The sequence below is a fragment of the Euleptes europaea genome, chromosome 1, assembly GCF_029931775.1.
Source record: "Euleptes europaea isolate rEulEur1 chromosome 1, rEulEur1.hap1, whole genome shotgun sequence".
Classification (NCBI taxonomy): Eukaryota; Metazoa; Chordata; class Lepidosauria; order Squamata; family Sphaerodactylidae; genus Euleptes; species Euleptes europaea.
Genome location: NC_079312.1, coordinates 104,696,601 through 104,840,779, shown reverse-complemented (window position 1 = coordinate 104,840,779; position 144,179 = coordinate 104,696,601). Strand labels below are relative to the sequence as shown.

At 43.0% G+C, this 144,179-nt stretch overlaps 2 protein-coding genes across 7 annotated transcripts in view; one reads left to right on the top strand and one right to left on the bottom strand.

Moving 5' to 3' along the window:
- ARHGEF37 (Rho guanine nucleotide exchange factor 37) overlaps positions 1-52,661 on the bottom strand; it is a 59,510-nt gene extending 6,849 nt beyond the window's left edge. The window contains exons 1-9 of the mRNA XM_056847854.1: positions 51,312-52,661; positions 24,620-24,862; positions 23,050-23,173; positions 22,103-22,250; positions 13,149-13,348; positions 11,038-11,168; positions 10,378-10,482; positions 5,294-5,404; positions 1,407-1,736 (exon numbers count right to left, since the gene is read on the bottom strand). Of these exons, the coding sequence (XP_056703832.1) occupies positions 1,407-1,736; positions 5,294-5,404; positions 10,378-10,482; positions 11,038-11,168; positions 13,149-13,348; positions 22,103-22,250; positions 23,050-23,173; positions 24,620-24,862; positions 51,312-52,661 (2,742 nt within the window). The remainder of the gene's footprint in view (positions 1-1,406; positions 1,737-5,293; positions 5,405-10,377; positions 10,483-11,037; positions 11,169-13,148; positions 13,349-22,102; positions 22,251-23,049; positions 23,174-24,619; positions 24,863-51,311) is intronic.
- Positions 52,662-71,714: 19,053 nt separating this feature from the next.
- On the top strand, positions 71,715-123,417 carry CSNK1A1 (casein kinase 1 alpha 1). Of its 6 annotated transcripts, none has more exons than XM_056851306.1 (12): positions 71,715-71,868; positions 72,958-73,064; positions 87,928-88,054; positions 89,282-89,380; positions 91,575-91,658; positions 94,759-94,898; positions 96,711-96,789; positions 101,485-101,559; positions 102,733-102,839; positions 103,979-104,091; positions 117,554-117,602; positions 122,547-123,417. In XM_056851306.1, exons 1-11 carry the CDS (start codon positions 71,746-71,748, stop codon positions 117,556-117,558), a joined length of 1,059 nt encoding a protein of 352 aa, XP_056707284.1. In that variant the 5' UTR covers positions 71,715-71,745; the 3' UTR covers positions 117,559-117,602; positions 122,547-123,417. The 6 variants fall into 6 exon arrangements, with proteins under 6 accessions (XP_056707284.1, XP_056705110.1, XP_056706544.1 ...); XM_056849132.1 differs by having other exon boundaries at positions 103,979-104,127; XM_056850566.1 differs by lacking the exon at positions 117,554-117,602.
- The last annotated feature ends 20,762 nt before the right edge of the window (positions 123,418-144,179 follow it).

The following is a 144,179-nucleotide window of genomic DNA, read 5'->3' as shown; positions in this document are numbered from 1 at the left end:
ACCTTCCATCCTTCCGAGGTTGGTAAAATGAGTACCCAGCTTGCTGGGGGTAAAGTGTAGCTGACTGGGGAAGGCAATGGCAAACCATCCCGTAAACATAGTCTGCCTAATAAATGTCGGGATGTGACGTCACCCCATGGGTCAGTAATGACCTGGTGCTTGCACAGGGGGCTTCCTTTACCTTTTAGTCTAGGATGACATGCTAGCTTGTATTGTGTGTATGTTTTTTTTCTGTTAGCTGTTTTTATGGAGGAGAAAAATAACTCTGAACTCTCAGGGATGCACTGGATCTATCATGAGGCGGGCTGCTGAGTGTAGGGGAGAAGATGACAGATTGTTAATAGTGGCTGCAGTCCGAATCAGAAGAGATGTGAGAGATTTGCAAGGAGGAACTTTGGTGTGTCTGTGTTTTATAAAAAGCTAATTAGCAGCTCCACTCAGCACCTTTGCAGATTGGGGCAGGGTCACTGGTGGTTAACTCTTTCCTCCCTTGCCTCTTCCATGATTCATACAGCCCTCAGTGCCACAAAAATTAATTCTGCAGGAGAAAGAAAGACAAACTCCACAGCTATCTCCCCCCCCCCGCCCCGAAACACACACGGATAAATGTAGCTCTAGAACAGTGATTTACATTGCAGAAGCAGCACTGGAAAAAAGACTGAACACCCAACTCCGACCCCAACCATCCTCCCCTGGTCTTCAAAGCAGAAGAGTTAGGCTGTTAATGGATCTCTTGATCTGCTCACTTTTCCTGGTAACTTCTTTCTTGGGCAGAGATTGTACAGACTTTGTTCCTCCTGCAACAGTCTTATTGACAATGTAAGTGTTGTCCCAGACTGGGTTCTGTTTCTTGGTCACCCTAGAGTATGACCAAAAAGCAAGACCTAGGAATCGGTCTAACAGACATGATAACCTCATAAGATACCTTGCCTTTTCAAATAGCTATGGGGTCCTAACCTGAATGGTAATGTGCTTAACTGTAGCCATTAGCAATAATAAACCCACACGAAGATTCCAATCCACTGTGTAATCCTATGCAAACTTGCTCCATTGGTTTCAATAGTATTTGAATTGACTCTGCCTAGAACTGGAGAGCCAGCATGGTGTAACGGTTAATGTGTCAGACTAGTTCCTGGAAAACCCAGGTTCAAGTCCCCACTCACACCATGGAAGCTTGCTGGGTGACCTTGGGCCAGTCACACACTCTCAGCCCTGACCCTGGCTAGTATTTGGATGGGAGACCTCCAAGGAATACCATGGTTGTGATGCAGAGGCAGGCAATGGCAAACCACATCCAAACGACTCTTGACTTGAAAACAGGGTCGCCAGAAGTCAGCAGTGACTTGACTACAACAAAAAAGATGAAAATGGGGGGGGGGGAGAGAACTGCATTGTGTGTCCTTTACCTGAGGAATCTCCCCTTCTGCCTCTTGAAGAACTTGCTTGGCCAGATCCCTCTGAAGAACCACAAAACTATGCAGAATCTGCCCCAGCCACTTCAGGGCCACGAGGTTGAATACAGGAAGTTCAGACACCAGCAAGGCATTAATGGCAAGATAGGTATTCATGCCAGCCTCCTCCTCGTACGTCACACTGCCTGTCTCGTTCCTCTTCTCCTCGAGTTCCTCGTAGTCCAGCAGTTTGTGTAAGCGCTTCCTGATCAGTTTTTGAGGCCCCTTCAGAGTCTCTGACAGATTGCACAGTGGCAGATACACCAGGTGTTCCAGGCGTTTCTTCTGCAAAGGAGAAAGGTCACACACATTTCTGAAATATCGCTGCTCTGCATTGTGCTTGGAGTACAGCAGATCAGAAGAGGGTTAGTAGTGGGTTTAGACCCACTGGCTTTTCCTCTCCATGCTCATATACCTCCCCAGCCAGGGAAAGACTAGATATGAGGAATTTCTCCTAGAAGAGCTCAAGAGAAACTTGATTTGGATCTATCAGTCACCAAGGCATCCTTTCATTATACAACCAAACAGCTCAGTCTGAAAGAAACCTTGCAGTTATTTAAAGGGTTACTTTACAGCAATAAGCACAGTGAACATATCAAAGCACAATTTCAGTGTTTTGAGATCAAGGAAATGTGAGTTCTCAAGCGATGAAAGGATTTCACACATTCCTACCCTTATTGTTCTGGAATTTCTTTCTGTGCTACATTTTACTCCTCCTTGATTCCAGTTTAACTAGGAGAATATTGATTTTGGAGAATGATTCATGTCCCCCAGCTTTTAGTTGCGTCTTTTCTCCTCTGCATTGATAAATTACTGGGGGGGGGGGGAATGCAGTCTTGATGGTGATATGTGTATGATAACAAAAAACAAAAGGGAGAAGGAAAGACCCAACCTAAAACCAAAGTTGGGGACCCAAAGGTTGGGTGGAAAAAGACTCAATTATGTATAGAAATATATTTATTTTAAGGTGCTGATATCTATTTATTTTAAGGTGCTGATATCTATCATATATAGATATAATATATCTATAATTTTGATATTATTATATCTATATACATATCTATCTATCTATCTATCTATCTATCAGACTCAATTAGATATAGAAATATATTTTAGGTGCTGATATCTATGCATTACAGATATATATATATATATATATATATATATATATATATATATATATATATATATATATATATATATATATATATATATATCTGTAATACATAGATATCAGCACCTAAAATATATTTCTATATCTAATTGAGTCTTTTTCCACCTAACTTTTGGGTACCCAGTTATGTGAATGATTGCATCAAAAGTTTTTATGGAGTTTTCAGTGTGCCACTACATGCCTGTGCACCGATTAAAATGCACACACACAAAAAATAGATACAACCATACATATAATCCCATCAAGATTGTTTTCTCCCTGCTCCATTTTATTATGGCACACACGTGTTATGAATGTTGGGCCCTCTGACAGTAAATATTTCACTGGAATGAGTAATCAGATCCCCAGGTGAACAATGGAGGCAGGAAGGGTCGGGAAAGCCTAAGCAAGTAGTGAAACATCCATCAAGCTGTCCTTTTCCTCTGATGGAAGATCAGGTGCTCACCTGTAAGGCATCAAAGAGCCAATTTGCCCTGGTGACAAATTGGATGACAGGGCCACGAAGCTTCTGATCCATAACTGGGAATCTTATTGATTAAATGGGGTTGTGGAGGGAAATGGAGAGGGAGCCCCTCACTTGTCATTGGCCTGAAGAAGGGAGGGGGCTGTCCCTGCAATCTAGGGTTGCTAGGTCCCTCTTCGCCACCAGTGGGAGGTTTTGGGGGCGGAGCTTGAGGAGGGTGGGGTTTGAGGAGGGGACGGACTTCAATGCTATTGAGTCCAATTGCCAAAGCGGCTATTTTCTCCAGGTGAACTGATCTCTATTGGCTGGAGATCAGTTGTAATAGAAGATCCCAGCTAGTACCTGGAGGCTGGCAACCCTACTGCAATCCCAGAAATGGGGGTGCTCCACCAGGCACCCTTTTGTCTAATCTTTGTCTTTGTCCTGTTTTGGAATCTCAGGGAGGGGAATGAGCCTCCACACAAACTTACTGCAAGAAGAGCAGAGTCAGGCCCATCCCTAAACAAGGAAATTGGGCAATGCTTCACAGGGTGTCAGTTAACTCTAGCTAGGACTGTTTTATGTTTGTTTCTCCAGCCAATCCTGGTTTATCTTTCTTCCCTCCCTTTTCTGCCTGGGGGAGAAACTCTTTTATCAAGGCCAGAGCTGTTTATACCTGCTCTGCTCCTCCCCTCCAGCTCCTGCAATTATAAAGGAAGCTGGCTTTTAGAAGGAGGGGAGGATGTGAGTGCCTGCCTGCCTTTCAGCTCAATCTAAAACAGTGTTTGACCCATTTATTTTAATAATGTGTTGTGAATGAGAGGCAAATGGGCAATATATGAAAAAGAAGAGTTAGTTTTTATTTGCCGACTTTCTCTACCACTTAAGGAAGAATCAAACCGGCTTACAATCACCTTCCCTTCCCCTCCCCACCAGACACCCACCCTGTGAGGTAGGTGGGGCTGAGAGAGTTCAGAGAGAACTGTGATTAGCCCAAGGTCACCCAACTGGCTTCATGAGTAGGAGTGGGGAAACAAATCCAGTTCACCAGATTAGCCTCCACCGCTTATGTGGAGGAGCGGGGAATCAAACCCGGTTCTCCAGATCAGAGTCCACTGCTCCAAGCCACTGCTCTTAACCACTACACCACACTTGCTCTCAGGCTAACAGCGTCCTAAATAAACAAATACAATTGCTTCCTGCTTACATTAGACATTTAATGGAATAAAGGTCTCGGGAGAGAGGCAATTCCTTGCATAGAGACTTCAACCCATGTTAGCCTTTAGATTGATCAGAAGGGAGTGGGGAGAAGAACAAGCAAGCAGGAAGGGGTGGGTTCAGCTTCTCCTCTCTCTCATACATACATCTAGCTGAGATGGACTAGAGACCATCTCTTCCAGTATTATACTAGAAAAAAATTTGTAACTGGAACTTCTGTAGTGTTGATAGCACTTCTCTGGTTCTGACCCTGTTGGCACTGAAGGAGTCTGAACTGGGAGAAGCTTTCCCCACAAATCTCATCCCACAGGATGCCCAATCTACAGAGGCAGGCGCTAAGGAGTAAGCTGCATGCTTGAGGGGACGAGATCCATAACAACATGCACCTCAGTCACATAGATGGGGGAAACTACACAAATGAACTGTAGGTGCTGAAGTCTGCCACATAATGTATTGTGCAGTGCTCTGTGCAAAATTCAGAAATAAAAAAATGATGTAATGGAGAATGACTGACGCATTGTATCTCTGCTTTGAAAACAAGATTGATGGTGGAAAGGGCTGTCAAGTTGCAGCCAACCCCGAAGGGTCTTCAAGGCAAGAGATGAGCAGAGGTGGGTTGTCATTGCCTGACTTTGTGTTGCGACCCAGGACTTCCTTGGTTGTCTCCCATCCAAATACTAACCAGGGCAAACCCTGCTTAGCTTCTGAGATCTGATGAGCTCAGGCTAACCTGAGTCATCCAGGGCAGGGCTGGAAATGAGATTAGGTGAGCTGGAACTCCAAAATCTGAGAAGAGATTTGGATGAGGATAATTTGGAAGTATCACTTGTTCCAAATGGACAGAGGCCAACTACCAAATGTCCGAAATGGAAAGGCCCTAGAGCACTAAGTGAAACATATGCCTTTACGGAAGAAAGCAAACCAGCAGCTTGTTTTCCAAATCCCTGAATTGGTCCTCTTCACCTCTCCTGTAACAATGAAATGCAACTAGAAACAAACAGCACTTACAAACTCAGGCAAGATGCTGCTGTTGAGTTTTCCTGCAAGACGGCAACACTGATGTCTAGTCCCTTCTTCTATGTCCAGCTCATTCTCATGGGGTTTAGAGCCAAGGAACACCTGCAAGATAAAGAAATGGGCCTGGTGACATAAAAATGACTTGGGTGTGTTTTTATCAGGAACACATCCAAGGGCATAAGGCTCACCTGAGCGCTCAGGAAAACTATGGAGAAATAAAAACAGTTGTGACTAAAAAGCCAGGCTCAGAAACGTATCGTCATTATTTGCATAAGCAACGTTGCTCAAGATCTGCTAAAACAGATTCCTTGTGCAAAGCAGAGCACTTCAAACAGAAAAAAAAGAAAAGAAAAACCAGTGGGAGGGAAGAGGGGGAAGGAAATGACCATGGAGGATTATTTGTTACTTATCAACCAGTTTGTGTCCTACCCCTCCAAAGTCCAGGGCAGTTACCAGACTATAACAAATATCATATTGCAATATTAAAGCTGTGAGTGATGGCATACTTCTTACAAAGCGCAGGGGAGGGATGATGGAACTTTGTTTGGAATCTATTAGGCAGATGCTGATCCAATAATCATTGACCTTTTCTGACCCCCTGCCAAACTTGGCAATCAGTCATTGCTGTTAGCCTGAAAATCTATTTGTAACAAATTCAGAGAATTTGATAAGCACTGAGTTGTGGGAGAACCTCAATCCCTATCTAAGTCTCATAAATCAACACTCTACCACTTACTTGAAGAGCCATAATATCTCTTCCTCATAAACTCTTCTTCCTGAGAGAATCAGTGAGAAACCCATAGGCATGTAGGTTTCCATAGGGCCACTTGTATCAATTTTTAGTGGCAATATCCTTTTTTAGATAGATTTATGAAAACTCATTTCAGGATAGTTTTGGTGTGCACATGTGTGTTCATGTACATGCATGCATGTGCTCTTGAGTGATAAAAATAAGGATAAGGCAAAGATGAGGATCAGAAACTGAGAACGTGATTGATTTTCTGGCCACTGTCTAAACTCTCTAGAGAAGCCCCCATCCTGGACCAGTCCTGTTTCTGTAGCTTGTGGATAAACAAAGTTTTGGCTCTTTGTTTGTGACTTTGCAGAAGTACAAGAAGGACCTGAGCGGAGGGATTATAAAACTGTTACCGACCTGCCAAACAATGCATTAGGAGGTCAGGACTTTCCACCCTTAGTTCCTTTCATCCCAGGATTGTATTCACATCCTCGGCAGGATTTCCCTAGGTATAAAACTGGATCATGTTCAGCGTGCTGAATCTCAAAGGCCAGGAATTTCAGGGTATCACAACAATTAACAGTTTGAAAGATCATCTTTCTAATTCCGTTTCTTGCCAGCCATACCACAGAGCAGACTGTTGTCTTTTGTTGTTGTTTTTTCCCCTAATCCAGTTTGGCTGGTTTCCTTGGCACAAAGAGTCACTGGCCACAGTCACTGGAAGAATTTGGCAGTGCATAGCACATTGCTTAGGAGCAGGACAGGGTATACTGATGCAATATAATTGCTAAGGTTTGGCCCCCATCAGCTCTCAAAAATTGCTAATAAATGCCACTGTTACTGCAGCAAGATTTACAGCTTCTGTCTCGCAAGAGCTTTGAGCGTGCATCAAAATGGACCCTGCAGAAAATGACCAAAGAGACGTATCTTTTCCTGCCAGTCCATCATTGAAGAGTATATGGGCAACACTGAGTTCACATGTGTAAAACTGCAACAACTGAAGTAAAACAATATTGGGTGCCCTAATCCAACAAGGGAAATATATGCATGGAAACAGTTTCAGCACACAGATTTCCTTGCTGGATCAAGAAGGAATGCGCACACATAAATACAAGTAATCCACCATGACTCCTATTTGTTTCATGTGGCATGGACAAAAATACACATTCACACCTACACTGCACTGGGAAACCACATCCTCAACCACTGTGCACACACTGCTGTGCATAACAATATCTGCATCAAAGCATGAATTGGCAGATGGTGATAAATTGCAGAAAGCTTGCATAACAGTTGCATTTTGAAGCAATACACATTTTGATCAACGTGAAATTTGTGATAGCTTGTTTCTCATCATTGCTTCATGTCTTAGGACCAAGCAAAGCTTTAGCTAAAATATATGGCTACTACCAGTTCACAGAGAGCCCCGTGGCACAGATTGGTAAACTGCAGTACTGCAGTCAAAAGCTCTGCCCACGACCTGAGTTTGATCCCGATGGAAGTCGGTTTCAGGTAGCCGGCTGAAGGTTGACTCTGCCTTCCATCCTTCTGAGGTCGGTAAAACGAGTACCCCGCTTGCTGGAGCTAAAGGGAAGAAGACTGGGGAAGGCAATAGCAAACCGCCCCGCAAACATAGTCTGCCTAGTAAGCATCGGGATGTGACATCACCCCATGGGTCAGGAATGACCCGGTGCTTGCAGAGAGGACTACCTTTACCTTACCAGTTCACACCTTTCCCCCCACATCTCCCAGTAATATCTAGTTCAGAGGTCTTCAACCTGTCCAGACCTGTGACCCATGCATGAGAGGCAGGAGGCACAGCACCTTTCCTGTCTATTTTTATTTATTTATTTGTTTGTGTTATTTATTAGGGTTGCCAGATCTGGGTTGGGAAATTCCTGGAGATTTTGGGAGTGGAGCCTGGGGAGCGACCTCAGTGGGCTTTAATGCCATAGAGTCCACATTCCAAAGCAGCCATTTTCTCCAGGGGAACTGATCTCTGTAAACTGGAGACCAGTTGTAATATTGGGAGATCTCCAGCCACCACCTGGAGACTGGCAACCCTATATAGTTCACCTTTCTCACTGAGACACAAGGAGGATTACACAGTGTAAGTCAATACAGTCAACAGGACAGGACATCCAATAAGCAATATAATAGGATTAGGAATGCAGAAATCTGAAGCCAGGCTGAAACAAAGTGCAAGGATTAACATGACATGTTATACAATGAAGGAATTGCCTAGTAATATATACAGCAACAGACAGACCACAGTCCCTTTCCCTTTATTAAAGCATCTTACTCAACCATTCCATTATAATGTACCTGTGCAAATATGCCCCCCTGAATAATTCCATTTTGAAAAAATAATTACGGTTGCCAACCTCCAGGTAATAGCTGGTGATCTCCTGCTATTACAAGTGATCCCCAGCCAATAAACATCAGTTCACCTGGAGAAAATGGCTGCTTTGGCCTTTGGACTCTATGGCATTGAAGTCCCTCCCCTCCCTAAACCCCACCCTCCTCAGGCTCCTCCCCAAAAACCTCCCACCAGTGGTGAAGAGGGACCTGGCAACCCTAAAAATAATGCAGTAGGTCCTTCCAAAAGGCAGGTCTTTATGAGATTGCGACCCAGAGCTTGTGGCCCAGCAAGAGAGTCTCCATGACCCAAATCAGGTACCCTCTCCCATCACACTGTGGTCCCAATCAAAACTGATGCCCTTACGCACCTGAGAGTCTTCAACAAGGAAGCAAGAGAGTCTCCATAACCCACATCAGACTCCCAACAATGAAGATCATTGATCTAGTTGAAGCAGACATGTACTGTGACGTTGTCAGGCTTACAGGGCTGGCACGACACATTTTACTGCCCCAAGGGTCCTTGTTCCCCAAGCCTCTTCCCACCAAAACTGACAATGAAACTTAAAACTGTTTGCCAAGTTTAGCAAATTTCAGAGGCTAGTGAGAATCCAAAAACTAGCCTTGAAGAGGGCAGGCTGCTGCTTAGACACCAAGGCTGCATAAAATCTTATGTGCCCTTAATTTGACGGTAGGCCTCACTAGACACAGTGTTTCAGGAAATGTATGGTTTGGCCCTTTCTGAAGAAGTGGGCTGTGACTCATGAAAGCTCATACTCTGCCAGAAATTGTGTTAGTCTTCCAGGTGCTACTGGACTCTGGCTCTTTTCTACTCGGCCCTTTCTGTGTGCGTCATATGGCTCAGAAGGAAGCTTATCCATTTGGCTGTCCCTGAACTAGATAAACCACCTTCTGCTAATGGGGTTAAAACCTCTCCAGCTTCTCTATTCAGTGCTAATCTTCATAATAATTCAGCTACACGTTTTTAGAAGCTGCCTTTTTTTTTCTTTTCTTTTTTTTAGTCAAGTCTCACCAGCCCACTGGTCATTTCTCTTCCTCATCTCTAAACTCACAGCAATTTGTCAAAATCTCCCCAGCTGAAAGGTGACGAGCTTAGAGTGGTCGGACTGCCAAACACGATCGCCACAAAAATATCTAAGGTCACCCCCACAGAATGTATCGGAAAAGGGATTGAATAAGGCTTCCAGAGAAGGAAGCAAAGGGAGAGCCGATGCGTCATACAGCTGGTAGGTGTTCTGGAAGGCACTCCCCCACCCCCGCAAATTAAAGATGAATGTATGAAGCCACTTTATAATGAGTCAGACAATTGGCCCATTTAGCTCAGCATTGTCTGCTCTGACTGACAGTAGTTTTCTAGGGTCTCATGCAGAAAAAAAGTGTTCTCAAGCGCCCTCTGAGTCCATCAAATAGAAACATGTAAGTTTCCCAACAGGGCAAGCAGTGGCTCACCGGGTCTGTTTCAGGTTAGGAAAATGACCCAGGGGAAAGGCGTAAGTTCCCTCTCCCATCACACTGTGGTCCCAATCTGAATTGACCCCGAAGATTAGCGCTGAATAGAGAAGATGGAGAGCCGGCGTGGTGCAGTGGTTAAGAGTGGTGGTTTGGAGTGGTGGACTCTGATCTGGAGAACCGGGTTTGATTCTTCACATGAGTGGCAGACGCTAATCTGGTGAACTGGATTTGTTTCCCCACTTCTACACATGAAGCCAGCTGGGTGACCTTGGGCTAGTCACAGCTCTTAGAGCTCTCTTAGCCCCACCTACCTCACAGGGTGTCTGTTGTAGGGAGGGGAAGGGAAGGTGATTGTAAGCCGGTTTGATTCCTCCTTAAGTGGTAGCGAAAGTCGGCATATAAAAACCAACTCTTCTTCTTCTCATACACTTGAGAATTTCAAACAAGGAATTCCCAGTGTGCATGTGATTGAAAGAACCTCAGGCCATCCCAGAAAAAGGAATATTACCTCTGTGTAGCTCAGGAAAGATGCCACATTCTCCTTCAGATCAGCTATACCCGATGCCAACCTCTGAAACTTCTCTTCCAAATCATCAAACTCCTTGTCCTCCGTCTAGAGCCCAAACAAAGGAAATTACCACATAGCTTTTGTGAGAAAAGGCTTCCAGAAAATTACATGTTGCTACCGAAATATACACGCCTTAGCTCCAAACTACATACTGTTTACAGTATATGTTATGTAAATTCCAGTTCTGGACGTCTGAAGTGATATGTTGCCTAATTGGTAGACTTCTATTTTTCACCTACGGCATCAGGGAAGGCATAGAATATTAACAGGAATTCACTGAGCTCAGGAGAAAAAGCTCTACCCACTGGCTTTGATTTGAAAGTCAGAGTGGTATAGTATCAGACTTGGGAGACTCAGGTTCAAATCACTTAGCCACGAAACTCACCAGATGACCTTCGGCCGATCACTCTCTGTCCATCTAACCTACCTCATGGTGTTGTGAGGATAAAATGGAGGGGAAGGGAAAGAGAAGCAAGTGTGCTACCTTGAATTACTTGGAAGAAAGCTGAGATAAAAAGCTTGATATGTCTTGGTTTCCTGGGGTTTATCAGGGTTAATTCAATTGACTTAAGTAGGAAACTAGCTGGTCAGGATACACACCTTAGGTATAATTCCGGCCTCGTGCATAAAGAGACGGCTCAGTCGTGTGGTCTTCTTGGCGACTGAATGGGTATTCAGCCGGGCCAGGCGCTCCCGCAGTGTCAGATACCCAGCTTTGTTGTATTTGTCTGCTATTCTCAGTTACATTGAAGGATGGAAACACAAGAAAGGAACACATTATGCCAGCCAGGGAAGAAATCTATCACTTTCTGAGTTTGGTGATACAGAACATTGTCTCAATGTAAGGGAAGAACTGGTTTTTGAGGTATGGCTATGATGGAAAAAAAACTTGTTTTTATCAATGTTGGTATACCAGCTGTCTACAAAGAAAAACTAGTCCCAGAATTTCTATGATAGCAGGTTGGGTTAGTCACTTTCCAGGGAGCAACAAGTATGCTCTCAGTGATTTCTCATACCCTAACATGATACGCTCCCTGTCCACCTGATGGTTAGACAACAGCCTGTTAAGTACCCAGTTAACAGGCAATCTCCATAATAGTAGTTAATCCTTTGCCATCCCATTCGCCTTGAGGAATAAACATCTGTATTGCTAGTTCCAGCTATACAAGTGACACAGTTTTTTCAAAAGTTACAAACCCAAATTTCTGCCTCCAAAAGTTATTTTTGTGAAGAGAGATACTTTTGCAGTGAGAAGGGGACAGAAATCACCCATCTGGGAAAATGCTCTGCATCATGGTGGAGACTAGAGTGAATTTATGGCTACTGTTCTTAGCCTATTCATTTTTAAAAATTTTAACAGTAAAACACGTTAAATAAAGAGTCCATATTGTGAAGTTTCTTTTCTAAATTGCTATATTTCTTATGACTTTATCTTTCTGTCTTGACCAATACCATTTTATTTGTTTTTAAAATTACATTGCACTCTGAAATTAAATGCGATATGGTTAACACATTTCTGTTAATAAGTAAAACATAATAAAAACCACAACAACAAATCCTAACAACACAAATTAAAATACCTTTCTAAAGTATAACTGTTCTGTAATGATGTTCTGCATGCTCAACATATCCCCCTGTCTAAACACTCAAATACCCTGACCTGGATGGCCCAGGCTAGCCCAATCACGTCAGATCTTGGAAGCTAATCAGGGTCAGCCCTGGTTGGTACTTGGATGGGAGACCACCAAGGAAACCCAGGGGTTGCTTCACAGAAGCAGGCAATGGGAAACCACCTCTGTTCGTCTCTTGCCTTGAAAATCCTACAGGGTCACCATGGGTCGGCTGCGACTTGACGGCCTTTTCCACTACCAAACACTCAATTAACATTTTTAATCTGAAGAGGAGTGGAAATTGGGTGGCAATAGAAAGACTCCAGACTTCTAGTGTAGTGGTATTGGACCTGTATGCAGAACACTTCCTCTTAAGCTCTTCCTTAAAGATAAGCCCTAGCCATGAAAAGTGTGTTAGTAGCAAATCGCCTCTGTGTTGAAGCTGCCCTCTGCTTTTGTCAAGTATTACCAAACCATCTTAAAGTACCTGAAGGGCTGTCATATAGAGGAGGGTGCCAAGTTGTTTTCTGTTGCCCCAGAAGGTCGGACCAGAACCAACGGGTTTAAATTAAATCAAAAGAGTTTCCGTCTAGACATTAGGAAGAATTTTCTAACAGTTAGAGCTGTTCCTCAGTGGGACAGGCTTCATCGGGAGGTGGTGAGCGCTCCTTCCCTGGAGGTTTTTAAGCAGAGGCTAGATGGCCATCTGTCAGCAATGCTGATTCTATGACCTTAGGCACATCATGAGAGGGAGGGCATCTTAGCCATTTTCTGGGCATGGAGTAGGAGTCACTGGGGGGTTTGTGGGGAGGTAGTTGTGAATTTCCTACAATGTGCAGGAGGTTGGACTAGATGATCCTGGTGGTCCCTTCCAACTCTATGATTCTATTATTCTAACCTTGCCACTGCTTTATTTTAGCTACATTATAAATGTTTGAATCTCAATTGTTTTCACACAGCCATCAGGATCAGACAGTAAGCATACCGTGGCATGTACAGGTGTCAACAGAGCAAATAGTTCCAAGGGCTTCAAACCATCCAACACTACAGGGCTAGGGACTTTAGTCAAGAAGATGTCCCAAGCACATCTGTTTCTCTCACCTACTTCCTTGCGTCTTTTGTACTCATTGATGTTGGCATTGACCTCTACCATAGCCTTAGTTGCAGCTGAAAGGGCTTCATAAGCGCTGTCACTGTCCAGGGTGTTTTCCAAAATCTTCTGCAGCAGTAGTGGGTATTTTGTGACCCGTTGTACTGGCATCACCAAGAAGAAGCTCAAGTCTGAAGCACCAGTGTGAGGCCTGCAAAAGAAATGTATAAAGATATAAAAACCTTTTAAGGCCTCAAGAGCTTCCTGAGCTTTCCATAACTGGAGCACACATTGGCTAGACTTCTGAAGCGATACTGTATTTTGTTTTGATTTCTTTCTTTGAAGGCTGCAAGAAAATTGGTGCCTGACACAGAATTGTATCATGCCGAACAGTTTCATTGCTCTGTACAGTTGCCAGCAAATGAGGGAGAGGGTAGGGGGCAAATCCCTGGAAGTGAAGACACGTTGCTGACATGGCTCTGATGTGATGCTCTGCATCCTAGACCAGCACACTGGTGATGTGGTCTTGGTGTCACTTCCAGGGATTTGCTGGAAGTGATGTCGTGCTGTTGGTATGATGCTGCTTTATTTTTATATCTCCCCAGCCCTCCCAAGTGGCAGTGGGCAATGGAGAGGGAGGCCAGCTAGCCTCCCTATTTCTCTGTGCCTCAAGTTCTTAATGTAACAGAAATAGCAGAAAACTGCATCAAACCTGAATTCTGAGCCTGGATTTAGGGAGTCTGTCACTTTGCAAGACTCAAGATCATCTGAGATCTGCATGTGACCCAAAATTGATCCAGATTATTTATTTCATTTTCTTGTATTTATGACATAAACTTTTAAAATATAATCTATAATAACAAAAGTGTGTGTGTTTCAGTGCCAGCGTGGTGTAGTGGTTAAGAACGGTGGTTTGGAGTGGCGGAGTCTGATCTGGAGAATGGGGTTTGAGCCCCCCCTCCTCCACATGAGCGACGGAGGCTAATCTGGTGAACTAGGTTGGTTTCCCCACTCCTACGCACGAAGCCAACTGGGTGACCTTGGGCAAGTCATTCTCTCTCAGCCTCATCTACCTCACATTGGGTGTCTGTTGTGGGGAGGGGAAGGAAGGTGATTGTAAGCCAGTTTGACTCTCCCTTAAGTGGCAGAGAAAGTCTTCAAATGCCACTTCATATAAAAACCAACTCTTCTTCTTCTTCTTCTGCCAGGTATAAATTATCAGACAATAAAGCTGGGAGTTTCAAAACTTGCTGATAGCTTCAGGATGATACTGGGAGTTACAGTGCCGAAAATGAAGGACATTAGAACATCCTGGCCCAGATTATTTCCAGAATACCCCTGTGCTTTTTGTAATGAAAGCAACAGTTTAGCCACTAGAAGCCAGGAAGGCAGAGATGGCACAGACACAATGGGTAGAGAATATCCCCTCCTTTGCAAAAATAGGTCTAGCAACTTCTCTGTGCTACATTAAAAAAAAAAACACTCCTTTTCTCTGTCACTGTGTACTTCCTTAATCAACAGTTGTCTTGGCAACCACTGAAACCCTTTGAGGTGTCGGTTGTCTCTTTCTGCACATTCAGAGAAGGTGGGCTCTTTGAAAGCTTTGTAAAGGTAACAAAACAGAGCTGCCTAAAGCATACACGTTTCCCTACAGATGCAGTTTAAAAGCCAAAAGGATGTTGGGTGGGCACCGTTACCGTCACAATAAGCAGCCTCAAATAAAACCAACAAGGCCTGACGGGACAAACAGCCACAAATCTGCCTCAGCTTTAAACAGATGACAGGACACTACCCGTGCAATAAAAGTAACCTGTGCCCCCTATGAGTAGGGTTGCCAGGTCCTTGTTCGCCACAGGCGGGAGGTTTTGGGGTCAGAGCCTGAGGAGGGCGGGGTTTGGGGAGGGACTTCAATGCCATAGAGTCCAATGGCCAAAGCGGCCATTTTCTCCAGAGGAACTGATCTCAATCGGCTGGAGATCAGTTGTAATAGCAGGAGATCTCCAGCTAGTACCCGGAGGTTGGCAACCCTACCTATGAGACACCAAGTGTGCTGGGCTGGTAACCCTAAGTCACAATGAAATGACATTAAAAGAGTAAAAGAAAACACATTTTACAAAAACGTTGCTATACCTATGGTTTTAAAAACAGTTGCCTTTGATTTGCAAAACCCCTGCTTTACACATGGGCAACTTTATGTAGGATGCTCAAGAGTAGGAGACAGAAGAAAACTATTTATTTTAACTCCTAACAGAAGGACAATGAATGTAATATAAGGAAGCCTTACTACTATAATAAATTATTTTGTTCTTTTAACTTTTAATTTGTTAATTAATATTTGTAATTTAGTTATTTATTCGTTATTATATTTTACTGTATATGTGTAGATGTAAAATTGTTGAATATAATTGTTATATTAAATCAATATTTTCTTAAACCGAACTGTTATATTAACTTAGATACCAAAAATCATAACGTTTATTTAAATTCACAATAAATTCACAATAAAATTAATTCAAATCCAAATGCTGTATGCTTTTTGTGTGTGTGAAGTGCCATCAAGTCGCAGCCGACTTATGGCGACCCCTTTTTGGGGTTTTCATGGCAAGAGACTAACAGAGGTGGTTTGCCAGTGCCTTCCTCTGCACAGCAACCCTGGTATTCCTCGGAGGTCTCCCATCCAAATATTAACCAGGGCTGACCCTGCTTAGCTTCTGAGATCTGACGAGATCAGGCTAGCCTGGGCCATCCAGGTCAGGGTGTATGCTTTTTAAACGATTTGTTTTACAGAATACTCCTACAGAATACAGGAGAAAAATATGGCCAAACTGCCCTTTCAATGTTAACCCATGGAGTAAGCAGGGGCAGAGACCCTGCTGTGAGTAGAATGAGCTATGAGGTTGGCTAATAAAGCAAGCAAGGGATGGCCCATAATGCATAAAATCCATAAAACACAATCACATTAAAAACTCAACCATATAAGGGCAGTAGGTTAAAGCCATGAGCCACCCCCTAATCTAGCAAATGTCTTCCATGACAGGAATGTTTTTGCTCTCATTTGGTAAGCTTGGAAGGATGGCCCTCCAATTAGGCACCTATATTAGGTAGGGTTGCCAACTTCAGGTTGGGAAATTCCTGGAGATCAGGGCAGGGAGCTCAGAAGGGATTTGATTCCATAGAATCCTCAAGGCCAACGCTGCCATTTCCTCCACAGGAAACAAACTCTGTAGGCTGGAGATGAGTTGTAATTCTGAGAGAACTCTGGAAGCCCCACCTGGAGCATGGTACCCCTAACGGGTCCCTCAAAGGCATCCAGTATCTGGGGAGTGATCATGGCAGAGTGCAGATATCTCAGTTGCTGTTGTGGCATGCATATTGAGAATAGGGCACCTTTTGCCATTCATCCTACTTTACATTACTGGGTGGAGGAGAGGGGGAACAGCTGGGAGAATGCTACAGCAGGACTGAAATCATGTGCATGGTGTCTCATAGATACTGGGAATCATGGTAATGAAGGGGGCCACACCTCGCACATCCAATTCACACTGTTCATCCATGATTCGTTTTCAGTAAACCTCCATCAAACCAGAGCTAGACACTACCTGGTATTAACTGATACACACCATTTCCCACTAACCTGTGTGGGTCTTTGCTGATTTACACTCTCTGGTATGAGAAGCTTGTCCTTGCTCATATGGAGAAGAGAAGTGGCACCTCTCAGAGTCATGCTTAGTCACTCAGATAACAGTCTCAACCGGCTGAAATGATGGAGTGACCCAAAGGACACAGGCGCTGCCAGCCACTGACTGGGGCCCTTGCCTCATTACACACAGTGTTGTGTTTGTTTAGCTAACAAATTCACTCTGGGATTGATTCTTCTCTCACAGATGGAGGGAGGAAATAACTGAACCAGATACTTAGTCCCTGTAGCAGAGACAATTTCCCTCTATGCATCATAGTATGACCAGCAGTTTTTTTTTTACATCATACCCTGAAATATACTGCAGGATACCCTGAAAAGCAACTCCTGTATCCGGGCTGACCCAACTCTCCTCTCTGTCATTCCCAGGCATTTGGATTTGCAGTGACTCAGCAAAAAGCCTTTCCAGCCACTGAGATCAGAATGTGAGGAGTAAGTACAACTTGTAGGAGCAGGGAGGTGAAAAGATACCACACTACTCCCGCATCACAGCAATGTATGTGTTTGGTCATGCATGTGTATGTATGGAGGAGGAGGAGGAGGAGAAGAAGTGGTTTATATTCCGCTTTTCTCTTCCTTTAAAGGAGTCTCAAAGCGGCTTGCAATCACCTTCCCTTCCCCTCCTCACAACAGCCACCTTGTGAGGTAGGTGGGGCTGAGAGAGTTTTGAGAGAACTGTGACTAGCCCAAAGTCATCCAGCAGGCTTCATGTGGAGGAGTCAGGAAACAAACCCGGTTCTCCAGATTAGAGTCCACTGCTCTTAACCACTACGCCATGCCAAACAACAGCAATATGACCAATAGTATAAATACCCACAACACAGTAAAAGACACATCAAATATCCATGCAACCTTAACTGCAGCTATCAAACTCTGCCATAGCATAAAGGTCTCTAAGGTATACAAGTTCCAAGGCATTTGGGATTTTATAGCAAGAAATTCCATGTGCTCAACAGGAATAACTGTATATATGAAATCCACAGTGTAGAAGATGTTTTTGTACAATATAGTATATTGAGTAGATTCCCATTTATTTTTAAAAATACTTTATATTCTGCTTCTATTATACCAACACAATAGGACAAAGAAAAGTAAGTCTAGATAAGTGATCCCCAACATTGCACATGAGTACTATGGGTGTCCACGAATGAGTTTCTTGGTGCCCATTTGCTTTCTCCCCAAAACTCCTGACTTTCCTTCACCCAGGGTTGCCAGCTCCAGGTTGGGAAATACCAGGAGATTTTGGGTGTGGAGCCTGAGGAGGGCGGGGTTTGGGAGGGGAGGGACTTCAATCGTGTATAAAGCCATAGACTCCCCCTTCCAAAGCGGCCATTTTCTCCAAATGAACTGATCTCTGCCGCCTGGAGATCAGTTGTAATAGTGGGAGATCTCCAGCCACAACCTGGAGGTTGACAACCCTACCTCCACCTAATTGAAGCAGTAGGTCTTTCAGAAGACCCCAGGAGAAATCACTTTAGGAGCTGCAGAGAGCATTTATTCTGAAATAGCTCCCTCCCCGCTCCCCCCACATGAAGATGCTTGGCTTGAAACATACCAATATTTTATAAATGCTCCCATGGCACCCATTGTGTGACTGGTCCGGCCTCCTATGGCAGTCACTATTTTTTCTCAGAATTGCACAACTGCCCATAGGCTCAACAAGGCTGATGAGCCCTAGTCTAGAAGGAAGCTCTTATTTCATTTGCAACCAAAGTTGAGTTAGCTGTGTCTGTGTTAAAACAGCTTTAGACAGATTTTAATACTACTAGTGCAGTTTTCATTTGCAAGATGATTAATACATTATAAGGCTGGATCCGCAGAAGAAGTACCAATGGGGATGGGGGCAGAGGAATCTCTGAAGGTTAGCTACTGGGCAGCAGCAGTAGTGGAAGGTTACACTGGAGGATCTTGCACAGACAACGGCAGTGCCACTACGGCTAACCCTGGTTAGTACTGTGCAAAAGAAGGCAATGGTAAACCACTTCTGACCAACCTTTACCTTGAAAACCCTATGATGAGACAATCCAAAATGAAAAAAGATATAGTGCTGGAAGATGGGACCCCCAGGTCGGATGGTACTCAATCTGCTACTGGGGTAGAGCAGAGGACAAGTACGAGTAGCACTGTTCTTAATGATGCGATTGGACTAAAGCCGAAAGGACGTTCAGTGGTTGACATGAATAGATGCAAAAGGAAAGTCCGAAGCTGTTCGACGCATATAATAGGAACATAGAATGTGAGAAGCATGAATCAGGGTAAGCTTGAAATTGTTAAACAAGAAATGGAACGTATGGACATTTCAGTCCTGGGAGTAAGTGAATTAAAGTGGACTGGATTAGGACATTTTCAATCAGAAAATTACAAAGTGTTTTATTCAGGGAATGACAAAAAGAGAAGAAACGGAGTTGCTTTAATAGTGAGGCAAGATGTAGCAAAGGCAGTCAGGAGCTATAATGCAAAGTCTGACCGAATAATATCAATCAGACTTCAGGGAAAGCCTATCAACATAAGCATCATTCAAGTTTATGCCCCAACTACAGATGCTGATGAGGAAGAAATTGAAAGTTTTTATGCCAGTATTCAGGAAGAAATTGATCACACACCTAAACAAGATATGCTGATAATCATAGGTATGCTGCTCAAGATCAATTGATCAAGGAGCTTCTAAGGGATAAAGGAAAGGAAAGGAAAGGAAAGGAAAGGAAAGGAAAGGAAAGGAAAGGAAAGGAAAGGAAAGGAAAGGAAAGGAAAGGAAAGGATAATCATAGGTGATTGGAATGCAAAAGTAGGAAACAAAGCAGAATCAAATGTTGTTGGCAGATTTGGGCTAGGAGCACGGAATGAAGCAGGACAACACCTCGTAGAATTCTGTGAAGACAACAATCTGTTCATTGCAAACACATGTTTCAGGCAACCAAATAGACGATTGTATACATGGACATCACCAGACGGCCAGTATAGAAATCAAATAGATTATATAATTGGAAGCAGAAGATGGAGAAGCTCTATTCTCTCGGCCAAAACAAGACCAGGAGCCGACTGCGGTACAGATAATGAATTGTTAATATTGAAAATCAAGATAAAGCTTAAGAAAAACACCAAAACATTCATAGCACCAAAATACAATCTAAGCAATATTCCGGAAGAGTTTAAAGACCATGTAAGGAACAGATTTGAATTACTGAGTTAGAGTGAATGTAAACCTGAAGAACTATGGGTGAAAACTAGAGATATTATCAAGGAAGAATGTGCAAAGACTATTCCTGTAGCCAAAAGAAAAGAAAAACCTCAATGGATGTATGAGGAAACTCTTAAAATTGCCAGAGATAGACGAGAAGCAAAAGTAGAAGGTGATAGAAATAGAATCAAAAGTCTAAGTGCAACGTTCCAGCGACTCGCACGTAGAGACAAAGAGACCTATTAGAATAACCAGTGTAAAGAAATAGAAGAGAACAACAAAAAAGGAAGAACAAGAGATCTGTTCCACAAGATCCAAGAAATCAAAGGGAAATTTAAAGCACGGTTGGGCATGCTGAAAGATCAGCATGGAAATACATTAACTGAACAGGACAAAATAAAGAAAAGGTGGGAACAATACACTAAGAACTATACAGAAGAGATGAAAGGATAAAAGATTCTTTCCAAGAAGAATCTTTTGAAGAAGAACCTACAGTTTTAGAAAGTGAAGTGAAAGCTTCATTGAGAGCAATCGGGAAAAACAAATCACCAGGAGCAGATAGGATATCAGTAGAGCTATTCAAAGCCACAGAAACGGAGTCCATCAAAATCTTGGCAAGAATATGCCAACAGATATGGAAAACAAAACAATGGCCCACAGACTGGAAACGATCCATTTACATTCCAATTCCCAAGAAAGGAGACATCAAAGATTGCAGCAACTATCGGACCATCGCATTAATTTCTCATGCAAGTAAAGTGATGCTCAAAATCTTACAGCAAAGGCTGTTACCATATATGGAACAAGAAATGCCTAATGTTCAAGCTGGTTTCAGAAAAGGAAGAGGCTCTAGAGATCATATTGCAAATATACGCTGGTTACTGGAGCATAAGGGAAATTTCAGAAGAAAATCAGCTTGTGTTTCATAGATTACAGCAAAGCTTTTGACTGTGTGGATCATGAAAAGCTATGGCTGGTTTTAAAGGAAATGGGTGTGCCACTACATCTGATCGTTTTGATGCGCAACCTGTACTCTGGACAAGAGGCCACAGTTAGAACAGAATATGGAGAAATGGAATGGTTTCCAATTGGCAAAGGTGTCAGACAAGGATGTATTTTATCTCCCTATCTCTTCAATCTATATGCAGAACATATAATTAGGAAAGCTGGATTAGATTTAGATGAAGGTGGAGTGAAAATTGGAGGGAGGAACATTAATAATTTGAGATATGCTGATGACACTACATTATTGGCAGAAAATAGTGAAGATCTGAAACGACTACTGCTGAAAGTTAAAAGAGAAAGTGCCAAAGCAGGACTACAGCTGAACATCAAGAAAACAAAAGTAATGACTACAGGAGAATTACACAACTTTAAGGTTGACAATGAGGAAATTGAAATTGTTCAAGACTTTCTATTCCTTGGCTCCACCATCAACCAAAAGGGAGACTACAGACAAGAAATCAGAAGGAGATTGAGACTGAGAAGGGCAGCCATGAAGGAGCTAGAAAATATTTTGAAGTGTAAGGATGTGTCACTGGCCACCAAGACTAGATTAATTCATGCCATCGTATTCCCTATTACTATGTATGGGTGTGAAAGCTGGACAGTGAAGAAAGCTGATAGGAAGAAAATAGATTCCTTTGAAATGTGGTGTTGGAGGAGAGTGTTACGGATTCCGTGGACTGCCAAAAAAACAAATCAGTCGGTTATAGATCAAATCAAGCCTGAACTGACCCTAGAAGCTAAAATGACTAAACTGAAGCTATCGTATTTTGGTCTCGTCATGAGACGACAAGAGTCACTGGAAAAGACAGTCATGCTAGGAAAAGTTGAGGGCAGCAGGAAAAGAGGAAGACCCAACAAGAGATGGATTGACTCAATAAAGGAAGCCACAGCCTTCAATTTGCAGGATCTGAGCAAGGCTGTCAAAGATAGGACATTTTGGAGGACTTTCATTCATAGGGTCTCCATGAGTCGGAAGCGACTTGACGGCACTTAACACACACACACACAAGGCTGGATCACTTGGCAAGTCGCTACCTTTTATACAGCTAGAAACATCCACTTAACTGGAAGCGTTTACGTACACTGTACATTGCAGGGTATCCAAAATTTCTTTTTGTAGTCTTGGGTCCTTTCTGTAAATGTCCAGCAGGAGAAGAGCTTGATCATAGTTGCCACAATAAACCTTGTAGACATTCTCCATCTCCTCTTTGAGCTCTTGGAATAAGGAGCCTAGCAGAGCAAAGTTATATGGCAGTTATTCTGGATTTAGTGACATTTCCAACAGTAAGTTTGTATGAACACCGTCAGAGTCTTCTGGACACCAATAATTTAAAAACTTGTCCACAAATGTAGCAATTAAGCCCTCTTCCATACACATCGAAGATTGTGAACGGCCACTTCATACAATACAAAGAGATTAGAAGCAAGCAGCAGTTACAGGATTGTCCATGTGGCTACACAAATGTAAGAACTAGGAAAAATATCTTTCACCATTTGGGAGGAGGAGGAGGAGGAGGAGGAGGAGGAGGAAGAGAAGAAGAGTTGGTTTTTATACCCCAATTTTCTCTACCTTTAAGTACACTCAAACCGACTTACAATCGCCTTCCCTTCCCCTCCCCACAACAGACACCTTGTGAGGTAGGTGAGGCTAAGAGAATTCTGAGAGAACTGTGACTAGCCCAAGGTCACCCAGTGGGCTTCATGCGTAGGAGTGGGGAAACAAATCCAGTTCACCAGATTAGAGTCCGCCAGTCATGTGGAGGAGTGGGCGGGATCAGAACATGCATCACCAGATCACAGGATTTTTGGATTAATACATGCAGAAATTAACATCTTATTTTTGGCTAGATTTATTCCTATTTTGAACAGGGCGGTATGGATATGACTTACTTGCAGAAAACTGCTCACCACTATTAGTTCAGGTGCAAGCAGCGGAACAGCATTTACAATACATGAGATACACAGCTGAGTTAAACTACTGTCCAAAAAAGTCAGGACTAGGAAGACTGATTGTTATCGTCCTACTCACTGATATGAAACAGCTGTTCATGTTTCTGGTTTGCAGAGGCTTCAAGGCCTGTCAGTAAATGTCTGGAAACACTTAGGACATCATCAATATCAGAGAACAATCCTTCCAAGTCTATTTCAGGCAGCTGAAAGGCAAAAAAAAGACCGTCCACCAATTCCTATGTTAATCACAGGCTTGAATTTTCCAGGGGGCACAAACAACTGAGATATTCATCTCCCAAGCTAATTTGTATGTCTACAGTCACCTATAGGGTCTGGAACTCCCGTAGTGAATGGCACATTGTAGACAAACCGTCCCTGAAAAATGAAAGTAGACTTAATACAACAGGTGCTAGTGCTCTGTACTCAGTGCCAATTGAGTGATATCTGCCTTTTCCAGATCAAGCCTCTGAATGTCCAGGCATTGTTGAGAGAGGAACCCACAATGTACAATACCTCGCAAAAGGGATACAGAAGTCCTCTCTCTGTACTCTCACTTGCATCCCACCAGACAGTTCTGAAAGGTAGGGCTGTTGATTCGGTTCGTCCCTAACCGAAAAACAGCTGAATTTCCCCCGATTCAGCGGTTTTTAGTTTGGGACGAACCGAACTAAAAAAAAGGCAGGAAATGGGGGAGCCGAATTTGCCGACTTTGGGGTGTTCGGCGAATAAATTCAGCAGATTTGGGGTTCCCCTCCCCCGCGAGCCTTCACGGGGCTTCCATGAAGGCGCGCTGGGGGCTCTTTAAACAGGCGCAGATCTGTTTAAAGAGCCCCCCGCGTGCCTTCATAGAAGCCCCATGAAGGCGCGCGGGGTCGAATTTTCCCCCGAACTCCGGATCTCGCGCCGAATTTCGCGGATCCGAAGTGGGGGAATTCGGACTTCGGCACGTCCCGAATTCAAAAGGGCCAAATTTTGCCGAAGCTGAACTTTACCAATTTTTTTTTCAACAGCCCTACTGAAAGGCTTATAGGTACTTCCGTCTTTGGAAAAGGATCAGCAGTATGCCAACTTCCCCTTCTTGCTCACTGTTCTCAACCAGGGGCTCATTACAGAACCCCACTTCACCTCCTGTGCTGTTCCTAAGGAAAGTCCTACATTGCAAGTGGACCTTATTGGGGAGGGGCTGTGGCTCAGTGGTAGAGCCTCTGCTTGGCACGCAGAAGGTCCCAGGTTCAATCCCCGGCATCTCCAGTTAAAGGGACCAGGCAAGTAGGTGATGTGAAAGACCTCTGCCTGAGACCCTGGAGAGCAGCTGCTGGTCTGAGTAGACAATACTGACTTTGATGGGCCTTGATGGTCTGATTGAGTATAAGGCAGCTTCGTGTGTTCATGTGTAGACAACATTGACTCACATCACAATAGCGCTTTACGCTGTCCCAGCTGTCGGATTTCACAAGAAATAAAAGCTTGGTTTCTTTAATTTCCATAAAATACACTGCTGTACAGTTCGAAATTTCCTATGATATATTTTCAAATAAAATATATTTTATATATTTTTAAATGAAATGTTTTAAATAAAATATTTTGATATGCACTTCCTTTCCAAATAAATTTCCTTAGGGTCAAGGCCCCTCTCTCTTTTGTCTCACCTGCTTTTTCTGGAGATGGTCGTGTATGTCTGAAATGCAGAGGTGGAGGATGTGCACATAGCTAGTTTCCGTACTGATGAGCTCTTCCACAGCCATCCGCTGGTTCTGCTCTGTTTTGTCGAACCATTTCACTTCTTCATATATGGGATGCTCAGTCTCTGGCGACTGCTCTGCCAGCAGTTCTTCTGGGCTGTCATTTGCCATGTCGGAAGCTGCAGAAAGAGGAAGAAACAGATGACATTTCTACATGTTAAGCCCCTTGATAACGTTCAGGCCTATTCCAAACCCACAGTTTATAAGCTTCTGCTATGTTTTCTACATTTACAAATATTAGCCATTCCCCAACTCTATGAAGTAGCTAGAATTAGGGTGTCGAACTCATTTGTTATGCGGACCGGATATGACATAAAATGTCACTTGGTTGGGCCAGGCCATGTGTACCATAACATTTAATGCCAGGTACCAGAGATGGAAACATTATAGAAGAGACACAGGCAAAGCCAATTAATGATATTATTGTTTTACTTTATTTTTTTTACTTAAAATACAAGCATGCTTAAAACAATAACTCTTACAGTATTTTCTTTTATTTAACAGTCTTTGATCATTAAAACCTCGGGACTGGGGGAGATGGCAGCCCACAGCACACTCGCCAACCCAGATGGGGACTGGTGGGAGGTGGCTTTGGTTGGCGAGCCCGCAGAGGGCTCCCAGATCGGGAGCAGGGGGTGGTAGCTGCCTTGCAGGTAGGGTTGCCAGATCCAGGTTAGGAAATACCTGGATATTTTGGGGGCAGAGCCTTAGGAGGGCAGGGTTTGGGGAGGGACATCAATACCATAGAGTCCAATTGCCAAAGCAGCCATTTTCTCCAGATGAATTGATCTCTATCGGCTGGAGATCAGTTGTAATAGTGGGAGCTCTCCATCCACCACCTGGAGGTTGGCAACCCTACTTGCGGGCCAGATAAGCACTCTCAAGGGGCTGTATCCAGCCCCTGGACCTTATGAGTGACACCCCTGAGCTTACGGTTGCCAACCTCCAGGTACTAGCTGGAGATCTCCTGCTATTACAACTGATCTCCAGCCGATAGAGGTCAGTTCACCTGGAGAAAATGGCCGCTTTGGCAATTGGATTCTATGGCATTGAAGTCCCTCCCCTCCCTAAACCCCTCCCTCCTCAGGCTCCTCCCTGAAAACCTCCCGCTGGTGGCAAAGAGGGACCTGGCAACCCTACCTGAGCTAGAGATTCCTGGGGCAGGACTTCCTGGGCTGGTTCCCTTTGAACAAGACAGCACTGATGCCTTACAGTGTTACTGTAATGTTTGGTATATTTACAAACAAAAGTTGATTATAAACAGAAAACCTGTAATTAGGTTTGCTAGAGATCAGTTCACTTGGAGAAAATGGCTGCTTTGGAAATTGGACTCTATGGCATTGAAGTCTCTCCCCTCCCCAAACCCCGTCATCCTCAGGCTCCATCCCCAATTTTACTTTAAGCCTCATCCAGAAATTACTGCTTTCAGAAGCCACTTATGGCCTGTCTATTAGGTGGAGGCTGGGGTAGAGACCGACCACACTGTTGTCTACACAGCATGCTACCTCATTTTATGGGTTTTAAAACCTCAGCCTTCACACTTACTTCACAGGTGGCATAATGTAGTTTATTTTCCATTGTCATTATCCTGGGCTTGCCCTTTATTACCAGTGTATTCACTTCACTTGAATACTGCCACAGTTATTATCCCAACCACTTTGTCTTCTGGTTGATCCGCAGGGTTCACTATAGCTGAAGGGATTAATATGTTTGCATTTATAAAGCACTTCTCTACTGCATAACCAGCAGATACAACATGTCTGAACTAATCTAGTAACTTGAGAGCATCTAAATTATGATACTGTTACTGCTGCTGTTTGATTTGTCTGTGCCTTGGCCCTCGTGGTTGTGAGCAAATAAAAGATGCCATTGACTGCATGTAGGGGGATAACTACAAAATCTGAAAACAACCTGTGTGCTATTTAAGGAATTTATTCAAGTTTATTTATAACTCCCAGCATTCAAAGGGAGTCTCTCAACAGTCTTTGGAGTGTGCAATACGCCTTCTGGAGAACAATTTTGCAGCTTGTTAATTTTATAATGGTTGTTACAAAAAATTGTGGGCAACAGACAAGTGCCTCCCATTGTCCTATTTCCTTCCTATTGGCAGAGAACAGGAAAAAATGCCATGAGCTAGCTAGCTTGCTTTCTTGCTTTCTTTCACACCCATTTCAAAATGAAAGAGGACAAAAAATGCTTCAACCAGAGCCACGTAATAAAGGCAAGTTCCTTAAAGAAGCTCAATGACATAAATGCAGTCTTGCTGGGTTGGTTCTCATCCATGGTGTAGAAAAGTTTGTACCCATCTTAACAACTTCATTGTGGGATGGGGAGGGGGAATTAAATGACTGAATTGTTGACATTCGGGTTAACAATGCTTTTGTTGATCACTGAAAACAAATTTGGCTACTCTGAAGCCCTTTCAGTTATATTGGTAGAAACTCAGCTAATATTTGTAGTTTAACTATACCAGCTGCCATTTAAGGTGGGCTGTGGCGCTATAAGCAGGGAGGGAGACACAGGCAAAGGCACCCCCCACACACACACACACAAACATACATGTGCCACAGCTGCTTGGGGTGGCAAAATCTGTCCAACCAGCCCTGTACCCACGTAACATGAACTATATAATATATGGCTTCGCAGTGGATGAAGAGACTTGAGGTATTGGAAAAAAGAGTTGTTTTGGAGAGCCAAAATGTCAAGAGGACATTGGGTTTAGATCTAGAACAAAGCAGCTGCAGTATCTTTAAGAGTTGTATAGGAGGAAAATTCTACTAATTGCTGCTTCTGCTGTCACTGCAGTGTTGTGACCCAGCAAACCTAAGGGGGCAACATGGCCTAAAAAGATGGGAGCTAGGGACGAATTTCACAAACTGATATATGAATTAGCCAGCCAGTTCTTGGGTTGCAGGCTTCTAACTGGGACTTGAAAGGTCATAATTTTGGCAGGATAGTGCCTCTGTCTTGTGACAGAGTTGTGCTGAAAGCTGGTGAACCAGGGTGCACAATGCTATCTTTCTTATGGAACTATTCTGTCATTTGGTGCAACTCACTAGTCCTCTAAAGTCCTGAGAGTCAGCTGACTATACTTGGTCCTCAGGACTTTTACTCAACATACAGTGCATGTTTCACTTTCCAGCGCTGAACAACTGAAGTGATCCAAATACACAGTCTCAGCACAAATAAAAGAACACTCAGGAATAAATAGGCCCTGTGTTCAAAGCACGTAGTACAGCCCTCCCAGGATTGTACCACTTCAGAATGTCCATGGGGGTGTTCTGATCAAGTGCTTTGCCCCATATAACCCCCCACCCCCACCCCCCGCTGCAGAAACATAGCAGAGAGACTGAGGTGGATCATCCTACCCCTATCCTACCACTCCACTGAACAAAGTATGTTTGCTTGTTTGTTTATTAAAATATTTATACACCACCTTTCTTTTTGGCTCAAGTTTGAATCCTTCATCCAATCTAAGAAGCTTTCCTTCAAATTGGGTGGTTGCCACAATTTTTCCTGGAAAGGATCTTATGCTGCTAATAGGTGCATGGCAGGTAGAAATTCAGAATGGGGCACTTTGCAGCCATATGATTTGAATCTACCTACTGAATTTCTGCCTGTACAGGAGGTAAGGTTGCCAGCCTCCAGATGGTGGCTGGAGATCTCCCGCTATTACAACTGATCTCCTGGCGACAGAGATCAGTTCCCCTGGAGAAAAATGGCCACTTTGGCAATTGGACTCTGTGGCATTGAAGTCCCTCCTCTCCCCGAACCCTGCCCTCCTTGGGCTCCACCCCCAAAATCTCCAGGTATTTCCCAACCCAGAACTGGCAACCCGAACAGGAGGAGCAGCACTGCCAGAAAGCAAAAGGTGGGAACCTTTCACGAAAGCAATGGAAACAGCAGGTTTCTCTTTCAGCTGCTCATGTGACAGGCACCTGCTTCTTTCCTCCAAGAGACAGTGGGATCTGCAGAATCTGGAATGCGGTTATGCAACATTTCCACTGATCCATGGAGGAAGAGACAGCTGAACCCTGACTGATGGCTGCCCTGTAAATTTTTGTTAACCACCCATGTTGCCCAGGGCTTGGCCCCTGTAGGAGAATAACACCACTGTCAGCAAGGCAATCGCTGTCAGGTGGACCCCCCCCTCTATTTGTTGCCTATTAATTCTTACCTGCTAATTAGCCAGGGGCTCCAGCCTTGTTGAAGCTGCCTCTGCTGTCGCTGGAGAGGAGTTAATGATAAACCCAGTGCGCCTCAGTCGCAGCGGCACAGCCGAAGTGAGCTGAGAGGCCCGTCCCACTCAGCTGTGTGCATGGATGCGCCAGCCAGGCCCGGCTCTGCTCAGCTGCCATTCCCCCCTTGCGCTGTTTACTGCAGTTGCAGGCCGTGCGCGACTCCAACAGAGTCAGGCGAGCGAGCCGGCTCAGCACTCCCCATGCAGCACACGCTGCCAAAGCAACAATCGCTCTGGCAGCAGGCCAGCTGTGGAGAGTGCTGGATGACACGAAAGCAGAAACGCAGGCTGCCTAGGGAACCAATAACAGGGAGGCAAGCTGTGCAAAATAACAACCTCACAAAGCAGGGACATGCTCGGGAATACAGGGCGTGTGGGCCATGCGCGTCAGCTGACCGACCGAGCTTTGGCTCGCCACCATTTCTTCAGGACCCGGGACCTTCCCCTCCACCGAACCCAGTTTATTAAATGGCGACCACTCAGCATGTTCCAGTCTCACCACCTTGTGGCGGTTTCATTTACTTTTATTAACAGGCGTAGTCTAGGCTTTTATGACTGCCATGAGCAAACAGGCTTCTCTCTCTAAATAACCCTAAAGGTCTAAATGACCTGCTCTCGGGCTGCCAGGCCTGACAGGCGGGGACATAAGCTCTCTCCCGGGATTGATTGCTGAGCATTTGGTAATTACACGTTTTTTGCACCCTAATAGCCCCAAATCAAAGTAAATTTGATTGGGAAGGAGCACAGATTCTACCAATGCATGAGTTAAGTTTAATGTTTAATTCATGTTTATTAAATTTTTCTATCTTTGTAAGCAGCAGCCAGACAGTCTTCTCCCCTTGACATCATTTTTTATCCTCAAGGTGACACCGAGAGAAGAAGGCATGCATTTCACGGTTCAATCAACAATGGTCTTTTGTATGTTGCAGCCATATCTCGACAGTATTTAGGTTGTCGAAGGCTTTCACGGTCAGAGTTCATTGGTTCTTGTAGGTTATCCGGGCTGTGTGACCGTGGTCTTGGTATTTTCTTTCCTGATGTTTCGCCAGCAGCTGTGGCAGGCATCTTCAGAGGAGTAACACTCTGAGCTTTGGCTCACACAAACGAACAGTAACCAGGCTCACAACTTGTCCTTCAGTGTTACTCCTCTGAAGATGCCTGCCACAGCTGCTGGCAAAACGTCAGGAAAGAAAATACCAAGACCACGGTCACACAGCCCGGATAACCTACAAGAACCAGTATTTAGGTTGTTTGGTCGAAAGGTTGCCAGGTCCCTCTTTGCCACCGGCAGGAGGTTTTTGGGGTGGAGTCTGAGGAGGGTGGGATTTGGGGAGGGGAGGGACTTCAATGCCATAGAGTCCAATTGCCAAAACGGCCATTTTCTCCAGGTGAACTTTTCTCTATTGCCTGGAGATAGTTGTAATAGCGGGCGAAACGCAGATCTCCAACTACCACCTGGAGGTTGGCAACCCTATTTGGAGACATGTTGGCTTTCAGCACATTTCCCACTGCACTTATAATCTTCCCTGCCCTGCGTTCCCACAACTAATGCACAGACTTTTTGTCCATGGATGCAGAATGAAGAGAGCCAACACCAGAGCTGGGATAATCAAAGGGACAACTTTATTTTTATTCCTCAAGAGGGATCTGCAGCACACACAAGCCAAAAAAAAAACCCCGAGCTAACTGTAGTGCAGGCAATTGTTGGGATGGAGAAGAGTCAATTGTTGGGATGGAGAAGAGTCAGGCCTCCACCCTGGCTCGGAGCCATCACGTGGGGTATAGCTCATGCTCCTCCTTGCCAAGCCTTCTTTAGTGCTCACAGGAGTTGTGCCCCGTCCACTCCCCCAAGCCGCGAGGTTTATAGGTCAAGGATAGCGGCACCCCTCAAGGAGGTCCTGTCCCAGGTCACTGCAAGACCCCAGGCGTCTGAAATGCTGCTCCTGGGGGACAGGTAATCCTGAGGAATGATATGGGGGGGGGTCTGCAGGAACAATGAGGAATCAGCAGAAATTGCCAATTTAGTCAGAGGTTACATATTACTATTTATATGGCACTATCAAACTTCAAGGTGCTTTCAAGAGTAAATGACAAGAGAAGTTTACTATCTAAACTTCCACATAATGGAGACAACAAAGGCTGGGAAGTAGGGCAGAGCCATAGATAAGCAGGGGGGAAGTATGTGTTCATTCCAGTTCCACTTGCTTAGGCTTCTTTTCGGTAGGGAAAAGGGTAGGGTTGCCAGCTCCAGGTTGGGAAATACTTGGAGATTTTTGGGATGGAGCCTGAGGAAGATGGGGTTTGGGGAGGGCAGTGACTTCATTGCCATAGAGTCCAATTGCCAAAGTGGCCATTTTCTCCAGGTGAACTGATCTCTATCGGCTGGAGATCAGTTGTAATAGCAGGAGATCTCCAGCTAGTACCTGGAGGTTGGCAACCCTAGTTATAATAGCTGGAGATCTCCAGCCACCACCTGGAGGTTCACACAAACGAACAGTAACCAGGCTCACAACTCATTCAAAAATGTAATATATATTATAACTACCAGTCCAAAGCCCAAAAAGTGAGAAATATATGTACAAAGAAGATATAACAACACAATCAAACAAAACCACAATATCAAAGACACATGTACAACAACGTTACTCTATCAGTAGTTCATAGAACTCCAAAATCCAACGCTACAAAAACGGGTAGACCGTAAGAGTCCTTCATCAGTGGCTGTAGAATACGTCTCACTGTTGCTGTAATTTTGGCATAAACGGTCACTTATCGTGAGTAGGCTTGTCAGGCAAAAATGCACAATGAGGAGGAAACGCTCTTCCGGAGTAAAATGCGCTTTCGCCAGGGCGGCTTCATCAGCCTAATGTATAAATATCAATATCAATGTGGACAAGAAACATATAGGTAACCACACACTTCAAACTATTCCCCAAACAAAACAATTCAATGGGGCTTTGAGTGGTAAATTGTCTCCTTGTGCAGTGGTGCTTCTGGAAGTAAATCGGAAGTGATGGGATCACATTGCTCGCAGCAGCATGTGTGAGATCCCTGCCCCCAAAATCTCCTGCCGGAGGAGAGAGGAGACCTGGCAACCCTAGGTCCTAATGATATATTATAAACACACCTCAGTTGTTTATGATAGGCCCAAACTTGGTTAATAATTGCATTCATACACAGTTCTTTCTTCCCCTCCTCATTCTTCCTCTGAGGTAGGGTTGCCAACTTTCAGGTGGGCCTGTAGATCTCCTAGATTTACAAGTGATCTCCAGAGATCAGTTCCCAGAATAAAATGTCTGCTTTGGAGGCCAGACTATATGTTGTTATACCCCACTGAGGTCCCTCCCCTCCTCAAGCCTCACCCTCTCCAGGCTCCACCCACAAATATCCAAGAATTTACAAACCCAGAGATAGCAACCCTACTTCTGAAGACAGACATCTTCAACTAACTCCAGATAGTAATGACCTCTGAATGTGGGCCCTGGGATAGTAGACATTAGTTTGCAGCTAATTTTCTGAGATTCTTAACTAGGATTCAATCAAGTTCATGCCCTCATAAACAAACTAAGGTATGTTCATGGTGTCTGAATGCTGCCTAATGTGACTGGTTACCTTTCTAGAATTGTTTTCACCAGTGCTGGAGTAATCAGTTTCTAATTAGCAGAGCATCCCAATCAGATGCATATCCACTGCTTAGCTAAGTAACTAGCATAAAAACACGGCACTTGACAAATCATGCTGGAACGAACAGCATGGTCTGAACATTACGAAGTGTCAAAATATCCATCTATTTGAATGAACATCAAGATCTTGAGATGCTTGCCTTAACTTGAGTTGGCAAGTGATTACTTTGAAAACTGCCATTTAAAAAAAAGCTGACTTCCCTCATGTAGAAATGAGTGCACACAAAGAGATGTGAGGATTTTAACTAATTACAACCTTGCTGCTATTTGTCATGTCCAGACAGGGTAAGCAGTGTTTCACCATCTCTTTGATGATGTTCCGTAAATATTCTTACAGTGACATCATCTGAAATGACTGGCATTCACAATTTCCTTCCAAGGCAGAATACCTTGCCACTGGGATATCTGTGTACTTGCCATACTTAATTTTCAGTGCACACAAAACTTTGAGCAGGAATTACACCCTGTTATCCAGGAAATGTTCTATTTCAGCATAGAAACATGAACAAAGTTAAGTGAGAAAAGCAGACATGTTGCATATAAACTAACAAGGATGGAACAGTTTCCTCTGCCAACTGGCTCACATTAAATAATACAAAATAAGTGAAAAGCGTGATAATTAAACGTTTCCCCAGCCTTCTGTACCCCCTGCTATAAAATAACCCTAAGAAAGAGGGAAGATGTTTTGTCACATTCTTTCTACACATATTCATTTATACACCACCACCAGCTTGCTCAGACTGACCTTTTCCGCACGCTTGAGCTACTCTTGACTTTCTTGGAAGTCGATCCACAAGCATTAGTTAGCCTTATTACAACCCAAAAGCTTAACCTCAGCTTCCAATGTATTTGTATATTCAAATGAGTTGATAGAGATCCAGTTCACTTTTCTCTGTTCCTGGCAGGGAAGAGCAATGTAACTGGAGTTCATTACTCCCTTCATGCATGGTTTAAACAAGAGAGGAGGTTTAGTCATTTTAGGGGTCAGTTCAGGCTTGATTTGATCTATAACCCATTAAATTGTTTTTTGGCACTAAACCAGGGTATCCATAACACTCTCCTCCTCCTCCAACACTAGATTCCAAAGGAATCTACTTTCTTCCTGTCAGCTTTCTTCAATGCCCAGCTTTCATACCCAGCAATATCACATTATTTAATAAATAATTTATCTCCCCTACCCTGCCACAATTCCTCTCTTTTTATACCAAGGTTTTTGGAGACTATCTAGAAAGTCCCTACATTTCACAGTTCAACTGAAGAAGGAAGCAGAACTTTTTAACTACAGTTTAGCAAGGGGGAATTATTTCTGTTTCTCTTCCTCCCCTAACAGACCACAGGGACTGGGCAAGGCAAGCCCATCTCAGAGACTTGGGGGAAAGTTTGAGAAGCAGTGGGACATTAGGACTAAGGCCCACAGCAAGTTTCCCTGTAGTTTCCTTGTCTCAGTCCCCCAGCAGCCATCCCTCCCCCCTGCACCATCTGAGCTTTTCAGTTTTTTTTACAAAATCCACAATTTAATATTATTATTTTGTTATAACATTATAACAATGTATCAGGTTCTCTGAATTCCCAGCTTTCATTGCCTTTCTTGGTTCAGAGAAGAGTAAAGGCATATCTCTCCCAAGATAGGGGTAGAGACTTAGGTAAAGGTAAAGTAGTCCCCTGTGCAAGCACCGGGTCAATACTAACCCATGGGGTGACGTCACAACCCAACGTTTACTAGGCAGACTTTGTTTACGTGGTGGTTTGCCATTGCCTTCCCCAGTCATCTACACTTTACCCCCAGCAAGCTGGGTACTCATTTGACCGACCTCGGAAGGATGGAAGGCTGAGTCAACCTTGAGCCGGCTACCTGAAACCGACTTCCATCGGGATCAAACTCAGGTCGTGAGCAGAGCTTCTGACTGCAGTAGTGCAGCTTACCACTCTGCACTACGGAATGGGGCTCTTACTATACTTTTTAAAAAGTATGGGCTTGGGGACAGATTGATAGCCAGTGTAACTGCTGCAATATCAGGGTCACATGCTCCTGTTAGCTACCCCTGACTAGCAGTTTAGATGCAACTTCCACACACTCTTCAAGGGTAGCCCCAAGTAGAGCACATTGCAATGGTCAAGTCAAGATGTAATTAAGGCATGGATCACTGTGGCTAGATCTGACTGACTGAGGAACAGACGCAGCTGATGCATCAGCTGAAGCTGAGCAAAAGCGCTCCAAACCACCTCAGCCACCTGGTGTTTTAAGTTTACTGCTGTGTCTAGTAGCACTCCCAAGCTGCGAACCTGGCTTTCTACTAACCCAGATAACCTCTGCCTTGTCAGGATTAAGGTTTAGTGTTTTGCATTACTCTTTTCCACTAAACCACACGGACAGCTCATGGTGTTACCTTCTGCAGGCTTGCTGTTCCATGGCTTAATGGTGCCCTTACAAAATACTTGTTCCCTTGAACAGTGACAGTTTTGAATTCTTACTACTGCAGAAGGAATTAGGTTTGCGGGAGGGGGTTGTAGGCTCGTATGCAAGCTTCCTATCACTTGAGCAATGGAGAGGACTTAGTATTATTCATTATTTTAGAACATTTCTAGATGAATTTTTAATCATACAGTATGATGACTGGAATGGCACTCCATCCATGTTGAACAGACACTGTCATGTCAAAAGGTTTGGTTCCAGTTCTTGCAAAATCCATGGAGTGGATATTTCATCTATATCTCACCTTTCCTCCAAGGAAAGGAGGTCATGTGTGGGCCTTCAAGGATGTTTCTCATCCAGCTACTGATCAGACCTAATGTTACCTAGCTTCGGATATATTCCTCTATCAGGTCCCCTCCAACCATACCCTGGGACCCACATTTATGATCCATTATTCTATGAGACATAAGAACATAAGAAAGCCCATTCTGGATCAGACCAAGGTCCATCAAGTCCAGCAGTCTGATCACACAGTGGTCACCAGGTGCCACTAGGAAACCCACAAACATGACAACTGCAGCAGCATTATCCTGCCTGTGTTTCAACGCACCTAATATAATAGGCACGCTGCTCTGATCCTGGAGAGAATAGGTTTGCATCATGACTAATATCCATTTTTACTAATAGTCATGAATACCCCTCTCCTCCATGAACATGTCCACTCCCCTCTTAAAGTCTTCTAACTTGGCTGCCATCACCACGTCCTGGGGCAGGGAGTTCCACAATTTAACTATGTGCTGTGTGAAGAATTACTTCCTTTTATCTGTTTTGAATCTCTCACCTTCCAGCTTCTGCAGATGACCCCACATTCTAGTATTATGAGGGAGAAAAGCTTCTCCCTGTCCGCTCTCTCCATACCATGCATAATTTTATAGACCTCTATCATGTCTCCCCTTAACCACCTTCTTTCCAAGCTAAACAACCCAAAGCTTTTTAACTGCTCCTCATAGGGCAGTTGATCTAGTCCCCTGATCATTTTGGTTGCTCTTTTCTGCACCTTCTCAAGCGATGCAATATCTTTTTTTAGGTGTGGTGACCAGAACTGTTCACAGTATTCCAAGTGTGGTCTCACCATATGGTGGTCTCACCATAGATTTGTACAAGGGTAGTATGATAGCAGCGGTTTTATTCTCTATTCCTCGTCTAATTATGACATGAATAGGATTTTGATTGTGTGATACCAGGATAGTGGGGCAATATGATCAGCCAGCTAGGGATTTAAAAAAAAAATCCTCCTAGGGATGGATCTTGCATGGGTAATCCTAGGGAAATGGTGAAGATATAGGAGAAAATAAATTTAAAAAGACTGGACTGGGAAAGCAGTCAGTCAGAAAATAATGAAGAAGCTGTTCTGTGCTAGAAGCAAACACTCCCCCCCACCCAATTACTGCAACATGAAAATATAGTTTCCTATCATCTTGGTAAGTGGCATTTAAACAGCACAGCTGACTCAGGGAGCAATCAGGGGAAGAAGGTTAACAGCAGCCATTTCTGCCCTGGAGAGAATTATTAAGTTTTTCAGATGAGTTTCCCCTTTACTTTATAAGGTTCAGATAGGTGGGGAGTGACTGGCTGACAGAGAACACATTTAGACTAGCTCAAATTGCATATGTGGTGGTGAAATTAGACGGAACCTTGCTGAAAACCTTGAAAGATAATGTTCTGCTGAGTGTGGGTCTGACTGAAGAGACCTTTACCTGCATTAAATGGGCAGACATGACTGTAGCCAAGCCTATTATAGGCTCCCAGCTAATAAATATACCTCTTGAAAGTACAATGCTGACATTTAATACATTCTACTTTCCTCCCCTACACTAATGTTCAATGACTTTTTCCATTTCTCTCTTGTTCTTAGCCTACACAGGCAGAGCAGACAGAGTGATAAAAACAGACTGAATTTCCACATCTCTCAGTGTTAAGGTTGCCAGATCCCTCTTTGCTACCAGCAGGTTTTTGAGGTGGAGCCTGAGGAATGTGGGGTTTGGGGAGGGACTTTAATGCCATAGAGTCCAATTGCCAAAGCAGCCATTTTCTCCAGGTGAACTGATCTCTATTGGCTGGAGATCAGTTGTAATAGCAAGAGATCTCCAGCTATTACCTGGAGGCTGGCAACCCTACTCAGGGTGTTTGTGAGAACAAGAATTCTAAGGTGTAGTGTAAGTTCTGAACCAAAGGAGGGTTGTTAATGATTGTGCATTAATTACCAAAATTCAGCTAGTTTACTGGCTAGAACATTGGATTCAGGCTGGAGAGAGCCCGGTTCAAATCACCACTCAGCCAAAGAGTTTCTGGCGATTCCTAGAGCTACCCTTTATCACTTCCAGGTTTTCCCAGGAAGTGACAATGCAGCCAATGTTGCCATTCTGTAATTTTTCTCCCACTGCGGCTTGGAGCAGTGGTGGGAAACTAGGACTGCTGGCAGGAGGCTTCCCACCATAGTGGCAGGCCTAGAAGCCCTGCATCTCTAGGAATCACCAGAAACTCTATGGCAACCCGCACCAATTTTGTTGTTATTCATTTATCTCCTCCAGCTAATCCAGGAGCCCATGGTGGGAATATAAGAACCTTGGGAGCACCAGCTTGGGAGAAGTCATCAGCTTCTAAGATTTAAATTTATAAAAAGGGGGAAATACAGCACAGACTGCAGTGCATGACATCAATTATAACACTATAAGCATTATCTCATATGGGTTTGTGATATCAATGTGATATCTGACACAGCCCAATAGACGTGATAGCAGGGGTCAAGTAAGGTGGCCAACCTCCAGGTGGTAGCTGGAGATCTTCTGCTATTACAACTGATCTCCAGGCAACAGAGATCAGTTCACCTAGAGAAAATGGCCGCTTTGGAAGGCAGTCTCTATGGCATTGTGCCCCATTGAAGTTCCTCCCCTCCCCAAACCCTGCCCTCCTCAGACTCCACCCCCAAAATCTCCAGGTATGTCCCAACCTGCAGCTGGCAACCCCGAGGGTCAAGGCTGTAGTTTACAAGCAAAACAGTTTGCAGTTTGGGTGCTGGAAAAATGTTATTTCCCCCATAATTTAGGTGCTCACTGGGAGGAGTGTAAACATGTGGGTATCCAGCAACAAATGCACATTTACTGCACAATAAACTTTATTACACAATCTGGAAAGGTCCGTAGAGTCTTGTATTATTCCAAAGTAAGCCAGTCTGTCCAGTTAAATTAGAACTAGTCTGAGTTTAATGACCAGTAAAAACATGGGGATTACAAGCAGAGCCTGATGATTAATGAATGGCAAGCGAAACTCCCCCCTCACACACACACACACACACACACACACACACACACACACAGCTTCCTCTCTGCTTCCTCCTCATTGTGCATGATGAAAACAAGGATTCTAATCTTTAGGAACTTCCTCTAAGCTTTCAGCATCTGCTTAATCATGTTTTTTTTAAAAAAGACACTGAACAATGCAAATATAATTAATCCATCTCCTCATCATCCCCATCACTTGGTTTAACGGATGCAGGTGGCTGCTTTTGTAAAACGGGCTTCTTTTACATAGTGATTTCATATTTTGACATTGTTGTAAATTATAGACAAGGCAGAAAATGAAACACAACTCTTCCTAGCCTGGACAGTCTCATGCAATGTTCAAAAGATGTAATACCTTTCATTGGCTTACCACTGGTTTTAATCCAAACTTGGTTGGACAGGGGCCATTGCTTGCAAAGCATCCTTTATTCCTAGGGTTGCCAGCTCCCGGTTGAGAAATACCTGGAGATTTTTGGGGTGGAGCCTTGGGAAGGTGGGGTTTGGGGAGGGACTTCAATGGGGTATAATGCCATAGAGTCCACCTTCCAAAGCAGCTATTTTCTCCAGGGGAACTGATCTCTGTTGCCTGGAGATCCACTGTAATAGCAGGAGATTCCTAGCCACCACCTGGAGGTTGGCAACTCTATGCATTCCATATGAAGTTGAAATCTGGATCTTAGGAACAATGCATGTTACAAAGTCTTAATGTCCCCAGTGTGTCTCCCCCACCCCAGGGGCTGTTGTTCAGATATGCTCTGGGAGTTTGATACTCAGAACTCAATTCCCAGGTGCATGTAGACCAAACACAGAACTCCCAGAGCATGTCTGATCGAAAGGACACGGGACTCTGTAATGTGTGAATTGGCCCCTAAATCAGCACATGTTGCCTAGCCTTCAAAGCCTACACATGTTCTGGAAACAAACTCCCTAGTATTAGGATCAAACAAGCTGTAATGGAGTGTGTGTGTTAAGTGCCGTCAAATCATTTAGTTATTTTAACTTCTAGGATCAGTTCAGGCTTGATTTGATCTATAACCCACTGATTTGTTTTTTGGGCAGTCCATGGTATCCGCAACACTCTCCTCCAACACCACATTTCAAAGGAGTCTACTTTCTTCCTGTCAGCTTTCTTCATTGTCCAGCTTTCATGGTATCCTATGATGAGACAATCCAATCATTGAGTGCTCAACTAAATTTTTTTGTCCATTCCTATTGCCTAAAATCCAATCACTAAATGCTCAACTAAATTTTTTTCTCCATTCCTATCGCCTTCCTCGAGTCCTTTCCTGTGCAACCTTGGGCTTCACACAAAGCATCACAACTACCACATGTTCATTTTGTGCTCTCATGAGACAGGAATGCGCCAAATACATTTTCTTTCTGCACTGTGCAGCGTTCTACAGAGATTGCACAAAAAGCAGAGTATTATCAAAATGAGCCTGAGAAACGAATGAAAGACAACATGGAGACGATGGGCTATCTGTGACATTTATACACCACCCAACAACCACACCTATGCACCACATGCTTCCTACCACTGCTGGGGAAAGTGCTCCTTAATTAAATGGTACAATATCATCAGTTTATTAATCAGATATGACATCAGTAAGGCAGGAGACAATTATTCACTTTAACCAGAAAAGCTCATAAAATCTTAAATGCTGAGGTTCTCAACACAGGATCCTTGGTAAATGTTGGTCACATGGAACTGAGGCACTGCGAGATATGCGGGGCTATTTCAAGACTTGCGTGCAGATCATCAAGCAAGCGACTACAACAATTTTGCACTTTAGGCTGTGTCTCCCACACATTCTGGATGTGTTGGGCAAAACAAGTGTACTGTAAACGAAGAAGCAAATCCCAGATGCTTACTTATTTACAGGACACCGTCTTGCAAGTAAACAAGGAGAGCTAAAATTGTGCAAGAATCAAGCTGAGACTCCAAAGGCACAAGATAAGGTGCCAGATGTGGGCAAAGCTATGGGCAGGGAGGGGAACATGAACATAAAGCAGCACATATGCCACTATCCGCCAGATGCTTTGCCTTCTACAGCCTTCTACAGATGGATCAAGATTCCCACTTTATCTGGATTTGCACAATGCTGCACATGTGTTTTTCAGATCATTAATCATGGTTAAGGCTTATTGCATGACATGTACCTGAATCCTGGTGAATTGCTGGCGGTAGAGCCCATGCCTCATCTCTGATCTTCATTACTGTCCCACCTCCATACTACTTCCCCTCCCCCTACCTCTCTGGGGGACCTCTCCTACTTATGTCACAGCAACACTAGACCAGACACAGGTGAAGTAGATAAGTCTCTCCTTTATAATATTGCTAGCATGTCTGGAGAAAAATATCCTGTCCCATTAAAAGAGGTTGTGTTTGGAAATGGGCAGCTGAAGCATTTCATGGCATGGAGATAAATAATATATCCCGGTAAATAACATCCCATCAAGCCTCTATTAAAGGGACAGGACAGGTTTTTTCCCCTCTCCAGACGGTTGGAGTTTCCCAAATAGCCTGGCTCCAAGGATGTGAACTTCATTGTGAACTAGTCCTCAAGACATGACTGCTGCTGGTGGTCTGACTCAGTACAAGTCATGTGTTCATGTGGTACGGCAACCTTTCTGAAGTAAAGCAGGTCTGGATCTGCTGTGCCTCAATAAGAGACATTCTAGGAATCCCCCGTTGACATTGCTTTGAGCTTCCTGATGGAAGAAAAAGGGGGTATAAATGTAATAAATAACTAATTTCCCCTGGTATTCTTCATCCAAGCAGCATAAACATCAATACTGGACTGTCTTCAGCAACAGAACTACATTAGGATTGAAATCATTATCTGGATTAATGTCAAGCTTGCGCATATATGTACATGTATAAAGTGTTGTCAAGTTGCAACCAGCTTGAGAGCCAGTGTGGTGTAGTGGTTAAAAGCGGTGGTTTGGAGCAGTGGAGTCTGATCTGGAGAACCGGGTTTGATTCCCCACTCCTCCACATGAGCGGTGGATGCTAATCTGGTGAACTGGATTTGTTTCCCCACTCCTACACACGAAGCCAGCTGGGTGACCTTGGGTGAGTTACAGCTCTGTTAGAGCTCTCTCAGCCTCACCTACCTCACAGGGTGTCTGTTGCGGGGAGGGGAAGGGAAGGTGATTGTGAGCCGGTTTGAGTCTCTCTTAAGTGGTAGAGAAAGTCAGCATATAAAAACCAACTCTTCTTCTTATGACAACCCCAGCAAGGGGCTTTCAAGGCAAGTGAAAAGCAGAAGTGGTTTGTCATTGCCTTTCTCGGCAGAGTCTTCCTTGGTGGTTTCCCATCCAAGTATCAATGCTGCTTCGCTTCCAAGCTCAGACAAGATTGAGTTATACCATGCTGCCTTCCTTCCTGCACATATGTATCCATACAAAATATATGCTTTTTTCTTGGATTGATGGAGCTGGACTTTCCATAATCCAGCTACTGTACTCTGTTATCATGTCTCACTTACCCCTCATTTGAAGGTTGTTGTTGTTTGAATTATAAGAGAATCTTTGTTCAAAGACAAATAGAAACAATTCAAAATACTGCTCCCCCAGCTGATTAAAAATAAATATTCCTGAAATAAGGGAAGTGGGATCACTACAGGGAGAACAGTAGCTTTTCTGCTCTTCAGTTCACCCCAACATTGATAACACAGAGGATTTAAAAATACTAACTTGCAGATATGCTGGTATTATTTTCTAGACCAGTGGTCGGCAAACTCATTAGTCAAGAGAGACAAATATCAACAGTACAACCATTGAGATTTCTTTTGAGAGCCAAATTTCTTAAACTTAAACTATATAGGTAGGTACACTGTTTATTAACTTAATAAACTTTAATTAAAGTTTTAAGTCTTAATTAAACTATAGATACACTGAATAAAATTTGATATAATACTTAATAATGATCTTATTTATTGATAAAAATTAAATTGTAAGTAAGGTATCCATAAAATTAAATCATGACAATGACTGACAAACACTTAATGTGAACAATGGCCTTGCATCTCCTTGGAAAGTTTGGGTACATCAGGTTTGTATGTTGTTGTTTTTAATTTTAGGCATGATTCCAGGTTCTCATCAATAAGACGACTTCTCAATTTACTCTTGATAAGGTTCATGCTTGAAAAAGATTGTTTGCATGAATATGTAGAACCAAAAAGGGAAAGAACAGCAAATGCTAGTAGAGGAAGGGAGTGGGGAGGAATGGAGAAAGGAAGGAAGGAACTGGGAAAGGAAAGAAGAAAGAAAGGGGGGAGGGATGGAGAAAGAAAGAGGAAGGAAGGAACTGGGGAAGAAAGGCAGCCTGGAGCTGGACTTTTGGGAGCCGCCTGAGGGGGACGAGGAAGGCGGCAAGGAGGAGAGTTTACCCCTTCCAAGTGGGTCAGTGATTAAGGCGCAAAATCCTCCCCTCGCCCTGGAAGTTCCTCTCAAGATCCCGGCCTGGCAAGATGCGGCCTGCGCGGGGGGCGGGAAGGCGATGCGCCAGACCGGCTCCAAACTCTCAGTCTGAGGCGTGGGGAGGGCGAAGCGAGCTTGGTCCTGGCCCAGGAAGCATCGTTGCCTTCCCCGCCTGGGACCAGGTGGAGCCAACAGGAGGAGGTGGAGGGGTGAGAGGTCGCCCAGCTCCGGTCGCCCATAGAGACAGAGGAGGGAAGGCGGTGGCGGCCGAAACGAGGACCGGACAGCCACGCCTCACTCCTCACGGTGGAGAGGAGGAAGGGAGGAGCCCCCTCTCTGCCAAACCAAGGCGCACAGCCGGGCAGCAAGAAAAGACGGGGGGGTGGCAGCTGAGGGGCTCTTGTCATTCTCCGGCCGCCGCAGCAATGGTGGGAGGCGGGGACGGCGCTGGGGCGAGAAGGAGGAAGGGCCACTCCTTCCTCTCTCGGAGACCCTCCCGCTGCTTCAGCCGGCCTGGGGCGCTGCTTCCCCACGTGGGAAGAGCCGCACTCAAGAACCCAAAGAGCCACTTGCGGCTCGGGAGCCGCGCTTTTGCGACCCCTGTTCTAGACCAACAGTTTATAGCCCAATCAATACGCCGTTATTTGTTGCAGAAGATTCATGTATGTATTTATGTTATAAAGCTATATGTTTAAAATTATGTATTCACTGAAGAAAATACTGTTAACGTTATTATTACTCTGTTTATATTTATACCCCACTTTTCTCCCCAGTGGAGATTCAAAGAGGCCTACAACATTGTTCTCCCCTCCTCCATATAATCCTAAAAACAACAACAACCTTGTGAAATAGGTAGGCTGAGAGAGAATGACTCAACCCGTGTACCAGTTGCCGTATCAAGGACTGTTTGGAACATGGTCAAACCAGTGGAGAATGCACACCTGATTGATAGCATTTTCAGCATCTATAGAAACAAGTATCATGACTGCCCTGGCATATTCATGTCATTTTCTCATTGTTTTAAAGTTTGACTTTAAGGGTTGTTTTTAAAATCTATATATTTCTTTAGAGGCTGAATGTTCCCCCACTGTGCCAAACTCAAATCACTCATTAAAAACCACAAGAAAAAAAGTTGTGAATACCATAAAAGTTACCCTCTCCCTCTTCAGCACTGCCCTACACATTGCTTTCATTCTTCATCTTGGGGGTTAGAGGATCAATATTTTGTATGTTGTGTACTCTTTATTCCAGCACTGAAGCACATTTTCTCCAACCTTCCAAAAAATCAGTGGGCATCAAACATCCTTTCCCTCTCATCCCTAGGGTTGCCAACCTCCAGGTACTAGCTGGAGATCTCCTGCTATTACAACTGATCTCCAGCCAATAGAGACCAGTTCACCTGGAGAAAATGGCTGCTTGGCAATTGGACTCTATGGCATTGAAGCCACTCCTCTCCCCAAACCCCACCCTCATCAGGCTCCGCCCCCAAAATATCCAGGTATTTCCCAACCTGGAGCTGGCAACCCTACTCATCCATAATGTTTGTATTAGATATATTATTATCTTTAAAACAGCCCTTGTTAGATTATTCCCACACACACACACAGCGTGTTTAGGGCAAGATTCTAATTGTGATCCATGTAACTTTTTTTAGAAACACAAGTCTTTACTTTCTAAACTTCAGATCCTGCATTAGTACCCTGACCACATGTGTGCTGCTGCCAATGTTTCTGCGTACCCTTTGTCATCAGTATACATCACTTTTTAAAGAGTGTTTTGTTTACTATTACAACTTTGAAAACTTAAGACTATATTCTTACCCTAAATGCTCTTCCTTCTTGATACTCTGTCTTCTAGGGTATCCTGGAATCCTGATGGCGCTTTTCACTTCCTACCCAATCGTATTTTGCACCAGATTTGCTTCAGAGGCCGGCCTCCTGGAGTGGCTCTCAGTTTGCAGTACCTAGTCTGCTTGACTGAAAGAGCCACACAGGAAACACTTGCAAGGGAGGCATTATGAGGAAAAAAGCTGTTGAGCCTGTTAGAGCACAAGCTCTACGGGCAACACTGCCAGCCGTGCTGATGCAATTTGAAATATGTTTACTCGTGAGCCAAAAGAATGCTTCCCTGCTGTACCTACAAATAACTTATTGTTCTTTAGAAGAGGTCAAAGGAGTTCTTGATCTCGGGCAGCATCAAAACTAGCAAAATCCAAACATTTGTTGTACCCTGATTATAACAATTAGTCAGTTTCTCTTGATTCAGTATCTCTTAATGAGATTCAGAGCATGTTACCCTGTGAATCCTAAAGCTGCCTACCAACCCTCAGTCTCCAAAGTAAAACTCAGAACTAGGCCTTGCTGGTCTGAGCACAAAAGTGCTCAATATGATCTAAATTTGGCATCCTTTATTTGTTTGTGTAGTTATTAATATGGAGAATTCAAATGGTGTTTCAGCCAAGGCACCACAATCCAGTGTTTTCTGTGATTGGCTAGATTGGCAATCTGGATGGTAACGGTCTGCCATTCCTCATTCCCTGGTGTAACAAACCTTGTAGTCTTTACCCACTACATTGCATTGGCTTTCATGGAGTGGTTGCTGTTGAAAAATAGTAAGCAGCAGGGCCTGGGAGAATCATGCAAGGTGGATGGTAGCAGGTCACCTGGTGGTTGCAGATGGACCTGGCTCCAATGAGTTCTCGATCAGAGACCAAAGAAACCCTGGAAAAGGTACTGCCCTCTCTAGGGTTGTGCAAAAAAAGGTTGGTAAATTTCAAGTTCGGATTTATTGGGTCCAATTTCTTTCAGTAAACCCAGAATAAGTTGAATACTTATACTGGTAAAGGTATTTTGGCTTTATTTCCGGGTTTACTGAAAATATTCGGGTCCATTATAGTCTATGGGGATTTTTTCGAAGCTCCTGTGGGGGCATTTTTGGAGGTAGAGTTCCCAAATTTTCAGGGTAGCTTCAATGGACTCTCCTTGCATGAACCCCAAAGTTTGGTGAAGATTGGGTCAGGGGGTCCAATTTTATGGGATCCGGAAAGGGTCACCCTCCTCCTCCATAGAGAAGTATGGTAAAGCTTACAGTGCTTCTCTATGCAGGAGGGGGTGACACCATCCAGACCCCGTGAAATTGGACACCCTGACCCAATCTTCACCAAACTTCAGGGTTCATGCAAGGAGAGTCTCGTGAAGCCATCCTGAAAATTTGGGAACTCTACCTCAAAAAATGCCTCTGCCAGAGCTCATTTTAAAAATTCCCATAGGGAAAAGCCTGGGGAAAGCTGAAGTTGAAAAAGCCAAATATTTATTCTGTTTTTTCGGGAATCACCTATTCGGCTTCGGGGAGATCCCCAGGTTTTAGCATTCGGTAAAACCAAAGCCTGAATATTGCTGAAACGGCTAATTTTGGGATATTTTTATCAGGTTTATCGATATACACAAACCTAGCCCCCTCCCCCTACTTTTTAGAAACCCAGGCTTCAACTGGTAATACTGTGGTGGTTGCCCAGCAACAGCCACAGAAGGCATTTGTTTCTTAAAGCTACAGGTGCTTCTTTTATTTATTTATTTTTGGACTTTTAACCCCCTCTTTTTAATTTCAGATTATGCTTGCATTTTCCAACCGTCCGAGGTCGCCTCGCTCTCCCCGTGCGTTTCCATGCATTTTCCCTGTGTTTTCTGGATGCTGGCTAAACACGAATCCAGAAAACGCAGGGCAAAATGTGTGGGAATGTGTGGGGAAAGCAAGGCGATCTCTGACGGTCGGAAAATGCAAGCATAATCAAAGCAAAGCCCCAAAGTAGTCGGCAGGGTGACTGCAAGGAAGCAACCACGCATAAATGGCCAATGATTATACAGGTTGAGTTACTGTGAATTTCTCCTGTCTGACTTCATTTTATAACATTCAAAAAGGCCAACACATTTTGTTCACAGTCTTCTGGGTGATGCAGCTAATGTATAGGTGTGTTTGGTTGTTTCAACAAATGATCCAAGTTGGAGCAGAATTCCTTTTCAAGAAAACTGCTGTTTTTTTGAAAAGCACCTTTATGGTTGTCTGAGGGCTGAGTTATGAGAGATCCACAATTAGATCTCCTGTCGTGTTTCTTAATGTTAAAAACTAATGGGCGGGGCTCATTGTTTTCCAAATAGAAATTGATCCTCCCCAGCTGCTATTATCCTCAGTCGGGGGGGGGGGGGAAGAGGCACAGATTTCTCACAAAATACTTATGTCAGCTCTGAATCTCTTTCCCTTTTTTAAGGTGTTGAAGCTAATTGCACATGCTTAAGCATCCTGCTATTTCTGGTTATCCCTCCAACCCTGCAGAATGGTTTTGATCTTCTATCCCCTGGATAGGCACATGCTGTCATATTTCAAATCTGCCAAGTCTTAGCCGTTTCCCCAGTGCCTGTATATTTGCAGAAAGAGTGCTTTAACTTGAGCCCTCATTAATTTGATTAGGACATGATTAATTGCCTTAACATTCTGTTCCTGTGTTGGTGAGAAATCAAAATATATACACTGAGGCAAAAATCTCTGAAAATTCATTATCGAGTCCATTATCAAATTAACTTTTGTAGTATCCTCTCTCCTTTTCTATTCGCTCTTTACACATACACACACATCGTTTAATGTGCTCAGAGTTCATCAGGATTTTCATAAACATGCATATGAGAGTCACTTCACTCACACATTCAAATATAGTATTCTCCCTGGGCGCTCTATAGCCTCACATACTCCTTAAATTTGGGAAATTAGGGAATGGGAAAGCTGAGATGCCTCATCCTTCCATCTCACAACCAGCAAACTTAAAGGCTAAAATTTAGCAAGCTGTTGGAGCATCTTCATAAACAGAACATTCTGGGAGCCTAGAAAGCTGGAAGCCCAGTGTATAGGGTTGCCAATCTCCAGGTACTAGCTGGAGATCTCCCGCCGATAGAGATCAGTTGACCTGGAGAAAACGGCCGCTTTGGCAATTGGCCTCTATGGCATTGAAGTCCCTCCCCTCCCCAAATCCCGCCCTCTTCAGGCTCCCCCCTAAAAATCTCCAGGTATTTCCCAATCTGGAGCTGGCAACCCTACCAGTGTAAGCCATTCTGTTAAAGAGTGGGGGGGTAGCCCATTGGAGAAGGGGGCTGTCTTCTATGAAACTTTGGCTAGAGCCAGGAGAAGAGGGTATGAAATTTCCCAGCCATATCAATTACTGTAGGCTCTACCTATGCACTGGTGTGAATGCCTTGTTGCGTTTTTCTTGGTTTTAAGCGTCCGTCCGTCACCAATTATAAAGTTTCCAATATACAGAATGGGTTTCTTGGAGCCCTCAACCAGAGGCCATAGACAGGACATTAGTACATATCCAAACATTGTATCCATATGCTTCCTGGAGATCAGGAACTGTGTGGTTCAGTTCAGCAAACCATGGTTAAGGAAATGTAACAGTGATTTGACATAATAGGGATGTCCACAGCCAAAGCCATTTGTTCCAGATGGAAGCCAGAGAAGTTTCTATTTCAGATCCCTTGACAAAGTGTATAGCAAAATGTGCTGGGATATAGAAGATCTAATAAACTGCTCTACTTTGCACCTTGTTCCTTTTTTTGGTGCAGCTCTATCTTCTTCCTGTTCACAGCCAAAGCTAGACAGGGGCTCTGAGTAGGGTTGCCAGGTCCTCCCTAGCCCCTGGCAGGGGATGGGGGTGGGGGGTAGCGTTGCCAGATGCAGGCTGGGAAACTCCTGGAGATATGGGGATAGAGCCTAGGGAGGACAGGGACCTCAGAGGGGCACAGTGGCACAGAATCCACCCTCCAAAGCATCCATTTGCTCTAGAAGAACTGATCTCCGTAGTCTGAAGATAAGCTGTGATTCTGGGAGCTCACCAGTCCTCACCTGCAGGCTGGCATCCCTAGCTCTGAGGCCAGTCTCATGACAACCACCACATAGGCAGGGCAGGAGGGTGGGGCCACAGCAGTAATGAGAGGAGGACATGGGCCTTACCTGCGGTTCTAGAGTAGGGTTGCCAGGTCTCTCTTTGCCACCAGCAGGAGGTTTTTGGGGCGGAACCTGAGGAGGGCGGGGTTTAGGGAGGGGAGTGACTTCAATGCCATAGAGTCCAATTGCTAAAGCACCCATTTTCTCCACTTGAAGTGATCTCTATCAGCTGGCTGATAGCAGGAGTACCTGAAGGTTGGCAACCCTATTCTAGAGGCAAGGCCAACAATCCATGTAGCTACTGGGCTGAGCCTTCTCGGGGTGGCAGGCTGGCAATGCCTTGGCTTCAAGCCCTGGCAGGCCAGAAACTGAAGCAATGCTTTTATGCTGCTATAGCTGGACTACTTCCTCACAAGTGGCAAACTATGATTTGAAATTAGTCAGGAAACAGGAATCAGAAACCAAGGTTTGGAATAAGCATGCGAGTAGGATTGCCAGCCTCCAGGTAGTGGCTGGCGATCTCCTGGTATTACAATTGACCTCCAGGTGACAGAGATCAGTTCACCCAGAGAAAACGTCCACTTTGGAAGGTGGCCTCTATGGCATTATATTGATGTCCCTCCCCTCCCAAACCCCACACTCCTTAGACTCCACCTCCAAAATCTCCAGGTATTTCCCAACCCAGCGTGGGAAACCCTATGTGCGAGCCATAGTTTCATGCTAGCCATGGGCTGGTATGACGTCTGAATTGACAAATAATAGTTACGACCAAGAATCTACCTCCTGAGGTCTCAGAATTATAGGAAGAGGACTGCTGTGTACGGGGCGTAGAACGGAGCCTTGTGTACTCACCATGACGGCTCCTTCTGTTCTGGGTTGAAGGCCATCTTGATCCGTGGGTATTACTATCACGTGCCCAGGGAGGCAGGACCAAATATTTTTTGTTCAGCTTCCTGTCTCCCTGGGCGGGAAAACCCAGTTTACGGACTCGCCGAGCTAAGGAGACAGGTAAGTGCACAGAAAGCAAACAACAGCAATGCACTTATACTAAAACATTGAGCTCCTTCAAACGAGAAGAGAAAACTTTAACATAACAGCAATGACAAAGAGAGAACTATGACAATGGCGGACATAGGGAGTATCATAACTGGATACATAAACTATTGTGAACCCCTGCTTTAGTACTGTAAGCTTAGGGATAATAGGGTCTTGGACCTGAGAAGGGTGGGCAAGATGGCCTTCAACCCAGAACAGAAGGAGCCGTCACGGTGAGTACACAAGGCTCCGTTCTCGGTTCTGGGTGGAAGGCCATCTTGATCCGTGGGATATCCAAGAGCTATACCCCGGGGTGGGACTCAGGGTCATTCCAAGACCTGCTGCAAGACTCTCCTCCCAAAGGCGGCATCCGCAGAAGCCCTAGAGTCAATTTTATAATGTTTGATGAAGGTAGAGGCCGTTGACCAGGTGGCTGCTCTACATATTTCTTCCAATGAAGCCTGCCTATTAAAGGCTGCCGATGTGGCCGCACTACGCACAGAGTGCGCTGTGATTCCAGTTGGAGGAGGTATTTTAGAAGCCCTGTAGGCTTCCACGATGCACTGTTTGACTGTCGCACTTATAGCGGAATTGGACATTTCCCCTCCCTTGTTTGGATTGGTTAGGGAAATGAAAAGTGCATCGGATTTCCTAATGTCGGCAGTGCGAGAAAGGTAAACCTTTAGCAGTCTGCGTAAATCTAGTTTGTGCCATTCCTTTTCCTTAGGATGAACTGGGTGAGGGCAAAAGGAAGGTAAGTGTATTTCCTGGGACCTGTGGAAAAGGGAGTTAACCTTTGGAATAAAGGTGGGGTCAGTTCTCAACACGACCTTATCTTTGTGAAATACACAGAAGCCCTCTCTGGAAGAGAGGGCTCTAAGTTCAGAAACTCTCCTGGCAGAGGTCAAAGCAGTGAGGAAAATAGCCTTCATTCTTAAAATTCTAAGAGGCACTTCCTTTAAGGGTTCAAAGGGTGGCTTAGTAAGCGCAGAAAGAACCACATTGAGGCGCCACATGGGAAAACGATGTACCGTCGGTGGTCTGGTTTGTGTTACCCCTTTCAAAAAGGTAATGATGTGTGGATGCCTAGATAAAGGTGACCCTTCTATCTCTGTTAAGACCGTGGTCAATGCCGCCACTTGTCTATGCAAGGTGGAGGCTGAAAGATCCATCACCAATCCCTCCTGAAGAAATTCCAAAACCTTAGGGATTCCCGGAGATAAGGGGTTAACCGACTTTCGTTTGCACCAGAGCACAAAGGCTCTCCAGGAGGTATTGTAGATCCTCCTAGTAGACGGCTTTCTAGCTTCCAGCATTGTGTCTACCACTGCAGAAGAATAGCCCTTCTCTAGGAGAGATCCCCGCTCAATTTCCACGCGGTTAAGCGCAGCCATTGAGGTTCCTGGTGGAATATGGGGCCTTGATGTAATAACTCTGGGATGGATGGGAGTTCCCATGGGGTCTGAATGGACATTCTTTGGAGGCTGGGAAACCATGGTCTCCTCGGCCATAGGGGCGCTATAAGTATGACCGTGGCTCTCTCCTTCCTGATTTTCCGTAACACTCTCGGAATAATGGGGATTGGAGGGAATGCAAATAGGAGCTCCCGTGGCCAGGGAGCCAGCAGGGCATCCATGTCCTCTGCTTCCCGATGAAAGTACCGAGTAAAGAACCTGGGGAGAAGATGGTTGCTCCCCGAGGCAAAGAGATCCACCTTGGGCTGCCCGAACCTCTCCTGAATCAGACTGAAGATGGAGTCGTCGAGGGACCATTCCCCTTCGTCTAGGACTTGTCGGCTCAGCCAATCGGCCTGCGAATTGAGAACTCCACTGATATGTTCTGCGGAGAGAGATAAGAGATTTGACTCCGCCCAAAGGAGAATCCCTTTTGCCTCTTTGTGGAGACCTGGAGACCTCGAGCCCCCCTGTTTGTTTACATACGCCTTGGCCGAGATGTTGTCCGTCCGGACCAAGACGTGTTTGTGTCGAATGGTGTGATGGAAATGGAGCAACGCTAAATGTATGGCCCTCAGCTCCAGTCTGTTTATGTGGAGCTTCCTCTCCTTTTCGGACCAGGACCCCTGTGCTACAAGAGAGTGACATGTCGCCCCCCATCCCTCCAGGCTGGCATCTGTGAAGATCTGAACTTGATCCTCTACTATGAAATGCAGACCCTTGCAGAGGTTGCTGCGCTTGAGCCACCATGTCAGGGACTGTCGGAAGGCCAGTGGCAGAGGAATTACTCTGTCCCTGCTCTGCGTAATGAGATCCTGGTATGGACGCAGTAGCATCTGGAGATCCCTTGAGTGGAATCTGGCCCATGGAACAGAAATTATACAGGCCACCATTTTTCCCAATAATTTGGCTAGGTTCATGATCCTGCCCCGAGTGGAGCAAACGGTAGACTTGACCATAGTTTGGATTTTGGTTATTTTGTCCTGGGGTAGAATCACCAGGTTGTTGTGTGTGTCTATTATGACACCCAGATGTTCCAACCTTTGTGAAGGAGTAAGATGGCTTTTTTCCAGGTTCACCAGAAAGCCGTGTGAAGTCAAAACATGGATCACCCTGGAGGTGTGAGAGAGCGACTGTTCTTTGGACTCTGAACTGATCAAGAGATCGTCGAGATACGGAAACACCGTTATCCCCTCCTGGCGAAGCAGCGCTACCAGCGTCACCAGAATTTTGGAAAAGACGCGGGGAGCGGAGGTCAGCCCGAAGGGGAGGGCCCTGAACTGATAGTGTAGGCCACTGTAACAGAACCGAAGAAATCTGCGGTGAGAATGATGGATGGGTATGTGGAGGTAAGCCTCCTTCAGATCCAGGGAAGTGAGGTACTGGTCCAATTGCAGAGCTTCTAGAATGGAGTGGAGGGTCTCCATACGAAACCTTCTGTAGCGCACGCTCCTGTTTAGGTGTTTCAGGTCTAAAATAGCTCTCCAGTCCCCATTTTTCTTGGGGACTGTAAAGAAAATTGAATATACCCCACTTCCCTGTTCGTCCTGGGGAACTGACTCTATGGCCTGAATCTGTAGTAGGTGTGAAATAGCCTCCACTGTTCTCTGGTGTTTCTCTGGCCGTATGGATCTCGGGGAATTTACAAATTTGTCCCGGGGTATACTGGTGAAGTCTATGAGGTAACCCGATTGAATGACTTGGGACACCCAGGCATCTGTGCAAGATCTTCTCCACACGTCGTGGAAAAGAAGGAGCCTGCCCCCTATCTCCGTTAGGTTGGCGTCACTGTTTTGGGTTCTTGGAGAACTTGTCTCCTTTGGTGTTTGAAAACTGCTGATGTCCCTGGGGGGGACGAAAAAATTTACCACCTCCCCTGCGAGAAGATCCCCTGTAACTATTGTTACCCCAGGAGCCTCTTCTTTGATCTGTTCTAAAGGGAGCAAGAGTATGAGAAGATCTAAAGTTGGGATAAGAGGAAGAAGGCCTCCCATCCCTCTTGTAAGACCTGGGAAGAACCTTTTTCTTGTCCTTATTTTCTACTAGAATTTTTTCTAGCCTTTCCCCAAAAAGCTTTCCCCCTGTATAGGGGTAAGACATGGTCAGTGTCTTGTTCTTGACCTCGTTCTGCCACGGACGGATCCAAAGTGCCCGTCTTATGGCGATGTTGGAGGACGTGGCTCTAGCAGCAAAGGACATGGCATCTAAGGAGGCGTCTGCCATAAAGGCTGATGCTTTGAGGAGCCTATTGAGTCCCTCAGTAAGCTTGCGATTGTCCCCAGTGTACAATTGAATGATTTTTCTGAGCCAGACTATAGAGGCTCTTGCCATGATTGAGGTTGCCGCTGAGGCCTGAATAGCCAGGGTGGAAGCCTCGTGTACTTTTTTGGAAAGGGTCTCCGCTTTCCTGTCGATGGGATCCCTGATGCTTCCCATCCCGTCCTCTGCCGGCAAATCCGGAGAATGGACCGCTGCCACAGGGGCATCTATAAGAGGGAGCTGGAACAAAGACATAGCTTGTGGCACCATGGTGTAAAGCCTCTTAATGCTTGCAGAGAACTGCCTGTTAGCTAGCGGCTTATCAAATTCAGTTTGTACTTGAGATTCAAAAAATTCAGGAAAAGGAATCTCCCAAACACGAGGCTTGGTGCTGGGGAAGAACTCCCTAGTGCCTTTCTTTTTTGTTTTTGGCTTGGGGTCAGAGGCAGGGTCTGGGTCCTCATTGAGGTTCAGAGCAATTAAGGCTTTATTCAAGAGGGCCTGAAAATCTTCCGCCAGAAACAGGCGGGGGTGCTGTTCCTCTAATAGGACTGGAGTGTCCTCATCGGAGTCGTATTCGCCTTCCTCTCTATTCTCCTGATCAGAAGCTAGAGACATATAGTCATCAGAGACTTGGTAAGGCTGAGCAATGGGATGTGACTTTAGGGCTGCTTTGGTGCGCCATTGAGTGCTTGGCTGACTCCCTTGCACTCCCCCCCCTGCAGATTAGAAGGATGAGTCTGGGAAAAGTCCGCCCCCTGTAGCAACGGGGCCATGGAATCCCTGAAAATAGACATCATTTCGGCTTGCCTATCCAACACCCCATTAAATAAGTTCAAAACCTCCCTCCTGGTAACCGGAGCCTCAGGCTCGTCGTTGCATACGTTACCCTCATGTTGAGGATTGAAATCAGTAGAGGTGCCTTCCAGATTCGGGTTCCCCGGGGCTGGGCCCGCGGTTCGCGCCCGATCGCGCCCGTCTGCAATTTTGGCGCCATTTTGGAGCGGCTCCTCAGAGCGCGCTCTCTTTGCCGCGGCCGCTCCTTCAGAGCTGGGGGCCACGCGGCCGCCAGTCCGGCCGCTAGAGAGATCTTTCCTCCTCCGCCCTGTTGAAGCAACGAGGGCTGGATCCTGATCACCCTCGGACAGGAGGTCCGAATCAGAGTCCCTCCTGCCGTCCGCCATCTTGCCCGAAGGGCGAAGAGGAAGAAAGTGAAAGTCCGGGAGGGGGGGGAGAAGGTCGGGAGATTGAATAAAGTGGGACGCAGCCGCGTCTCGAATCGGCAGGAGAGGAAAGGGAAAGAACACACAGAGTCTCTCAGGAGGAGAGAAGGAAAGAGAAAGAAATAAAAAGGTAAGAAAATTCCTCACAAGACGGAGCTCAAGCAAGTCGCTGCCACCCTACACAAGGCAGGACGGAAACTGGGTTTTCCCGCCCAGGGAGACAGGAAGCTGAACAAAAAATATTTGGTCCTGCCTCCCTGGGCACGTGATAGTAATACCCACGGATCAAGATGGCCTTCCACCCAGAACCGAGAACAGATAGGCAGCTCTAAATAATTGTTTGTGTGTCATCACATGACTGGTGTGATGTCTGCAGATCTCCTTTGCCAAGACAATAACATTGCATTCCAATCTTAGTCAATTGTGGCTTAGACTGGAGTAACTGCATAGGACAGTGTAGGAATGCACTGGAGACTGCAGAGGTAGCCTACACATCAAGGGAAGGTGGACTACCCCAGCCCGTACTTCCAAAGCCACACTGCACCTTCCTGTTTTGCCACTCACCAATCCCCAGCATAGAATGTACCCCAAAAGGGGTCTGGAATTTCTTCACCACCAGTGTCTATTGGAGATACATCAGCTCAGTCCAGCGTAGGCATCTTGCCAATCTCCAAACCATGTAGGTGTGGAGCCACCCATGGCAACCAGAAAGGAAGGAGTTGGAAGGGAAAAGGGAGAAACTTCCTCCCTCAAATAACAGGTGTGTCTCGCTGTTGCTAGCTAGCCTAAGTGGGGCAGAGTGGAAGGACACAGAGGTATGAAAGCTGATCCAAGAGACCTTAGTGTTCCATTCCTGGAAGAGGAAAATCTCTGTGGAGCAAGATGCCACCTCGAGTGTCACTTGGACTGCCCCTAGAGAACAGAAGGCAGAGAGAAAAGGAGCTCTAACACAGAGGAGAGCCATAGGGAGACCCTAAGTGTATACACTTGTGGTTCACCTCATCAGTGTGTGTTTTGCTTAATTTCCTGCCTGAAGTCATGAAGAAGGTGGTGATCCTGCAGAGTCTCATCCTTCGAATCAGGAAACAAGGAGGATCATCCCATTTGTTTCAATACCTGGTCCTACATAACAACACAAAGATATGAGAGGACTCCAGTGAGGTCAAGAAGAAGGAATAGCCATTATTATTTCAAAGGAAATGAGTTGTAAGATCTTTTCTCTTGTGACTTACCTCTCGGGGCATTGAAGATAGAGTGCCTGATGTGCAGGCTCATCTTTAGTGACTTGGCAGGTGTCACTCATCTCTCCAGTTCCACAAGAAGTTAAAATTACAGTCAGATCATCAGAATGCTATTTCAAATGTTTGCCCGTGCATGCAAGGATGTATTGAAAATGTAAGGAGGAGGAATTGTTTTAAAGGGAGTTGGTTTTCTAGAGCTGCAATTAAAAAGTCATGTATGGGAACTACTACTTCAATGCTGAACCAGATGCAGGTGATATTTGTATGGTAAAAGAGAGAGAGGGGAAAAATATTAGCGGGCTCAAAGTTTTCACCATGTCAATTTATTGCTAGTTCAACTTCCCCCTGAGATCCACGTAACCCACACAAAATGCAAATGCATCAATTAAAATATGCTTAAAATCTTTTCCCTATATCATGCTAGGCAACTTCAGTTTTAATTGCTTCTGTGATACATCTTGCCCTGACCTGGATAGCCTCAGGCTAGCTCCATCTCATCAGATCTCAGAAGCTAAGCAGGGGTGGCCCTGGTTAGTATTTGGATGGGCAACCTCCAAGGCATACCAGGGTCGTGAAACAGAGGCAGGCAATGACAAACCACCTCTGAAGTCTCTTGCCACAAGTCAGCTATGAGTTGTTGGCACACACACACACAAATGGTACGTCGTGCTAGTTATGCAAAATTGACTCAAAAACCATGAAAGTGTAGGGATAGAGGTTTTTACAAACAGTTTGGGGTAGGTGTCTTTGGACCAACTAGCTGTAGCAATGGTATACATTCCTCCACTTTACTGGGAATCCACAGGAATCATTATAATGCATATATCCATTAGATGGCAGTATTATACAAGATTGTAAATCTAGAGCCATGTGAGCCAGGCTCTCACATACCCATATATGGTCTACTTACAGGCCAATAGGTGGAGACCTGTTTTTCCCGTTCTTTCAAGTAAGCGTGACTCAAGCTATACAGCTTCCAAACTGATCAAATCTTACAAAAGCACCTATAAAAGAAAAGTAGAAGTGCTTTGATGTGTTTCTCAGCCATAAGACATTTGAACATCGCAATCTGCCGAAGAGCAAACGAGGGAAGAAAATATTTTCTAAAAGCAAAGAAGTGAGGGATATCTCAGCCATCCCTGAAAACACAATTTGGGGTAGCTCTGGGGGCTGCGCCTACTTATTTCGCTGGACTGTTAATGCCAGCATGACTGGGAGCGCTCAGGGAGGCTTACAACACATCTCCAGCAGGAAGGGGAAAAAAAGATTAAAAGGATGGCATTCTTTCAAAGCATAGCCTAGCAAGGGTTCTGGGAAAAGAGCAATTCTGAATCACCTGAATCATGGTCTTGCAAAAGAACAGTGCAAGCAGAGACGGCTGAAGGAGAAGTAAAGAGGGTGAGGAAAAGCTGGGGGGGGGATGTTAAATTAGAGCAGCTGCTTAGAGATCTCCCAACAGAAATGCAGCAAATGCATATGCAGAAATTAATGCTGCATAATACTGCAAATGCAATTTGGAGAGGCCAGATGTAGGACAAGAGGGATAAATCAAAGAGCACTGAGTCTGCCAAAGAATTAGGGTTGCCAGGTCCCTCTTCGCCACTAGCAGGAGGTTTTTGGGTTGGAGCCTGAGGAGGGTGGGGTTTGGGGAGGGGAGGAACTTCAGTGCCATTTTCCAATTTCCAATTTCCAAAGTGGCCATTTTCTCCAGGTGAACTGATCTCTATCGGCTGGAGATCAGTTGTAATAGTGGGAGATCTCCAGCTGTTACCTGGAGGTTGTGTGTGTGTGTTAAGTGCCGTCAAGTCGCTTCCGACTCATGGCGACCCTATGAATCAATGTCCTCCAAAATGTCCTATCTTTGACAGCCTTGCTCAGATCTTGGAAACTGAGGGCTGTGGCTTCCTTTATTGAGTCAATCCATCTCTTGTTGGGTCTTCCTCTTTTCCTGCTGCCTTCAACTTTTCCTAGCATGATTGTCTTTTCCAGTGACTCTTGTCGTCTCATAATGTAACCAAAGTACGATAGCCTCAGTTTAGTCATTTTAGCTTGTAGGGTCAGTTCAGGCTTGATGTGATCTATAACCTACTGATTTGTTGTTGTTTTTTGGCAGTCCATGGTATCTGTAACACTCTTCTCCAACACCACATTTCAACCTGGAGGTTGGCAACCCTACAAAGAATGCTGTTGGGAACTAACAATACGAGGGCAAAACTCCACCTTAATTCTCCCCATTGTGTCAGTAAGGACTTTAGGGGTCTCAAAAGAGCAGGCAATTTGAAATACCAAATATAAGAAGGCCGTTTTCAAGCTAGAGCGAAGCACTTACCATCCATTTATCTAAGCCTCTTTGATTCAGTTGCATACAAAGGAAAATGAAGAACAAAAATGTATGGATGCACACTTACAAGATGGATAAAATATATTACTACAAATGTGTTTTCCAATGCAAAGAATTATTTATTCTTACATAAGCTAGATTCGAGCCCAGGAACACCTTAGAAAACAACAAGATATCTGATGAGAGGAGCTTTGACTCTAGAAAGCTCATACCCCGAAAATCTTGTTGGTCTCTAAGGTGCTACATGACTCAAATCTAGCTCTTCAACTAACGACCAAAACAGCTACCCTCTGAAATTATTCTTACATGAAACTTAAAATTTCACATTTAAGATATTTATTCATACAAGCTTTAGAAACAGTGGGGGTGAGGACAAGAACAGGCATGTTTGCAGTACTGGCGAAACACAGAGTTCTAAAAGAGAACATTTCATTCAAAATGAATGAGCTCAGAGTCCTGGCAAAACATAGCCGTTTAGGCAAATCATCACTGTCTTCTAGAGACGTTCCAAAGGTAATTTGCATGTGCTGCTGTTGCTCCTATATAATTCTGGATTGTTATAGGTAAATTTAAAAATATACACACAACCCAGCAGTTGCTGTTTCAGACAGACACATGCACGTTGGAGAAAAGCCACTGATGCGGGCTGCCCATCTTTACAAAATGTACCATTTTGTTACTAGCTTATTTATTTATTCAACTTATAACCCGCCCTCCTCAGCAAGCTGGCTCAGGGCGTGTGACATCATTTTAAAATAGATCAGCCAATATAAATTCAACCAATATAAAATTTGATAATAAAACCAGCAATAAAATTCTAAAACCTAACGTGATGGAGCACCAGATCTAAAAACCGTAGGGACTTTGCAGGTAGCAACCCTTCACTTATATTGTTCCCACTCAAGGGGGAGAAGAGGGGGGAGGCCAGTAAGATGGTAGATGGTATAAGCTGATATAAGTGGCTGTCCTCAATTGTAGGCCTGGCGGAAAAGCTCTGCCTTGCAGGCCCTGTGGAAGACTTTCAGATCTTGCAGGGCCCTGATGTTACCAGGCAAAGCATTCCACCAGGCTGGAGCCAGGGTCGAAAAAGCCCTGGCCGAAAAAGCCCAGGGCCGAAAAAGCCCTGTCCTCTTCTCGAGGACAGCCGCACACTCTTAGGGCCAGGGACCACCAGTAAATTTTCATCGGACGATCTTAGTGTCCTTTGGGGGATATATCAAGATAGGTTTTAATGGGAGTACCTCTCCTATTTGTATGGTGGGCAAGGGCAGTGGATATAATCCACAGGGAGGGTTTTTCTCTGCCACATTGTGTCTTCTCAGACTTTCCCCCTCACACTCCTATTTTAACACAACAGTGCCAAAGTACTTCCATGTAAGAAAGTTCTAATTCCCAAGCCAGGATGCCAGCCTCCAGGTGGGACCTGGGGATCTCCTAGAATTACAGCTCATCTCCAGACTATAGATCAGTTCCCCTGGACAAAATAGATGCTTTGGAGGGTGGCCTCAATGGCATTGTACCCCAGTGAGGTCCCAGTCCTCCCCAGGCTTCACCTCCAAATCTCCAGGAGTTTCCCAGCCTGGAACTGGCAACCCTACCCCCACCCACCTCCCATTGGCAGCTGGGGGGAGCCGGCAACCCTATTCCCAAGATGCACTCTATTATGTATGTGTGGGCGACACACGAGACCGGAGGCGGAGTTCCCACAGCATCTGCTTTATTGAGTGAACAGGAACAGAACTAGAGAACTGTGCAGCAAACCCCTGCTTATATACCCGCTCTGGGCCACGCCCCCCCAAGTCAGTGATTGGGCAGCTGCAACCCTTACAGCCAATAGGGACACACAAGCGCAGGAGCCTGGAGAGGCTCCAAGCTCAACAGAGATTCAGCTTCCCGCTGCATACATAACACACTCCAGTTTTCCTGTAATTGCTACGGTGTTCTTTTTAATAAATAGTCTGGGATCACTGTAGAATTGGTAAAGCTTAACGGGCAAGGGTGTGATTGGTGCCTGGATAGGATGGGAGCCCCTGGTAAGCCACTCTGGACCTTTCAAGAAAGACCAGGTTGGTGGTTTAAGCAATCATATCCCTCAAACAGGAAAAAACACACACACACACACACACCAAATTCCACTTGCCTTCAGAGAACCCAGGCATTCCAGTTTAAGGATGGCATCATTCTCAGGAAATGCCACCTTTTCAAAATATCCCCTTGGAACACCTTAATGATCATCTTGCGCAAAAGCCCTACAGTGCTTTCATATAATATCTCTTCCTTTCTGGCTGGGTGGCAACACACGCTTACTTGAGGGTAAGCCACGTTGAACTCAGTTGGACTTTTAAGTAAATATGCATAGGATTGGGTGGTACATTTCAGAAAATTCAGAACTAGTAACACAATTGTCATGAAAATTCCAGAAATTGTTTTGGAGATTCGTGCTTTATCTTCCATGGCATGTATCCAACAACCACCTACTCTCCAGTAACAATCATACTCTCCAGTACTGCTAATATCCCACTGCTCAGACTGAAAATCACTTTTCAAAGCGGTACCTTTCTAAGATTAAGCACTGTTGTATGTAATAATTCTGCAATAATTCTTCACTAATTTAAAAGCAAAGAGACTGATTGGTCTTTGGGTATGGTGGGAAAACATAATTATCCTGCAGTGTTATCAACTGTTCAAAATATACCTAAACAGCTACAGTGTGTGAAATCTCACACTATGTACCACTGTATGGTACCTTAGGGACTTAACAAGATGATACACTTGGGAGTTCCATATCAGGAATTCTCAGCCATTTTTAAAGTGACCAACCAGTTACGGGGGACTGATTCAGATCAGGACTGTAGCACAATTGTGGGGGGGGGGCAGTTTTTCCAGTGCCCTGAGAAAACTTTTTTGCAGCTATTGACACAGAACAGTTCTAGTAGGAATAGTCTGCTAGACAATTGGCAAAGTTTTTATTTCATAAAATAACATCATCTGTTACCTCTACTCATGTGATACAATGGCTAGATTATGGGGTTTGGAGGATGTGGGAAGGTCATGTTGAAATCCTCAGTTACAGAGCTTGCCGGGTGGCCTTGGCTAAGTCACTATCTCTCAACCTAATCTACCTCACACATTGGTTGCGAGGCTATAATGCTATAATACTTGACAGCAGGTGGGAGAAAGCAGTAATAAAAGACACAGGCCTGTATCTAGCCAGCCAAACATTCTCCAGACTTATGTTAATGTAGTATCTTTTTAAAAAGGGGTCTGATTTCTGCTGATTCCCTGACCCAGTGCAGACCCCCAAGTTTGCCATTCTGTGCCCATGAAGGTCCACTCTCCCCCCCCCATCAAAAATTTGGAGGATCATTGGGTTATGCCAGAAGAGAGAAATCCACAGAATTCATTATCCCCTCTTCAGAAAATCTAAGCGCTCATAAATCTTCAGAACCGCATGACTGGATATAGGCCAGTGATTTAAAGGGCCAGTTGTCCCTGATATCTAGATTTATATGTGGAGCCAATTTTTTTTATGAACCAGTAACTAATAGGAGCTCCCACATGCAGTAGCAGAAGAAGAGTTGGTTTTTATACCCAGATTTTCTCTACCTTTATGGATATGGTTGCCAGCCTCCAGGTAATAGCTGGAGATCTCCCGCTATTACAACTGATCTCCGGCTCATAGAGATCAGTTCCTCTGGAGAAAATGGGCCACTTTGGCAATTGGACTCTATGGCATTGAAGTCCCTCCCCTCCCCAAACCCCACTCTCTTCAGGCTCTTCCTCAAAAATCTCCAGGTATTTCCCAACCCGGAGCTGGCAACTCTATTTAAGGAGTCTCAAATCGGCTTAAAATCCCCCCCCAACAGTCACCTTGTGAGGTAGGTGGGCTGAGAGAGTTCTGAGAGAACTGTGACTAGCTCAAGGTCACCCAGCAGGCTGCATGTGGAGGAGTGGGGAATCAAACCTGGTTATTCAAATTAGAGTCTGCAGCTCTTAACCACTTTGCCCGCTGGCTCTATAAATTCTATAAATATATCAGTACTAAAAACCGATTGCAGCTTTGTCAATGACCCAGGGTAGAACTGATGGCTCTGTGTGACTCTGTGATAATTTTTAAATACTCCCCCCCCCCTTTTCCAAATACAGCTGCCGTGAATGCTTTTTTGAAGTCGAGAATGGAGAGGGAAGTGAGAGGTTTTAAAAATCTTTTCCTATATTTTTTTGCTGAAAAATGTCACCACTCCCGGCTGCTTTCATCCATGCCATGAAACGGTGCCCTAAGGGCTCACAGTGTTCATCCCTGGCTAGGATTGCTAGATGTCCTGTTTTGAACTGGAAAGTCCTGCATTTGCCATTTCTGTCCAGTAAATAAACTGAGGAGATGTGGAATGGTATAGTGTAGCCCAATCTTGTCGGACCTCAGAAGCTAAGAAGGATTGGTACTTGGATGGGAGGCCGCTGAGGAAGACTTTGCAGAGGAAGGCAATGGCAAAACACTTCTGCTTAATCACTTGCTTTGAAAACCCTTACGAGGTCACCATAAATTGTCGATGGCTTTCACTGTCAGAGTTCATCGGTTCTTGTAAGTTGTCCGGGCTGTGCAACCGTGGTCTTGGTATTTTCTTTCCTGACATTTCGCCCGCAGCTATGGCAGGCACAGCTGCGGGCGAAACATCAGGAAAGAAAATACCAAGACCACGGTTACACAGCCTGGACAACCTACAAGAACCAATCACCATAAATTGGCTGTGACTTGATGGCACTTTACACACACACACACACACACACACACACACAAAACCTGGGAAAATGCCAGACATATACATTTCCGGTATTTTGTAATTAAGTAAATCTGCAATGACCACAGCCAAGCTCCATGCATGCACTCAACAAACAGAGACAGTGTTCTGTAGTGGTTAGAGTGTAGGGACACCCAGATTCAAATTCCCATTCTGACATGGAAGCTTGCTGGGTTCTCAGCCTCACCTGACTCACAGGGCTGCTAGGAGGGTAAATGGAGGAGAGGAGAACGAAGATATGGGTGGCCATATGTAAATAAATAAAACAAATAAACACTTCTGAACGTAGAAAGTTAGATACCAGGGAGAGGAGCTCCAGCTTAGTCTTTCCTGGCCTGCTAGTTTTCTGTGCATGCAAAGATCACTGCAGAGCTTGGAGTGGCACAAGCTTGAAAGGGTTAGAGAGAAACTGACTTGAGCCAGCAGCTGTGCCAAAACACACACAATAAAGTGTGCATTTACATTTTATTACTTGTCCACTGGAGATCATAATATGATCAGGAACTCAGTGGTTTTGCTTTTCAGAAGCTATAAAATAGCACTATAAAGAAAACTTAGCTCATTATTAGATTTGTCTGTTGAATTTCTACCTGCGGCACAACCATTTGAAAACCAGAAATCTCTGTATTTGTATGTATTAAATAGGGTGAAAGTTTGCGGTAGTGGCGCTTAGCTTAGGGTTGCCAACTGCCTGGGGAAAAATGTCTTGTCCCTTTAATAGAGGCTTAATTGGATCTGATTTGCCTCCATGCCATTAAAAGCATGGGAAGGCATTGGCAAACTACCCCATAAACAAAGTCTGCCTAGTAAACGTCGGGATGTGACATCAATCACCCCATGGGTCAGGAATGACCTGGTGCTTGCATGGGGGACCTTTACCTTTTTTTTACATTAAAAGCTTAAATGACTCATTTCTACACATAACCCTCTATTAAAGAGACTGCTAATAAAGGGACAGATCCTTTTTCTTGTTTATCATGTGCATGTGTATATATTTTTGATTGACACATTTTTATCAAATGTGTCCAGTATTTTTGAGGAAACCATCTGGCAACTCAATCCCTGGCAAGCCCTTGGGGGGAAAAAATCTTATAAAATAATCGTGTCGTTACTATGTAGTTCAGTGTAGGCCAAACAATTTTTTTACATGGGAGAAGCATGCAACGATCTTCCAGCGCAAGAGATTGTAGTTGAGAGCGGAATAAGGGATTTCACTACTTTTTTTTTGCACAAAATTGCTCTCAAGATGTTTTCCCACTCGTATACATATATTTTGCCCTGCATGAAGAGGAGAGAAATTAAGCAGTGTCTCTCCCACCATTCCCAAACCCATCACTGAGTTTCATTAAACACAAGGACACTTTCAGATTACCCCACGTATTAGAAGAACTGGGTTTGATTCCCCACTCCTCCACATGAAGCCTAGGGTTGCCAGGCCTCCCTTTTCAACTGGTGAAAGCTTTTTGGGCTGGGGCTGGGGGTGATGATCCCATGCACAATGCAACGACGTCACTTCTGATTTTACCCCAGAAGCGTCAGCATTGCATGGGACACTCTAGCACATTCTCCCTCAAAATCTATGGAAACCATAGAGTTTTTTGGGGAGTGTTCTAGAGCATCCCTGTTGTGGTGCTAATGCTTCCAGGGTAAACCCGAAAGTGACATTATTGCCCGCCAGAACTGGCAACTTGGTAAGCCTACTTGGGCCAGTCACAGTTCTCACAAAACTGGCTCAGCCCACGCAGAGGCAGGCAATGGCAAACCACCTCGGAGTGTCTCTTGCCTTGAAAGCCCCAAGGGGTCGCCATAAGTCAGCTGTGACTTGACAGCACACACACGCACACACACACACACACACACACACGTATTAGGCCTATTTCTTAGGCCCCACCAGATACTTTGTTTCTCCTATGAATTTGGCCTCTCTGGATTAAGGCCATTGCATCTAAGATTTTGCTTCTTGCCTGTTCATTCAAAATATTATTTGCACTTATTGTTTACTGTGTATTATACCAAGTCACGTATTCCTTCACTAGGCAGATGTTTCCTGCATTTTTACACTTGTGTTACAACATAAAGAAAAGAGGAAATAAAGGCAGACAGAGTGAAGGCCAGGTGCTTTGCTTAATCAGGAGAAGCATTCAAATGAGAGAAAAAGTGGAAGTTACAATGAACTGTGCGTAATTGCTTAGAATAAGAAGCTATACCATTACGCCATTTGATTGTGATATTTTAATGAGTTACCATCCACTAAATGACAGATGTCTTACTGTAAAATGTGTCTGCTGATGGGATGGTACCTTTCAGCTCAATCTATAAACCGGTGTTTGCCCCATTTATTTTAATAACGTGTGATGAATGAGAGGCAAATGGGCAAGATAAGAAGAAGAAGAGGAGGAGGAGGAGTTGGTTTTTATATGCTGACTTTCTCTACCACTTAAAGGAAAATCAAACCGGCTTACAATCACCTTCCCTTCTCCACAACAGACACCCTGTGAGGTGGGTGGAGCTGAGAGAGCTCTAAGAGAACTGTGACTCGCCCAGGGTCACCCAGCTGGCTTCATGTGTATGAGTGGGGAAACCAACCCCGTTCACCAGATTAGTGTCCACCGCTCATGGGACCTGGCACCCAGATTGGCTAAGGCCCTCCTGGAGCCCACATGGGGAGGGGTCTGAAACAGGAATTATCTGTTTGTTTGGGACTTGCTTTTTTGTATGTTGCTGAGAGCAGCACACACCTGTGTGCTTTTGCAATGAGAGATTTCAGACAAGAATTATGGTAAAGATGTTTGCAGGTTCAACTGGGGAGCGGGGGATTCATGCAACCAACAACGATCAGATGTGCCATGGATTGTAAGTACCTAGTTAGTCACTTTTCTTTTCCTTTATTTTGCTAGCAGTAGAAAAGAGTAGGAGTCCACTAGCACCTTAAAGACTAACAAAATTTCTGTCAGGGTATGAGCTTACATGAGCTACAGGTCACTTCTTCAGATAGCTCATATCTTGCCAGAAATTTTGTTAGTCTTTAAGGTGCTACTGGACTCTTACTCTTTTCTACTGCTAGTCTAACATAGCTACCCATCGTGATTTATTTTGCTAGATGTATCTACAGCCCATCTTGTAGCTACCCTGAGTTTATTCCTTGCAGAAATAAAGTTGTTTTACTAAGCGAGTCTGCACGCTTCTTTACCCACCCACGTGGCCACTCAGCATGCTAAAGTAATACAACCCTGTGTTGTAGGACTCAGGCGACACCACGAGAGAGAGGGGCTGATTTTTACCCTGGGGTGGGGGTGGCTATTGGAGAAGCGGGGGTGGGTGGGAAAGAAAAGTCTTTCTGTCCCAGCTTCCTGACTGGGCTATGAACTGGCTGGTGAAGTCGGGGAGAAATTGCCCTCATACTGATGGGTAGGGTTGCACTTAAAACAGTGTAAAATTGTAAAATTTAAAAATTTAAAAACTTAAAATTTAAAAATGTTGAAACATGTTAAAAAGTGTTAAAAACGTTATAAATGTTAAAAATACTTCTGTTTAATATGTAAGAAGGTGCATATGTGATCTTGGTTTATCTATTACAGAGGTCGTTGTACCCGTTTACACGTTGATAACCCCACTGGGGTAAGGAGAACTAGAACTGGACATTTACAACTGATGAAGCAATCATAATTGCGAAACGCCTACTTATCCGGAAGTGACGTTTTGTATTTCTTAGTTGTGATTCTTTGGACTTTGCACCTGGAATTCATATTTCTCAGTTGACTTATTGGACGTTGCGGAATCACCGTTTTTCTGTATTATTTTTTGACCAAGGATTTGGCAGTGGTGAAGCAACCGTGCATTTTGTTATACTTTTGTGGTTTTGGCATATTTTCAATAATATCATCTTACGATGTACAATTTAATTGTGATATTTCTTGGTTATTGTTAATTAATGAGCTGGTGCTGTGGTTTCATTAACTGTGTTTAAATCAGCATACGCATTTTTGGATTTAGCTAACCTCCAGGTAGTAGCTGGAAATTTCCTGCTCTTACAACTGATTTCCAGCAGATAGAGATCAGTTCCCCTGGAGAAAATGGTTGTTTTGGCCATTGGACTCTACGGCATTGAACTCCCTCCCCTCCCCAAACCCTGCCCTCCTCAGGATACGCCCCAAAAACCTCCCGCCAGTGGCAAAGAGGGACCTGGCAACCTTACTGATGGGGCAGTTAAGCAGTCCTGCCACAGGCTGACTCTCTCCCATCACAAGATGTGAAAGGAAGTTTTAGATGGAATTGTAGTTCAAATAATTTTATATTATTTTCAAGGCAAGAGACATTCAGAGGTGGTTTGCCATTGCCTGCCTCCACGTCATGACCCTGGTATTCCCTGGAGATCTCCCATCCAAATACTAGCCAGGCCAGACATTGCTTAGATTCTGAGATCTAATGAGATCAGACTAGCCTGGGGCTATCCGGGTAAGGGCTAATAGTAATATAAGCATAGCAGCTAAATCCATTTATGCTTCAGTGGGTGGGGGGAGATGGTACCAAAGGAGCAGGAAGGTTCAGCAATCTGCACCTTCCTATCTACATGCAGGCTAACCTACTTTGACTCTGATACTTCTTGAAACACTGGAGAAAAGGTAGGGAAAGCACATAAGGTGACAAAAGGGGAACAGTGGGGGGGTTGTATGGATGCACCAAAAAATGCTGCTGCAGTTTGAGTGCTGGGGCAGGGCAAATCATCCACATGGAAGCAGCCAAGGAACACCAAGGGTTTGGAATGTTAAGAAACAACAGCCCAATATTGTGCAGAGTTGGGCAAGCCTATATCCGTTGAAATCAATGGTTTAAGTGTGCGTAACAACGCTGGGTGGCCCAGGCTAGCCCGATCTCGGCACTTTACACACACTCACAACAAAGCTGGAAAGCTATTAGTTCCTTTTTTTTGCATCTTTGCATTTCTCCTTTCTTCCCGAGTGCTGAATGAGGTCTATTCTAAACAACCAGAATGAAGAAACTGTAGAGATAAACTTCTAATCCAAACTGATGGCACTTAACAGGATTCATCCCACTTCTTCCCCCCAGGTATTAATGACTGACAGAAGCTCCTCCTCATATTTGTTTTTTCTTAAATCAGCTGCTCCAATCCATATCTCACCTAAATTTGTTTGGGTTTTTAAAGAGACAGGGACTAGGAATAAAAAAATTCCAGGAGCCTGGGGAGCCATGGAGGGAACCAGGTAGATGGCACTGAGGGACAGTAGCAGCACATCTGTTCTAATCAATTATCTTCTGGATGTGGGACACAGCAAACCTTTGGGGGCCTGTAGTGGCTGTTAGCAGCCTTGAAGGCAGTGTTTGGATTTAAGTCAAAACCGCAAGCAGGTCTATTCAAAAGTATTCAGAGAACTGGCTCCCAGCAAATAGTTTTTAGTATTGCGTGGTAAAATTTGTTTAAATCCTGACTCTGAGGCCATTTTCATGCATGACACAGCAAAACACTTTCAGCTTTTAACTGCTAGTTGTTAATGTGGGATAGACCAATCAACTTTACACTCTAGCCAAGGAAAGCTTTTACATTGCTGCTATAAACACTCTTAAGCAAAAAGTCATTTAAAGTCACATTTAGCTCAATTGATCTTAAAATCACTGCAGGCAGTTTAAGTTTCTAACAGTGTAACCCTAAGATATTGCAACTTTCCTGGGAGTATGACCCCAAATTATTATTATTTTACAAAATTTATATCCTGCCTTTCTGCCCATCCTATCTACTGATGGTCATGCTACATGAAGTTGCCTTATCCTGAATTAGACTGCTTATTCTTCAAAGTCAGTATATAGGGTTGCCAGGTCCCCCTTCGCCACCGGCGGGAGATTTTTGGGGCAGAGCCTGGGGTGGGCAGGGTTTGGGGAGGGACTTCAATGCCATAGAGTTCAATTGCCAAAGCAGCCATTTTTCTCTAGGTTATCTGATCTCTATCGGCTGGAGATCAGTTGAATTAGCAGATCTCTTCATACTATCTGGCAGTTGGCAACCCTATCAGTATAGTCTAGTCAGACTGGCAGTTCTCCAGGTTGAGGTCTTTCACATTACTTGGTACTTTTAACGGGAGATGCTAGGGATTGAACCTGACACCTTCTATACTCCAAAGCAAAGGCTCTCCCACTGAGCCACAGCTCCTTCCCCTGCGTTACTGTTGATTTACAATCCCATTTCAGTTTTCCTGCTCTTTACAACGTATGATTTCAGCCTTAAGAGCCCTTTCTTGCATGCCCAGGATAGTGCCGATTGCCACTTTGGGGTCAGGAAGTAATTTTTCCTCCAGGTCAGATTAGCCAGGAGTTCTACAGGTGTTTTTTTTCTTTTCTTTTTTGCCATTAGGGTTGCCAGGTCCCTCTTTGCCACTGGCGGGAGATTTTTTCAGGGCGGAGCCTAAGGAGGGCAGTTTGAGGAGGGATTTCAGTGCCATAGAGTCGAATTGCCAAAGCAGCCATTTTCTCCAGGTGAACTGGCTGGAGACCAGTTGTAATAGCAGGAGATCGCCAGGTAGTACCTTTAGGTTGGCAATCATATTTGCCATATGTGGATTAGGGATCACTGGGGGAGGGGGAGATAGTTGTGCAGGGGGTTGGACTAGATGACCCTGGTGATCCCTTCCAACTCTATAATTCTATGAACAACTGTGTGAGGGGGGTAGTTTGGAAAAACCCCATTTTGGATTATTTCAAGAAGTTCAAACCCATGCCAGTAATTATCCACAGTAACAGCGTGGGGGATGGGAGTGTGAGGGACTTCCTTCCAAGTCCCAGGCAAACCTTCAAACTAGCAAAAACAAAATATTGTCGAAGGCTTTCAGTCAGAGTTCATTGGTTCTTGTAGGTTATCTGGGCTGCGTAACCGTGGTCTTGGTATTTTATTTCCTGACGTTTCGCCAGCAGCTGTGGCAGGCATCTTCAGAAGAATAACACTGAAGGACAGTGTCTCTCAGTGTCAAGTGTGTAGCAAGAGTAATCTATAGTCCGAAAGGGGTTGGGTTGAGCTGAATCATTGTCCTGCAAAAAGTATCAAAGGTAATGTGCTAATCATTGTCCTGTAAGTATCAAGATAATGTGCTAATGAGGGTGTGGTATGTTAATATGGAACCATTGTATCCTGAAGTGATCTGTTAATGTGTGAAATCCAAAGCTAATCTGCATGGCTATTGTGGACTGTAGTCTTTGTTAGTCTGGAGGTTTTAGGACAGGAAGCCAAGCCTTATTCATTCTTAAACTCTCCTCTTTTCTGTTAAAGTTGTGCTGATGTTTATGAATTTCAATGGCTTCTCTGTGCAATCTGACAAAGTAGTTGGTAGAATTGTCCAGTCTTTCAGTGTCTTGGAATAAGACCCTGTGTCCTGTTTGTGTCAGTCCATGTTCAGCCACTGCTGATTTCTCAGGTTGGCCCAGTCTGCAGTATCTTTCATGTTCTTTTATTCTTGTTTGTATGCTGCGCTGTGTGGTCCCGATGTAAACTTGTCCACAACTGCAGAGTATACGATATACTCCTGCAGAGGTGAGGGGGTCTCTTTTGTCTTTTGCTGATCGTAGCATCTGTTGTATTTTCTTGGTGGGTTTAAACACCGTTTGTAGGTTATGTTTTTTTCAAAAGTTTCTCCATCCTATCAGTGACTCCTTTAATAAATGCCAAGAATACCTTTCCTATGGGAGACTGTTTTTCCTGAGTTTTCTGATTTTTGTTTGGTTTAATGGCCCTTCTGAAAATACCAAGACCACGGTCGCACACCTACAAGAACTAGCAAAAAAAAAACTTAAACTTTTTAAAAAAAAAAACAACGACGACGAGAGCAGCCGTTGCCCAACCATATTTCGTTCGGAGGGGTTTTTCGTTATTCTTTCATTGCCTCCCTGGCCGTTTCGCGCACCAAGATGACGATGCGCCAAAGGTTACTTCTGCGTTTGCAGAACGCTAAAGGAAACTGCGTCATCCGGGGAGTTCTCGGTGCGAAGGGCGGGGCCACCGACCCAAGAACAAACGCCTCAGCAAAAAAAAAAGAATCAAAAAGCCGTTCCCGTTTTGCGCACGCGCGTGCTTTGAACCGGCCTCGCCCTGTCAGGGCGTCAAGATCACGCACACTTCCTGCTTGTCCTCTTTTCCTCCCTCCGGCGAGCGCATGCGCAAAAGCCCCTCTCTCGCTCTCGCTCTCCCCCCCCTTGTTTCCCAGAGTGCTCTGCGCGGTGAAGAAGCGTCGGTCGCGGGCTGGAGGCATTTTGTGTCCTGGATATCGGCAGCGAAAGAGAAGCGGGAGACAGACAAGATGGCGGCGGCGGCCGAGTGAAGCGCCAGCTCGCTGTGGCGGCTGGACCCGCTCGGACTGCTGCTTTCCGGCCCGACGCAGAGGGCTGCCTCTCCGCAGAGGGCGAAAAGGCGCGCTGGCCGCCGGGGAAGCGCCTGGGACGTCCGCCTCCGCGACAGGCCCGGCGTGAACGGAGCTGCGGGGAACGGAGCCCTCCGCCCCCCTCCCTTCCCCCTCCTCCCCCCCCCTCCAATTCTCGATCGTGGTAGAGCAGGAGCTCCCCTGAGGGGGGGAAAAGAGAACTCGGCCGGAGTGTGAACAACCCCCCCTTCCCTCCCTCCCTCCCTCTCTCCTTTCCACCCCTCACCCACCATGGCGAGCAGCAGCGGCTCCAAGGCCGAGTTCATCGTCGGCGGCAAATACAAGCTAGTGCGGAAGATCGGCTCGGGCTCCTTCGGGGACATATACCTGGCCATCAATATCACCAACGGGGAGGTAAGGGCCGGTGGGCGACCGGGCCCTAGCCCCCCCCATATTTCCTTCCGCCTCTGTCGGCGTCGCTGCTTCGGGGCGGAGATCGGTGGATGGACGTCGGCGAAGCCTCTTCTGGCCCCTAAAGCGTCTCTTTACGAAAACGACCCCCTCTTTCAAAGAGAGGCGTCTCTCCCAGTCTCCGTCGCAGGGCTGCCCTGGATCTTTCCGAGTTCGGAGGACGATCCCCGTGCCCTCGTTTCATTCACTTATCTGCCGGCTTTAGGGCTAGACACTCTATGTCCGAAAGCTCCTGCCCTACCAGAAAACATTTTTTTTTTAGTCTTTGAGGTGCTACTGGACCCTTGCCCTTTCCTACTACTCTATATCCGAGTAATTTAAGATATATTTGCAACAAGAAATGCACTGAAGAGGGTGATAAAACCGTGAGAACTTCAACGAGCTCGGCTCCTCTTGGCTTAAAAAGCCCTGGAGATATTTTTTTTTTGTTTGCTCTCTTGTGACTTTGCAGTGGTGAGACTGCAGTACTTGGTAGAAGCTTTGAAAAACGCGGTAGCTTTTTTAATTTAAAAAAAGCTTGTGTTTTGGGAAGCTTAATAGCGTTGTAGCTGAAGAAAGTTGTATGTATCTGTTGTCAATTAGGCTCCTGGTTGCCTGGTGTTAGGAGTGAAAAGTATGAAGTTCTCATGGTTGGGTGGTGGTGGGAAATCCCTCATGGATTTCTCATCCTATTCTTTTTCATGTTTAATAGGAAAAGGAACCCTTCTTAGAATCCATGTTAGTGAAAAGTATGAAGTTCTCATGGTTGGGGGAGGGGGAAATCCCTCATGGATTTCTCCTTTTTCATTTTTAATAGGAAAAGGATCCCTTCTTAGAATCCATGTCAGAATGATCTATCTGTTCATGTTAGTAGTCCGATGGCTTCTTTCTCTCCAGTAGATATTTACATGTAAGTTACTATTGTGTGGCATGTGTCTTGACATTTCAGAGGATTTTCCCTTGTAGAAGGCTTACCCCCTAATATTTCCTGTAGCCGAGATGGGGTCCTCTTAGTGAAGCGGATCTCTCACCCATGTCCCCTCTCCACTGCAGGAAGTGGCTGTGAAGTTGGAGTCACAGAAGGCCAGGCATCCCCAGCTGCTATATGAAAGCAAACTGTACAAGATTCTGCAAGGGGGAGTTGGCATCCCTCACATACGGTAAGAATTACAGCTTCTAGGAGGCAAAAGTACCATCTTTTCTTCCCAGGGGATTGATTTATTTTGTTTTTGTGTGTATTTGGTAGCGGAAGTGTGATGTGTGTTACCTTGAAAGTCTTAAAAGCTACACCAAGCTGTATCTACAAAATGATCTTGAAGGATCCTTCTCTGCCAGCTGGTTGTTCCCACTCCCCAACTCCACTCTAAATCTTGTTGAGGCAGCGGTCTTTGAATCTGAGTTGCTGGCTACTCACAGTGAGGATTGAGATGTACCAGTGGAAATGGCTGCTCTCTTTTGTGTTTTTGTTCCAACATGTCTTCCTCCTCTCCTTAGAAAATGGCGGATGTCAGTACTTAAACCTTTATCATAATCAGGTGGGAAGTTGGATATATTTCTTTGCTATTCCCCTATTCATTTCTAAAATCAATATCATATTGAATAGATTGGGGCTTCCGAGAACTGGGGAGAGGAGTTGAATAAAAGCCTCTGTAGCTGACAATACATGCGTCACTTGGTAATATCACACTGCTATGTAAAATAGTTTCTTGCCTTTTTTGCTTCTTGGGAAAGAATGATTTTCTAGACTTTCTAGTATGAGGTATAATTGAGAAGAGCCTGATTTTTGTAGGGGAGTTGGTAGGGGTGTTTTAAGTATAGATATAATAGGCAGTTCTCTTAAACTTGGTACAAAGTCTTGATTCAGGGATTCTCTCAAGAATATTTGACTAGTGCTTTAAAGTTTTGTAGTCACTGCTACTAAGTGTCTTGACATATGACAGGATCTGTTTGGTTTCTGTATTTTACTAATGTCAGATTAGTATTTTGAGAAATATGGCTAGGAGGACTTCATTGGTTTAGATAGCGAGACATTTTAAACGTTTTCATGTATTTAATAGTGTAGCATATGGCAGTATATCTGCCCCCTGTGTATGAGTGGAGAACAAGCCTATTTAAGGTACTTCATTTGGCTACCCTAATTAAATTCTATTCTAAACAGTTAAGAAGTTCAGTGTTCATTTTAAACTTGATGTCTTAGTAACATCTGCTGTTCGAAGGTCATAAGCCATATATACTTTAAGGTAGTGTGGTGTCTTAAATACCTTACAGAATGAATATAAAATTATGTGAAGCAACAAACTCTGCTCTTCCCCCCCCCCCCCCCCGTTCTAATTACATTGTGCAGCTATACGGATAAAACAGCATTAATTACACAACAAATTTTCTGCTTGTTAGATTTTTGCTTTTCAGATAAATAATCTCCAAGATGCTGTTCAGGCCTGTGATTTGATGTAGGATGTAAGATAAGCATTGTTGTTTCTGAAGTTCTGTTAAAGTATCTTGATTTCAAACCAGTTTGTCATATGTTGAAATGAAGGTCTGTGGGTGCCATTTTAACAGTTTGATTACTGGTATATTGAATTGCAAGATTGCTTTTGAGTCTAGACATGTCCTTGTTTGAATTATGTGTGCATCACACTTTCCAGTTTATAAAAATCTACAATTAGTTGTCTTTTAAAAAAACAATGGAAAGAGCTAATAGGAAATGTTTTCAAGAAATGAAATATAGCTATCCAGTTAAATACCTTGCATAACAAAAAGTCAGTACTAGTGTAATTAATTTGCTTGGGTGGTGGTGGCAGGGTAACTTTTCAGTTAGTGGGTGCCACAATATGGGTTATTTGTAGGGGTGGTTGTGCTGCTCTACCTCAGAAGTAATCCATTGACATTTTTATTTCACAGAATCATGAAAACGCATATTGTAAATGAAGATTAGTATGGAAGAACACTAATATATACATATGCACAATCTAGCATGGTGTATTGGGTAGAGTGTTGAATATGGGGTCTTAGGTTCAAATCTTCTCTGCCATGGAAGCTTGATGAATGACTTTGGGCCAGTCATCTGTTCTCCTTCTAACCTATGTCATAAGGTGGTTGTTAGGATAAAATGGTGGGGAGGAGAATGGTGTGAGCCACTTTGAGTCTTTATTGGGGAGAAAATAGGGGTACAAATGAAAATATATATAGGGTGTATGTTTTTGCTCAAGTATCATATTTGGAGAAAGAAGGAGGGGAACCCTCATTTAATTGTTTATTATAATATTTACCGATGAACTGTGTATTTATTCTTTTTTTTATCTATATCTAGCTGCTTTACATGTTTGTTTTGTTACTGTTAATGCCAATAAAGGTTCTGTTTTCTGACTTGATGTGAAACGTCAGGAGAAGAGCTTTAAATAATTTTAATAAATATTTTTTAAAATGTAAGCTACACTTTTGTAGACAATGGCACAGTTTGGACATGATACCAGACTCAGTTAAGGGAGCTTAATTGTGTTTTGGCATGATGTCTGAATTGACAAATCACAGCTTGCAGTTGGTTGACAAGCCAGAATCCAAATCCATATTTGAAGTAGGTTTGTAAACTGTTATTTGTGCTTACTGTGATTTAATGTGATGTCTGAATTAACAAATCGTAGATGCAGTCATTACCAATGGCAAAATGGCAACACTACAAAGCGAGGTGTTGAGAGGATGACAAGACTGTGGTTTTCCTATTGAAAAGCTCAAACCATGGTTTGAGTTTTAAACTACTATTTGAAACACTCATGTTGCCTGAGGCGGCTTACAAAATAAAAATAAAATATTTTAAAATAATTAAGATCGGCATTAAGAAGCCACAGACAAGCAGAAAAATTATAGTTAATAAAAACACCCCACAGACAGCTTAAAATAACCAGTTAATTAAAATCCTGGCTGAACAGAAACTCCTTGGCCTGGCGCATAAATGAAGGCAATGTAGGTGCCAGGTGAGCCTCAAGGGGAAGGGCATTCTACCAGTGAGGTGCCGCTACGAAAAAAGCCCATTTTCTGGTTGCCATGTGTCTCACCTCTAAAGGCAGGGGCACAGATAGCAGGGCTTGTGAAACAGATCTTAACTGGTGGGCTGGACAATATGAGAGGAGGTGGGGCTGGACAATATGAGAGGAGGTGGTCTTTCAAGTACCTTGTCCCAAACCATTTAGGGCAGGGGTGGGGAACGTCAGGCCCGGGGGCCGTTTAAGGCCCACGAAACCATTTGGTCTGGCCCTTCGTGGGTCATGGCAGATCTCTAGCTTAGAAGGATCTAAGACGGGCAATCCGCCCCCTCCCGTGGACAGGAATAGCCTCTATTCAAGGCAGATGTGAGTTTCTTTTGCTGAGAAAGGGAACCTTTTCCCCCCCTTGCAGAAGAGTCATTAGCTATGGAGCTGCCAGGACCACCCAAGAAACTGTGTTAACCCTTTCCCACCTGGGCCATGGAGAAACGTATTCCCTCTGTACTACAAGAGGGCTGGGGGCAGAAGTGGCGACATGGAGGGGTTAAAGGGGGCAGGGCCAGAATGCACGCTCGCGGGGGGGGGGTGCGAGTTAAGTTGATAATTTTGTATGGCCCGTAAATGATGTTATAAATATCCAAATGGCCCATGGCGGGAAAAAAGGTTCCCCGCCCCTGATTTAGGGCTTTAAAGGTGAGAACTAGCACCTTGAATTGTGGCTGGAAATAAATGAGCAGCTAGGGCAGATCTTTGTGCCATTGGGGTGATATGATCCCTGTATCCTGCCCCCAACAATAGCCTGGCTGCTGCATTTTGGAGGCTGACGTTTCTAGACGGGGTTCAAAGGTAGCCCTGTGTAAAGCACATTACAGTAACCTAACCTGGATGTAACAGACCATGGATCACTGTGGCCAGATCATGCTTTTTGAGAAACAGCTGGTTTATCAGCCAAAGTTAGCCCATGTTTTGTTTGCATAGTTCCTTTGTATGCCCAGTGAAACTTGGTGATGTTAAAAGTTGTTGCTATTGAAATCTTTTCAGTGTAATTGAGAATGGTAACAGTTACCAGGGCACTGAAGTACCTATTTTGCATCAGATTGATAATGCATTAAATTCGAAAAGTCAGTGCTTACCCGTGGCTAAGTTATGTTGATGTGTGGTCTCTTGGAGATAACACACTGAAATATGGTAACAATGGAACTTGCTGCTTCATTGCTTAGAGCTAATTATTCATTGTCAGTTCTTGCTTAGATAAATTGAACAGCCTTGTTCTGTCCAGTCTTAATTTGTAGAACTGGACAGCTTTTCCTTAATGTGTGCATTGTTTTTCAAACAATGAGGTGGCTGAAAAGTGTAAACAAAGTATATGGGGTGAGACAGCTGTATGAATATCAGTATAAATATGGAGTCCAGTGGCATGTTGAAGAAATAACGTTTGTTACTGTTTATTAGCTGATGTGAGTCAGAGGCTACTTCATCAGGTGCATGTGATGAAGTGAACTCTGACTCATGAAAGTTTATGCTGGAATAAAAAAATTTGCTCTCTGAGGTGCTACTGGACTCTTGTTTTATATTCTCCTGAAACTAATTGTATTTCATAAAATTTGTACCTTATTTGTCTCATAAGGGCCACCAAGGTGACCAACAAAAACATACATGATATATATTAAAAACATTAAAAGCAACAAAAACACATCGTTAAAACAAAGCAAGTTAAAATATACATAAACATAAGCATAACATCAGCAATTAAAACATCAGGCTGAAAGGAGGGATCACTGAGGAAACGGCAAATGAAATTTTAAAAGTCTTCACCTGCTCACAGAAGGTGGCTGCAGAAGGGGACAGATGAGTCTCCTGGGGAGAGAGTCCAGAGTTATAATACCATTAATGAGACGGTCCTCTCCTGGGTAGCCACCCACTGAATTTCAGAAGCCATAGGCACCCGAAGTAGAGCTTTAGAAGAAAATGATGATTTTGGTTTTTATATGCCGACTTTCTCTACCACTTAAGGAAGAATCAAACCGGCTTACAATTACCTTTCCCTACCCACAACATACACCCTGTGAGATGGGTGGGACTGAGTGTGACTAGCCCAACGTCACCCAGCTGGCTTCATGTGTAGGAATGGGGAAGCAAATCCAGTTCACCAGATTAGCCTCCACCACTCATGTGGAGGAGTGGGGAATCAAACCACCGCTCTTAACCACTACACTACACTGGCTGATTGGATAGGTTCATAAGGGAGTAGATGGTCCTTCAGATATACAAACCAAACTGAGCTTTAAAGGTCAACACCAGCAGCTTGAATTCTGCTTGGAAACAAATTGGGAGCTGGTGTAGATGCACCAAGACGAGTGATATGCTCTCTATGACTCCAGTCAATATCCTGGCTGCAGCATTCTGCGCCAGTTGAAGTTTCTGAACACTTTTTTAAAGGGCAGCCCCATGTAGAGCACAATGAAATAATCTACTCTAGATGTAACCAGGGCACGCTGTTACAGGTTAACGCAGCCACACATTACTGTCAGGGAGCATTAATATGTTTATCATGTTGGATTTGGGGCAGAATTCTGCCCAAATGCAGAGTTAATCTCCCAGCAGTAAAATTATGTACTCCTGTTAGTTGCATGACTTTTTATTGTAAGTAAAAATTGCTCGGTTGTTTTTCTGAATACCGGCTTTGAAACCAGTCACGCGCTGAAGTCAGGATGAAAATGGTGTTGTAATTGGATTCTAGATACCATACATTACTATTGCAACATTGAAGTCACAAGTTATTCCATCCTTTCTAGCATGCACCTGAACGTCCTGATTTACTACAGGCCAAGATCTCAACTGCCACACAGTGAGGTCTGTGTGCTTGAACGGGATTTTGAGACCACTTTCCTTCAGGAAATTTACAGGTCATAAAGCTTGATAGGTTGCTTCTGAAACTTAAAATAACTCTCATGGTTTCTAGCACAGTTGCAGATCTAGGGAGGTGGAGTTTTGTGTGTGTTTAAGGGTCTCGGGGGTTTGTGTCCAAATGGGCAGTGTGAAAGCAGCCTTCCATACACAGAAGGTGTCATTTGGATCAGAACCTTCATCTTCTTTTTCTGAACTAATATCTCTAAAGCAAGGCTCAACAAATCCTGGGCACAATGGCACCTAGAAATTTCATTGTGGTTTGTTGAGTTTTCAGCAATCATTTTTTGTAAGTGCCTCTTGGTGATTCTCAGTAGAAGTACAAAGCTTATTTAGATGAGTGGTATAGGTTAGCCTTTTTTGTTGTGATGATAAGCATGGTTACCCCATATTATATGATATGATGACAAGAACCTGAAGAGTTTAGGATTAGGTTTTGTGGTAACAATAATTAGAAAGTATCGTGATTGAAGTATAAAGGCCTAAAATATGTCTGCCTCCTTCATTTTTGGGGTGGCTCATAAAAACAAAGAAAATTTATCAAGGCCTGTTCTAAAGCTTGTTTACTATTATGTCTGTAAAACCTTAATTTGCAGTCCCTGGATTATTAACCTAATTTATTCTGGAAAAAAGCTAATGCACAAGAAAATGTGATGTGCATATTTTTTGATTAGAATTGGCTAACGGGAAACCTGAAATGTATCTATCTCTAGAATTAAAATTGCTTTATCTTATTTTATTTATTTAAAACATTTCTATGCCACCTTTCCACCCAATTCAAGATCCCCAAGGTGGCTATTAACCTTGACTGTTAAAAATGGTGTGCATCATTTATCCTTGATAAACATGACTAAAGATGATACAAGAGGGATCCATGTGACAAAACACTACCTATTTTAGCGATGTGACATACTTTTCATTATCCATTTCCAGTACAAATTGGAATGGGGTAGAGCTCCGTCTTGTCTGTGGTGGACAGACGTTTGTCATTTTAAGTAGTGATTTCTGTCTTCATGTGTGATTTGCCATTCTGGAGCGAAAGTCAAGTATCTCAGTGGGAAGGCATGAAGTCCCCCGAGCTCTCAAAAAGAGAGGGATTCTTAATTAAATTTTCAGTTTGGACAGACCTGCATTTTCAGAAACACAATATGCATGCCATTATCTGTACTTCCCTTAATTCTTGGTATGTGAAGGGTGTTCCCCAGTGTCATATTTTGCTTTTCATAGCATCACCCCCAAACAAGTTAATACAGTAACACTTTCCAGATGGATTGGTGGTCACTGTTTGTATTCATAAACGGTATCATCACAGTTCACCACTGTGTGCTCTAAGATGGATAGGTAATGATTGTAATATTAAACAGAAAACATTGCAGATTTGTAGACACTGTCCTAAAAGTCAGGCTTCCTTGCCAGTGCGAGATTTCTAGGTGTATTGATGACCAGGTGTCTGTATTTGTTTTCAGTCCTAGTCAGATGTAAAATATATGGGAAAGTATGGTTTAAGGGATTAAATGTGTATAATACTTGCCCATTCATAGCCTGAGAATTCGCATCAGGAAGGGAATATTTTATCACTCTTCACTTTGGTTTTGTTAGGCAATGTGTTTATGATGCTTCACACACTCACCTTAAACAAACAAAATATTGGAAAATGCATAACTTACCTTCCCCCCCCCTTTTTTTTTTGAAGGAGAGAGGGGAAGTATGTGAAATCATTCCTCTTAAGCCCTTATGCTGGGGGTGGGGGGAATTGGAAATGCATTGCCATTCTGTGCCCCAGAATGTTGGTCTGTTTTGTTTGATGCCTGGGAATTGGGTATATTCTTTAACTCCTTATATATTGTATGTCTTGCTATCAGAAAGCAAAAGGGAAAAGTAAGCTTGCCAGTGATGACATATTTGAAGTAGGAATGCTGCTGGCTCCTACTTAGTTCCTTACCGTTTGTTCTAATCGTATCTGTCTCTTTAGAGGGTATGAATAAGGGGGCTTAACTTGCTTTGGTTCTAGTGGTGGTGTGCTCCCATTTATCTTGTCCACTTAAAAAATTGCTAGATTAGTTGTTCATATATCTCAACAGAAACTAGGGTTTGATTCTTGGTGTAAGTAGTTGGAGTGGTGTAGTGGTTAAGAGCAGTGGTTTGGAGCAGTGGACTCTAATCTGGAGAACCGGGTTTGACTCCCCACTCCTACACATGAAGCCAGCTGGGTGACCTTGGGCAAGTCACAGCTCTGTTAGAGTTCTCTCAGCTCTACCTACCTCACAGAGTGTCTGTTGTGGGGAGGGGAAGGGAAGGTGATTGTAAGCCGATTTGAGTCTCCCTTAAGTGGTAGAGAAAGTTGGCATATAAAAACCAACTTTTCTTCTTAACTGTGCAGTTGTGTGTTGGGTATATGACAGTGTGAAGAAAACGCTAGTTCAAACTGGGCTATATATGATGACCTAGCCACCATCTCTGTGATGTGGCTGTATATTTTTCCCTGGCAGTTCTATGGGCAGAAATGTCTTGATGGTTCATGGTATACACAGTCCAGTTCATCCCAGTCGCTTGCTATGTGGTCTTATACCCATATATAAATTGTAGAGAATACTTTGACAGTAGTAACCTAAGGCTATGCTAGTTTGCATTGTTGAAGCATATCAGTGGTTTTATTGTGCAGGTATGTGCAAAGTAGAGTAAAAATAGGTTTTGTAATTACAGGAAGCTGAATCTGGAGTGCTTCTGAATTTTATTCAGCGTAGAAGTTAATAGGCTAATGTGCTCAACATCTGCTTTGATCCAAAGTAAATTTCTGTCATTTTCTTCTACTTTCGGTTGTCAGATACATGGTTGCATTTTGAGTCAGCATATTTGTATCATCACAAAATTACGCATTCTGTCAATATCCGTTGGGTAAATTTTAGTTCACTGGCCCTTTCAGTGTTGTATGTAAGAATATATATAGGTAACACTGGTGGCTTAGATCTAAATGTAAGGAGTTCATATTAGAATTCTGCATTGCTGACAGTTGCATGTTTTATGTTTAAGGTGTGTTAAACTTTAGTAGTGGAATAAATTAGATAAAAACCTGCTTGATTACAGGAGATTTTTTCCCCCCTCTGCCTTTTCCTAGGCACATGAAAGGTTGGTGAGTGTGTGTCGCTGGAGAGCACAAAGCATCTTGTTTCTCTGGGTTACTGCTGCTTGCAAAGACTGGCTTTATTTTCAATTGATTGGCTTGGTCTTGTGACTTTTAATCTTCACCACTAATCTGTGGACTGTAGATTCTGCTTGTTTGAAACTTAATTTCTTGTGGTACTATATTAAATGCTTTTTAACATCGCACTGGTTTTCTCAAAGTTATAAAATCAAAAGGGTGCTGGTACTTGTATAGCTGAGCAGTTCCAACCTTTACAGGTGTATGCTTTTCTTTTTTAAGGTTTAAATTTTTCGTTTGCCGTTGTCTAGGTCAGATGAATGCTAGGTGTCTTAACGCACATGAGGTACGAGTAGTATGAGCTGTCAAGATGCCAGTTTAGCCAAATGAGTGAGCTGGAGAATCACATTAATTTCCCAGTATAATGAATGACACATGCTGAAGAAGAAGAGTTGGCTTCTATACCCTGCTTTTCTCTACCATAAGGGGTCTCAAAGCTGCTTACAATTGCCTTCCCTTCCCCCCTCTCAACAGGCACCTTGTGAGGTAGGTGGGTGCTGTGGTGCAAGGGTGTATAGGAGCATTCTCCACATCTTAGGCTGCCTCCAGATGCATGTTTTTCTCCTCTCTGGTTTTCAAACGGGAGTGCTTTTTTTGTGTGGTGCATCCACATGATGTTGTGCTCTAACTGCTCTTTCTACATCTTCAATGCACTCTTTCCAAAAACTGCTTTTTTCCAGCCTTTTTGGCATTCAGTCCAAGAGTGTTATCACACCATCAGGATGGAAAGGTGCACATATTCTTGCCCTGTGAAGTCCCCACCCACATTGGTGCCATTTTCTTGTCAACACCTCTCACAGCTGCCATTTCCCCACTGCACTACCTTAAAAAAAGTAATTGCTATTCGCTGTAATTACCAGTTTTTTTCCTGTGCTGTATATGGTGTATTACTGCAACAGAAGCATAGAGGTACAGCTAAATGGTGTGGCAATTAGAGAGGTAACATTTCTGGGAATTTTGAAGCCATAGAAAAAAACATGTTCCCCAGGTTTTTTTCCCCCGGGGGAGAAAAAAACAAATGTTGAGAAGAATTGAAATACATGCAGTATTTACTATCCTATCAAATCTAAACTTTACAGCTTTAACAGCATAAAATTCATCATATATAACTTAGTGTATAAAATTGCAATATTTGAAAACCATGGAGTTTAAAAGTTATAAATGCCTTAGTTTTGCACAAGCAAAATTGCTAATCTAACCAATACTTGAAAGATAACTGTGAGCTGATGCACCCTGTTCTATCTTAGCACATGTACCTTAATTAGAGGTAAGGCCTCATTGGTTAGAGCTGGTTAGAGCTAAGGTCTCAATGTAATTTTCAGGTTTTGTCTGAATCTTTGGTGCAGTTTCTGCCCTACCTCCTGACTTTTTTCTCCCTCCTGCAAGGTAGTGCAAGAAGCTACTTTTTACCCAAGCTGTGGGGATGTGTGTCACAGTGGTTTGAGGGTGTGATGAAAAGGTCAACCACAAGTCAAGTCATGTGAACAATAGAAGGCAGCAACAGTTGAAAAGAAGTGAGAGCCCTGCATGCTCCCCTTATGAAGATTACATATCCTTCTTACGTCCTAGGTGCAGAAGTGCATCTTGGATTAAGAACTGTATATGTCTACAGCATTCCCACATTGTCTTTAAAAGCATTTCATTCATTAGTGCATAGAGAATAATAGTCTCAATCTTACCAGTAGAACAGCTACATAGGCTATCAGAATGGAATTCCCCTATAGGGCACATTTAGGTCTGCTGTAGGTAGAGCGTTCAATCCATCTGACATGAATGCATGGCGGTTGCTTGGGATGATAAGGTATTTTAGATATAACAGGAGGGGATATTCCAAGAGCCAAAGTAGAACGTGCTGAGCACAAGGTTCGGTGCTAATTTTTATCAAATCAGAATAGCCTCCTCTTCACCTCTCTCTGTGCTTCATGATGACCCTTATCTTGAAGTATGGTAACAGAGAGATAGATCCAGGTATTTCAACTTAACTGTCCACTTCATCCAGGTACTTTTGTAGGTATCTACCCCCAGCCAATGCAAAAGTCTTCTTTGGAGGTCTGGTGCTGGAAAAAGATGTTAGTCTTAATTTAAAGGCACACAGCTAGGCCCTGGATTCTAGTGAGTGCTGAGTGAATTCCATTCTCAGCTCAGTGCCTGCAACACAGGACAGTATACCAGCAATATGGTGGAGATATGTTAAAAGCAGGTGATCATTGGATTCTGAAACCCCACTTATACAAATTCCTGTACCAAATAAGACCTCTATATGTTTCCCATGCTAATACTGCACAGTGCTTATGATCTGACTTTGATAAAACATGTTAAAGCAGGGGTGTTGAACTCATTTGTTACGAGGGCCGGCCTCGCCTGCCTGGATCCGGACTGGGGGGGGGAGGTGTCTGCCTTGGCTGGTGAGCCCGCAGTGCCCTGATTGAAAGTGGGGAGGGGGTGGCTGGCTTGTGGGCCAGATAAGAGTTCTCAAGGGGCCATATGATTGATACCCCTGTGTTAAAGTCTCTGTAACTCATGGCAAAATCAAACTACTTAAGCTAAAGCAGGGGGGCATACCTTTTTGAGTGTGTGTGGATCTTTGGGATTCTGACACACAAGGTGGGCACAGCTACCTGCAGGAGATGGCGCCAACTATACAAATGTGCTGCAGCTTACCTTCAGTCACCCAGAGAAGACCCTTGAGCTGTGGTGGCAGCTGTTGCCGAACCAATTTTTAAAAATCTGTGTGGGGCCTATCCGATGACCAGTCAGAAGGGCAAAAGCCCCACCTGGCTCTGTTCACTTTCTAAGGTGCCATGGTGCCCAGGGGTACTGTCCTGGGAATCCCTGAGTTAAAGCATCTTTTCGAGTTCTGTTTCTTCGTGTCAAGTTGCAGTTGGGTAACACCCTAGCCCTGCTCACACTTGAAGTTTCCTCGTCTGAAGAATACTAATTAAGTTTGCGGAGTATCGTGCATGTATAGCTCTGTCTCCTGTAGTCAGTAAACCATGTTTGTGCTTACTGCAAAATTGTACGTGGGTTGAGCTTGTTGGTGGAAGTGGGACAGCTTGCCATCACACAACGGGCAGAAAAATTCTCAAATTCACAAAAGGAATAGGTTGGCATCAAGTAATCTGGCACAGTTCACTTGTGCTGGGCAGGTTTCTAAAAACTTTGAAAGATTCTATCCTTGGTGATAGCTACTTGGTATAAGCAACTGTTTGTTTTCTGCGTTCACTCCCTTTCAGTCATTTATTAATACGGCCAGTCATATACAGAAGTACTCCCTTTCCTACATCTCCTTACCTGTCTGCCTAGTTCTAGTTTTCGCATGTCTGGACTTTTCATGGTAACATTATTAACTGAAATTTAGCTTTTGCACAGCACCAGGCTCTTGGTTAGCTTTGTGTACCTGGTAATGGCTTCTGAGTGTGCGGCTATGGGCCAAATGCAATAAAATGTCTGTTTGTGGGCTATGTTATGACATCAGTCCTTTCTACCTCAAAGGAAGATGAAAAAGTGTTTATATCAAAGATCAGCATGGCTTCTAGGTCATTTAACAGAGAGGTAGCCATGTAAGTATGTTGTAATAAAATAAAACAAGTCTAGTAGCACCTTAAAGGCAAACAACATTTATTCCAGCTTCAGCTTTCGTGAGTTGGAGCTCACTTTAGATGGCTCTAATGCTCTGTTCAGTTCATGATTGGTTCAGTTTAATACTGTTTATATCAGTGTGTCTTGAACCCACTCAGTTACTTAGCACTTTATCTCTTGGTGCATTTGGAGGGGCTTTAGTGGGTGCCAAAGGAAAAAATAACATACTGTATGTGTCTTTAATATAATTAATGTAATATAGTCAGGTTGTGGACTTGAGTTAGCAAAATCTGGAAGCTAATCCCCTCGCAGCTGTGTAGCATACTGGGGGGACCTTAGATCAGTGACTGTCTTTCAGCCTAATTTCCCCTATGGAGAAGTTATGAGGATAAAATGGAGTAATCCTATTTTAGTACTTTGCATTTGTTCACAAAGGTGAGAGAAATATGGTGATTTAGATTTTAAACAACTGTAGATAGACCAAGTTGTTGCTGAGATTTTTTTCATATTTCCTTTTCTATTGTACCCATCTGTCCCTCTAGCAGAGTACGTACTTCACAGTTGGGGGATCCCTGGGAACTACTTTGGATGTAACATGGTTGGGGGTAGAAGGATTAAATACCTCTATGTACTGCATCCTGCACTGTTTGCCAGGTCCAGACTTCATGAAGCAGTTTTTCAGGGGCATAGGAGTTTGGAGAGGGACAGGGAAGGTGGCAAAATAGCTGCTGTAAACTCACACTCAGCGTTTTTTCGGCACTAATTCAGTGTGGCCTTTTGGTTCAGTTAAGAGTTTTGTTTTATATCACAGTTGGGTAAGCTATGCTTTGAAGACTTGCTTTATTGTAATTATATTTTTGCTGATATATCTTTTCATATATTAAAAGGTGATGTTATAAAATCAACAAAAAGATATAAAATTTTCAGCAAAAAATTACAATAGGCCTCATCGTCAAGTACAGCATATGCATATTTTATACATTTATTCTTACTTTGGCTATCTGTAAATGTAATACTGTTGGTCTTGTCCCGAAACTTCAACCTTTAATACTACCTGCTGTTCACAGAAGTCATTGGCTGTTACTGCACTTGTATTCTCACCGATGTATTAAGAGTTTGAAAAAGTTATAAAAAATACTGTTCGCACTTTGTTTGGCCCCTTTAGCTGTGAAGATGTCTTCCAACCATTTATAAGCCGTGGTATCCAAAAACCCTTTTAAAGCGATGTTTTTTACAACATTTTCAAACTCTTAATACATCGCTGGGAATACAAAGTGCGGTAACCCCCATTATTGTGTTTTAAATGGGTACAGTATTAAAGCTTTTGTTGTGATGGGTTGCTCAGTGTTCAACTTGTTTCCTCCTTAGCTTTTTATAAACCCTAAGGACATTGTTGGTCACATGTTTTTAAGGGATTGATTGTTGGGTTGCACCAGCTCATATGCAGCTTTTTTTGTAGGGCTGAGCTGAAACGCATCCTCCCCCTCAGGATGTTGCTGCCTGTAACCAAGCTCTTCTCTTTTCAGTAATTTTTTTAAAGGGTCACCTAAATGTTTGCCATATTTACTGGTGGCAACAGTCATATAGTTTGTCTATTCATTAAACAAAAAATACTAGAGCAGGGATGTTGTCACCCTACTGTGGCTTTGCCCACTTTAGATGTCATGTAGCCAAATCTCATTTGGTATGTGGTGGTGTCAAAAAACTAAGTGAAATTATTGCTTCCTTCTCTCATTCTGGTATAATTCTTTGAAGAATAGAAGTTAAAAAATGGCACCCACCAGTAGTGGCAGTCTTAATTGCTCCTAACAGAAAAAAAACTGAGAAACTGTGGTGTGTGTATGTTCATGAAATCCCCATTTGTACAAAAGCTCCTGACCTGAACCAAAAAAGCTTGGATCACAGCTGCAGTATTTGAGACTATTTGCGGGGTGGGGGGGGGGAGATGAATAATTGAAGATTTTTGCATATAAAGCTAAGACTGTGCCTTGGTTGTAATATCACTTCCAGAAAATGATCTTGTAATTGTTTCGTTGTTACTTTCCAGTACAGTTAAGGCTAACAAAAGTGCTGAGCAAGTTCACTATATTACTCATGGCTGTTGCTTATTTCACTTTCACCCTTAGGGATTTGCTTAAAACCGAGATACTGGATGCAGTCTATCATATGTGTCAATTTGTTTTGAATAGTGGCCAGCTGTTATAGTATTGGGTCTTTTTAAAAACCTGCAAAATAAAATTCATTGGGTTCTCTAAAAATATTGTAAGAAAATGCATCTGCCAAGTATTTGTGACAAATGAACTAACAAAATTAAAAGATCAAGGTGAAAAGATGCTAATTACTTCTGCTTTTTTGCAGGTGGTATGGTCAAGAGAAAGATTACAATGTTCTAGTCATGGATCTTCTTGGACCCAGCCTTGAAGATCTCTTCAACTTCTGTTCTCGCAGATTCACGATGAAAACAGTACTTATGTTAGCAGACCAGGTATGTGCATTTGTAACACCAGGGAAATTATAGTGCTTGAAAGTGCTGTTTGCATCAGTCTTCCAAGTAGGTCAGACTGTACAACTTTAAATTTCATGTACTCTAGTGAATATTTGACCCACATAGGAACAAAAAAGGAAGTGTCCTTTTGGTTGATGATGGAGCCAATGAATAGAAAATCTTAAACAATTTCAATTTTTGTATTGTCATCCTTCTAAAGTTGTGTAATTCCCCTGTAGTCATTACTTTTGTCTTCTTGAAGATTAGAAGTAATTATAGGCATCTTGCAGGGAAATTGTCTTAAAAGGAATATTACTTTTAGAATATTTAATGTAAGAATATTTGTAACTCCTGTATAAAAAATTTGTCTGTTGAAGAGTGCCCTCTGGCTTATTCTGGAATAGATTTCTTTTTGGTCTAAGAAGTTACTGGACTCCTCTTTGATTTTGCTGCAGCAGACTAGCTTTTCTAGGTAGAAGCAGATGGATAAAGTTGTGCAGTAGTATAGCACTAAAATTGCTGAGTAAATTCTACTCTTCAAGTTAATGTGGGAATCGTATATTGCTATTCAGAAAGTATCTGAATACGTAGACCTGGAACTTAAGGCCTTGTCATGCATATGCTTCTTTCTGGCCGTTGTGGGAAATGGTCCCCACTTTGCAGCATGTTCTTGGCAATGGGCACTTTGGAGCTCCTTGAACAACATTACTCTTGTGCAAGCAGAAGTGCCCAGCATGAGAAGAAGGGAGCTTCACTTCAGAGGGCAACCTCTGCAGCAGCACAAGAGGAACATACACAGAACGAAGACATAGGATCCAAGCCACAGAGTTTAGAAAGCATTGGTTGAGCTGTGGGGACATAGCTTTCCAAACAAAGTCCAAATTGCCCTTGTTTTTTTACTTTCCTACTGAGTCAGTAACATGAAGACGCTGTACATAATGAAGCCCTTTAAACATATTCAGCCTATTTATGAAGAAACTCAATACTATTGATCTCTGGAGAGTGAGTTGGACAAGTTTCTTGACAATAGCCAGCATTCAAAGGAAGTTAGTTCATTAGTGGTGTTGGCTTCTTTGGGATTACTTGCAAATAACTTGCTACAAAATTGTTACTTGTTTTTTGTCATCGTTTATTGCCAAACTGTGGTTCAATACGTCTGAAAATTCAATACGTCTGAAAATTATCGGTACTCAAGTCTAAGTCTTGACCATTTTCTTCTATTTACAGATGATCAGTAGAATTGAATATGTGCATACAAAGAATTTTATACACAGAGACATTAAACCAGATAACTTCCTAATGGGTATTGGGCGACACTGTAATAAGGTTAGTCGAATACTTTTTTGCATGAAAGAACCAAAAGATAATGCCTTGAGAATGACAGCTCATGGAAATGCTGTGCCGCTTGAGTTAATTGCTTGTTATTGCTAAACATGGTTATTTGCCAAGAGTTGGGAATATCTGTCATACTGCTTCAGTCCCAACTTTTGTCCATCTTACTTATGACACTTAAGGTTACAAATCATTCTTGCATAACAAACTTCTAATTGAGTGCCCAGGTTCACTCTGATCAATGATACTATTGACTTTTCCAAGTCAGTGAATTGCAGTACCACTATGTATCATATACTGCGATTTCCTGTTGTGAATTGCATTTATGCCAGCATGGTTGAACCTCAATTACTAGTTTCCAAAATCTCAAAATTGGCTGTCACCAATGTATAGTGAGACCACTGGCTGCTAATAGTAACTTACATGCCTACTGATGTAACTGCTTCCTATACTTCCATAGGCTTGTGGAAGTTCAGAGTGCAGTTGAAGATGTAGTTGTAGATTAACTATTACGGGCCTAAACTATTAACCTTTTTACTTGATTTTTTAAGTGTGGGAAGAATGGGCTGATTAATTAATTTAGGTGGAGATGCATGTTCCCTTTTGAAACTTTGTTAGAATCCCCCCCCCCCCCTAAATAGCTTGTGGGAATAAAATTTGCTAAACTCTACATGGAGCTCGGGCAGACAGGCAGCATTGGCAATGCTGTAAGCATGCTGTAAAATAGAAATTCATAAGTGCAGGACAAATGTGTGTGATTATACTTTTATTGGGAACAAGATTCCCATTGTGGGTTCTTCCTAGGCCATCTGAACGTTTACTCTTTAGATACTGCTAGCTATAAAATGTTTACCTTTGTTTGCCTGTATGAATGCCAACTTGGGGCCATTACTTTAGAACAAAAAACTGTTGAATTCTGGTTAAAGGAGTTCAGCACATTAGTTTAGAAGAAACTTTGGAGAGGTGTGGGGGTGAAGGAAGAACTTGCAGCTATGAAATAAAAGGTGAAACATTTTTTTCTACAATCTTATTTCTGTTAACCTTCATTTATCTCTAAATTTCATACTCTAATATTCTGCTTCCATAATGCAAATAAATTCTTTTGTAACTTTCCAGCAAGAACTGGAAGCTTAACCAGCAAAATTAAACCAGTTTTATTTTACAATATCTCTTCTCTTTTATGAGGGGGGAGGGCCTTTCTCCACACTCCTGAAAGCTACAGTGAACTGGTAATTCAGCGCCTTGTTTTTCTTAAGTGGCCTGGAAGATGCTGTTGTGCTTATTAGTTGGAAGATGTACACCGTGGATTCTGTGTTTCACTTCCAGGTAGCCATTTAGGGCCAGTGCCAGATACTTAACTAGTGGGCACCTGCTTTCAATTTAACATTCCAAATAATGCTGGACATAGGAGTATAAATCCCTTGGTTTAATCTAAGCAGAATTTAAACAAATTTTGCTTCAGGTCTGTGTAAACAGCTGCCCCTCTTTAGAAAACTTTGCTTTTAGATACAGTTTAGTTTTCTTCCTGTAGCAGAAGTACAGTTTTATCTTTTTGTATTTCCCGTACATAGTTTTAAGTCATTGCAGTTATAAAAAGTTAGGATGTATGGCAATCTTGTTCCGGTAACTTTTAAAATTATCAACCAATTTAACATGTAGTGATCATCAAATTGGAATGCTGAATTTTTCAAATTGATTTCTTAATTTTGTGTTTCGGAGTGACTTTACTCCTTAGCATAAGACGATCTTTGAGCTCTGCTAGAATAAGCCCTGCATGCTTATGAAAGTGAACTTAAGGTGACTAAATGCCTTCTACCTCTTCCTTACTGAAGATTAACTTCCTACATATCTTTTGGGGGAAGGGCAGTTTGTGGAGCCAGAGGACACTTTTGTACAAGAAGTCCAAATTTATTTTTTTCCAAAAGCCAAATGTTGCCATTGCTATCCCTGTTAAAGGCAGTGTCATTTTGAAGTGGCCCGTTGCTCAAAATTTACTTTGCCACATCTTCCAAATTTTTTTTGTTCTAAATATTATCTCTTCTGGAAACTGTAGTGCTTGGTGGAAGAAGGATGGCATTTGGCTACCCTATTCTTTCTCTAACGCCTCGGTGTTGCCTGTCTGCGCCAGCCATTGTTGCAATGTAAGCAATACTGTTTGATGCACTGCCACCCTCTATTGTTTGTTCAGTGTTTAGAATCTCCAGTGGGGAAGAGGAAAAGAAGCATGACTGTTAGTACTTCTCAGGACCCATCTTTCTCAGGATTAAACCAGGTCTGAAACTGTCTCCTATTCCAACCTCAATCCCAAACTCATATGCTTTTTTGTTTTTGTTTCGAGAAACGTGTAGACTTGCAAAAAGCACCTTATGTTGGCATTATTCAGACATACTTGGCAAACATGTAACATTATTAAGACCTTTTTTCCCTTGCGGCGCTTGTTTAAACTGTAAGGTTCCTTTTCTTTCCATTTACATGTGAACTAAGGTAGATATTTAACTGTCCATATATTTCATGTGGTGTTCTGGAGGGATAGTCTATGTTCTGAAATGTAATAAAAAGGAAGAAGCAGGATATGCAGTGCAGGATTATACGTGCCTGCTTAAGTGTGCATGCTCTGCATTTGGATGTAGGAGATTTTGGTGTGATCATTCACCCTGTTCCTTCACAGTACAATGTTTGGGGGGAAAATGCCTTTCAGGTAGGGATTCGGCAATCGTGACCCACTCTACTTTCTCATGTGTTAGTGGTTTTGATGCTTTATCTGAATGTATAATAGAGACCAGATAAGAACATCTTTTGTATCTGTTTCCATTTGTGCTCTTAAACGGAACTGTTGAGCATAGGTCAGAGGACAGAGCTGCAAGGTAGATGTAGAGAACTTTCTATTCTGAAGTTTTACTATATACCAAATGCACATGATATGTGTTATTCAGTGTTTACATTTGTTGAAATGTGCACCTTATCTCTTTCTCTAGAAAGCTTTATGACACTTCTTCTAGGCCAACATAGCATCTGATTCAAACTAAGAAATATGTGCTATGTACTAAGAAGTACCTATATCCAATTTGTGAAGCACCATTGTAAACAGTGCTGTGCCGTCTAAATAGGAAGCTATAACTTTTGACCTTTGCATAAAAAGGGAAGGAGGAGTTAAGCCTCAAAGGTACACTGGTGCCAGTGTGATTTTTGAGGTTGGGCCAGGATTTGTGGTGGTAGAGAACGGTTAACGGAGGCAAAGATCTGGTGGTGGTCACCGCATTTTAAAGGCATCATTTGACAGGTGTGCATGACAGATGGGTAAAGTGGCCGTTCTTGCAGTTGCATTTACAGCATAAGCAGCTCTGCTAAGAGGAGCCTTACTCCCCTACCTGGTAACATTCTTCCTTAGTAGAGAGAGACATACTGCAAGTCTGGTATCAGCGAGACATTACAGTAGAGAGATGGGGTGTAGTAAAACAAAACCCTTTTCTTGTAACCATCCTTTCCCTGGCACTGGGTCATAAATTCTCACTGAGTAAAGAATTGATAGTTTGTTCAGAGTTTGCTTCCAAATCACTGTTGTCATGCATTAAAATGCCCTTTTAGTGATAATTAACCGAAGGATGTCCTTAGTCATCTTCATGGGCGCCACACAGTATCAAATTCTTATGTTGACCACATATTATTACACAAGTTTATTTAAGGAACACGATTTGCTTGGGAGAGCAATATTTAGTGCATTGACATCTGAAGAAACTAGTGCAGAAAAGGAGGCTTTTTAACTTTACGTGCACACCAAAGTTGGTATAGGAGAAGAGCCTTTAACTGCTTTAGGTGGGAGATCCTCTTGGTTTTGATCAAGAGCTCTTGCTTCCTACTGCATTTATTATTACCGGACAAGTGTACAGTAGAAGATGTTGGTAGTAAAACTTTTTATTGTAGATCCTGGTGTTATGATTTCAGAAGGGTAGAAGAGGAATCCCCATCCATTTTAACTGGCTCAGCATAACTCGTGAATGGTCTCTGTATTTTTCTTGATCAGCTGTGAATTTTCATAATTCTTCTGTACTTCCTACTTTTCATGGCTTCTCAAACATGTTTGTGTTTTTATGCCCCTTGTTAAAATAGTAGCATAGTGATGATCCCTTCATTGCATCTGAAGAAAAAGGCCATAGTCCATGAAAGTTTATGCTGGAATATAATCGCGTTAGTCTTTTCACAAAAAATTATAGATTAGTCTCCAAATAAATTGTACTATTAAAATATTATGAAACCTTCAGGCATTAATAAGACCAGCTAATAATTATAGTTCAATTTATGCTAGTAGAAAGCGTGAACATTTTGAAGTTCATGCTAAAACATTGCTTGAGATTAAATGGTCCTTTTCCTTATTTGTATCAGCTATTTTGTGCTTTTGTATTTTCTTCCAATCACCCAACTGTAATGGCTAGGTAACTTCCAACTACAACCACCTATGACTTACGTAATTTGCTTAATTATCTTAATCATCTTTAAATTCTGCCCTCATTTTTGGATCCTCAGCTTCTCTGTGGGAACAATAGAAGCCCAGTAAATTTGATAAGAAAATACATTTTTCAAAGACCAAATTAGCCTGAAAATGACAACTACTTCGAATCTGTTTTTATGAAGCACATGTACTTCCTATATCCTAAGTAACTTTAATGTTGTGTACTGTGTTTTAATGGAAGCAGTTTTTTACTTCATTGATCTGTTTGCTAGGGAGTGTAGAGTCATAATAGTGGACAGGTGTAGTCAGAATAATTAGCACTTTTCCAAAGTTAGACATATATGCTAAACTGACTCATTTGTCAGCCTGTTCTAATGTTCTCTATAGCAGCTGAGCTCAGTGAAAGCTGTCTCTGACCACATGGATTGAACTTAGTGCATCCACTTTTAGCATAATGGAAATTTGGGAATTATTAGCAGTCAGTGTTGAAGTATGCTTTGCTGGATCTTTTCATAATTGTAACACAGGAACACCAGTGTAGCATGATGAAAAATATGAATGGATAGAATTACTGCCAACATAAGTAAATGGCAGCAAAGCAAACTTAAGCCTTTACAGAAGTTCTCATTTTTCTTACTAGTTAGCATAATAGAAAAGTGTTGCATATTCTGAGGTTGAAATGATAAAAATTAAATAGGCTCAAAGCTAAATCTCACTCTGAATAGCATTGGTTAAAACTTTCCTTTATCCTTCTGGGGAAGATTTGGGATTGTTTCAGTACTGACTCTGTGAATTGATATGATAGTTCTTCCTTTGGTTTAAATTCCAACTTTGCTTTGAGGAATATGAACACTTCAGACATGGGTGTGGTTTCCAGCCTAATTGTCTGGAGACTTTAATCGATTTCATTATTTTTCCCTTTAAGTTATTCCTTATTGACTTTGGTTTGGCCAAAAAATACCGGGACAACAGGACAAGGCAACACATACCATATAGAGAAGATAAAAATCTCACTGGTACAGCCAGATACGCCAGCATCAATGCACATCTTGGCATTGAACAGAGGTGAGTGTCCAAGGCCATTTCTTTACTGATGATGAAAGGTATAAACATTTGCCATCTTTTAAAACATTTTCCTCTTTATCATATACACAGTATATATCACTGTGGACAAAAATATTCACATCTGAGCAAACATATCCTTGAAAATATTTTGTGTGCACAGGAGTGATCACTGCCTGATGTAGATTCTTGTACAGTCTTCATACTACACAGTTCTTAGAAATCATTTTGACCTCAAATCTTAAGGAATTTCACTCATTCAAAATGTGAATATTCCTGTTTTTTTTCCCCAGGCCTCCACATCTCTAATTCAAAGTCATGTTAGTGCAGTAGTGTTGTTCTGTCTTCCTTTTGTCTCTTGTAATTGTGTGCCAATGCGTTTGTACTTCCTTACTCTGGTTCTTTAAATTCTATGACTGGTTGTAGCATTCTTATATTTGGAAACAGAACTGAGCAGTACTCTGAAATGAAACTCCACGAAACATCAAAAACACTGAACTCTGCTTACTGCATACATCGTCCCATGAAGTTGTCTGACTGCTCATTCTTGTATTCAAACAGTCAGCTAAATTTGTATCCAGCACCTGCTCATTTAATTATTGTACAGTTGGTGAGACAGTTGGACTAGGTTGTCTCACTTTTGTATAACAACGGACCATGTAGTCCAGCATCCTGTTTTCCACAATGGCCAGTCAGGTGGCTCAGAAGACCTACAAGCAGGAAAAGGCGTAAAAACCTCCATATCCCACAGCCTCCAGCAACTACTTCTGAACATGCAAGTGCCAGCCATTGTGGCTTATAGCCATTGAATGTTTATCTTTCAGGAATTGGTTCAATTCCCTTTTAAAGCCATCCCAGCTAAAGGCTAACACCACACTTTGGGGCAGGGAATTCCACATAATTATCTACAATAAAAGCCCTCACCTAAGTTAAATAGTAGTGATTACATGATTTTACATTTTTTTTGAAGGTTTGACCAGAATGACTTGCACTTTTGCTGTGCATTGAGACATTGAAAATTGGCTAACAGTTTTTTGCTTTTAAATCTCATTTAAGACAGGGCTCGACAAATACCAGGCATTGGGTCGCCGTGGCACCTAGTGTTTTCAGCAGTTACTTTAATGCAGAGTGTGTCAGCAGTTCTCCGTAGAAGTACAAAGGGTTGGATCCAATCAGTTTTTTTCATCTGGTGAAAAGAGAGAGAAAGAGTCCCTTTTGGCCAGCAAAAAGGCTGTGTTTGGATTTGTGGGAGCTTCTTGGACAAGTGGAAGGAGGGCTGTAATGAGGTTGGGAGTTTGTCAAAGTTGGATCCAGGTCTCTCGCTGAATATTATGTTGCATTTAAATGTGTCGTATGACAAAAAATAAATTTGTTTGAATTTCTTCTCATTGCTTGCTTATATGTAAATTTAACTTTACACTGTTAGGTAGTGAAAGATGAATTCATTTCTTAACCACTTGCTTTTTTTTTACTATCTCTAATATTCAATTAAATGCAGTTTTTTCAAGCAATAATGTAATTTTGAGAAATTAGGGAGGTTAGGCTAGAGGTTTGTTTTTTGTTATGCCGATGACAACCATGGTTACCCTTCTATTAATCTCTTTTATCAACGCTTTTATAACGTTATGAGAAACTGGTAGCAATAGCCTTTGGGTCATGAAAATAGAAAACCCTGAATGCTAAAAAGAACGAGCCTGGCTTCTAAATTTTCGGGCTGGCTCCTAGAGCCAAAGAAAATTTGTCATGGCCTGTACTAAGTCCTCAAACAATTATGGATATAATGTTTTAAATATAAAATTGTCTTGTCCTTCACAGTCGGCGTGATGATATGGAGTCATTAGGATATGTATTGATGTACTTTAACAGAACCAGCCTGCCATGGCAAGGATTAAAGGTACGCCACAATCTTTGTCTTTAGAGTTCTGAATGACTTTAAAAAAAAGAGTTACGGAAAATTTAACAGAACTGTAGATGAGAAGCCAGTCTTCAGACCCCAATGGCATCATGACACCTAGTCGATATCCTGTGGTCGTTCCACAGAGGGGCAGTAAGTGACACATTCCTCACTGTGCATAGAGAGTGCAGCCCTGGCGACACCCACCGATCATGGAGCAGTGTGCCAGTGGCACCCCTGTGGTCATCCGCCAAAGCAAGTCGCCTTCCTATGGGGCTATGGTGCCCTAACATCTTTGACAAGAGCCAGGGCCTTTTTGGCCCTGGCGCTGGCCTGGTGGAATGCTCTGTCTGGTAACATCAGGGCCCTGCGGGACCTTAAAGAGTTCCGCAGGGCCTGCAAGACAGAGCTATTCTGCCAGGGCTACAGTTGAGGGCAGCCGCGGGCATAATCTTCTGCTGGCCTCCCTGTTCCCCCCCTTCTTTTCTATGTTAATTATTAATTTTATTGTTGATATTTTGGTGTATCCTGGATGATGTTACCCGCCCTGAGCCTGGTCTTGGCCGGGGAGGGTGAGTTATAAATTGAATAAATAAACAAACAAACATCAGGCTGCCACTGTCCATGTGCAGAGCACTGGAAGACGGAGGCGAAAGCAGCTGACCATTTTACTGCCCAAGGCCAGTGCTGTGAGTGACCTGAATCCCTCACTCCTGAAGCTCACTCAGCACATGCAATGTTTGATGGGCCTCCTAAGAGCCCTCTTGCCAAGGGTTTGGCTGCTGGCTGGGGTGGGAAACGCAGTGGTAAAAAAAAATTCAATTTAAATAATTTAAATTTAAGTAATGCTAGAAAAAGAAGGCAAAAATGCCATGTACAAGCTCCGGTGTTTGTCAGTGCTTCATATCCTACATTTATCCTACTTAACATGATTGATTTGCAGCATAATAGTCCCAACAATTACAGATTGAATGCGTTTACATATGTGGGGCAGAAATGTTTGCATGGGAAAATATAGCCTCAGAAAATTTTCTCCCACGCATCATCAGACAGAGAAGTACTAACCTTTTTCCAGGCAAGGGGAGTACAGAAACTGGGGCAGCAACACAGGAAGCTGCACCTTACACAAATGACACACCCTGATATCTCTCTCTGGAAAAGCACTGAGGTGGCAATTGTGAGGCATGGGTTTGCTTTCCAGGAAGTGGGATACTGGCTAGGCAGCAAAGCTCCCTTTTTGCTTAGGTAGGCAGAGAGCTAACAAAACAGGAGGCAGAGGCCAGACTGGAACCCACACTTCATGCACTCAAAAGTGCTCCACCCACTTAACCAACTGGGTGCACAGGAATGAAATGCTGCAAAAAACAGTAGTCATCCACCAGTTGCCCCCCCATTTTGGGACCCACAAGCTCCCCCATACTATCTCCCTTCTGACCTGGGGGGGGGCTCAATTCTGCTCCCATTTTCCCCAGTGACCTTTTCACCCTGCCTGCAACCCTTCCTTCTTTTGTGTGACTTGCATGGTTTATCAAATGCCAGCAGTGATGTGGGGCAGTGTCCAACCTGGAGGCCCTTTCCTTCTCTTGCAAGATCATACCTGTGTGTAACCTTCCTTCCCTGAAAGCACTCCCTCAGCTCATTCCCATTGTGAAATAAATGATGAAAATAACCGAGGTGTGGAATAAGCAAGGGCTGGGAACTGAGCCTAATCTTTGAAACCTGGATCATGCACAGACGAAGCTGTTGAGCACTCCACACACTTACAGAACAGCATCAGATGAACTGGTCAGATGGATGCAGCTGCCAGCTCCCTCATTTTGCTAAGGTTCCTCCGCCTTTGTAAACTGTACCGGCCGACAGTAAGAGAGATAGGGTCACCTGTCCCAATCACTTCATGCATGCCCATGATGGGGATGCTTATGTCAGCCTGACAACTGTTTGAGTAACCTGTGATTTTGCAGGAGCTAAGCTAAAATGAGAGTGTTGGCAGCCCTGAGCAGAGAGGTTGGTGCTGGTCATGCAGGCTTTGCAGGAGGCTGGTATCCCATTGTGAGTACTTTCCATCTGGCTTCTCCACTGTTGGATGACTGTTTGTGCAGAGACCAAAGAGAAACAATGGCAAGAATTAGTAATGTCCCAGACCGACAAAGAGCAGATGCCCATTGTAGATCTGCATATGATGTTTCAGCAGGATTTGCGATTCCCCTTTCCCTTAATCATCATTGAGGCAATCCCCATTTGGGGGGGGGTCTTAACCATTGATAGCCATTGAGCCATCAATAACCTGTCCCTTGTGGGAAGTGGCAATGCTCTGTTCTCTGGGTGTGCTTCATACGCCTCTGAGCTTGCAAGGCAATGGGTGTTATGGGTGCTTGGCCAGCAGTAGCACAGGTCTGTGGTTGGGTTTCCTGTGTCCCTTCCAGCAGCACTAGGGGTACTGTGCTAATGGCATGATACTGGTGTGCCAACATGCCTGTCTCCCCCCCCCCCAACACTCTACACTTTTACTGCTAGCAACTATTGCGAAAGTCAGGATAGTCATGGCAATACAGAATAGGTACAGGGGGCCAAGGAGGCAGTTGCAGTCAGTCCTAGGTGAGGGCTGGAATTACCCTTGCTTACCAGTGCAGGGTATGTTGTCTTTGTTGTCCCTGTACAGGGAGCAGGGCTTCCCAACTAGCGTCTGCGTTCTGAGATGGAGTATCTGTATGGTTTCTTAGCACAGGAATGTTGGGCAGCAGTGCTTGTTTTCTCTCTTGGCTGTTTGTGTTAAGTGCCTTTTATGTGCTGTTCCCACCACCAAAATGCTAGTCTCTTAAATGTGGCGTGGCATGGGCTAGAGAGTTTTAGGGTGCATGGCATCTGGTAGCCATCAAGCTGCTGGTGTCCTTGCTGTGGTTTAGATGGGGAATGGTTGCCTGTAGGGCTAGGTGGCATCCTCATCTGCACTGATGCTTGGGGCTGGGGCATTTGATTCCCCCCCCCATGTGTTTTCCTCTATTGGATGCACCAAGGTTTTCATTATCCAAATATTATGCTGGCATCAGGGGCTGGAGGGGTTTAGGAAGCAAATGGAACTGCCTAGATCTACACCTCGCTAACAACATTATCCTTGAGATACTCCAGTGTAGTGCTTAGTCATCCTTTTCTCTAGCTGGATGGGGCTGTAAATACTGTGTATGATGCCACCATTTTAATATTAGGAATTCATTGTAAGGGTCCTGTGGCATAATGGTTGAGAATTCCTTGGAGGAAAAGGTGTGTGTGTGTGTGTGTGTGTGTGTGTGTGTGTGTGTGTATATATATATATATATATATATATATAATTTGGATGGCTTAGGCAAACAGAATTGCTCTTGAAGGGATGTCTATTTGAGAGGGGAAATAAGTAAAAGTTATTTTCCATATTAACAGTAATATATATCATCTATATATTAATATCCAAGTCAGCTAAATCTAAGGTTACTTAAATCCGGTGATTGGAGCTGTGAATGGGCAAGACAGATCTTCCTAAAAATCTGAAAGGGGTACCAGATTTGCAGAAAAAATGTCATCTTAAAAAAAACACATTGGGTTTAAAAAATCCAAACATGATAAAAGAGGCACCTGTAGCTTTAAGCTATAGTTTCCTCAGTGGCTGTTGCTAGGCAACCACAGTATTCCAGGCTTTGTTTCTACGAGTAAAAAGGAGGGAGGGGGCAGGATCCTTTCCAGGCCTATTTTTGGCCTGTGAGAGAGGACTCATTGGGGTCATTCCTGATTAGGGTTGCCACCTCCAGGTTGGGAAATTCCTGGAGGTTTTATGGTGCTGAGGAGAACAGGGTTTGGGGAGGGGAGAGGCCTCAGCTGAATATAACACCATAGAGACCACCCTCCAAAGCAGTCATTTTGTCCTGGGGGACAGATCTCTGTCATTTCAAGTTCAGTTGTAATTCTGAGAGATCTCCAGGTCCCACCTGGAGGTTGGCAACCCTAGGCCTGACAGCAATCTTTGGGTGCCTAGATACCACATGATTTGCATGCCTCATCTAGGCTAGGCTGCTTGCTACTATTCAACAGCAACCACCCTATGAGGAGGGGAGAGGCTGTGGGGGCTTTCAGGAAAAGGAAAGGAAATTGTGGGGGAGGGGGAAATGAGATGCCTCCAGCAAGTTCTTGTGGGTTCCCACTTGTCTTGTTCTATATTTAATAAGCTCATGCTTCAAACTTGCAGTATGGATATGCCAGTTAAAATTTATTTTGGGGTTTTATAAAAAAATGGCTGTATGTTTGGAGCTTGGAAGTTGTGTAAAGTGAGGTGGAAAATATAGAAGATGTATGCATATTTTCAGTTAGTTGCCTCTGATGGAATTATGCAATCCAGGGTCATATAGCATAACTTTTTGTGCTATATAATGTTACTTGAATTGTGAAATATCAAGCAAACATGCAATGTAATAGGTTTTCAGAAGAATGCATTGTACTATTATCTGGTTTTATGTGCAAAAGAATGGAATAGTCACATGAGCTATATATTGTGATTAAGGTAGTAGGTTGCAATAAATGGCATTCAGTTGTATCTAAAGTTTTAATACCAGATTGAGTTCTATTCCTTGTGCAATAAATTTCGGAACTTATTTCAAAGACTTCAAGTTCTGTCCTCATGTTTACAACTGTCCTTATGTTGCTCACTTTATGATCCACATGTTTCCACAGGCTGCAACAAAGAAGCAGAAGTATGAAAAGATTAGTGAAAAGAAGATGTCCACTCCTGTTGAAGTTTTGTGTAAGGTAAGCTCATAAAAGCTATTTTTTAGAATGTTTACTCCAGCCCTTCACCTTCTCAAACCACATCTCCCAGTATGCTCCTGTGTGTCAGTTATACTCAAATAATAGCTTTCTCTTGCGGGTACTCTCATTTAGGATTGTCTGTTTGACAACCGTTCACAGGCTTTCTTTGTGGTAGATCTGTTCCTCTGGAATGGCCTATAGTTGGAGTGGCAGGCTCCTTCACTGGCCACATTCAGGAGGGCGTGTATGATTAATTCCAAAGGGCATTTGCTGGAGATTAAACTGTTTTGACAAGCCAGCATGGTGTAGTGGTTAAGTGCGGCGGACTCTAATCTGGAGAACCGAGTTCAGTTCCCCACTCCTCCACGTGAAGCCTGCAGGGTAACCTCGGGCCAGTCAGTTCTCCCAGCACTCTCTTAGCCCACGTGGAGTAAGACAGTGGTAAATGACCTCCTTGAAAACCCCACCAAGGATCGCCATGAGTCAGCTGTGACTTGACAGTACTTTACACACACAAACGATTATGGCTGTGTTTTTAACTGTGCGTTTACTGTGTATCAGGGAGCCCCGTAGGCCACCCCATAAGTCAGTAATGACCCAGAGCTTGCACAGGGAACTACCTTTACCTTTTTATTGTGTATCGATTTTAACTCATTATTGGGTACTTAAGATAAGTGTGTCCTGGCATCATTTGCTATTAGCCACCTTGAATCTGAAGGAGATAAAAAGGTAAAGGTCCCCTGTGCAAGCACCGGGTCATTCCTGACCCATGGGGTGACGTCACATCCCGATGTTTACTAGGCAGGCTTTGTTTACGGGGTGGTTTGCCAGTGCCTTCCCCAGTCATCTTCCCTTTATCTCCAGCAAGCTGGGTACCCATTTTACCAACCTTGGAAGGATGGAAGGCTGAGTCAACCTTGAGCCAGCTACCTGAAACCAACTTCCGTCAGGATCAAACTCAGGTTGTGAGCAGAGCTTACCGCTCTGCGCCACGGGGCTCCTCAATAAGGAGATAAGGAGGGGTATAAATACATCAGTGAAGACATTTTTTCAAGAAGTTGTTGTCTTGAATAATTGTTCCCTTTATTTAAAAAGAGCAATCTTGCAGTACTCTAGAACTGACTTCCTGAACTTAAGTCCTGCAAGTCATGGTTTGACTAATTTTGTTTACAGGGATTTCCTGCAGAATTTGCAATGTATCTGAACTACTGCCGTGGGCTGCGCTTTGAAGAAGCTCCTGATTATATGTATCTGAGGCAATTGTTTCGTATTCTTTTCAGGTCAGTCTTTTGGAAGGCCAGCACCAGGCTCTTGAAACTTGACTGGTCATGTTTTAATTATCTGTAACTGTTCATAGCCAGAAAAACTATGTTAGGAGAATGTGCTGGTTTGGGCAACTGAAGAACTCACATTTTCAAACTGTTAATCTGTCTGAGGGTTGCTGTACCTCCAAGTTGTGATAGGGTTGAAGCACATATTATGAAATTCAGGATTCCCAGATGGGAATTCAGATTAGATTTTTACAAAAGGAAATGGGTCCTTTGTGCTCACAAAATGTGATAGAAGGGAGATAAATAAATTCCGTGTCTCATAATTCACTTCAAAGAACTTGGTTTCCATGAAGGGAAAGCCAAGGAACATTTTGAAATAGATGGTTATAGTAAAATGGAGTTTTAGTTTATTAACATTGTATCACTACTTTGGGTGCATAAGCAGAATTATCAAATTTGAGGTGTGGCACACTGGCATAGGACTACAGGAAGAAGAATGGGAATGTAGAGAATGAACCTCTGTGGAATCTTGACAATATGCTAAAGTGGTTTGAATCTGAAACATTTAATATTGATACATATAAGCTTCGTCCTGGTTTGTATTTATAAACTGCATTACCCATTGGGGCAGCTTTGTTAACTATAGAGGAAGCACTTAAAGACAGACGTTGGTTCATATGCGGATGAAGGCGGTAGCAAAGGGCTGTCATCCCACGGTCCCCATGCGGTGATAGCTTTTGCAGTCTCTTAAAAAACTGTATTATCGGAACATAAGAAAGGCCATGCTGGATCAGACTAGGGTCCATCAAGTCTAGCAGTCCGTTCAAACAGTGGCCAACTAGCTGGTGTGGAGAGGAAGGAGGGAGTTGGTGATCCCACCTATGCTTATGTGGAAGCTCGTTGCCCTGGCACACCAGGCTCTTTGAATCTCGGCCAGTGCTTTTTGCAACTGTAAATAACTGCCAAATGATTTTTCAGGCTTGTTCCAAGAAGGTTTTAATTATTAATCCATAGCACTCCATCGTTATCAAAGTATTTGACAAATCCTTTTAGCTTTTAGTCTTCATCAAAACGTGTGTGGTACATAATAACAACCAGGCAAGTGCGGGGATACAGTGAGTGTTTTCGCTTTGTTTTCCCTTTCCCAGGACTTTGAACCACCAATACGACTACACGTTTGACTGGACAATGTTAAAGCAGAAAGCAGCACAGCAGGCGGCCTCTTCCAGTGGGCAGGGGCAGCAAGCCCAAACCCCCACAGGCAAGCAAACTGACAAATCCAAGAGTAACATGAAAGGTTAGTAGCCAAGAACCAAGTGACGTTACAGTCCAAAAATATTAAACACTAATTTGGATAATGTCATGAACTTAAGTGTTAGATCGAGGAGGTCATTAAAAACATACATTTGGCTGTTCAGTATTAAAAAAAAACGGACGTCCTTGGAAAATTTGACTACTAACTTTAAACCAAGTGTCCTTGTTTTTCATATCATTTCTTTTGGGGATGTTGGGTCATTTTTAACCACTGCATCTTTTGCTCCCGCATTAACCCCTCTTCAAAATAAACTGGCTTGGTGTTGGAAACATGACGAACAGTATGATCCAAAATCCTAGACCTAACACTTTAAGGGGAAAGTCTTCTGTTGACTTGTCTAGGGCCAGGTTATGGAGGCTTTGGTATGGGTTTCTTTGCTTTTGCTATCCAAAGTGAAGATGGAAAGTTAGGCATGCTCTTATTTGGAGCTCTGCCTAAAGCACTTGTGTGATGGAATTTTTATTCTTCAGCACAGACAGTGTCAATTTTCCATCTTCAATTACAAATCCATGAATGGGTTCTCCTGTAGGGTGAATGAATGGGATTTATGTTTAAATGGAATTTAATTTCAGTAATGGTTACATTATGAAATCTGAATTTATTGGAACTTGTGAATGCCCATAGTTACCTCTTAAAGTTGAATCCGTGACCTGATGTGCTGTGTTTATGGCTGTGCTTCTGTGTAAAGAACCAAATGAGTCCTGTATTGTGTGTGTTCATCTCATGGTGCTTAGAGAAATCAGGGAATTATACGGGCTGGTGGAAGCTTGGCTACTGGCAAATTGAGATTAGGGATGGGAGCGTATAGTTGCCTCATCTGTGGTGACTGGGGAGTAAACAAAGGCTGGGGCATGGCCAAGGGTGGTGGTGAAGCAAGATGGCAGCCAGGATGCACGCTCTGGAGTCTGCAGTAGGAAAGGGGTGGGGAGTGTCTGTCCTAGACAACCAGCAGAAAACTTCTGAATCGGCCCTTTAGCAGAGGGGGAGTCCTCGATGAGCCAGTTTGCTCGTTCATGATTAAGCAGGCAGGCTAGATAAAAATCAATGGTTTTTAAAAATTAAATTGGGGTTTTGTTAAGTTTTTCTTCAGACAGCATTTTATCTATAGAGTTTTAATTAATGTTAAAGCAAAGGTATAATGGAATAAGGATGATAAACCCTACAAATATGTTGTCTTAATGTAGAATTTTAAAAGAGTTTTGTAAATTGAGTTCCAGTAGTTCACGGATAGGAACCCAATGTTATGGGGTTCCTGAGACTTCTCTGTTTAGGTTAATTTTTCTGTCTATCCATTGGGACTCAGTGCTCAGTCTAGAAGACACCGTCAGAGGTGCTTAGTTTTGTAGTTCTCAAATTGCAGAGTTGTATCTCCAGAGATGTTATGCTTGTTAACACCAAAAATGTTTTAAAATAATGTATAGAGCTAAGATATAACACCCTTCAACCCTGCTGTCCCTCCACAAACTTGTGTACACAGTCAATCCCTTACCTTTCTAAAAGTGCAAAGTTTCAAGAAGTTCAGTGAATAGAAGATTGTTAGGGATGGAATATGTTATTTATTTAAAACATTTTAATGCTGCCTTTTCACCCAGTCAGGGCACACATAAAACAATAGAGCATTAAAAACAACATACACTTACAAAATAGTTCAGTCAAAATACATAAACACTAGAACCAGGGAGGAGGGTCAATAAACGTTACTGGGGGAATAGATCCGAACAAGGAGACAAAGTCTGGAGATCAATGTTTAAAAGGTGGAACAGGCACTAGAAGCAAAGTGAAACTGTTGAAGCGGCATGTTCCAGAAGTCTTGAGGTCTTTCTGAGCGTAGCTTCCATATTCTCATTAGAAGGGAAAACCTTTAATGGCAGCGGGCCATAAAAGTGACCCAGTTTGTGAATATTGTAATGAAGTTCCTTGACCTGTGGGTAAGACAGGCATGTGTGCAAAAATACAAACAGTACAAAAGAATTGCAAGGCCTGGTTGATGGAATGAAGCAATAATGAGAAGTGTTCTCAGTAAGAAGCCGGTTTGAACTGGAAGATAACAAAAGGAACATGTCTGAACATGCAGGATCTTCAGGTTGGTAAACTTTTTCAATTCATACCTCCTTAAAGATTACCTGTTTGACTTCTGGTCTGTTCTTGATGCAGCTGTGATAAACAGCTGAAATTGGCAGATTGTCCCCTTTAAAGAAGTACTGAGGGTCAGTGAATGCAATGAGTAATACTAAATGAGCAATATGGTAATAATAATTAGCTGCACTGACTTATTTTGTTTAGGGGAATTCATCCTGAACATACAGGATTCTGAAGACTATCCACCTTCAAGATCACCATAATTTTCTGTAGTTTTGACATTACCTGCCAGTCATAGTGTTGAAGTCACATCATGTATGTTGTGTAGTCCCTATATATCACCTGCATCAAAAAGAAAGAAAATCCATCAGGAAACAACCACAAATAGGTTTGTGAAAAGGACCAGCAGATTACAAATGAGACAGTTAATGAAAAAATTGCCCAACTTGTTTATTCAGCAAACTCTCCATGGTTCAGTCATTACGATCAGGATACACTTCACCCAGCAGAGCAGATACAGCAGGCAAATTGCTGAATAAAGTGCTTGAGGGAAATTGAGCAGCACGCAGAAGAATTAGATGATAAAATTGTTAACCAGAGTCTTGATGGGTGGAGCAATGTGTGACAGCAGAAGGGAATGTCTTTCTTGCAGAAATAAAAGATCAAGAAATGCACTGACAGCGGAATAGCACTAAAAGCTATAACTGTGGGAAGAATGTGGATGCGTAGCACACAGCTTGATCACAGACATCCAAGATGAGAAGTTCAGAAGAGACCCAAGCTCATAATATATGGTTGCAGTGCTCAGTTGCCACTCCTCTTAGCCAAAGACTGCAGTGCTTCAGAAATAAAGGCTAGTGCTGAAATTGTAAAATACTTACACAACAACCACTTGGCAGCAGCAGTTATGAAAAAGTCTGAGGTACCAAGTTAACTCTTCCATAAGATGTACAACAGAACTCAGTAATGGACTGCTTTGAGCACTATATCAAGAAATAGCCTGATCTGATCGATGGTTTGTGGGGGAGAAATCATGAAGGTACTCAACACCCAGAGTTCTCAACGTTGGACTTAAGAGAAATGTTGAGCATATGCTGAGTATCCTGAACCCTGTTTCTGTAGCCTTGGACAAATGCAGATTTGGAAAAGACTAAGCAAAATCTTGAAAAGAAAAATATGCAATGAGAGAGTTCAATTACAGGTGTGTTTTTTTTTTTTTTTTTTAAATGCTTGTTCCATCTGCAGTTAATTTTCTTGCAAATATTCTCACTACATGCTAGCAAGGTCAGACCTTAACTGCTGAAGAAGAGGAGTTGGCTATGACATGGGCATCCGGCAATCATCCCTCTGTAATGCCAACTATAATAAACTTCAGATTCAAGGTTGAACTATTCAGGAAATATTGCTAATGATGTTTTGAAGAAGTCAGACCAGTGAACTTGTGGAAGTTACTTAAGCACTTGGATTCAGAGACTGTTGAAGTAGCAATTCCACTTTTAAGAGCAGTAGCATCTTATGCTGGTGTAGAAAGAATATTTCCAGCCTTTGGATTCATTCTCCAAACCTGGAAAAAAAAACAGGAAAACTTGTTCTTTTCCAGATTATAAACAAAAAAATGAAGATGAAGATTGACTGAATAAGCTGCAGAACAGTCAACCAAAACAAATGTGATTTTAAGGAACATGAGTGTTTAACAATTCAAAAATACATACCCTTGTTTGTTAAAATGTCACATATCCAAAATATATAATGGTGTTTTTTTAATTACATAAAGCAATTTAAATGTCTGTACGGTGATAGTTATTGTTGTTTCTCCTAAAACAGCACAACAAGAAAATCCTTCAAATGCTAAAATTAGCATGAACGGGAGAGAGTTCACCTCCCAGTGACTTCATAATTACCTGCTTTGGTAGATAACCAAAAAAAATCATTCATTTTCTAATAGCACTTTAAAACTAACCTGAAAAGATTCAAAATAAATTACTATGTAAACGTGTGCACCCTCTAAAAATGAAACCTGCACCTGTCTCCAAGTTGTGAATATGTATTAAGATTACAACAATCAGCAAGAATTTACTTTTATGCAGAAAACCATGATTAAATTGACTCTTCCTGAATAGTGACATATGAAATATACTCTACCTGCTGAAGTTGTCCTGTTTCCTGATGTGAAATGGAATAGAAGTCCCAGCTGAATTGCAGGATGAGGAACTGGCACAAATATTCGCGTCCACCTACGGGGTCAGGAGACAAACCCTTTTGTTCTACCAAGTTCAACTGCTGAGACCACCAAGTTTCCATGCACTCTTAATTTTTGTTCTCTAATGACCTGAATACTGCAAGTTTTGCTCAGTTCTCCAATTAGAAATATTTGATTCATCTTGTCAGATAAGCCACATGGATTACTACTTGTCCTCTTGGTGGGGGAAGCACTCTGTCCCAGAGCTACAGTTCCTTGCTTCTATAAAACTGAGCATTTAATTGCTACATGAATGGGCTTGAATAGTATGTTTATATGAGTTCAAGAGGGGCACAACTCCTCTCCCCATCCCTGAAATGATCAAAGGATGTGTGGGCTGTGAAAGCAAAAGTGTTTCAAAAATTAGGGTTTTTTTTCCCTATGGCGGGACAGAGGAGTTAATGCAATTAGGAGGAATGGGGTGGAGCACAAAGGAGTAAGGGAGGAGACCATTGTTTAGAAGTACTGGAATCAATCAGAAGAACCTGTCATGGCTATTGCCCTTTTGAAGGCTATTTGGAAAGTAAATTCCTTCTCTGGGTAAAAAAGCAAAATACTTTAAAAGGAAACAGTGCAACAAAATGGTTGTCACCAATAAAGCATTACAGCAAACATTTCAGATGATTTGTGGGCATATTGGGTAATGTGGATCAGCAGTTAACGAGATTGAAACCATCCTAGGACTCCATTCCTTGGTATCTACTTCTGCCTTCAAATGTCTCAGCAGGATGGCATGTGAAAGGCTGCTGATAGATATTGTAATGCAGCACAATACTTGTGTCTTGTATTCAAATAGAGCATCAACTAATGCCCCCAGCACTATATCTCCTATAGCTCATCTTGAACCTGGCTGAAAGATACCTAGAGCAGATGCCTTACCTAAGAAGACACGGAGTTGCCCCAAAATTTCTCTTTTTAATTATCTTGCCCTGAAAGGGCAGAGTAGAAACCAGATGATGATCTACGATGTTACGCCAGAGATGGTTTCTAAAGTAATGGATAAATAACAGCCTCCTCTTAGCAGCTGAGGGGAAAAAAAGAGTATTCTTCAGTTGTGCCTCCTATAATTTCAGGAGCGATGTTGCATCCCTTAAGCCCCACCCCCTATGATCCAAGCCTTCCTTGTCCTGACTGCTTCAGGATACTGTGCCTAGCATAAGCAATCACAAGGACAAGAAACCTCCAGAGGAATGGGGGGGGGGGTTGCTGACTTCACCATTCAAACTCTTAGAAGAAAAGCTGATCCAGTTGAAGAAATTTCTGCAGTGGAAATGACCTAGAAGAAACAGAACGAAAGCCAGTAGTCCTCCAGATGTGATACACATGCATATCCCCACACGTTGATCCCCACATTGTACAAAGATTATGGGTTGGAAAGTCCAAACTTCTCCTCTTTCATGTGTTAAAGGCAAGGCCCATAATTTTGGGTTTCGAGGTGGATCAGTCCAAGCTTCCAAGAATCACTTCAGTGAACTAGCAGATGTTTTTAGTTAAGCAGATATCTGAAACTGAGGATCCTTCATGTGCTAAAGTAGCTTTTCATAGCAAAGATTCTTGTGTAGGTGAAGAGCAAAAAGTTGTTTCATTTGAAAATGTTCAAAGTTGAGACATCATTTGGAAGACTAAAGAGCAGGAAAATGTATTGGCATTCCTTATGAATAAGCCCTGTTGGCTTTAAAATTTCAAAAAAATTATATTGTACATGTAGAAAAATCATATGTGCAATAAAAGATGTTTATTTAATAAGTGTAGGGTGCTGTTTTATGTGTAATTATCTTGATGCAGCTTAACATATGAACGAAGAGTAAAGTAATTAATGTATCTTGGTTCATTTTAAAATACTTTAAAAGAAGAATATAATCTATTAACTACATATCAGTGTAACGTTTCAATAATTACATCAATCTGTTGATGGGTGCTTTTAGAAAAACTGAAACACTGATAGCTTGATTTCCATCAGGGTGGATAAAAATCAATGATTAAAAAACGTTTTTTTTTATTTAAATTGGATTTTTTAAAATAAAATGCTTTTGGAGGAAAAATCTTTCTAAAGATAGTTTTCTATTTAAGTTACATTATAGTCCAAAGGCTATTAATCAGGAAATAAGGATTTGTCTTTAATTGTGTAGCATGAGGCTTTATATTTATGCAATGTTTAAATTTTTGGGTACATGAATTCCATTAATCCATTCACAATGTCATGCTCTTCCAGAGGTTTCTGTAAGATTATTTGGTGCAGTTTTTCTAACGAGAAGATATTCTCAGGGATGCTTGTTTTTGCAGTTCTCAAAGGTGTGAATTTGTGTCTGCAGAGTTAACATACCTTTTCTTCACAGGAAAAATGTTATAAAATATACATACAGAGTTGAGGAAAAAACCTTAATCCCATTGTTCCTTTGCAAGTTTATATACACAGAATCAACCCCTTACCTCTTAAATGCTAAGTTCCAAGAGGTTCAATGACTAGATTGTTTGGAGTGGAATAGATCTGCACAAGTAGCTAAGTGTAAAGCAGTAAAAATGAAAGTGCAACCTTGTGAGCAGAATACTCCACAAGTGTTGGGATCTTTGTGTAATAATCGTGCAAGTCAGTTTCATGTCTGTGCAACTCAGACTTGAGGCAAGTGCTAAAGGCAGTTCAGGGCTGGCAACCTCTTCCCAATCCCACTAGGTTCCAACAACTGCACTAAAACTTAACTGTACAGAATAGGCACTTGAATGTAGAAGCAAATCCAAAGGGGTGGTAGTGGAAATAATCACTGGTATCTGTAAGTCCTTGGTGAGACCTTGAAGAGCTTGCCAGTCAACTAATAAGAGTTCACTGGTTCCAGGCCCTTCTTCCCAGGGCTTGCCTGACATTGTCCAAACAATAAAGTCTCTACCTGGAACTTCAGTCCTGCAGGACATTGTCCAAACAATAAAGTCTCTACCTGGAACTTCAGTCCTGCAGCAGGAGTCCCTGAAGTTCTCCGCTCCAGTCCTTGGTTCCCCTTTTCCAGCTTTCCACCAGCCTGTTTCCCCTAGGCCTGTTCTTTCTGCAAGCCTGCTCCAGCCTAGGCCTACCAACTGTATCTCTCCTCCCTCCTCCCCTCTAGAAAAAGGAAGGCCAGCCTCTCCAAACCCAGGGCTGCTGGGAGATATAGCCCCTTTGAGATTCCATTACATTTGTGTGTATAGCCTGAGATTTATCACAATAGTCTTCCTGGAGGAGAAAACCTATAATGGCAGCAGGCCGTAAAGGAGACCCAGTTTGGGAATATTTTGATGAAGTTCCTCTTCCTATGGGTAAGGCAGGCATGCGTGCAAAATGCAAACTCTGCAACAAAGAAATGCAAGGCCTGGTGGCCTGAATGAAACAACATCATGAGAAGTGCTGTGATGAAGATGACAAAAGGAACAGATTTGAACAGGCAGGACCTTCAGGTTGGTGAACATTTTGATTTCATCATTTCTTAAAGACTGCCTTGATAGGGTTGCCAGGTCCCTCTTCGCCACTGGCAGGAGGTTTTTGGGGCGGAGCCTGAGGAGGGCGGGGTTTGGGGAAGGGAAGGGACTTCAATGCCATAGTGTCCAATTGCCAAAGCGGCCATTTTCTCCAGGTGAACTGATCTCTATCGGCTGGAAATCAGTTGTAATAGCAGGAGATCTCCAGCTAGTACCTGGAGGTTGGCAACCCTATGCCTTGATGAATTGTCATGTTTGAGCAAAAATATATTTGAAATTATTACTGCATATTTGTAATTATTACTGCATTTTTATACTGTCATTTTAGCGAAGGAATAAAAAGCTGAAACAAGCAAATATTCCTTTTTTGGGCAGTCCTGAGTGGCAGTGAATACAATGAGTAATACTAAATAAGCAGAAATGCTATAAATCATAAAATAACTGCATTGACTTTTTTGTTTAGGGGAATCCATAATTAACCTAAAGGATTCTGGAAACGATCCACCTTTGAGATCACCATCCACCTGTTCTACAGTTTCAGAGTTATCTGACCAGGATAGTGTTTCAGTCCCATCATATACTTCACATATCCACAGTATATCACCTAAAAGAAAGAGAAAATCCAACCATCCAGGAACCACCATAGACAAGTTTGTGATAAAAACCAGCAGATTAGAAACAGAGTTAATTGATGAAAAAAAAGGGCTGGTTTTGATTATGCAACAAACTCTTCTTTCCGTCTGATTGAAAACCCACACTTCATTAATATGGTTCAGTCACTGAGACCAGGATACAGTCCACCCAGCAGAGCAGACGTTGCAGGGAAACTGCTGGATAAAGTGTATGACAGAGAAATGGAGCAATGTGCAACAGGTCTAGAGGGTAAAATTGTTAACCTAAGTCTTGATGGGTGGAGTAATGTCCAAATTGATCCTGTTGTATGTGCTTGTATAGCAACAGAAGAAGGGAATGTCTTCCTTGGAGAAACAATTGATACATCAGGAAATGCATACACAGCAGAATACTTACAAGAAGTAGCAGCAAAAGCTATAATAAAATGTGAAAAATTCAAATGTCTAGTACGCAGTTTGGTCACAGACAATGCTGCAAGTGTATCCAAGATGAGAAGAAATTTAGAAGAGCATGAAGAGAATGCAAAGCTAATAACATATGGTTGCAGTGCTCATTTACTGCACCTTCTAGCCAAAGACTTCAGTGTTCCAGAAATTAAAAGGTAAAGGTCCCCTGTGCAAGCACCGGGTCATTCCTGACCCATGGGGTGACATCACATCCCGACGTTTCCAAGGCAGACTTTGTGGGGTGGTTTGCCAGTGCCTTCCCCAGTCATCTTCCCTTTACCTCCAGCAAGCTGGGTACTCATTTCACCGACCTCGGAAGGATGGAAGGCTGAGTCAACCTTGAGCCGGCTACCTGAAACCAACTTCCGTTGAGATCGAACTCAGGTCGTGAGCAGAGCTTTTGACTGCAGTACTGCAGCTTAACACTCTGCTCCACGGGGCTTTTCCAGAAATAAAGACTAATGTAATTTTTCAGCAGCAGCTCTGAAAAGAATGGGTGGAACCAAGCTAACGCTCCCACAAGATGTTAGAAGAAACTCTAGGGGACTGTTTTGAGCAGTATATCAAGAACTGGCCTATTCTGATGACAGTTTGTGAACAAAATCGCGAGAAAATAGATGGCACTGTCACGGTCAAAATTCTCAACATTGGGCTTAAGAGAAATGTTGAACATATGCTGAGCATCCTGAAACCCATTTCTGAAGCTTTAAACAAAATACAGAAAAATAGCTGTTTCATTGCTGATGCTGTTGAAATCTGGAAGGAACGTGAGTGAGCACTTCAAAACAGAACTGAACAATGACAGAATTAAATTACATGCATTAAAAAAACAAATGGGACAAGCACTGTCACCAGCTCATTTTCTTGCAAATATTGTCGATATTTGTTACCAAGGTGCTGAAGAAGAGGAGTTAGCTATGACATGGGCATCCATCAATTATCCATCTGTAGTGCAAACTATAATAAACTTCAGAGCTAAGGGGGAACCATTCAAGAAATATATGTTTGCCGATGATGTTTTAAAGAAAGTCACTCCAGTGAACTGGTGGAAGTCACTTATTAAGCACTTGGATTTCAAGACTGTTGAAGTAATGATTTCACTTTTAACAGCAGTAGCTTCTTCTGCTGGCATAGAAAGAATATTCTCATCCTTTGGACTCATTCATTCTAAATTGAGAAATCATTTGGGACCCGATAAAGCAGGAAAGCTTGTTTTTCTTTTCCAAATTATGAACAAACAAGAAAATGAAGATGAAGAAGAGTGAGCTACAGAAGTTTTAAGTTTTTCATGTGTGCTAAAACTCAGTCTAAGCTTTTTTTTAAAAAAAAGTTTAACCACATCAGTTAACAAACATGGATACATATGCTATAATGTTATTGTTTTAGTTAAATAAATTGTTATTAAGGAAATGATTATTTTTCTCCTTCCAATAAAGTACAGCAGAAAAGTTGTCCAAATATAAACAGTTAACTTATTAAACCTCACAATAATTTCATAATTATCTGTCTATGTATTTCTAATACTATAACCAAATCAGTAATTTTGATATAACTGTAAAAACTACTCTGAAAATTTATTATTCCAAAAATGAAACCTTCATCTGGTTGTAAATATTAAGATTATACCAGCAAGAATGAGTCTTTCTGTAAAAAAATGATTTAAATCAAGTCTTACTGACTAGTGATTTAAATCAATTTGATTTAAATCAAATCCACCCTGATTTCCATAAACACTTTTAAATCTGAAATCTATTCTAAACCAAATTGGCCTACTTTTTATGTTAGGTTGGAAAGTTCACTTTTCAGATTTATTGACTTTTTAAACTATTTTAATATTGAGGGAAGTTTATTATTTTAGCAGCTAAACATTTGCAAACCTGTACACACTTGTGAGGCTATCTTTCTTATATGCTTGATGAACAAGTGGACACTGTTCTGTGGGTTTTGCTGAATAAATTACATGCACTGGAGTCATACTTGTGGTTCAGACACAGTAATCAGCCCTGTGTTAATATTTAAGTACAAGCTTTAATGGAGGCTTGTATTTAGATAGGAATGGGGTTGGAATTGCCACAGTTGTCGGTGGACCTTGACTCAGTTATGCAGAAGAACTTTGTCAGAAGTAATTGTATACTGTGGTTTCTGTTTTGTGTACCTGTCTTATAACCCAAAAGTGAAACTTGCACTAAACCCAGCTTGTACACACCTGGTCATTTCAGTATCTGGGAAAATATACACTCCCATTCTATCTAGCATTTTCATCCCATTTTATTAAGCTTAGTAAGCAGCTACTAACTGAAGTTTCAGTCGGGGAACTACACTTTCTAAAATACCAGTGTACTTCTAGTACTGTGTCATCAAGAAATACTATCCACTTTGGAGCAGAGTATAGACTTCTATTATTCTAGTGTTTGGATACAAGTGGAAGGGGAGAGGCTGGTTTAATACACTGTATAACAATCTGATTTGAGCTTGACCAGGCGGTCATGGAAACATGGCAAGCCTGGCTTTCCAAACAAAAGGCCTTTTTGTCTGTTGGGACACCAGTATCCTAGATACAGGATCTTAGCTACAGTGTTTGCTCTAACCCCTTTTAGGTCCTGTGCTACAGCACATTCAGTGTGATTTGGAAGGGCTAGTGAACATCCTTGATTTGTGATACCCTTAAAAGCTATTAGGAGTTAATAAAGGCAATATCCTGTGTTTAGCATAGATCTCGGAAAAGGGAGAACATGCACCATATTTGAGCAGCCTGAAAGTTTCATTTCGAGGTCCTCAGCTGAAGTATAGGGACACCGATTCAATTCTAGATAGAAGTCAGGAGGTGCACGCTGTGATAATGTCAAATACCATAGGAGTAAAGTAAAGGAACTTGAGACTGTGAGGAGTTTTGGGGGGTAATAATGCATGTAAGTTAATAGCTTGATAATTGCATTGCCAAGTGATTTGCGTTTGTGAAGTAACCATCAGAGGTAGCACATTAGATTGAGCTTTTATATATTCTCACTTCACCTTATCCTTTCTCCTAAATAGAAGAGGTAGCTCATAAGTTCAACTGTAAGCATTGCTGATAAATGTAATATAATGAGTTTGAGGATAGGACAGGATAGAAATGTTTTTAATGAATAAATATTGGAAACCTTGTCTTATGGCTGTAAACTTGGTACAATTTGCTGCTTTGTTCACTGCATAGTAGCTTCTCCCATTGCTTTCCATATTCCCAGTAACTTTGTCATTGAAAGTCTTACAGGCAGCCTAGATTGATGTGGAATCAATATGTGTATGCCTGCCTGCTTGTGTGTCATGTCTGTGGGTTTCTATTTCTTTGGCAATTGTGGTTTGGGCTAGGGAAACTAAACTCCTGATCCTTTCTCCGCCAAGGTACTTTTCAGATGTTCCAGCCCAGCTCATATCTGGTATCACATGCCATTTCCTCATGATTGGGTGCACACACATCTATAAATCCACGTGGATGCACAATCTCATCTAGTTTGCCATTTATACTTTTGCAGAAAACAGCTTAAAACAATCTTAAAATATACGAGTGTCCACTAAAATGTTACCAGGTACTGCTTGATAACTTCCCAAAGACATTCTTGGCCATCAACAGCATTCAGGACACCGAGGCTGTCAAACATGGTAATAATAAATTAGGCTTGTGATTGGTTCTTGTAGGTTATCCGGGCTGTGTAACCGTGGTCTTGGAATTTTCTTTCCTGACGTTTCGCCAGCAACTGTGGCAGGCATCTTCAGAGTAGTAACACTGAAGGACAGTGTCTCTTCAGTGTCCTTCAGTGTTACTACTCTGAAGGACAGAGAAGGACAGAGACACTGTCCTTCAGTGTTACTACTCTGAAGATGCCTGCCACAGTTGCTGGCGAAACGTCAGGAAAGAAAATTCCAAGACCACGGTTACACAGCCCGGATAACCTACAAGAACCAATGAACTCTGACCGTGAAAGCCTTCGACAATATTTAGGCTTGTGATTCCTTCTGTATTTTTAAACTCATTTTTTTGTTTGATTTATTTTAATGTAAACCACTCAGAATCTTTCCATTGAAAAGTGGTACATAAATACAATAACCGTGCCTGTGTTTTCCATTTGTTAATACAAATCCAGTGGACCCATGGATACTATACAGGCAATTTAAGTTTCTTTTTCAAAGCTTGAAATCGTTTGCTTTTCCCCCCTCCTTTTTTTTGGGTGGGGGCTGCACACTTTGGCTTCAACACCACTGGGTTTGCGCCTCTTACGTAAAGAGGTACACTGCACTGCATGCCAATATGCCTGAATCCACTGGCCTTAGGTCTCTAGCTGTATATATAATTCCAAGTCAGTGTGAGTCTTTGCAGAACTGAGTTCTGCAAATGGCACTGGCTCTTATTTTGTGCCCCAGGTGTGTATATATATATATATATATATGGATGTCCTGCTAACCAAGTTAAACAAGCATAGTCATTCTTTCAAAGCTTTTGCAGTGGAGTAGATGTTTTTCTCCAAATGTTAGTGGTATAGTTGCTCTTGTCCAGAATAGCTTTTGCCTTAATTATTATTTTTGGTTTCAGATTAGCGCAGAATTCAAGTTTTGTCTTACGTATAATCAACACATTTAAGGTAATTTCATTAATCAAACAATTTCCAAATGTGTTTGTGCACTTAAAGTAGACTTTTGTTTTTCATATAGCTTAATGAGTCATGAGTAATGCTAACTGTTTAACACTTTTCTGAACAGTGGAGAGTACAACTTTTTTTAAAATCCACCTTGAGTCTCTGAGAGGTGGGCTATAAATGATGTAAATGTTTTGGGTGTTCTTCCAGAAGATTGTTAAACTTATTACACCTAAAATAATGTGTAAATTGAAGGCATCCAACCTACTTCTAAGAGAATTGTTTTGCCAGTGTTCCTTAGACTATGTAGGTACTTTTCTTGTGTCATTCCTGATCTCTAATTCTGAAGCCTGTTAAACTACTACTATTAGTTATCATGACTAGTAGTCAACTTACACTGCAACACACTTAGAGGCTGCATCTGTTTGTGTATCACAAAGCAAAACAAACATTAATTTTTCTGAAATGTTCTGTTCTGGGCTCCCCTCTGAACTGATTTTAGTACAAATCTGAATTTTCCCAGTTTTCAAGTTTCAAAATTTTTGACAGTAGTATAGCAGTACTTATGACTACACACTGTTGTTGCAATGTTTTGAATGTGTGTGCACTGAGATCTTTGCAGTTTAATAGTTAAGCAAACCAGAACCAAGTAACCCATGACTATAATGTAGATTAGCAATTAACAGATGTATTCAGTTCCTGAACACTTTATGATTAGGAGCAATATCTGTTGGTAGCATGCAAGTAAGTGGAAGGGTAGGTGATAAATCTGAATGAATTTGTTTAGTTTCTACACCGCAAAACGGTTGACCCAGTTCTTCCAAATGCAATAACTTGTAATGGCAAGTATTTTGAAGTACACTTCTTGAAGGAGTGAAAGAAACTGAGGTTTTGTTAGGCTTTCCGGAAGCATACACTGAAATGGATCACACGTGAAGCTGCCTTATACTGAATCAGACCCTTGGTCCATCATTGTCAGTATTGTCTTCTCAGACTGGCAGCGGCTCTCCAGGGTGTCAGGTAGAGGTCTTTCACATCACCTACTACCTGGTCCTTCCTGGAGATGCCGTGGATTTAACCTGGGACCTTCTGCATGCCAAGCAGATGCTCTACTACTGAGCCACGGTCCCTCCCCAGATCCAAAGTTTTCTGCCCACATGTGTGAACGAGTATATTGACTTCCATGAAGTTGTTCCTGGGATTGTAAGGGGGGGGGGAATGTCAACTCCACCCAACCTAGTATGTGAGTGAAAATAATTCTGTTCACACAGATCTTTGGATCTGAACTAAAGCTGGCAGCTGCACTCTTTTGCATGTGTTTTTTTTAAAAAAAGTTAAAAAAAAACTGCCTCTTGTGTCCTGGCACCTGCCAAGTGTTTTTAGAAAATAGATAGTGCTGCATGGAACTTTTGCCCAGCAGGGCTTCTATTTGGCCCTTGTAGATCTGATTGGCTGTGCAGCTCTTAAAAACATAATTTGGCAGCAGCTGCCACCACAGCACAAAGATCTTCATGGAGTTCTTTGAAAGTACGCTGTGTGTATGCAAGAAATTTTTTTAAACAATATGTTCATTTTAAAATGCATGCTGTTAAGCAGAGCTTTAGCCTGAAATGTTACTATTAGAGTTATACATAACTTCACTCCTTGACATATAGTGAGTGGTTGGCTCCTCCTGCGACAGCCATTTTGTGGCTGCACCCACTATCCTATATCAGAATTCTAAAGGTGGCCACAGCCTCAATAAGGCTGGGGACCTGTGGAATAAAGGCCGTAAAAGGGCTGTTTAGTGACCTGAAGAGTTTCAAAATCTGTGAAGAGATAAATTAATGACTTGTGTAAGCCATTTAATTTAAAGTTGACTTAAGTTTTCATAGTAAATGTTAGTAAAATATAACTGCTATAAATGTTGGTGGAATGCAGTCTGAAGAGAAGGGAAGGCTACAGCCAAGCACTGAATCCTTGATTTGGTAGGAAATACTGGGCTAAAGGTTCCCTTAAGCTAAAGTTGCAGATAAAGACTAAATTGTTGCTAGTGGGTACAGAAATTGGCACAATAAAAAGGGTGTGTGTGTGAAAATCCCCACTGAAGCCATGTGAATTCAGTTTTATACTTTTCAGCCTGAAGTTTGAGTAGTTGAGAGACTACATATTTGACTTCAAGTCTCAAATGTAAAATTGCTCTGTCGCTAAAAACAATCTTGTCAGGAATTTCCAGTCAGTGGTGCTATTCTGAATGGTGCTGCACATGTCCAGATCACGGCATTGCTTGGTTGTCAAATAAATGGGTTTGATCTGTCCAGGCAATTGTTCTTCTGTCTTTAAAACAAGATGCTATAATGTAAAAACTGGGCTGACAAAAGCACAAACTTTGAAATACATTTTGGCTTGGTTTTTCTTATGTATGTTCTGTAGCAAGTTCTGTGGCAAGAGGAAGCAACAGAACAATCAAGGTATTCTGTTTCCAGCCACTGAGCTCTGAAGTAGAAAAATTGCAGAAGTTACTGAATGCGATGCCTGCTGGGGAACAGTTTAATGGAGTTCCTTAACCTACGGGTGTGCAAGAAATTCTCACCCATTGTTCTAAATAGTTATGCTTCGCCAGAAAGCTTCAAGGCCAGCGTGAATGTTTCATTAGAGACTTGTATCCAAAGATACATTAGGGTTGTTGTTTTTTTTAAACTCATGTAAAATACAGCCTCCTGCCCAGCCTCAGCCCCCCATAGCACACATTCATAGTTGGGCCTGGGCCCCATGTGAGATTTCCCCAAACTTGCTGTTTTTCCTCCCCCAGGCATCCTTCCTTCATTCATCATTGCTTTGGAGCCCTGTGTCTCAGCCTGTTAGATTCATTATTCACCTTGGCATCTTGGTCTTCAACCTTTAGTCCTGAGCTTGTTTTCAATGTTCAGCATCCTTAAATCTCCCACCCCTTCCTTAACAGTTCCATATCACCAGACTTGTTCCTGTGCTGAGGACAGGGTTTCATCAAACAAGCTGACCTCTCCGCCACTGAAACTGCACTGTACTAATGTTATTTTTTTATTTCTGAGCCTCCCCTCTCAAAAGATAGTGTGTAGAACATCAGGACAAGAAACAGTTTAGTAGGCTTTGTAGATGAATATATTGCTTGCTTATACACCAGTGAACATGTCTGAACTTAAACTTTGTTGTTCTTACTAAAAATGATTATCCCCAATACTGGGGAAATGGCTTACGGAAGTTTCACAAGGCATTTAAATAGATTTCGATTATTGGCATGTAGTTCAAATTTGATAAAGTAAATCTTCATATTGGATTTAAGATAAGATGTTATACAACTTAATCTTGGATGTAAACCTGCAGTAGAACAAAACTGTTCTAATTCGTTAGTTTCAAAATTGTAGTGCTTAGCTGTTAGTTTTCTTTAAAGGACTTGGTTAGACAAAGGGTAATGCTCTATATGTTCATCAGCCGTCCGTAACAAGTTCTCTGATAATGTTGACACATACAATGGAAGTCGCCAAGGCAGCAGATGAATATTGTATAAGTACATTGATTTGTTATTGAGCTAGACTTTAGTATTCCGTTACAGAAGAAAAGATAGTCAAGTTCATTTTATGCAGCAGACTTTCCTTCCAGAAAAAGCATTTTACTGATACAGTTCAGTTGCTATAACTAGACTAGATTATACATCTCTCTTTCCAGAGTGGACGCTGCTGGAAATGGCTGGATAACAGTATACATGATTCAGCAGTGGATTGATAAAAACTTTTGTTCTGCTGTAGGCCACCATAGCTTGGTATCCTTGTAATTTTTACAATTATAACAAATATTGACTGGTTAAGCACATCTCTTAACCCAGTAATGCAATGCCTTGGGTTCCTTTCTAGACCTGGATTTTCAATTTTATGACCAGAGGTGATGCATGGACAAATCTACATACTATCTATTTCAAGAGCAGAGGATAATTCTACCACATTAACATTTTCCTTACGTAGCCTGCAAAAGCTAAGTCACATAGCTGACTGCCACTGTCTGAATTATATATTGTCTTGCACATGCAGGAGTTATGCTTGCAAGCTTTCATTAAATGACTAATCAGCTAAAGATTTTGATTGGGTCCAGTTTTCGTGGTTGGGGACAGAGCATACACTTTAAGACTATTTTCTGGTATGCAGTATTAACATGGAATGAGAGTGAAGGACAGGCCATCCTTTCTAATATGTGGTCATTTTGTTTGAATGAACTTTGAACGTGTTCTCATATGGAAACTTAAATGTAGTTGACTATAAGGTAATCAACTAATTTTTAAATTAGTTGGCAGCCCTAGCATGAATGTTACATACATCACGTTCTTTAGGTAAAGGTAAAGGTCCCCTGTGCAAGCACCGGGTCATTCCTGACCCATGGGGTGACGTCACATCCCGACGTTTCCTAGGCAGACTTTGTTTGCGGGGTGGTTTGCCAGTGCCTTCCCCAGTCATCTTCCTTTTACCCCCAGCAAGCTGGGTACTTATTTTACCGACCTCGGAAGGATGGAAGGCTGAGTCAACCTTGAGCCGGCTACCTGAAACCAACTTCCGTTGGGATCGAACTCAGGTCGTGAGCAGAGTTTGGACTGCAGTACTGCAGCTTAACACTCTGTACCACGGGGCTCCTTCACGTTCTTTACTAATGGTATAATTATCAGGGTTAAAAATATATTGCTACGGTTGGTGGCAGGTTTTTTTGCCTTAAGGAAAGTCGGGTTCTTGCATGCCTTTCTCTTAGAAATGGGCTTTTAAACCTTGGGTGAGGTTACTGTGAAATTATAAACTTTAGCACCATCATGCTTGGAAATAAGCTTAATGTTTGTTTGTTTTGAATGAACCAGCATTTTTCCTTACTGAAGGCTCTGTTTACATAAAGCCTCCCACTTATAATTGGCTGTTTTTCATTTACAAATATCAAATTGCTGTGTTTGCTTTCCAGGTTTTTGAGCATGAAGAAGAGAACAGATGAAGCAGAGCAGAACGGAGCAGGATGTATCACTCCCCAAATCCTAGGAATTTTAGTTCATAAACACGCCAGAGGTTGTGGGAAACCATCTACTTGATGTAAAGGACTTAATTTCAGTATAAACTGGCTCTGGGCAGCGCTGTTACTGCTGCACCTTTGAGTTGTAGCAGCTGTCATTGTGAATATTACTGAGATAGTGAAATATGGTGTCCAGTTTTCTATTACATTTTTTCAAGTGGAAGAGTTAACTGAATGGTTGACACACCAGTGGTCGAAAGAATTGTGCATATGCCAATTTTTGTAACCTTTTTACTTTGAACTACACTCCTTACAAGATCTTATTTTGGAAGAATGGCATGAACAGTCTTCAGCAACAGTTGTGATAATTGTAAATGCTCACAATTGTGCACTTTCTGGATATTCCTCCCTGGTTTGAAAGTTGTACACTTAAAACATTCTTAAAATTGCTCATGTCTGTGTGACATAAAGAGCCAGCTGACATGGTAGTAACCAAAGATTCCAGTTTTTAAGCATATGAAAGACTCTGCCTGCTTACCTGTGCTAGAAATAACAGCATCTAAAGTGAAGACTTAAGAGAAACTTAGCGACTACTAGATTATCTTTAGGACTCTGCATTAACTCTATAATGTTCTTGGTATAAAAGAAGAAACAGCATATTTGTCACAAATTTAGTTAACATCTTACAACTGAAACTGTATGTAAGTTGCTTAGATAAATGTAATCACTGTAAACATCTATATGATCTGGGATTTTGTTTTTATTTTGAAACGGGAGCTTTTTTGTTTACAAGTTCATTAAAAACTAAACTGTTTCTGTACGGAAATGAGATTTTTTTAATTTGCCTTGACGATTTGCAATCTAAATTAGACACCAACCTTTTTTTAAAATAGGCAACTACAAGGCCATTTGTTAAAGCAAAAGTCCTATTTCTTAATCATTTTTAGATCTAGTGTTGTAATTCTTCCTCACTTTTGTTTTTAAATAAATTTTGTATTTTTTTTTCCTTGATGGGGAAGGGGCACTCTTGCATTTTTATTATCTGTTGCATCGACACCCAGCCCTCTGTAACGAGAGATGGAATAAAAATAAAGGCATCTTTTCAGACCCATCGCAGCCGCTCACAAGCCTTGCCGTTGTCTTGCATTGCCGGGACGAATTTGCAGAATTAGCTTTGCCGATTTAAAATGGAAGCGTCTGGGAGGATTTTTTAAGAGGAGGCATTTTTCTTTCAAGCTCTTGTGAAGTGGGTATGACTGGACTTACTCTTGTTCTTGGGCCGTGTGCAGCGTTCACATTGGTTACCGCCTTAGGCTATCCTTCTCACTCTATTCCAGCTGAAAGATATTCTTACTGCTGGTGATTCGTCTAACAGTGTAATTTATTCCTTTATAGCATGTCAGAATAAATTTTAAAAGTTGTCTGAAAATGCTGCCAGATGCCTATTGTGTACATGGTGTTTCTGACTTTTAAAGACATCTTCTATGCATACAACACAGGTTTTAGTTGCAATGCATATTTTTACTGTGGGGCATTGGAACTCTTGAATAGCTGTCTTCTGCTAAGAGGATAATCAAACCTATTACAGAATGTGGATATCTGGAGTGGGAGCATGAGATGAGAATGTACCAATAAAAAAAATTATGGGTAATAGTGTGTTTGAATTAGCTCGGTTGGGTTCCTTTCATTCTTCAAAATGAAGCAAGTCTCATATTTCCTGACTTTCAGTCTTTCTATCGACTATGATCATTCTTTTTCTTTCTTGGTAACGGAACAAAAAAGTGCCACAGTCCTGGAAGAATGAATATTGCTGATATGGGTTATACTTTGAAGATCACGAGCGGCTCGTTGTATCGGTTGTTGTAATGGCCACTACTCTGTCACGCTGGTGAGAGATGAGCCACAGGCAGAATAGCTGTCAGGTTTTTGGACCAGGAAAATATTCTTGTCATTTCATATACATCTTTCTTACTTTGTAAAAGCCCACCTTTAAAAAAAAAATTCCATGAGCAAAGTTCCTACTTGACTGCAGTATGCTACATCTTCACATGTAAAAAACCTTATGACAAAGATTTTATCACACTGTCCAGATGGGAAGTGCTGATGCTTGGGCATCTCTCATTGGTACACTCTTGATTGTATAAACAGTATGGTGATGAAGCCTCGATCAGACAAACTTTCAAATTGAGCTGTTAACTTGGCTTGCCACTCAATGGAAGAAATCTTCCAGTGCAGTCCTATGTATAGTCACTTCAGGCTAAGCCCATTGATTTTGGGTTTAGAGTGGAATAACTGCATAGGAGTATACTGTTACTTATTACTCTCTTTACCTGAAAGGAAGACTTAATTTCCCCTCCCCCACATGTGCCATCAGGAAAGAGGTGGTGTGAGTTTTGAATTTGCATGCAAGTTGCAGTTGCATACAGTAATAAAATCAGTGCATAATATTTTAGGGGCGTTGTCTTGCATTCAGGATGATCTTCTCTTTGGGCAAATACAGTAACTATCTCTGTGCAATTGCATAGGGGATATAAGAATGATTCCCTCTATGAGAGAAGTGGGAATGCTAAGATGGTGCCAACTACCTATACTTTTATAATACTAAATTGTCTAGTTAATACGATTTAATGGATCAAAAGGATTAATCAGGCTAAAAGGAACAATTCTGTTAAGCTTGCTGCTTTTTCCAGGCATGCTGAACAATAAAATGTACAAATAAGATAGTTTTGCTACAGAAAGCAAATGCTGGCCATCTAATTGCAATAAAGTAACCGGTGCTTTGTAACAAAGGCCAGCGAGTGGTGGATATACAATTAAACACTGCAAATGTAGACTGAGTTTTTAATTGTATTTTAAATTCACTTCTAATTGTTGTAGAAGAAAAGCCAGTTTGCAAGATACATGTGTTCTCAAGCTATGTTAAAAGCACAAATGAAGCACTAAAAGTAGGATTTCTTTGCTGTTAATCTTCCAATAAAACTACTAATAGCAGCATATATTAAAATGACCATGGGCACAAAATAATTCCATAACAGTGTATCCAAATGTCCTTTCTAGGCAGTGGCCAGAACTGTAGTGTGTTGATCATGATGGAACCAGGATTCTTTTAGCTTAGTAGGATTTTATCACGGTCTTTAGGATTTTGAGACCCAAGTTTGTTCTTAATGCCTTTTCGCTTCTAAGCAGAAGCAGCATGCTAAACAGGTAATATACTAAAATCCGCTCACTGCAAAATGTACAGTCCTTAAACTTACCCTATTTAAGATTGGTTTCTCTGCATTTTATTAAACTTTCTTTGCATACAAGCAGTATTGTTATGCTTACTCTTCAGGATATCCTGTTTAAGTAAACACCACTTAAAATTACCCCCCAAGTTTGTTGTATGCAATCCAAAGTGGTACTGAGGAGTTTTGATATCAATCTTTTGAATGTCTATGGCGGGCAGGTCATTAAAGGAGGAACGAGTTGCCATTCTCTCATAAGCATGTCATGCTTCATCTGCTTCCATTTTCTCTTGTGCATCCATTTTCTGAACTGGCTTCTTTGTTATTCTCTGCACCATCACTTTGTCCTGTCAAAACGGAATTTCATGTGTCTTTAGTATTTATGTCGAAGCCTATTTAAATTGCCTGTCCAGTAGGTCCCATGCTTTATAGAGTGAGACATTAGAATTTGCAGTTGCCTCAGTTGTTTATGGGGCACAGTATGTGATTGTAGTAGAAGGTCAGTGTAGATTGTTAATTGTGTTGAGACGCCCTGATCTGCTAGTAGAAGGGCCAAGAGCAGGGCTGATAGAATTATCGACTTGGTTAATCAGGTCTGTTGGAATTGTGATAACCGTTACTCTTCATCAAAGACCTGTATCACACACACTGTAAAATTGCTCTCCCTGGGCCTTCTGAGTTAAATATTTCATTTAAATAAGAAAAGCTTTTAGAGAGCATAAATATTCTGCATCCCAGAGCTCTTTCCCTGCAGTGTCTGCATAGTAGTCTTTTAAAATAAGAAGCTTTGCTCCACCAGCAGAGTATGCTTCAAACCACATTTCACTCAGAGTTGTATCTTTAACTGTTTTGAAGCTGTATTTCCTTCTGGTAACTGAAGTTAACTCTTCCAGAAAGGATCTCTGGGCTCAAGGGAGTCCAGCACAACAGCCCACTGTCTCTGCCAAAGATAGTGTATTTACCCAGGGTAAAAAGAAAAGCTGACGATATATTGGGACTATAAGAAAGTTAAAATATTGTTGCTGGACAGGAAATAAAAGGTTTGAAAAGCCCAATAAAGCCCACAAACTCTTTATTGTATCTTGGTTAATTCTATCCTGAACATACTTCCTTAACAAATCAAAAGTTCTCTGCCTAATTCTAAGAATAGCCAAAGAACAGGATGGTAAAGCTACTCCAATGCTTCTTAACTAAATGCATATATAGTTATGAAATAACTTGGGGAGGAGCGGTTATTCAGTGATAGAACCTCTGCTTTGGATGCAGATGGTTCCAGGTTCAATCCCTAGTATCTCTAGTTAAAAGGATAAAGTAGTAGTTGATGTGGAGGACCTGGAGAGCTGCTGCCAATCAGAGTTGACAGTATCTGACCTTGTAGACCAAGGGTTTGACTCCGTATAAAGCAGCTTCATAAATGTTTAAACACCACTATAGATTGCAATGGGACTCATCAAAATGATGTAATTTCTCAAGGCCTTAAGCTTTTATTAAAATATAGTTTAATCCTTAACTATGTAGCATTCATATATTAAGGTGAGGTTGTTTCTATTTGCCCATGTCATGTCTTCACAAAAGAGAAGTGTAAAAACATAATTGAAGTATGTTGAAATAGAAATGAAAATCTTTACTAAACGTAATTCAGGTATCAGCTTTCCAAACCATTGTCTTGTTCATTAGTTCCTTGTTTTCTTAGCATCACTGGCATTTTGCAGTTTGACTCCAGGAGAAAGCTGGTGTTTGTTGCTAGTAACACACCCACCCACACAAAATGTGTTGAGCATGCTGGAATGCACGTACCTTGGCTACTTAGTACAGAATTCACGTCTGGTTTATAATTGAAGATGGAAATCACTTGGGGTTTTGACCCATAAGTCTTCTGGATCGGAAAGCCCTATTTTTAACATTCCAGTTGTTTTAAAGGTACATTCTCCTTTAATATGATGTATTTTACTGTTACACAAATCAATTGTGGCTACTGTTCATACGGTGAAATCTGTTGGACGTGGCTCCTGGGGTGACTAGTGTTGGGAGGGGTCTAGAGAAATGAAATATAAATAACTCCTAACGTGTCCACTAACAGCCAATATAAATGATCAGAAGGAATATGTGATACAGACTTATGGGCGATCCCAATCAGAATGTAAGGGTGGTTAGGCTGCCTGACTTGAATGTTCTCCCTCATCAAAAACACTTTTGTGTGAAATTTTAGCAATTCAGAGTTGGGCTAAACCCATCTCTTGTTCGGTGATCCCATTAGGAAATACCTGTCTCCTCTGAAATAAGCTGAAGAGCAAGGGAAACTGAGTACATTTAAACATTTAAGAGTTACCCAGTTTAGAATCCTGACTGAGTGGTACCAACAGTTCTTTTGCATGGAAATGTGTGCTGCTTGGCTCTAAAATGAATCTGGTAGAAGCTATAAGCTGACTTCCCCCCCCCCACCCCACCCAGTAAATTGATTCAGTGAGATGCACCTCTGCTGCAATACCTTTGACTTGCCCTGTATTCTGTAATGGTTTTTGGGTTGTTTGTGTGGGGAGGGGTGGGGGGGTTGTTCACTATATGTACAGCAATGGACTTCAAACCACCTGGAAATTCCTAAAAGTTGGTGGAAACTTTTGACACATTTTAAAGTAAAATGAGTTTCCATGTTCCCGATAAATGGTCGGCTTTTAAAGGTTGGCAGATTCCATTTTAAAAATAAAAGGCAGCATAGAAATATACTTAATAAATAATGCAGCATCTACAACCATGCGTTGTTTTAAAGGAGTCAGTCATTAGCTTGGGCTTTATTTTTCTACCAGGAGCCATGCTAGTGCATCCTTAAGACAATAAGCCAGACACCAGGAAGTCTCCTGTTTTATCTTGGTCATGAGCACAGTAAATATAATACCACCACAGGGGTCACGCTCAGGAAGTAAATCATGGCAGTTTAGTATTAGCTGCCCGGGGAATCAGATCCACCTGTTGGATGTTGGGCTTTGTGAAATATTTTATTTCCCTGATTTCCCCACACAGAGTTCTGTTATGATTATGAATTCACTTTTTCCTTCGGTTTGTCAACATCAACAGACATATACCTGATTTTTGTTGTTCCTGTGTGAGCTTAGTATTATTATGTTATGACACCAGGAATATCACATTGTGTTAGAAATAGAAATGGTGAAGTTCTCAATGGTGTAAGAATGTAGATACATATGTATACTTAAAAATAACAACTGTAGTGAACAGTTCAATAATCGATAACTGGAACTGTGCTTTTCTGTCTTGCTGCCAAAATGCAGATTGCCCTGAGAACATGGCAAAGTAGAGCAAGAACCAGCATACCATGGAGATTTTGCTTCTACTCTGTACAAAACCAAAAATATTGCAACAAATTGTCTTCTAGAGGAAACACGGGATCATAAAGGGGGAAGGAAGGATGGGACAATGGTCAGGGTGGTGTAGTGGTTAAGAGCGGTGGTTTGGAGCGGTGGACTGATCTGGAGAACCGGTTTTGATTCTCCACTCCTTCACACGAGCGGTGGAGGCTAATCTGGTGAACTGGATTTGTTTCCCCACTCCTACATAAAAAGCCAGCTGAGTGACCTTGGGCTAGTCACACTCAGCTCCACCTACCTCACAGGGTGTCTGTAGTGGGGAGGGAAGGGAAGGTGATTGTAAGCTGCTTTTTCTCCCTTAAGTGGTAGAGAAAGTTGGTGTATAAAAACCAACTTTTCTTCTTAAAGCCCGGAAAGCCCATTATTACTGCTTAGCCAAATGATGGTAATGGCCACATTTGACTAATGTAAAACTAGACAAACCACAGTGGCTACACACAGGGTGGCCGACTGTAGAGGTGTAACTTCGGGCAAAACACCATTGTGAGGACATTCTTCCTACATCCCATCCCAAATGCTGTCAGTCAATGGTATATTTAAGAAACATTAACTTTGTCCTTTTCAGTTCTCAGCTATTAATTTACTCCTAGGCCATGTGCCATCTACATGGAAACTCTCCAGACCAGAAACTGGATTTTAAGGGCTGCTGCTGTTGCTACACATTTTTCCTGCAACACTGGAAAGTGTAATTCCCCCATGTGCAGAACCTGAGGGAGAAGAACTATTGGATCTGGTTTTTAATAGTCAGGTGTGAAATGTTATTTGGGCTGAATTTTGTAGAGCTTTATGAAGCATGATGTATAACTTCCATTATTTATTGGCTGAAGCTCCCCCCCCCCCTTCTTTTTCTGTTTTTCTTTGGTTATTTTTCTTTCTTTTTTACCCCTTTTTCACCCTTTCTGTTTGGGGCTAGGGGAGAGAGTTGTTTTATGGGAAGGAAAGGGTTGTTTGAGAGTGTTGTATATTATAATCAAAACAAACATGAAACAAAAACACATGCAATATTAACAAAATAGAGTTGCCAACTCCAGATTAGAAAATTCCTGGAGATCTGGGGGCGAAGCCTGGGAAAGGAGGGGTTTGGGGACTTCCTTTCCTCTATCAAGGATGTGACCCCTTAGGGTTTTCTAGGCAAGAGCTGTTCACAGGTGGTTTGCCGTTGCTTGCCTCTGCACAGAGGCTCTTGGACTGCTGTGGTGGTCTCCCACCCAAATACTAACCAGGACTGACCCTGCTTAGCATCTGAGGTCTGATGAGATCAGGCTAGCCTGGGCTATACAGGTTAACGGTATAATGCTTTGCCGTACATGTGCCAAAGCAGTCATTTTTCCAGCATGGTGTAGTGGTTAAGAGTGGTGGAGTCTGATCTGGAGAACCGGGTTTGATTCCCCACTCTTCCACATGAGCGGTGCTGGCGGAGGCTAATCTGATGAACTGGATTTGTTTCCCCACTCCGCATGAAGCCAGCTGGGTGATCTTGGGGGAGTCACACTCAGCCCCACCTACCTCACAGGGTGTCTGTTGTGGGGAGGGGAAGGGAAGGTGATTGTAAGCTGGTTTGATTCCAACTCTTCTTCCAGGCGAACTGATCTCTTCAGTCTGGAAATCAGGAGGTTGTAACCCTAATCATATTCAATATATAGCATTTGATTGTGATAAGTTCGTTAATAAAAATGCCTTAAATAGCCTTCCTATCTGACTCTGCAAGCTGATTCCCTGAAGGTCAAAGCAACTTTCTTTACCTACTAACCTCAGGCAACTTGAATTGATAGGACTGTTTGGTCCTCTCCACTCCTGTGTGGTTATCTGGACAGCTTAGGTAGGATGACTATTCCTTACCTACTTATCGGACATAAGTGAACTGTAAGAATATTACCAGATTAACTTGCCTTGCTTGTCTTTAAATTGTGGTTCCAACAGTTGTAATGTGCACAGATTTTTAGTACTGCATTAAATTAGTCTGTGTTTTTCTCTTGAATTGCACCAGGGAGATTCTGCAGAGTTTCTTTGTGTGTGGAGTGTGTTTGCCAAGGTCCCCTGAGCAAGCTGCCTAGCTCATATTTCAAAGGAGGATTCTGGCTTTCAGCAGCATTAAAAAAAAATGTCTGCTCTTGCTTTTGCTTCTTCCACTTCATTGTGGGTGGGCAGAGATGGGGTGGTGAGTTCAGTTGCAGAAAATACATGACAGGAGAAAGGCCTTAATGGGCTCCTGGGCGGTTTTGCCATTTTGCCTAGGGGGGGGGGGGTGAGGCTGTCAGCAACTTGCAGAAATGGAGGGCAGTATCCTCTTATGGTTGCCGGGAAACGGGTCAACAGCAAGGAATAACTCTTGGGGGTGGAGAGATTGCCGTGCACTTTTCCTGCAGTTGGCGCACAGCTGTTTCACATTCATGGGTTTATTCTAATGGCTTTGGGAAGGGGGAGTTGCTGAACCTCGGGCTGCCCTTCCAACTTTTAAAAGTAGGGTATGTGTTGCATCCAGCTATAATTCCTGTCAGCGCTGAGCAAGGGCACAGTGAGAGGGAATCCCTGGGGGGTTCTCTCAAGTAACACAGAAATCAGCCTGCTTGAAGTGGCTGCAGGGCCTCTGTGCTGGCCTTGACTTCTTACTATTTCAGTTCTAGTCCGGGTAGACAGTAGCGTTAGGTTGAGTATTTCAGTGGATACCTCAAGCGAATGAGGCAGTAATTCCACAGGGGTAGTCATATTAGTCTATTGCAGCAAAAGGAAACGTCAAGCAGCATCTAAAATATTGACAGGATGTTATTCCAGCTTAAAATTTTGTGAACCAGACCCACCTACTTCAGATGCAGCCATTTTCCAAATAGTTTGTAAGGCTAGGAGGCTGAAGGGTTAGGGAGAGAACATTAGCTGTCTTGTCTTACAACCAGCATGGTGTAGTGGTTAAGAGTGGCGGACTCTAATCTGGAGAACCGGGTTTAATTCCTCGCTCCACATGAAGCCTGCTGTGACCTTGGGCTGGTCACAGTTCTCTCTGAAATCTCTCAACCCCACCCACCTTGCAAGGTGCATGTTGTGAGGAGGGGAAGGGAAGGTGATTGTTAGTCGCTTTGAGACTCCTTAAAGGTAGAGAAAAGTGGGGTAGAAAAACCAACTCTTTTTTGTTGTTGTTGTTGCTGTCAAGTCACAGCTCACTTATGGCGACCCCCAGGGGGTTTCAAGGCAAAAGACGTTCAGAGGTGATATTCCATTGCCTGCCTCTGCATAGCAATCTTGGACTTTCTTAGTGGCCTCCCATACAAATACTAACCAGGACCAATCTTGCTTACCTTCCAGGATTTGATGAGATCAGGCTAGCCTGGGCTAGCTACCTCACATTAATTTCTTAGGCCAAGCCCATCCCCTAGGGTTGCCAACCTCCAGGTAGTAGCTGGAGATCTCCTGCTATTACAACTGATCTCCAGCCAACAGAGATCAGTTCACCTGGAGAAAATGAACACTTTGGCAATTGGACTCTATGGTGTTGAAGACCCTCCCCTCCCCAAACCCCACCCTCAGGCTCCACCCCAAAAACTTCCTGCCGGTGGCAAAGAGGGACCTGGTGACCCTACCGTCCCCCCTCTCCTGTTCTGGACTGGAAGCATATTATATTGCGGTCCTTTCATTCCAGTTAGAAGCTGGCAGCCACAATCTTTTGGCAGCAGTCTAGAAATTGCTGAGGAAGCTAATGCTTCCCCGTTCTGGTGACAGTTGGAATGAGTTTGCAGGCCTCCTTTTTACAGTACACCTGCCAGTGTTTTCTAAGTGGTCAGGACACGGTTTCCCAACAAAGCATGCAGAGTCACTTGGGATCTGTCTTGGAAAGGGAAAATGTGGGTTAATAGGAAGAAGCACTAAGGCCAGCCGCACCAGCGCCTTCCAAGAAATAGCTGCAGAAGTTCTATACCAGTCTGTTCCTGGAAAGATTAAGGACTCCAAGTGCTGCCAATTAAAGATGGTGGAGGCACATGTGACTTTCCTGGAGCTGGAACAGAAGTTTTGGCTTGCTCCAGCCTTTATTTCTGGGCTGGTGGGGAAATGTGTTCATGTTCCGGGAAGAAAAAACAACTTGAAACATTTTTTTATAGAGCAGGAAAAAACGGATACACATCAATGTTCTTAGAGTACCATTGTTCCAGTGATAGTGTTCATCATTACTCCGTGGATGAGTGAGCGTAAATTGAACGTGAATATTCAGTGCTTGACTTAAATTCCTTGTTTCTGTTATTCAGCGTTGCCTAGTTGTTTTTTAAGGAGACCAAAAGTTGGGAGAAAGTACATCTCCCTCATCCTGCCTTGAAGTATGTGAGTACATCGTTGTTTGCTCCTGCATCACAATGCTCTAGGGCTGTTGCATTCTTGTTTATTTCAGCTTCTTGCTGGTTGTTTTCCTGTCTGAGGCATTTCTTTCAGAGTGTAGGCTCAGGTTTGCTATCTTAAAATGCAGAATTGTGCGGCCGCTCATACACTCTCCAAACAATTGTGAGGTGATATGCAAAGGGGGGCACACCTGGAGATGTTTCCATAATAACATGAAAACACTTGAGGCTGTGCAAGTTCAGAATCACTCACCCAATAAAGCTTAGTAGTGCTTTATATGCTGAATGAGTGCATGTAGATAAACCCAGCCTAGCAATTTTTTAATGTGATTTTTTTTTTTGTAAAAGGGGAAACACCACTGAATGAGGCATTAGGACAGCTATCAAGATGGAGCACAGAGTGATTTGCCGTGTGAGATGTATGAGGGGTCAGGAGGCGACTGGCGCTTCACTGACTGATTCACGAATGAAGCAGGAAGTAGAGTACTGATCTGGGAAAGGCACAGACTGTGGAGCAGATTGTATCATCTCCTGGAGCTATGACCCCTGCCTGAAGCCGCCTTAAGCTATGCCTGCCTTCAATGGCTTGTGTGCAATCAGAAATACAAAAAAATCGTACTTCTGGGCAGAGAGCAAGAATTCAGTGCGTTTTGCACTTCCTCTTTGTCCTTCACCAGAAGCTCCTGAGGCAGGGACTGTTTTATATATCTTCTCCTGAATGTGATGTTTTGAATGGTGCGGAGAATCTCAGTCCAGAAGCACAAATAAATGTTTCCCACTTCCTCTGCTGCTACTTCATGCCAGAGCTAAAAGAAGGCGTATGGAACTGCTGTTCTCATGTATGTGCGCCAAAGAAAATATTACAATACATACTTTGACCACACTGGCACGCAAAATCATGTTATTTGCTCAAGTACTCCCAGTGGTAGAAGAAGAGTTGTTTTAATAACCCAGTTTTCTCTATCTTTTAAGGAGACTCAAACCAGCTTACAAACACAATCCCTTCCTCTCCCCACAACAAGTACCTTGAACACATGAAGCTGCCTTACACTGGATCAGACCCTTGGTCCATCAAAGTCAGTATTGTCTACTCAGACCGGCAGCGGCTCTCCAGGGTCTCTCATTGGGACCACTAACATCTGGTAGCTGGGGCTGAGAGAATTCTGAAAGAATTGTGATTGCCACAAGGCATGGTTGTCAGGTCCCTCTTTGTCACCGTTTGTTTGGACGGAGCCTGAGGAGGGTTGGGTTTGGGGAGGGACTTCAATGCCATAGAGTCCAATTGTCAAAGTGACCATTTTCTCCAAGTGAAGTGATCTCTGTTGGCTGGATATCAGTTGTAATAGCGGGAGATCTCCAGCTAGTACCAGGAGGTTGGCAACTCTAGCCCAAGGTCACCCAGCACGCTGCATGTGGAGGAGTGGGGAAATATTTATTTATTACATTTCTGCCCTGCCCTCCCCAGCCAGAGGCCGGGCTCAGGGCCAGTTCTCAAACCCAGTTCTCCAGATTACAGTCCACCGCTCTTAACTACAACTCCCCTCAAAAAACAAAAAACAAAAAAAACCCAGATGGTTGTGCTTAATATTTCGTATTGTGATTCAGAATCATGTAGCAGTTGGGGTGTCAGACCACAGTCCAGGAGCCCTAGATTCAAATCCCCACTCGGTCAAACCATGTAATGGATGCTGCCTTGAGCTCTTGGGGGTGGGGAGGCTGAGGGAATGTGGCAGATATCACTGAGCCTAAACTACTTGTATGAGCACATGTTGGACAGGTTTTGAAGAATGTTCCCCTTGATTAGAACAGCGCAGTGAGTCTTTCTCTGTATTTGTTCACGTTTTCAAAGAATTTAATCTATTCATATACAGCATCCTTTCCTGAATCTTACAGCCCATTCCTGAGCTGGCAGTGTGTAAGGACGGCAGGGAGGAGGCGCCGCCACAGTGCCTCCTAAGCATCCCCACACACGCCGAAAACATTTTAAAAGCCTTTTTGCCGCGTTTTACATTTTAAATGGTGCTTTTCACCCCATAGAGAAAAGCAAGGCTGCACCTGCTAAAAAGCAGGCGCTCTTCTCGCTGCCTGCGTACCCGGGGCAAAGGGGGACAGGAGGCTGCCTAACGGGAGCTCCTCCCCCCAGAACTCCCGGGAACACCTCCTGGGATGCCAGAACACCCCCAGAAGGCCGGTGCAGGCCTTTACGCTGGTGGGATGCCAACGGAAGGCCCCACCAGCATTCCAGGTTGGGGCGGCGGCGGTTGCCGGGCCTCCACGCCGGCATTGGGGCCACTAACTCCAGCGTAAGTTTAGTACCAGGTGAGCTTTTGTAAGGTTTTTTCTTTTCTTTTTTGGTACTAAAACACTTTGTTTCTGATGTCTGCCTAGACTGTGGAAAGTGACGCACAGTCTCACAATACCTTAACAGGACTGACATGATTATGAACTGAACCATACAATCTGTCAGCAGGAGCTGACAATAGCTGATCTTCTGGGCTGTTGAGAGGAGGGGGGGAAGTCATTCCCAACCCTGAGAGCTCCACTGACACAGGAGAGGAGAAGGAGCAATTTCACTCCCTCCCCACTGCACTCTCCTCACCCATGTGGCTGTAACCGTATGCAGGTCCCATGACTCCAGGAGTTAACTTTCACAGGGTCTAAAAGGACTGCCGGGAGAGGGACAAGCTGGGAAGGCTGGGGATCCGTTTGTGGACCACACACATTCCTCGCACTGGATCCTATGTATGAAATATTTTGAAAACTGCAGGGGCAGCTCAAGGCACTGTGCCAGAACTGAGCCCTGATGCATTAGCAGTGTTGCAGGTAGTCACCTTGAGCCCTGCGGGTTGGTAGTGTGGGTCTGGGAGGTACTTCCAATGCCACTTGTGTCGGGGAGGATGATATTTCTCATAATTGCTGGCAGCAAGAAAGCAGGGCAGGACTACCCAATGAAGGCCTTCTAAGCAGAATTACAGTGCAATCCTATGGAGAGTTACTCCACGGGACTCACAATAGAATTGCAGTCCATAGTAACTCCATAGGGTTGCACTGTTTAACATAGGGTTGCCAGGTCCCTCTTCACCACCGGTGGGAGGTTTTTGGGTAGAGCTTGAGGAGGGTGGGGTTTGGGGAGGGACTTCAATGCCATAGAGTCCAATTGCCAAAGCGGGCATTTTCTCCAGGTGAACTGATCTCTTATCGGCTGGAGGTCAGTTGCAATAGCAGGAGAGCTCCAGCTAGTACCTGGAGGTTGGCAACCCTAGTTTATCAGCTATGGTGGACCATTACCATCCCTTTCTCCTCAATTCATTTTGAGAGGGGAGGAGAAGGAACAGAGACAGCTGAGTGGAGAGATCATGGAATGGATCTCATGGAATTGTGTATCATGGAATGGATCTCTCTGGGAACTGCCAAACGAGGCCAATTAAGGCTTTTGGAATCGCCTCTCTTTTGATGGCACTGACCCTGTTCCCGGCTGCTGCTTGTGTCAACGGGCAAAGAAACAGGTTTAGAACACAGAGTACTCTATAAGTGTTCAGCATTTTGGTTGTTACGTTTCACCACACACATGAGGAGAACATACTACACATGACCCTCCCAGATGCACAGTCACCGTTTTGTCTGAAATGGGCAATGTGCATATTTTCAGTCTCGGTGCATCAGAACGCTAAGATGATTGTGCATAGCAGGAGGGTCGTATGTAGCATGCTCTCCCCAGACACGTGGTGAAACCTGATGACTGAAAGGGGCTATTATCTCTTTCCATTCTTGAATCCGTTCTGTCACTCACTTGGATGGGTTAGTGGAAAAAGAAGGGCTTTCATCCAGCATATCAACACCTTAGCTCCAGGTTATAATGCACAAGCACAAGGAGGCTTTGTTTCTCTTTCTCGGCTGTAGGTGAGCCCTCCTTGGGAAGAAAACGGCGGATCAGAAGTACTGTGCAACTGATCAGACTGTTCGGGCTGCCATTCACCAATACAATCTTGAAAACCAGAGCTGAGCAAATGGGCCCAGATGGGATACATTCACTTCCCCCCCAAAAGACAAGATGATAATATGTCTGTTCTTCACCGTGGCAGTGCCAAAATCTCCCCCTCCCCTCCCTATGGCTCAGCCTGCTGCTCAAATCCATTGTCCTTCCTGCTACTCCTACTGCAGCCTGCCAATTTGCAGCTTAACTTGTAAACAAGGGATGCTGCCGGTAGCAAGGGGAGAAGACCAAATGCTAGGAAAGTTTCTGCTGAGTTGTGGATATGCTGGGCTTGCCAGCTGTAGATGGCTTCCCAAACGGCTGTAATCTTTCACTTGCCCAGAAATAAATAACTTTTTTGTAATATTCACATGCTGGAAGCAAGAGAGTTAAGATTGCTCAAATTACAAGAGCTGAAGAAACCCTAGTGAAATTAATAGTTTGCACAAAGGTGGTTATCAGATCTATGGCTCATCTAGTCCAGGGCTTCTCAGCCTGTAGGTTCTGATCCCAAAGTGGGTCACAAAACCTGTGGAAAGTGGGTCTGTGGAAGTTTTATTGATTTGCGCATGTGCGGTTTATTTTAAAGCGGGTCAGCATGGCAAGAAAAATTTGGACTTCTGGGTCACCATACCCAAAAAGTTGGAAACTACTGATCTAGTGAAGCACTTATAGTAGTGGTCAGCCATTTGCAGTGGAAAGCTACTAGGGTCTAGAGACCAAGGCCTTCCTTCGGTGTTGTCTCCTAGCACTGGTATTCAGGGGTTTAGCAGCTGTGAAGGTGGAGACTCCCTTCGCTTGTCATGGCTTGTAGCCATTGATGGACTTGTCGTCCATGAATATCCATAATCCCCATAAAGCCATCTATTCTAGTGAATTCCACAAATCATTTACCAGCGAGGTGTGGTGGTTAAGTGCGGTGGTTTGGAGCGATGGACTCTGATCTGGAGATTGATTCCCCACTCCACATGAGCGGCGAAGGCTAATCTGGTGAACTGGGTTTGTTTCCCTGTTCCTACACACGAAGCCAGCTGGGTGACCTTGGGCTAGTCACACTCTCTCAGCCCCACCTACCTCCCAGGGTGTCTGTTGTGGAGAGGGGAAAGGAAGGTGATTGTAAGCCGGTTTGATTCTTCCTTAAGTGGTAGAGAAAGTTGGCATATAAAAACCAACTCCTCTTCTTCGTTCAGTAAAGCAATACTTGCTTTAGTCAATCCTGAATCTGTTGCTCATCATCTTCACTGGATGTGACCATTTTGCTCCAGACTCTTTCGCCTTTCGTCATATGAAAGGTACTACACCCCTCTTAATAATTTTATTTGCCCTGTTCTGCAATGTTCCAGCTAGGCAATGTTTTTTCAGTAAAGCAACCAGAAATGTGCATAGTATTCCAAATGGGCCATATATTTCTTCAAAGCTGTTGTTACAATATTGGTCATTTTATCTTCAGTAGTCATCCCTAGCGTGGAAATTGTAGCAATTCGGTATGTTCTTTGGAGTCAGTTTTGAGTCACTGCTTGTCCCCACCTCTCTTGAACTCTGTGTGTGTGTAAAGTGCCGTCAAGTTGCAGCCGACTTATGGCGACCCCTTTTGGGGTTTTCATGGCAAGAGACTAACAGAGGTGGTTTGCCAGTGCCTTGAACTCTAGAGACCACCTTTAGCAGTCCCTGACACCACCTGGAGACACTGAGTGTTTAAGGGTAGGTTGCACTAATGCAGCCGATAATTCTCCCTTTGAATATATCAGCATGTGTGTGAGATGGGAGAAGAGGATCCCCACCTCCCCTTCTCAGGTTCATCTAATAGCATGAGCTTAAAGTGCCCATGGGGGAGGCTATTTCTGCACCTGAAAGGATGAGTGGGGGGGACAAGAGTGCCTGGGGTTGCAGCACTGCATGACCCATCTGGATCAGGGTCTTGCTGTAATTTTTTAAAAAACAAAAACAAAAACCACAATGCTATTTTTGTCTTTTGTACACTACTCTATAGTCCAGATAGTGAGCGGGATACACAAGGGAAGTACTGGGGAGTCAGACTAAGGAACTTTTCCATTGATCCCTGCTGAGCTGACAGATGATCGAGACGGAGGGCTGGGTGTGACAGCTGTATACTGATTCTCCCCCCCCCAAAAAAAAAACCCCACATGCTTACGTGCTTTGCTCATCTCTGTGTAATGGAGTTTTTGTGATTCATGACAAAGTACAAACTCATAACAGGGATATTTCCATGACATAAATTATCATTTTCATTGAACTAGCCATTATAGCTCCAAGAACTTTCTCTACTCCACTAATTCAGCCCTCCCTCCATATGTTTATTAGGGTTTTTGTTCCACTGTACACCACTTTGCACTTACAGTAACCTAAGAGTATTCAAAGAACTCCTGTAGTCCTATTTCTAACCATTGCTGCATTGGACTCTTCCAGTCCTTTTCTAACGAAGGCTACCCTGCAAAGCATAGATTATTGTCCTGGTTTTGTATATGTACCTCCTGACCAGATGACCTCTGAATAATAGTGCAAGAGGAAACAGCCAAAGCAATAGTGACTGGAAGTAGTTGAGATACTTGCCCTGTCAATGGCCAGAACATACACTGATTGACTCCTATCCCCACACTTTGTACAGTCATGCAGAAGCTAGCAGAGTATCTAAGAATGATACAACAAAGAAGAAAGCCCCAGACTACAATCTGTTGTTGAGGACTGTACCTAGTTAGGTACCTTCCTATAGGTGACGAGGTCAATCCTTATCCTAGCGGTAGTCCCTGTAGCAGCAATGTGTGGCAGTGGTAGGGTTACCTGGTCCCCCCTCTCCTCCAGCAGGAGGTTTTTGGGGTGGAGCTGGGGCAGGGATCGCGCGTGTGCGCATCAACACAATTACAGCTTTTCTGGTTTACACCCAGATGTGGGGCATCACGACAGGCTGCTTTACCACTCAAATCCCCCAAATGCTAGTGTTGGGGGGGGGGGGTTGAGTAGTAAAGTGGCCCATTGCAATGCAGCCCTTTCGGGTGTAAACTGGAAATGACGTAATCGCATCACGTGTGGTCACGTGTGCAATCCCCACTCCTGAGCCGGCCGATGGATTGGCGGGCAGTTGCCTACCAATCTAAGTGACCTGGCAACCCTAGGCAGTGGTGGAAAAGGCACACTCCATGCTCGGGATCATTAGGAAAGGAATTGAAAATAGAACAGCCAATATTGTAATGCCCGCATATAGATTTATGTGGAGGTCTCATTACTTTGTGCAGTTCATGTCATTGTATCTCTAAGGATATTGCAGAGTTGGAACAAGTGCAGAGGAGGGCAACCAAGTTAATTAAGGAGTTGGAGAACCTTTCCTAGGAAGAAAGACTAAAAAGTCTAGGACTTTTCAGCTTAGAGAAAGGTGACTAAGGGGGGCATGTTAGAGGTTTATAAAATTTTGCATATTGTGGAGAAAGTGAATAGAGAAAACCTTTTCTGCCTTTCCCATAATACCAGAACTTGGGGCACCCAAGGAAACTGATGGCCATCAATGGAATTCAGTGCCAGAGGATGTGTTGAAGGCCATGTGCAAAGATGGCTTTAAAAGAGGGTAAGGCCAATTAACGGAGGAGAGGACCATCAGTGACTACTCTACATTCAGAGCTTGCAAATCCCTGGATATCAGTGCTAGGAGGCAACATCAGAGGAAGATCTTCGCCTCTATGCTAGGCTTGCCAAGCTCCAGGTGGCACCTGGAAATCTCCTTCTATTACAATTGATCTCCAGATGACCAATATCAGTTCTCCTGGAGAAAATGGCTGCTTGGGAGGGTGGACGTCTTGATGTTTACCCCACTGAGGTGCCTGCCCTCCCCAGGCTCAATCCCCAAATCTCCAGGAGTTTACCAACTTGGATCTGGCAATCCTATCCCACCATCCCCTGCTGATGGCCAGGGGGGACCTGGCAGCCCTACTCTATGCTCTGTTTAATGGCGCTCCAGGACAACCAGATGCTATCCTAGGAGGACCACTGGTCTGATCCAGCAGGGCTCTTCTTATGTATCAATTACTAACTGAAAATTTGCTTTCCTAGCCTGCAGACTGGTTGCCATGAACCTTCTTATCAGATGAGAGACACAGTTGTCTGGCTTGCATTGTGCATAATGTGAAGCTGAGCAGTTGGCAGAGAGAAACCCTAGAAACTGTGCGTGCAGTTAGTGACTAGTCCGGACTTCACCTTCTTCTACCTACCAGATTACTGACCAGGCCTCTTGCCTCTACCAACTTGCTCCTCTGTGTTCTATGAATCCCAGCTAGACTTCCCTAGAAAAGCTTCTTTTGTCTTTCTATTTTACATGCATTTGGGTGGGATTTGGCAGAAACTATCAATAGTGGCACATCTTGTGGTTTTTAATCTTCATTTCTTAAAAGAGCCACCCAATAGATCAGTTGTTGCTTAGAGCAAGCCAACAGGTTGATCCACTCATTCCTAGAGTATCACATTTCTGTAGAGGGTTGGGAATGTTTTTCATTGCTATGGACATAAGAAGCATAAGAGTTGCTAATGGTAGTGCGTGCTTAACTGTCTCTGGGCGTGTCACTCATGGCAAACTTATGTTCCTGACATTTCAAGGTTATCATTTTTAAAAAAACGTATTCTACAGGAAGACTTGCCAGCAAATGGATAGGTGCTAATATTAATATTGAATCGTATTTGTGTGTGTGTTAAGTGCCATTAAGTCGCTTCCGACTCATGGCGACCCTATGAATCAATGTCCTCCAAAACGTCCTATCCTTAACAGCCTTGCTCAGATCTTGCAAACTGAGGGCCGTGGCTTCTTTTATAGAGTCAATCCATCTCTTGCTGGGTCTTCCTCTTTTCCTGCTGCCTTCAATTTTTCCTAGCACGATTGTCTTTTCCAGTGACTCTTGTCTTCTCATAATGTGGCCAAATTACGACAGCCTCAGTTTAGTCATTTTAGTTTCTAGGGTCAGTTCAGACTTGATTTGATCTAAAACCCACTGATTTGTTTTCTTGGCGGTCCGTCCGTAACACTCTCCTCCAACACCACTTTTCAAAGGAATCGACTTTCTTCCTATCAGCTTTCTTCATTGTCCAGCTTTCACACCCATACATAGTAATAGGGAATACTATGGCATGAATTAACCTGATCTTGGTTGCCAGTGACACATCCTTACACTTAAGAATCTTTTCTAGCTCCTTCATGGCTGCCCTTCCCAGTCTCAAGCATATTTATCCCTTAGTAAATGTACAACTATGTGACACATAACGTTCGCAGCACAGGAGAACATGGATTTAAGCCAACGGCCAGGTTGCATGTCATGTGACATGGGGCAGTAGACCACCTCTGCGGCCGTGACTGGGGTACATCTGGGAAATGTCTTGGCAAAAGACTTGTCATATCCAGCCATGTTGTCAGTTACCAGGAGTATTTATTTATTGACATTATTTATAGTCCGCCTTTCTCACTGAGACTCAAGGCGGATTAAGATGGTGAAAGTCAAATATAATCAATAGGATGGGACATCCAATGAACAGTGCAATAGGGTTTGGACTACCCAAATCTGAAAACAAGCAGAAATCTTAAAACGGTGCTGAAACAAACCTGAAACAAAGCACAAGCATTTGAGCATGGCACTTTAAATGGTGCAGAAACCTCACAGTCAGAGCATACTTAGAGGCATGGGCATCATGGGGCAGATTTTGGACCCCAGGGCCTTTGTAGGCTAACTGCCTTATCTTATGGCAAATGGGAAGCTCCTCTGGCACTGGGTGCAAGAGAAATGGGAGGGAATCCCAGAAACAGTTCATACTGCCATATGGCCTTAGGGTTGGTGCACAACACGTGTCCTGCGCAAACCTCGTGGCTCTTGTAGCCTTATTTACTGAAGCAGCCTCAAAAGCTCTTGGCAGTTGTACAGTGAGCCATTCCAAACAAAGGGTACTTGGCTCTGTTCTCTGATTCGCTTACAATCCTGGTCACTGACCTTCCAAATGCTATTTTTCTTGAGCTTTGTTTCCGCATTTCAAGACCTGTTAGCTCAGTGATTGCCCACCAAGTGGCTCAAGAGCCACATGTGGCTTTTTGATATGCCACACGTGTCTCTTCTGAGCACGGTTCCCCTTTGTGGCGCCTGCCTTGTGTCTGGTGGGGCTTGTGGTTGGCAGGTGGTTTGCACCTCGAAACAGCTGCTGCTGGAGGACTGGTGAGCGACGAGCCCTGTACTAGGAATGAAAGGAAGGTGTTTGTCCTCTCCACCACCCTTCTCTGCAGTGGGAGAGCTGCCAGGCTGACAGCAAACTGGCCACACAGAAGAGAGAATAAAACCACCATCATAGGGTTGCCAACCTCCAGGTAGTAGCTGGAAATCTCCTGCTGTTACAACTGATCTCCAGCCAACAGAGATCAGTTCACCGGGAGAAAATGGCCACTTTGGCAATTGGACTCTATGGCATTGAAGTCCCTCCCCTCCCCAAACCCCGCCCTCCTCAGGCAGTCCTCTACTGCTGCACCAGGCACTTTGTGGCACCTTGAGAAACACTGATCTAACACAAGCACAAGTGCCCTCGCAGCAGAGGAAGCAAGATTCCCAGCGGAGAACTGCCTCTGCAGCGCCCAGAGAGATGTGCTTGTGGAACAATGGTGTAGGATCCAAGCCACTGTCTTTAAAGGGCACTAAAAGAGCAAAATCATCATGAAATCT

Bases quoted from the DNA above. Each gene is read 5' to 3' on its own strand.
- CSNK1A1 (XM_056848404.1), top strand. From the start codon at position 71,746: ATGGCGAGCAGCAGCGGCTCCAAGGCCGAGTTCATCGTCGGCGGCAAA. The intron at 73,065-87,927 runs GTAAGAATTACA...GCTTTTTTGCAG, and splicing joins GTTGGCATCCCTCACATACG to GTGGTATGGTCAAGAGAAAG. The intron at 94,899-96,710 runs GTGAGTGTCCAA...TGTCCTTCACAG, and splicing joins CATCTTGGCATTGAACAGAG to TCGGCGTGATGATATGGAGT.